Source organism: Sciurus vulgaris (genome assembly GCF_902686455.1).
Source record: "Sciurus vulgaris genome assembly, chromosome: 14".
NCBI classification, from domain to species: domain Eukaryota; kingdom Metazoa; phylum Chordata; class Mammalia; order Rodentia; family Sciuridae; genus Sciurus; species Sciurus vulgaris.
In genome coordinates, this window is record NC_136475.1 from 21,535,213 (window position 1) to 21,679,391 (window position 144,179).

General features: G+C 40.9%; 2 protein-coding genes, 1 long non-coding RNA gene and 1 pseudogene across 6 annotated transcripts; 2 read left to right on the top strand and 2 right to left on the bottom strand.

Annotated features, from left to right (window-relative positions):
- The first annotated feature begins 21,034 nt into the window (after positions 1-21,034).
- Positions 21,035-49,588, top strand: CEP68 (centrosomal protein 68). The gene is made up of 7 exons (XM_079110805.1): positions 21,035-21,164; positions 30,384-30,761; positions 32,334-33,845; positions 35,206-35,328; positions 39,029-39,125; positions 45,251-45,424; positions 46,257-49,588. Exons 2-6 carry the CDS (start codon positions 30,426-30,428, stop codon positions 45,418-45,420), a joined length of 2,238 nt encoding a protein of 745 aa, XP_078966931.1. The 5' UTR covers positions 21,035-21,164; positions 30,384-30,425; the 3' UTR covers positions 45,421-45,424; positions 46,257-49,588.
- On the bottom strand, positions 48,913-78,715 carry RAB1A (RAB1A, member RAS oncogene family). 2 transcript variants are annotated; one of them, XM_079110806.1, is made up of 6 exons: positions 78,474-78,715; positions 61,707-61,779; positions 58,360-58,455; positions 52,892-52,987; positions 50,981-51,112; positions 48,913-50,727 (listed from the first exon to the last, which is right to left on the bottom strand). In XM_079110806.1, the coding sequence occupies exons 1-6, from the start codon at positions 78,494-78,496 to the stop codon at positions 50,530-50,532; spliced, it is 618 nt and encodes a 205-aa protein (XP_078966932.1). In that variant the 5' UTR covers positions 78,497-78,715; the 3' UTR covers positions 48,913-50,529. The 2 variants fall into 2 exon arrangements, with proteins under 2 accessions (XP_078966932.1, XP_078966933.1); XM_079110807.1 differs by lacking the exon at positions 78,474-78,715 and adding an exon at positions 77,608-77,633.
- Positions 78,716-78,961: 246 nt separating this feature from the next.
- Positions 78,962-99,793, top strand: LOC306644165. Of its 2 annotated transcripts, XR_013759185.1 has the most exons (4): positions 82,603-84,184; positions 92,987-93,140; positions 93,222-93,330; positions 99,224-99,793. It is a non-coding gene; the product is annotated as an uncharacterized lncRNA (long non-coding RNA). The 2 variants fall into 2 exon arrangements; XR_013759184.1 differs by lacking the exons at positions 82,603-84,184; positions 92,987-93,140 and adding an exon at positions 78,962-79,079.
- Positions 99,794-126,920: 27,127 nt separating this feature from the next.
- LOC306643802 (large ribosomal subunit protein uL6-like) lies at positions 126,921-127,714 on the bottom strand (annotated as a pseudogene). Its single transcript has 2 exons — positions 127,181-127,714; positions 126,921-127,089 (listed from the first exon to the last, which is right to left on the bottom strand). The product of its transcript is annotated as a large ribosomal subunit protein uL6-like (transcript).
- Positions 127,715-144,179: the final 16,465 nt, after the last annotated feature.

Genomic DNA, 144,179 nt, shown 5'->3' on the forward strand with positions numbered 1-144,179 from the left:
ATCTCCTCTTACAAAATCTTAAGAAGGACATGGATATGGTGATGTTGGGAATAAATCTGATAGCCATCAAAGACAAATAGCCAACTATCTGAAAACTTTGATTTCAGTGTCTGTCAGGGGTGTAAGAATTTACACCTGGCATTTCCAACATATTTAAGACATAATGTAAAAATCCGATGGACTCTATTTTAATTTCTAACAGGTTGAATCTAATAGAGCCTTTAACAAACATCTGTAACATTGCCTCCTACCTGTGGAGCACCACTTACAAAAAAGTTACAAAATCATTGTTTCTTGTCTGTTTTGTTTAATGTGTGCACACCTGTGTATTTTATTGTGTCTACATATGTGCTTCTGTCCATATATATTGTACATGGTGTCAAAATTGGCATATAGATAAGTAAGTGCTCATAAATTAAAATTTAAGTAAGAAATGGATCCAAATATCTTTTAGTTTACATAACTGAGAAAAAGAAGTTCAGAGACTGGGGTTCATAACTTAAAAAAGAAGTTAAGGGGCTGGGGTTGTAGCACAGTGGTAGAGTGCTAGCCTAGCATGTGTTAGGCATCAGGTTCAATTTTCAGCACCGATATAAATAAATAAATATTCATCAACAATGAAAAAGAAAATTTAAAAAAAGTTCAGTTTAAATTAGGTTAAACAGATAAAAAATAAAGATATCTTTAAAATTACTAACGTGATTTTTCTAGCTGGTCAGACCATAAAGTCTTGGTTTCTATAAAATGTAATATCATTTCTTCTAGGATTTTTCTTCAACAGGAAAGAGATGACTAATACTGATAACTACATTTGATCTTGGTTTTTGCAGTTGAAAATGAGTAAATTAGATTTAACATAAAAGGGATTAATCATAAATGTGTTTGTTAAGAAGACATTAATTTTCAAAGTTAAAGTGCTAAAATATCAACTACTAAATATAAGATGAATCATTCTTCTTAAATTCCATAAGAAAATATATTTAAACATAAAATGTGTTTTTATAAATTGGCAAATGGAAAAAAGTTTCAGGTTGCTTTGTTTCTGTGTCTTCACTAATACATGATCACTAAAAGTTAAGATTCAGTCAAGCGTGATTCATATACAAAGAGTGTAAGAGGTTTCAGTTGGGTTTCAATTTAAGTACTATAAAAACAAAAGTAATTCATCTTAGTAAGAAAATTGGGGGTTGGGGTTGTAGCTCAATGGTGGCACACTTGCCTAGGATGAGTGAGGCACTGGGTTTGATTCTCAGTACCACATAAAAATATATAAATAAAACAAAGGCATTGTTTCCATCTACAACTAAGAAAAAAATTTAGAAAAAAAGAAAATTACTAATTTCCAAATCTAAAAGCCTTGTATAGTGCCTCTAACATGGAGCATGCTTAAGAAACAGATTTAAAAAAAAAAAAAAGGCTCTTTTTGCAGACATCTATTACATTTCAGGAGAGAGTGGTCAGACTCCTAGGACAGTTATTTACAATCCAATAGGTAGGAACCCAAGATTAATTAGGTTTCTAGAAAAAGGGCTGAGAGAGGGGCAGGGAACTGACCCTTTCCCCAGACACAAGTCAATATTAATGTACTGATGTAAACCAAAGTTTGATCCTCTATGTGTTAAAGTAATAAGAATTTCTTAAAACGTTAATCTGTTCTTACTTATCAAGATAATTTCTTAGGTCTGTTAAATTTTGTTATTTAGAAAAAATAGTCTTAAAGGAATTATTGTTTGTCTAACTCTGGTTAAACAACTATTATTTTAGACTATTACACTACATTCCAGTTTCTAAATTTTTCTTCAAAAGCTAAATTTGGTTAGCATAAGAATATCAATGTCAGGGGCTGGGGATATAGCTCAGTTGGTATAGTGCTTGCCTTGCAAGCACAAGGCCCTGAGTTCAATCCCCAGCACCACAAAAAAAAAAAAAAAGAATATCAATGTCAGACTGGAGTTGTGGCTCAGGGGTAGAGTGTTTGCCTAGCATACATGAGGCACTGGGTTCAATCCCCAGCACGACATAAAAATAAAAAAATAAAATAAATGTATTGTGTCCACCTACAACTAAAAAAATATTAAAAAAAAGAATAACAATGTAATTGTGATGCTTTTACTGACTTCTTTGTATACTGGATGTATTCATATTTTCCAAGTGCACAGTCTTTAAACTATAAGATTTAAAAGAACATTTTACCAAGCTAGTGTTCTCCAATAAAGTTCTCCATAACAGTGGTCTCTTACAGACCTATATAAAAATAACAGATTTACCTGCAAATTTATTTGTCATTTAATATTTTGCAATTAGATAAAAATAATCTGTCATCAGTTGTAAAATTTTGTGTTACTCTTTACACTGGGATGGGAACTTGAATATGTTTTCAAAAGGCAATAAGGAGAGCCTGGTTTATTTAAAGTTGACAATATGGGATGTAAAGACATGTTGCCACTTTTTCACAAAAGGGGGTTAAAAGCTCTCTTAACTTGTTTGATTCATGTTTCAGATGTAATGTTAAATTATTTTAACTGATACATATCAACTCAGAAAATGATATACATAAAACTTTATAAAATAATATTTGAGAAAGAGACAAAGACCAGTTTCAGAAATAAAATACCTTGCCTAAGATTTGTCAAGAGGCCTCACCTCACCTGAGTTAATACTCTCACTCTTACCTTATTCCATGTTAGGATAATCACTTGAGTTCATTTAAAATTAAGCTCAAAAGATAGATTTTTGTTTTAAGGATTACCATAATCTTAAAATAAACAGGAAATATAATATATATACATATTTATGTATACCTAAGTAAAGGTTTGAGATTACAAAAAAATTATGTTTCTTGGTTCATAGCTATTGTACAAACTAGATATGTTTTTACTCTTGTTAATCTCATTTTGTATTTTTCTTATAAACTTTGTGACTATTGTCTGTTAGTGCCTTTCAGAAGTACAACTTCTAATGTAGCAACCTAAATAAATTTGGAGATAATAAGACCATCACCTGTAGAACAAACAAGATGTACAGCTGACTTCTAGTACTTATACTGACACCATTTCATAATTCCATTGCTCAGCTTATTATTAAATGTGGAAGTCGAGTCATACAATTGGTGGGAGCTGAGCCTTCTTTCATTGTGGTACATTTTTCATTTCAACAACAACATTGGCTTTAATAGTCCTCATATGTTTGAGATGTGACTTTTGCTAATTTTCCCAGCCAAGTAGAAAACACACATCAAGTCATTTCTTGCCGTTTAGTCACTTTTCAGTGCCAGACCATCCTCTACAAATTAAAACTGGTAATACTCTAGCTTATACCAGTTTTTCTTTTCAACAGTTTTATGACCAATATCATATTAATCAGCAAACTGGTATTCCTTATCATCCCCAAGGTCAGGCCATCATAGAAGGGGTTCACTTGTCCCTTCAGTTACAGTTACAAAAACAAACTGGAGGAGATAGAACTCCACAAAATTGTTTAAATCATGCTCTCTTTGTTTTGAGTTCTTTTAAATGTGACACTGTTGCTGAAACATGACTCCCACTGCAGGAGGCCCAGCAAGCCTAGTCTGGTGGAGAGACTCACAAGCAGGACAATGGAATGAAGAAGATCTGGTAATATTGTGGGGTACAGGTCATGCTTGTGTCTTTCCAGAGTGTGCAGCTCATCCTACCTGGGTACCTGAGCATGCTGTTCATCATATCTGTGGAGAATCTCAAGCCACAGTTCAAACAACTGAAGAACCTGACACATCAGGCTGAGAAATAGTCAAATAGCAGGGAGGTACTAAATCTCCAGACACCATGTTTCTGGCTATGCTGGCTTTATCAAGCTGTCAAGGTAAGTAGGGTTTATGGGAAAACTTATTGGACTTATTTCCCAGATCCACCTGTAGTGTACACCCAGCTGTGTGGACTAGAGAATCCATTCCAGTATTTACTAATGATACACACATGATGGGAGTTTTTCAGATAAACATATTGTCCCTATTAATACAATTGGATTTAATTATAGTGGATATAATGAGTCTACCTATATGTTGATCCCACAATGATTATGCTTGCTGTTTACATATGACCCAAGAGAAAAAGTCAGCATATGGGGAAGCCAGTGTAGCCATTATTGCTGGCCCCTGGGATTTAAAAATGTATGTCCAGACAGTTACAAAAATGGGGCTCCCCAGAGACATAACCATGTTTCCCAAAGAACATCCCCCAGTACCTTATTACCCCAATCACACTACAACAGAATTGGGTGGAGTGTGCCAATATTTTGCCAATGTGACATAATGTCTCTGGCAGTAGTGGATATATTTCGGACTGGTATTGTAAATTTGTTAAAAGGCACCCACATCGGGAATTTAAGACTCCTAGAGGATTCATTAGTAATGTTCTGACCTTTGGTGATAGTGGCATACAAAAAGATCTGTGGCATTTGATAGCTGCCTTAGATTTCATCAATTATACCAGGAGCTTCCTAACATCTTATGGACAAGAGCTATAAAGTAGCTCTCTGTTATGGCCTGTGAGCCTATGTACAATCTCCTTGTGTTTTAATTTCTGGGACTATAAAAGTAAGTAGAACCAGAGGAAAATAGCATGTAACTTGTCAAAGTTGCAATCTGATTAATTGCATTACTACGTATAATAGAGAACGAGGAGTGCTTGTGTTACTCCAACCCTCCTTTATTTTAATCCCAGCTAACTTTTCAGAACCTTGGTATTCTGATGCTGGAGTTCAAGTCCTACAGCAGATTCATATCCAGTCGAATAGACACCAGCATGCTCTTTGTCTTATTGCGTTTGGAGTAGCCACTTTGATATCTGTCTTTGTCTCTCACATGACATCCACCATAGCCTTATCCAAAAGCATTCAAAATGCACAGTTTCTTTTTTCTTTTTCTTTTTTTTTTTTTTTGTGGGGGACAGGCAGTTACCAGGGATTGAACTCAAGGGTACTCAACCATTAAGCCACATCCACAGTCCTATTTCGTATTTTATTTAGAGACAGGATCTCACTGAGTTGCTTAGCTCCTTGCTGTTGCTGAGGCTGGCTTTGAATTCACAATCCTCCTGCTCAGCCTCCCAAGCCACTGGGATTACAGGCATGCACCACTACACCTGGCTCAAAATGTACATTTTCTTAATTATTTGGTTCAAAATACTTCCAAAGACCTACAAAATCAGGAAAATATGGATGACAAGATAAAAACTAAATTAAATGCCCTGGAATCTACAATATAGGAAATGAGATTGCTACTCTTGAATTCAAACAGTGGCTTACTTGCCACACTGGCTACAAATCTGTTTGTGTTACAGCAGCAAGATATAATGCTTCTCAATGAAATTGGGAGAAAGTTAAAAATCATTTAATGGGCATTTGGCAGATAAATAATGACAGTCTAGACCTTGAGGAGTTCCATCATCACATCCAGGATATTCAGGAGAATAGGAATGATCTTGTGGATCCCACATGGCTTGCTGAACAAATAGTTAATGATTTAAATGGTTTTAATCCTTGGGATATGTTAAAACATAAAATATGGTACACTTTTAGAATTATGTGTTTGCTACTAACACTCTTTTGTGTTATAATAACATGATGCCACATCTTCCAAGAAGAAATCCAACTCCAGATAATAGCTCATCGCTCACATTCTAAAAATAAAAAAGGGGGATATATTGGGAGCAGTGATTCGAATCACAGTCCCTGACTCTCCGGAGTGCTCCTGGGCTAGGAATTCCTTGTGCAAAGGCACAAGTTGCCCAGTTGTTATGGTGACGCTTTGTTTAAAAGAGGTTCTGTGCATAGCAAGGTACTATCAGTCTTGACCCTGAATTCAGATACCAGCCTCCCAGGGTAAGAATTATGAGCACAAGTTGATAATTATAACTGGACTGCCCAGAACTTCATCCTTCATCCTGCATGCTTTGAAGAATCTTTCCCTCCCACCAAAAAACCCTTTTGATGTTAAAATCTATATAATAAAATGCCAAGCTAACTCTGAGTCATTGCATCTCCATCAGGGCATAATGATCCAACCAGTCTCAGTTTTTTCTCTTTGTCTGTTTATCTTTTCTGATTCTGCATTTCCCCTCACTGGTTTTCTGAATTAACAGCTGTGCAGGTCTCTGCAAGAGACCAACCAATGTGGCATGAAGGTGTATGCTCTAGAAGTGCTACAGACAAGCTCCAGGAAGGAAATTGAAGATACAGTCAAATCAGGCCATTAAAGGAGCAATTAATAAATGGACTCTTTACAAAGATGGGATTCAGGTGCAGGGAAAACTCAAGGAATAGTGGAGTATCTTAGGTCTATTACTGCCTTTGACCTACAGGGGGCAATTTCTGGAATCCAGAGACAGTCATGTAGAGACATTCACCTCACGGGAGAGCCATCCACAAGAGTGGCTGGTTTTGCATTGTGGAAGACAGGGGCTTAATAAGTACCCCAGCCTCTGCTGAGCTCATGGTCAAACCCCAGTGGAAGGCAGAGGGCAAGGGAACCCACCAACGTCATCCAGGTCAGCCTCCAAAGACACCGAGCAGGGTGGAAAAGAATGGAAAGATGAAAAGAGACGAAGGGAAGGTGTGGAACACACACCTACAACTGCTAGGAGAGAGCGAGGGAACCAACGGGAGCATGAGTGAAGACAAGCTTGAACACAAGGACAGGAGGGAGGAGCAAAACCACATCACTTGGTTGGTTCACTGCCTGGACTGCTAGGTTGGACATCACCTGAAGCTAGATATTTCTCAGTCAATAGAGTCTCTTTATCAAATGTCACTTGAAACATAAAGAACCCTCATGGGTATATTGTGTCTTTGAGTATGGCTGAGATTCCAGCAAGCAGAAGTGGGGAAAGGACTTTCCAGAAATAAGAAGCAGGACTGGGGATATAGCTCAGTTGGTAGAGTGCTTGCCTCATAAGCACAAGGCCCTGGATTCAATCCCCAGCACCGCCAAAAAAAAAAAAAAAAAAAAAACACAGAAATAAGGAGCAGCCACACAAAGGCAAAGCGGGGGAAGGAGGGGAATGTCTGGAGATTGATGAGCAAGCAGCTGACATATAGACTAAGTACAAATGCATGGAGAGAAGATACCAGAAAGCTTGGTTGGATCTGTGGAGTAGAGGTTCTAGCGCTGCCGGGTCCCGGAGTTGGGAGCTCCTACCATGGGCAATAGGGAACCATGAAAACTTCAATGTGTTTATAATTGTTATCTCCTTTACGGTTCCTTCAGACTCCTGCGGGGTCTGGTATATCTAATAGTAATTAACTTAATAGATGAAAAAATCAGTCACAAGGCAGGAGGATAAGGTGAGATAGACCCACCAGCAGAACTAGACCAAGGGCTCTGTGGCTTCAGCAGGAATCTGATACTGGACCCTGCAAAGCCCCTCTTCTACCCAGGGTAAGACATTCCCACTTAATATGTCCTTCCAGGAGGAACAAATGGTTGCCCCCTGACAGCAAGTACAACTGTAGCCATAACACCCGAGGCCATCCCTGGTGCTGAGGAAGTGCCCCTCGTGAGCACTCATGGAAGGTGCCATCTAACCCTGTCGTACACTCCCTCTCCCAATAGCCACTCGACTACCTACTTCCAGGATTGAAAAGAAGTATTCTGACCATCAAAATATAAGAGAAAAGTAATTAGAAGCTTTTAGCTTTTGGATATGAGGTGGTTGTTCCCCAAAAGCTCACATGTAAGACAATGCAAGAAGGTTTGAAGGAGAAATGATTGGGTTAGAGTCTTAACCTAATCAGTTAGTTGATCACTGATGGAATTAACTGAGTGGTAACTGGAGGCAGGTGGGGTGTGGCTGGAGGAAGTGTTCCCTGGGGGCGTGGCTATGGGGTATATATTTGTATCTGGAGAGTGGAGTCTCTCCCTCTCTCTGCTTTCTGATCAAACTGTGAGCTGCTTTCCTCTCTTCTGCCATGATGTCTTGCCTCACCTTGAGCCCAAGGAATGGAGTCTGCTGTCTGTGGATTAAGACCTCTGAAACCATGAGCCCCTAAACAAATTTTTCCTCCCCTACAGTTGTTCTTGTTGGGTCCTTCAGTCACAGCAGGGAAAAAGCTGACTAAAACAGAAGCTACTATCATTGTTGCATTATTTCCAGAACAACCAATCCCTTAGAAACCAAACAACTCAAGTTATAGAATAAAACCATCAGTCTTTATTACCCTTCCCAGGTTGCAATAACAAAATTCCAGAAATGTATTTGGAAACACCAGAAATTTATTTCCTCACATTTCCATACGCTAAGAAGTTCAAGATCAAGTTGCCAGCAGGATTGGTGTTTGGGAAGGACCCTCCCCTTGAGGGTGGCAGATGTCTACCTTCTTGCTGTGCACTTACATGGCCTGTACTCAGTGTGTGGGGAGGGGTGGGAGGGAGAACTCTTTGGTGTCTTCTTAAAAGGACAATAATCCTGTCAGATCAGAGCCTCACCCTAATGACCTCATTTAATTTTACTTAATATCATTATTCTAAATACAGCCATACTGGGGGTTAGGGCTTCAATATATACATTTTGAGGTGGGGATATTTTCTCCTGTGTCCGCCATTCCTGCCACTCCGCGCTAGGATTCACTGTTGCGTTTTTGAGTACCCAGTTGTTCTGCTGTGCAGTTGCTGAAGATCCCCAAGGAGTTGGCCTGGCTCCTGAACACCAAGAAATGGAACAGTTGACCTTCAGGGATGTGGCCATTTATTTTACTGAAGAGGAGTGGGAATGCCTGCAGCCTGCTCAGCAAAACTTATGTAGAGATGTGATGTTAGAGAACTACAGAAACTTGGTCTTTTTGGAGCCCTACTGGTAAGAATACTTCAGAGTCATACCTATGGAGAAGAGACTCTGGGTTGGGACTTCCCAGCCAGTTTCATGAAAAGTTGCCACAGGAGTCCCCAGCTACATGTCTTCAGGAGTTGATGTTTCCCCAGTCTGGTGAAGAATTTTCTTGTCTTTTTTCTTGTCTATCACTTTTGTTTTTGCTTTCATATTATTAGTAAAAGAATCATTATCTTGTGTAAAGTGAGTTTTTTTATTACCTATTGGATCTAACCTGCAAAATTCAGCATGTGTACATATGTGTAATGCTTTAACATTCCAAATACATGTATGTATATGTAATCCAATCAGTAATTATATAAGTAAACTCTTTCACCTCAAATATTTTTCTTTGCTATGGGGATAAAATTGAGATTATTTTGTCCTTGAGAACATTGTACATTATTTTATTTTGATTTTTGTATTTGTTGTTTTTAGATATACATGACAGTACAGTGTATTTTGATATTATACAAACATGGAGTATAACTTATTCTAGTTAGAATCCCATTTTTGTTGTTGTACATGATGTGCAGTTTCACTGGTTGTGTATTCATATATGAACATAGGAAAGTTGTGTCCAATTTATTCTGCTGTCATGGATACAGGAATCCTCCTATGAAATTGCCCCTCCTTACTCTTTGTTTCTCTCCATATGATTTCTTTCTTTCACATGTTCCCAACATGATTTCATAAACCATGCTGTGGTTTACTAATACGTGTACTCACCAGAGGCAAAATTGGTGGAACTTCTTGAATCTAGACTTTTTCTGAATGTAGAACTTTTTTATTATAAAGTAACCATCATTGGGTATTTTCTTTTAGCAAATGAAAATGGACTCTTACAGTATCATTCAACTAAATTTATCAGTATTTTTTATTCTTATTTTAAAAACAAATAGAAAAGAATTACAAACCAGTGTCAGGAGTGGTGAATGAATTATGGGTCTTCAATAGCCCAGAAACAGAAGCTGACACTTCCCTTGGGGATCTCTTGACACTGTGGTGCCACAGAAACCACCCAGTTGTATAGTGATACCCTGTTCAAAGGGAAATTCCAAGGTTGCCATGACTTCCTGGAGTGGAGAATTTTGGGTGCAAGCTTATGACTGTGCTGGGCTGTTCAAATTTTGAAGTCAGTTCTGTTTTAGAGTAACTTTCTCACAATGAATCCCTTTGACGTGAAAACCTATATAATAATCTTTGAAGAGCCTGCTTGTGGTCAGTCTTCTTCCATCAGGGATTTGACTGAACCACTGGTTCCTGCTCTCTTTATTTTTGTGTTTTCTTTCCATTCTCCTAATTGCCCAGTTTGGGGAAAATGAGTAAACAGTCACACAGGTAGCGACAAGGCAATAACCAGAAATTATCATTATTTCTTATGATATATTGGCTCAAGGTACAGACTTTTATTATTTCATTTAAGTTTGATGGCTTTATCATTGTTTCTTGAGAAATTGGTTTTTTTTTTCTTTATTTATTTGTTTATTTTGGTGCTGGAGACTGAACCCAGGGCCTCATGCTTCCAAGGCAAGCACTCTACTAACTGAGCTGTATCCCCAGCCCAAGAAATTGTTTTCTTACAGCAAACATCTCAGTGTACAAATTCCTCCTTGACTTTTGAAGCACAATTTTTCCTGTAATCAAATCATTGATTGATAATTTTTTTTAAGAAGTTTAACCATGTCATCCCACTTCCTTTCAACCTCAATGAATTTAGTAGATATATATAGCTAATTATGGATGCTCTTTTACTTTTGATGTTTTTTTTATCTTATCACTCTCAAGTTTACATCTTTGTCTTTCAACAATTTGACTATTATAGATCTCTTTCTCCATGGTTTTACTTTCTCAGTTTTCTGTGAATTATAGGAAATTTCAGAAATAAAAATTCACAAATTTTAAATTGCAAAAAAAAAAATATATATATATATACATTTTGAGGAAAGATGTACTTTCATAACCCAATCTAATGCAGTGGTTCAGGATGCAGTTTTTAGAGCTGGGGAGGTAGCTCAGTGGTAGACTGCTTGGCTAGCATGCATGGAATATATATATATATATCACTTTGTTCCATCACTTTAGTGGCCTTAGGCCAGTCACTTAACCTCTGTGTGCCTCAGTTTCCCTGTCTGTGAATTGGGAATAATAAAAGCACATGAATGTCAATAATGTTTTAAGATAATAAGAAAACTGTTGGTGAGATTAACTGGGACAATTGCTCACTTCTGCTTGGTACATGTTAAGTGCCAGTTATATGTTATCTCTTGCTACTATAATGAATATTTGAGGTTTTAACTGAAGCACCGGGGTTCACAGATTGTGAATTTTTTTTTTTTTTTTTTTCAGTGCTGGGGATTGAACCCAGGGCCTTGGGCTTGTGAGGCAAGCACTCTACCAACTGAGCTATATCCGCTGCCCAGATTGTGAATATTAATGTGAGCTGGGAATCCTATCCTAGGATAGGACAGATCTGTTAGACAAATTACCTAGATTGAGGATCTGAGAGCACTGGCTATCGGAAACAAAGACAGGGGGATGGCTGGAGCATTTCTTTGGAGGAATAAACAAGGCGCGTGCTGGTCATTAAACCATAAGCATCAAACCCAACCTCTGCTGGGCCCTGTGGTTCTGGGGTGGGGACTCCACCAGCCACATTTTTTCTTTACCAACAGGGGGCGATAGAGGGACCTGACAGGGCTGTCTGTTTCAGAGCCCTGCTACCATCTCCCTAGCAACCCAGCTCCTTTTCGCAGGAACCATTGGCTGCGGAAGCAGCAGTTGATTATTGATTCCAGTTTAATTTTTCCATCTCTCACGAATCCAACCTAATCACACCTAAAGGGCGTCCAGAACCAGTAGCTTGCCCCCCCCCCCCCCCCCCCGCCCCAGGTCTGGTTGTCAGTTCTGCAGACCAGACTAACTGCTCCGCTTGTGCCCCAGCCCTAGGGGATATCACTGCTCCCTGCAGTTGCTAGGCCCATGGTACCTTAGTGGGGTTTCTTTCTGTGTTTGTTGTTCTTTTTGCCTTTTTAGTTCTTCAATGCCTAGTTAATGATTATGTTAAATTCTCAGTTAAAATAATTGATGCGTTGAGCTGGGGTTGTGGCTCAGTGGTCCAGTGCTTGCCTAGCATGTGTGAGGCACTGGGTTCGATTCTCAGCACCCCATATAAATAAATGAATAAAAATAAAGGTTCATCAACAGCTAAAATAATAAAATAATTATTGATGTGGTTTCTGTCTCCTTATGGCTTCTGACTGATGGGATGGGGTAGTACCCACCTTCACCCAACCTGAGAGGAGTGTTAAGATTTTGTAGGAAGCCAGTCATGGTGGTACATGCCTACAATCTCAGCTACTTGGGAGACTAAGGCAGAAGGATCACTTAAACCCAGGAGTTCAAGGTCAGCCTGGGGCAACATAGTGATCTCAAAAAAAGAAAGAAAGAAAGAAAGAGTCGTTAGAGGCCCTGCATTTAGACTGGGCACCTGCTCTGCCCTCAGCCCAATAGACCAAACCAATGTAGTTTTATCTTAGTAACAGCTTTAGCTGGTTGCAGTTAACTGTAAACAACTAGTTAAACTGTAACCAGTGGACCAGTTTATTCACAAGGCTACAGCCAATTTTCTATGCCTCTCTTCCATTTTTCTAGAAATTCTGTCTTATCGTGGGGCTGGTGGGAATTTTCGGATCCTGCTCCAGCCCTGGGAACTGCCTAATTTGTGAGTTGTGTTTGATTTTAGTTTTGTTCAAATAAATCCTACTAAGTTTAAATGGTCTAAGGAATGTTCCATTTAATGAAGAATTCAGTCAGAGAATTGGAGAACTTGATATGTGTCCCCTACAGTTACTGGGATAGAGCAGAATATCCTTGCCCCAACCAGGGAATTCAGAGGTGAGAGGTGGGCACAGGAGCTGCGCAGGGAGGAGAGGGAAGAGCTGCCAGCACCTTGGAATGGATAGGCCTGTGCTCCTGGATTCTCAGGTCACAAGGAGTGAGAGTGGCTCACAGACCCAATTCAAGCCACGTTTGAGAAGGGAGGGTGGCAGAGATGGAGCCAGTGGGGTTGTCTAAGCCAACCACGAGCAGGGCCAGCTAAAGGAGCAATGCATTCTCTGTCAAAAGGAGGCTGAAGTTGATTCTTAGGTCCTGTGGAGGGAGCGAAGAAATGACTGGCGTGTGAGTCAAGGGAACTCAGCGGGGCCCATCAGGGTTAGGATTCTCAAAAAAAAAAAAAAAAAAAAAAAAAAAAAAAAAAAAAAACCCCAAGAGAAAATCAACTTTTAATACCTCCAAACCTGGGGAACACAACACCATCTTAAAATGGTACCAGTCAGGTGAAAAAGTTCCTGGCCCCCTCCCATTTTTACTTCCTCAGGGTACCATCCTGAAAGATTAGAAAATTGGGATGGAAACCAGGTGGCTTGAGAGGCTGAGGCAGGAGGACTCCAAGTTTGAGACCAGCCTCAGCAACTTAGTGAGGCCCTAAGCCACTTAGAGAGTTCTGTCTCAAAATAAAAAACAGAAAGGACTGGGGAGGGAACTCAGTGGGAGAGAGCCCCTGGGTTCAATCCCCAGCACTAGGCGGGGAGAAAACTGGGGTGGAGGTGGGTGGACTTGAGCTGGAGACAGAAAATAGATTACACCTTTCCCCTCATTCCCATATCTCATAGCAGACCCTTGTAGGGAGAGGGGAGAAGGCTTGAAATCCAGTTAGGGCTTCTGAGTACTTCGAACTGACATAAGGGCTGAATTGAGACTGTGTTGATGACTTAAAGTGATGACCTCTTTTTACTTAAAAGTAATCAGAAAAATAATGGGCTTGCTGAGTTTAATGCAGGCGAAGGGGAAGAATTACTGCCCCTCCCCTAATGAGGGGATTTAAAACTAAATTTAGGGTTATAACTCACAAATCCTGCTTGTTCAACACACACTTAGATTAATAATATGATAGTCCTGTAATTTGTTAATAAGCACCTTATTTTTGTCTGTAGAAGGTTACTATCCCCCAACACTCTGCATAAATTTGTGTTTTTGGTCAGCTTTGTCCTTTAAAATGTGTCAAGAGCAGGGTTTAGTGATACAAGCCTGCAATCCCAGTTACTCAGGAGGCAGATCACAAGTTCAAGGTCAGCCTGGGCAGCTTAGTGAGAGCCAGTTTAGGATAAAAAGGCCCAGGGATGTAGCTTGGTGGTAAAGTATTGGCCTAACATGCAGAAGACCCTGGGTTCAATCCCTAGTACCATTAATAAGAAAAAGAAAAGAAAAGTCAATGTCCTAATTTTTTAAAAAATAGGGCATCTCCCACAGACCTTCACTTCAAGGCCCCAGGAAATCTCTTTCTTTGTTGAATGTTTCTTTCCACTACATGCATTTTCAGAAACAGAAAAGTATCTCCAACTCCTAGGGACCCCAGTTTTCAGCTGACTCTGGCACTGATAGTGATCTACATGAGATACCTGGGACCCTGCCTTCCAAATATACCATCCTGGAAGGAAACTTTCCTGATCAGATCAAGGTGTCAAACTCTGCAGCAATGCTAATAGAATCTGTCCTCCAATCCAACCATACAAGTCAGGGAACTTCTGGAAGGCAGAGTTTAACACAGAGATGCTCAGCCTATTTTGCAGAAGAATACAATATTTCTACCGTAAGTTAGCCAACAGTCTTAAGAAGCTCTTTAGGGCACAATGGACTCCACCTTGTGGTCATACTCGGGAACTGCACCACTATTGTTCATGATCCTATCCTTGAGAGCAGCATGATTACCATCCACTCTTTCCTGGTCCCTCTCATACATTCAGGTCTCTTAAAAAAATAAAAACATACTAAGATTAAGTCTATTTCATGGGAACTTCATTCATCTTAAACATAATTGACCTCAAATCAAATATATATTTCCTGAACATACTCTTCAATCAATATCATATTTTCATTAATTTTTACGAAGCCACCTGGCCAGGTAGATAAAATATTTTCACACTTAATCCTTATAGTAACTGGGAGACACAAATGTTACTATCCTCACTTCATGAATGAGGAAATTTAGCCCTACAGAGTCAGTGAGTTTCAAGAACTCACCCAAGGTCACCACACATTTTATTTTGGGGGAAGTAGAAACTTGAATGAGATCCAATAGGTCCAGAATACGGGCTTTTCCCACCAAACCACACTGACTCTTAGTTGAGAATATTTGTATCTACTTTGATTTTCAAGCTGGAAAATAGTAAAGGGATCTTTTTTTAAGTTGGATTCTTTTTATTTGTTCTTTTCAGTTGTACATGACAGTAGAATGTATTATGACATTATACATGCATAAAGTATAACTTCCCATTCTTTTTAAATTTTTTTAGTTGTAGATGGACACAACACCTTTATTTTATTTATCTATTTTTATGTGGTGCTCAGGGTAAAACCCAGAGCCTCACACGTGCTAAGTGAGCACTCTGACGCTGAGCCACAACCCCAGCCCAAACTTCTCATTCTTGTGGTTGTGGATGATGTGGAGTTACCCTGGTCATGTATTCATATATGAACACAGGTACATTATGTCCAATTCATTCTACTGTCTCCTATTCCCATTCTCGACCCCTTCTCTTCACTCCCCTTTGTCTAGTCCAATGAACTTCTATTCTCCCCCTCCCACTGTGTATTCGCATTTGCATATCAGAGAGAATATTTAGCCTTTGGTTTTTTTTGGTGTTGGCTTATTTTATTTAGGATGATAGTCTCCAGTTTCTTCCATTCACCGGCAAAGCTATAATTTTATTCTTTATTATGGCTGAGTAATATTCCATCGTGTACATATACCACATTTTATTTATCCATTCAACTGTTGAAGGTCACGTAGGTTGATTCCATAGCTTAGCTGTTGTGAATTGAGCTGCTATGAACATTGATGTGGCTATGTCACCATAGCATGCTGATTTTAAGTCCTCTGGGTATATACTGAGGAGTGGGATAACTGGGTCACAGAGTGGTACCATTCCAAGTTTTCTGTGGAATCTCCATACTGTTTTCCAGAGTGGTTGCACCAATTTGCATTCCCACCAGCAATGTATGAGTGTACCTTTTTGCCCACATCCTTTGCTTGTATTCTTGTTGATTGCCATTCTGCCTAAAGTGAGATATAATCTCAGTGTAGTTTTTAAAACATTTTTTGAGTTGTGGATGGACACAATACCTTCATTTTATTTATTTATTTTTCTGTGGTGCTGAGGATCCAACCCAGTGCTCACACGTGCCAGCAAGCGCTCTACCACTGAACCACAACCCCAGCCCTCAGTGTCATTTAATTTGCATTTCTCTAATTGCTGGTGATGTTGAACATTTTTTCATATATTTGTTGACTGATGGTATTTCTTCTGCTATGAAGTGTCTGTTTAGCTCCTTAGCCCATTTATTGATTGGGTTATTTGGATTTTTGGTGTTAAGTACACCTGTCCTTTATGACTATCTAAATACTCCATGTAGAATAAATTATTTAAATTAACTTAATTTCAACTCCAAAACAACAGGATTTTCCACCTCAGGCTATCCTTAGGAAGTCCACAGAAGACCATTATGGGTCATCATTTGTCACTGCCAAGGTTATCCGTGTCCCAATTTACCTGGTTCCCTCAGTTCTAGTAGCCCTTTAGCTTTAGTGCCACCCTTGAGAACATGGCTACTTGATGAGTCTAGAAACAGCTGTGGAGACAGCTGTTGCTCTTTGAGGTCTGGCCACTCCCTTGGGGTAGTGTCCGAAAGCCAGACATGGGACTCAGCTGTTGCAAGACGTTGGAACCACCATCTCCGCTTAAAGCAACATTTTAGCTTGGGCAGAATCCACAACCCCAGCCTGTTTAACTTCCCTTGAAGCCATTTCCCATCTCTCTCCATATACTCAGGGGGTTTAGATTTTTGAAAACAAAGCCAGGAAGGGAGGTGTTTTGCTGGCAACTTCTGCTTTCAGCCTGCCACAAAGCACCCCTGAGGAAAGCAAAACAAAGCCCGCTACCTGCTTGAGGAGGGGAAAGAAATGGGAAAACACAGGGGGGAAACACCACATTCACAGTTCAAAAAATTACCACACATAAAGAAGCCCCAGGATGATACATTTTCATAAAACGTTAGCTTAGACATGAAGTCTGTGGGTCACACATAGATGCTAACACAGTCTGGCACCAACAATGGGCAAAATTAATTCTGTTTATTTTAGATGTGCATTTCCAAAGTTTTGGTGAAAACGGGTGAATGAGTAGACATTATTACAACAACTGCCTTGGCTTTTCCAGCTTTACACTCTCTCCCACCCCTAGGGAAATCTCTTTCCTGTTTTTCTATCTAGTACATCTATAGGATCAATCTATTGCTGTGAGGGAGTCTGAGGAGGTCCGAAGGAGATCTCTATTTGAACTTTTCAGGTCCATTGCAGAAAAGAATTTAAGGATGACTCAAGTTTTAGTAAAGTGAGGAAGAGCTTTATTAGAAATGAAGAGCAAAGCTGCGTGCTCTCAGAACAGAATGTGGGCAATCTCAAGAGCATGGTGCTGCCCAGCTACAGTGGTGCATGCCTGTAATCCTGGCAACTTAGGAGACTGAGGCAGGAGGATTTACAAGTTCAAAACCAGGCTCAGCAACTTAGTGAGACCCTGTTTGAAAATACAAAATAAAAAGGACTGGTGAGGTAACTCAGTGGATGAGCACACTGTCCTCACTCAGGTCAGTTTCCTATGCACACATTTCCCTTTCAGTGAAACAGGAGGATAAGGGCCAAGCAAAGTTCATTCCTCTTCACTGTCCCCTTGTGGAAGCTTCCAAATGCCTGCTGAAGTCCTTGACATAGGGTTTCCTTTGCAGAAGTTGCCACTTGTTACTACCAGCTCACAGACAAATCGATTGGAATGAGCCCCCGTCCTATGTGCGACCATGCTATTGGCCAACTAGTCCTTCTGAAGTAACTTGAAAGTTCTGACCAGCAAGTCTTTTAAATAGTGACCAGTTGAACAATCTGCTCATCTCTCTGAGCTTTAAAGACACAAGGAGGTTGATATTGAAGGAGGGTAAAAGCAGAGGTAGAAAGAAATAGTTTAGGTACCATACTGAGTCTATAAGAAAGTAAATCAGGTCATCAGGAACTCTGTTGGTCTAATGCACTCCTATAGCAGGTGAGCGTTCCAGTGGTTGGGGAATAGATGAAGTAAGTATAGATGTTTTTCTCTTCTCCCTCCCTTCCTACCACTCCCTCTTCACTTGTCCTTTTTTGTTTGTTTGTTTCTTTGTTTTTTGATGGTGGTGGTAATGGGGGGTGAATGACCTCCCTATTTGAGTTTGAGGTGAATCCCCCACAAGAGTCTTGGCAGAAGGGAAGATTACAGTTCCCACTATGGAAGCTGAGAGGATCAGGCACTTTCCAGCCCCACATCCTGGAAGTGGGAGCTTGAGCACATGATGAGTGTGCTAGCAAATCAGAGACTCGGAGTCCATTGAGAAAAACTTTACTACAGCAGCATCAAATGTAAACAGTGGCAGTATTTGTAGGTAGTGGCCATGATGCCAATCATATTTTGCTAGCCAGAGAAAAGCTGCAAACCTATAGAAAAGTTGAAAAAGTATACAGTGATTAGTACTTAGTTATCTATTGCTGAAAAAAAACTCCAAACATTGTGGCTAAACAGAACAATGCTGGGGTATACATCTCAGTGGTAGAATACATGCCCTGGGTTCAATTTCCAGTACAAAAATAAAGTACATCATGACGGCTGACTTTAAAACTTAGTCTACACATTACATTAGGATGGGAAGGTTTTGGCCGAGTATCTTGCTGCCTGATCTCCCTGGGTTTGTTTCTAGGCCTGGTTCTCTAACTCCTGGTACAAGGAGTATAACCAGGCACAGCCTCCAGGCTTACTTTACCTGCACTTCCTTTACTTTCCACTTACCAGAGGAAAGCAAGAAGCTCTCTCTTCCTTCCTCATTCTCAGATATCCCTAACAAAGGCTCAAACCATATTAGGTAGGCTCATATACCCAGTCCTTGGGAAATCTTTGCAGACAAGAGGAAAGGGATTATCATTGGTTAGGCCTGGGCTCCCTGCTGCCCCTTCTCCATACCAGCCCAGAGAAGTGTCCTACTAAGGAACCACCTCAGTAACTGAATGCAGACAATTCCTCAAAGGAAAGATTACTTGTCAGGCAAAAACAAAAGATGCTCACAACACAAATTATAGAATTTCAGAGCTAAAAGGAAGCAGGGAACTCATCTATTTCCTCTTTCACAGATGAGGAAATCATATAGGGTATAAAATGATAAAGGCCATGAGAAAAGTAGAGGACTGCCAGAGGCAAAGGAGGAGAGAGAATGACTCTGAGAATCTCAAGGAAGGTTAGATGAAGGTGGGGAGACTTGACTTGGGGCCTGACATACACAAAGAGTAATGTGTTTGTCTTATACTTACAGCAGAATTACTAACTTCCTTTCTGGTCACAGTCTGTTTATCTCAAGTTGTTCCAGCATCCATAACTTCCTTGGCTTTTTGAGTTCTTACTCACTGGGCTTTGATTTCTCTTTGAAGTTCCCTTCATGACTTAGGGCCCCAGTCTCTACTGGCCAGACCTGGCTGCCTGTTTGAACTTGGTCCAGGTCTCTGTTCAGCCAGGGGTATTAAGTGGAGGAGTCCCAAATCTCAGCTTGTGGCATTAAATGACTCGCCTGGATGTCTTCCCTACATGTACTGGGATGAAAGGTCACAAACACAAATGCCTTCAGGTGTCAGGAAAGTAACAAACGTGTGAAGTATCTAGCTGCTACTTAACACGCAAGTGGTTTGTTTATTTATTTATTTATTGGTGCTATGAATGAACCCAGGGCCTCACACAAGCTAATAAAGTCTTACTTAAAAACAAAAGCAGCCAAGAAAGATTACTTGTCAGTGACTTGGGAGACTGAGACAAGAGGATTGCAAGTTCAAAGCCGGCTTTAGTAACTTAGTGAGGCTCTAAGCAACTTAGATTCTGTCTCAAGACAAAAAATTAAAAGGGCTGGGGATGTGGCTCAGTGGTTAAGCACCACTGGATTCAATTCATAGTACTAAAAAAAAAAAAAAAAGCAAACAAAACCATCTGAGGGCCAATTGCCGCTTTTGCTGTAAGAAGTTTGTGATTCTTGGACTAGATAAACTGATACTCTGAGCTGTAGTGACAGGGTCAAGAAAACCTAAGTCCTTTATCTCCTAATTGCATGGGATCAAGAAACTGCAAAGGAATTCCAATCCCGTCCAAGGTTCACATTTACAGACTGGTTTTATGAACTGTTGGGACATTCTGTAGAAATCAAAAAATGTTGCTGAGAGAAAATCATAAGGGAGGGTCTGACATAGGTTACAAAGTGACCCCCTTCCCCACAACTGCCGGGTGACAGTTCCTCTATGCTTCAGGGGCTCAGTGGCAGAGCATTTGCCTAGCATGCGTGAGCCCCTGGGTTCAATCCCTAGTACCTCCCCAAAATACAAACACAACCCTCTATGCTTCAGGATTCTGCTCAGCGGTAACGAGGCTCCTAGGTATCATGGCTCCCACGTCCCCTCGGACTCCATCATCGACTTCCCATTAGCCCAGGCTGCTCAGATGTTCATTTGTCCCTCCTCTCCCTCCTTTTCTGAGCCTGCCTGCGTCCCACCTCTTCCCTGAAGCTGTCCCCTGTCGCCGGGCCGAGCGCTCGCCCTGCGGCGCCTGCCGCTGACAGACCACAGCACCTGTCGCGGCCTGCGTCAGGCCACCAGGTTTGGACGCGAATGTAAACAGACGCTCACTAAGCACGGGCCCGCCTCCCCGGCGGCGGCGTGTCCAGAGCACGTCCGCGCGCCCCGAGCAAAACAAATGAATGAACGCCTGACTCGCCGCCCCGCCGACAAGCCAGGAGAAGGAGACTCTGGCCTCGTAACTCCGGAGGGTTCTCCCGTGCCAGCCACTAGCCCACGCGCCCTCCCACGACCCCACACGCCGCGAAGAAGTGAACCCGAGCTGCGACCGCCTAAGGCAGAGACGACCGGCCGCCAAAAGAGACCCGGTCTCCCATAGGCCAGGGCGATGTAAGGGGCGGGCTCTTTTCGTCGAAGCGGGCTGTGTATTGGTGGATTCTCCACACCGAAGGCTGGGATTGGCTGCTCGGGCCTCCCGGCGGGGAGTGAGAGAAAGCGGGCCGAAGGGCGTGGCCGGTGCGCGGTCCCGCCCCGCGTTACGGGCACTGGCGGGAGGGCCACGGTCGTTGCCGGGGACCCCCGCCTCGGGCTGCCGCATGGGACTGCGGGGCTGCTCAGGAGGTGCGAAGGTTCGCGGCGCGGTGAGTAGGCTGTGTCTGACGTACGTGTCGGGGTGCCGGTCGTTGGGAATAGCGCCCCGGACAGCCCCCCCGCGCGCGCGCGGTCCGGCTCCCTCCGCTCGGCGGTCTCTCCCGGGCGGCCTGCGAGGCCCGGGTCTGTGCGGACTGGAGGGCACAAAGGCTTCCCGGGGGTGGGGGCGCTCCCTGCCTTCGCCTCCATGTTGCATACCGAACCGGGCCGAGGTGAGGGGCGGGAGGCGCGCTGGGGAACGGCCGTGCGCGGCAAAGGCCTGCGGAGCGAGCGCGTGTCCACACATCTGGCGGCCGCGCGGCTGCGCCGGCGCTCGGCCTCCGCGCGGGGGAACCCTGCTGCGCGATCGCGGAGAACGCAGCCCAGCGTCGTTCCCACTGGAAAGATCGAGACGAACGATTGTCTCTCGCTCGCTCTCTGGGGATTGATGCCAGGGCGAGGAAGAACGATACCTTCCCATCGCCGAGAAAAACAAAATGTCTCACTTTTTATACCCTTTCCAGCTGTCATCACTAGAACTGCCCTTAGCGGCTCAGGGGTGCTCGTCCAAAACCTATTACAGACCCTTTGTAATTACTAGGTTGGATTCAGTGTATTGTTTGTAATAAAAGTGAGCGGAAACCTGCCAGAGGCAGGGCCGATTGAACCTCCCTGGGAATCCGTGGTGGCGAGGGCACGGAGGGAAGTCGTTTTGGCTTAACCCAAATAGCTCTCAGACGTTGAGGGATGACAAAGGGTTTGGGCCAGTTTGCTTTGGGTTTGGTTAAAGGAAATACAAGTCACTACTTCTCACCTTGTTCCCTCCACGCCCTTTCTTCGACATCTGGGTAAATTCTGGTCCACTCAGTATAGAAAAGAGCAAGGGACTCAATTTCACCTCTTTTTAAAGTTCTTCCCTTTTCTGAAACTGGTAATCACTGTCCTCTTTTGGGCCACTTTTTACACATATCTCTGTGTTGTGGTTTCCCCAGCCCCTCGGATGATGAAGGCACTCGGTAATGTAAGGAACCCGATAGAAAACAAAAACAGCAGTGGAGCCAAAAGTTGGTAAAACAGGAACTTTTATTCCTTTGAACTTGTTGGACCAATTAATTCTCTCAGGATAGGGAGGTAGCTGAGCTCAGGCTAAGTCAAATCAGACTAAAGCTCTGCCGATTTGCTGAGTTAACAACTCTGGGTAAATTAACTTCTCTTAAGCCTCAGTTTCCTCGTTTGTAAAATGGGAGTAGTAATAGTACCTATCCGTTGGATTATGAAGATTAAGTTAAATACTGATAATAAAATGCCTAAGATAGTTCCTGGCATAAAGGAAATATTTAGTAGCTGTTAGCAGGATAAAAACAAACAGATACTGAACAGACTCACCAGTACTAAATCTGTATAGTACTTTACCCTTCAGACTCTTCTTTTGGGGCTTTATCTGATCCTTGAATTAAAAAAAGAAAAAAATCTTAAACCTTTGCTGATTCTCTCCTCATGGTAAAAATATTCCATAGATTATCCGTTTATGCTTCTACAGTCTTACCACCTACTAGAGATTGATTGGGTGCCAAATAACAGTTTGACCAAGTAACACGGTAGACTTTTATTCTTATTCTTATTATTGTTATTGTTATTTTGCTATGGGAGATTGAACCCAAGGGGACTTACCACTGAGCTATACCCCCCAGTCCCTTTTTATTCTTTATTTTGAAACAAGGTCTTGCAAAGTTGCTGAGGCTGGTCTCAAATTTGCAGTCCTCCTCCTTCAGCCCCCAGAGGCTGGGATTATAGGTGTGCACCCCCAAGTCTGGCCACTGATGTGATCTGTTACTCAAATTGGTCATGTGACAACAGAGGCATGAAATAGATGGGGCCTGATGTGACCAACAAAAAGTCTTTAGGATGAGAGACAGAAAAAGTCTTTTTTTTATTTTGAGACAGGGTCTCACTAAGTTCCTTAGGCCCTTGCTAAATTGGTGAGACTAACATTGAACTTGCCATTTTTCTGCCTCAGCCTCCTTAGTTGCTGGGATTTCAGGAGTATACCACCACATCCAGCTAGAAAAAGTCTTTGGCAAGAGGCGAGTTTATGTAGGTGAACTTTGAGTGGCTTCCCTCCTTAGAACTAAATCTATTCTCATGAAGAAACTGCTCCCTGTTCATAGACAGGGAATTTGTTCATAGACATGTGAAAAGTGGAAGAAGTCTTCCTGTTAGCTTTAGATCTTTTGGCTGACCTGCAGGTGCCAGATGCAACCCATGAGGGGGTACTACCCCTCTTCCAGGTTTTCCTGTACCTCATCTGTACAGGAAACAGGCTGAAGTGTAATTTCCTTCCAGCTGTAAGGCCCCCTTGGCATGTTGGCTTCTCTTCAAATTCTTTGGCATCTCCAAAACAAATACCTTCTTTCCCCTTCTTTCTTGTAATTCACAGGAGAAATTCAAATATGTGATTATGTTTTTAGTATAGCCACATGTATGTTTTTATATAGCCACGATACTGTTTTTCTGGAAATACCCTTAGAGCTGAGACATTTCATAATTAGCCATTAAAAAATTGCCACCAGGTGTGTGACCTTTTTCAAGTGCCTTGTTGCAGAGGCCTTCCGGACAAGGACCATTTCCTTCTGTGTGCCTGGCATGGGTATACTTGTTCAGTGGTTATAAAACCATTGTGCAAGACCATCCTACTTACCAGCCTGGTGTTTCTGAACCATTAGTGTGGTTAACAGGTCTTCAGGAGATTCTGCTAAAATGCAGGTTCTGGTTCCAAGGCTGTAGGAAAGACCTGTCTGCATTTCCAAAAAGCTCTGAAAGGATATGGATGCTGCTGGTCCTGGATCACACTTTGGAATAGTGAAGTACTAACCTAAGTATCTGTTTGCCTTTTTTGTGTGTTTAAAGATTGATTTTTATTTTGGGAGTTCTCGAATCGGACAGCACTTCATTCCATAAAATAGAGTAAGTATTTCTTCTGTGTTTACCTTTTAGAAGGTAAACAGGTTTTATTGGGGTGATGGTGGTGGTGGCCATGGTGATTATTTGGAACTGGGGTTAAACCCAGGGCCTGGTACATGTGAAGCATGCACCCTGCCACCAAGCTACACCCCCAACCCATCGTGGTTTTTTTGTTTTTTGTTTTTTGCGGTGCAGAGGATTGAACCCAGGGCCTTTTGCTTATAAGGCAAGCACTCTACCAAGTGAGCTATATCCCCAGCTCCATCATGTTTTATTTTCTAATGGTATTGGAATAAAATCTTATACTTAGGATTTTCTCTTTATTGTTTTATTCTGTTCTTAGCAAGTCCATTATCTTGTTAAATGATTTGAGGAATTTGAGGTACTTGTATTATAACAGGATTTTTAATAAAAGTAATTGAGACAGGTAGGTTGAAAGGAAGGTAAGAGGAAATCAAGGGAGAGATTAGCACCAAAGGGGTGTGCCTCTGTCTTGTACATTTTAGTTAGATGGGACTGCCTCTTTAGCTCTGACCTTCCTGGCAGCCAAAGCAAAGAGGGAAATTTTTATATATTCTGCTAATACCTATAAAGTAAAAACTGACTGTTTCTATTATTGAGATCATAGAATTATTCTTTCATGGGTTCCCCAAAGAGGACATTGTAGTACACTTAGTGGCATTCTTCATAGTATCTCTTGAGAAAATTGATATGATTCTTATTAGTCTTATTTGTGTAGCCTGATAGCCTCCCAGAAAACTGTCAGTATAGTAAATACAGTGGCCTGTGAAACACAGCCATGTGGTCCCAGTACAGCTCCTGACAGCAGGAGTGACTTGTGTTACAAGAAAGCTATTTTCCTGCTTTGCTCTTTGGTGGGAAAAATTAATTTGAACACATTTATTTCAGTATTTAGTCCTCAGCTTCCTTGTTCTTTGAACTTTGATGCAAATACTCTACTGACTGGGGAGAAGGCCCAAGAACTTGGGATTTGGGGGGTGGTGACTAGGAGCTCAGCTATGCTTCCTGTAGATACAGCAGTTGCATGTCTCTGAAGCCATTTACAGACCTTGGCCTTGCTGTGAGGCTGGCTGGTGGTTCTAGTCAGTCGGCCAAGAGGTGAGTGGGTGAGAAAGTGAGGAGACAGGCAGCCTGGCTCTTGCCCTCCCTAGCATAATGATCTACAGGGACCCAGTGTCTCTTCCCATAGCTCCTTCTATTCTGTGGATCCAAAGCAGCCCCAGGGAGGAAGAGAAGGAGCATATCAGCGCCTTAAGGGTTCAGGAAGGGCCTCACTCTATCCCTCTGTAGCTTTGCGCCTTGTCTTCATTTTCACTGTGCTTTGATTTCACCTGCAGGGAAGGATGGGCTGGTCTGGAGGACTGAGGGACGACAGCCAGGGAAGCAGCAGGTGAAACAGCAGTTGCTCTTGACTGTTGACCTCCATTCTCCAGCCTGCAGTCACAGTTTTCCTGGTACCAATTCTGCTCTGAGGTGGGCCTCAAAATCACCTCTTGTGACTATTTCCCTTTCATGCTGCTATCCTGTCTGGATTGGCCTCTGCCTTGACACTCTTTTCTCCTATAAATCCAGTTCCCCCAGAAGTACTGAACACAGCTACCTGCCCTGTGGATCCTACCTCCCACCTGTCCCCTTGCCTTGGTTCATACTCATGGAGGAGGAAGAGCAGGGAGAGCCTCTTCATATGGCTCATTGGCCACATTCTGCCACTTCATGGCATTTTTATCAATACCTGTGGCTCCTGTGAAAACATGTTAGGAGCCCAGAGCTGGTAAGGCTTACTCTGTGAAGCAATACGTGGCCCCTGTGCCAGCAAAGGTGGCCATCAGTTGACTCGGATGCACAGATAGACCCCTGCCGGAAAGGAATGTCCTGGACAAAGTTGGGATAAATGGGATTGTTATAAAGGGAGTTCATGATTGAAAGAATCCTTAGAAGAGTCCTATTTTGTTGTGAAAATGGCTCCCTAGTGGATTATTTTTCTATTTGAATGATCTAGTCAAGAGTGGATCAGCTTCCATGCCTCATTTCCAGTCCTCTTTTCTCTGTCCTGGACAGGAATGAGTGGGAGCTAGCCTGGCAGCTGTGACAGGACTGCCTGAGGGTGATTAGCAGATAGCAGGAAGGGTCAGATGGCCAGGCTTACGGAGTGAACGTTACCACATACGTGGTGCTGAGTGTTTTTTTACTGTAGGGCAAGAGTAAGCCAAGCCTACCTCACTCCTAATTATATCTTGTGGGTCATAGCCTCTGGATCCTGGAAACTAATGGAGGATTTTAATAGCAAAGTCCAGGTGGTCCCTAGAATATGCAAAGCTTATGTGGCCTGTCTCTTGGTTTAGAGAGGGACAGGGCACTTGTAGTGTGTTCATACATTCTTGGGTGATGGTGTGATTCATTGCTTATTGTCTGTATTCTGATGCCTCTTTGTCACTGAGCACCATCTCCTGAAGCTTTTCCACTAGGAAGAAGGCCAGATAAGGTCTCTGCTCCATCTTGGAATTACTGTAGTCCAGAACACTTTGAATCTGTGGCCTGAGAACACATAGGCCCCACGCTAAAGCTGATCAGCCAACGTAGCAAGTGGTGTTCTTCAGTGTGAACACTCTGTTGGGCTGCTCCAAGAGGGACACACTCTGTCTATAAGGAGGGTCCAAGCAGAAGCCCCACCCCCATGCAACAGTTAATACATCCAGGACTTTCCCCTCATTATCTCTATCCCTGTCAGTTTCTCCCTTTCTTTGTTTTTAGTAGCATTTCATGTACAATTTGGAAGGTATACTTGCTTTTATTCTTTTCTTTCACATCGTGTCTGTGTTCTGTTTTTCTAAGTACCGTTTCCATGAAAATCATTGAATTTCAGACCTCCTTACCCAGTTGATGAAGGACCGCTGGCCACACTGGTAAATCTAGTTTAGGTTTGTGTATGCCCTTGTGAACTACTTAAGGGTGTCTCCTGAACAGCTTAGAACAGTTACTATAGCTCTCCACACTCCTTTCCCCAGGATAAGAGGGTCTCCTCTTTTGAACAGTGAGGTCCAGACAAGACAATGCATCCTCAGAGCAAAGTGTTTGCACTTGTCTTCCCCAGCTTCATCTTATCGAGCACAGTCTCAGCCCTCTTAGTGGTCATAGGGTGGCCATATTGAGAGAGTTTTTAGGAATGGAGCAAGAGTAGCGATCAGTTCTTGTGGGTTAGATTCAGCCTGCCCCCTAATTTCTCCAGCTTGTGGACGCAGCTTATTCCCAGAACTTACCAGCAAATGTCTTCATGTGTAGTTTCTTATAGAGCCACAAGGTGAGGATGTAGCTTCATGAAAATCACTGTCTCAGCAGGGCTTGGTCCCTCTGTCCTTCTACCAGTCTTCTCCTCCTACTCTGTGCTTTTCTTCGGTCACTGATTTCCTGGTTGGTTCATAAAGAGCTTGGGTTCTGGAGTCAGACAACCCTGGACTTGACTCCTGAGCCATGGTTTGCCCATCCATGAAGTGAGAGGAGGCCCTGCCTGCAATGAGGTGCTGCGCTGGTGGGAATCTGGATTGACAGCACCCAGAGGCTCCTGGCAACGTGTGCAGGTCCTCTGCGCCTCAGCATTTCTGCTTCTGGCTGGCTGCGCTGTGGATGCACCAGCATGTGTGTGGATGATGTGTTATTCATGACAGCATTATTTGTAGAAGCAAAGATTCGTCATAACCCAAATACCCATTAATAAGGGTCTGGTGAAATAAACTAGAGCACATCCTGTGCAGTGATGAATAAGAATAAGGAAGCCTGTGTATTGGTATGCAACAGTTTCCAAGATGTTTTGTTTTTGAAAAGCAACTAAAATAGATAATTATGTTTGTGTACACATGCTGCAGGAGTCATACAGAAAAACCAAGATGGCTTACCTGTGTTTGTGGGAGTATCTAGTGATAAATATTTTGATTTATATGAAAGGTTGACTGCTCTTTCTCCTGGGTCACTCCTTTGTTCCTTCTTTGTAAAGTGACCTGTTAACACTGATTCTGCCAGTGCCCCCACAACACTGTTGATAGTAGCTGACTCTTAGTGCATGTGCTGTGCCAGCCAGTGTTTGAAATGTTCTGCATGCACCAACTCATTGCAGTGGAGGAACAGGGGACATGGGCAGAGAGAGACTGTTATATCGGTAGTGCATTTTATATTTGAGCCATGTATTACCTTTTCAAAACCAAAATTGGTTTTCTGACTAACTCCTGCCTTATCTGGTACTTATGAGCATTAAATGAGTGTGCCTGTGAAGTGCTTGCTCTTCTGAAGGGTCACTTCCTGAAGTGGGCCGGAGACTCATGTGCCTAGGAAGGACTCCCGTATCTCTCGTATTCCATTATGGGGTGGTCTCAGGTGTATGTGGTTCTCACCCTTGTGTGTTTCCTGGCATGTGAGCCAAGCATGATGAACTTGCAGCTGCAGCCTCCTCCCCCTTGGCAGCCTCCCCTGCTGCCAGCAGTGCCTGCCCTTTCATGCTTTGCCTCCAGTCTCTGAGGAAACAAAGCTATTTCTGTCCACGTTTGAGCTTTGAGGTTGGTCTGAGTGCATTGCAGGTGGCTGCCGACATCCTGGGTCTTCCCAGTTATCTTACCTCCCTTCCAAGTCCTCCCAGATTTGGTCTTCTTTTTCAGCCCAGCACCATTCTACCCTAGCAGCAGCCCTGGCTGACCAAAAGTTGTCCTAGATCTCTTTTCATTTGTGGGTCCAGCTCCAATTTCTTTCCTTTTCCCTGAGTGCCCAACTTGTGTTCTTCTGCCCACCTGGATCTCCCTCTCACATGGACTAACCCCAGTCTCACCATTACCACCTGGTGATCAGAGCTTCCATCAGCCATCAACATCAGCCCAGGCTAGCTCTAGGCACAATGAGTGCACACCTGTAATCCCAGTGACTTGGGAAGCTGAAGCAGGAGAACAGCAAGTTCAAGGCCAGCCTCAGCAGATTTGCAAGACTTTCAGCATTTTAGCCAGACCTGGTCTGAAAATAAAAAGGACTGAGGATATAGCTCAGTGGTAAAGTGCTGAATCTAATTCCTAGTAACAATGACCAAAAAAAAAAAAACAGGCTAGCTTGAAAAGTTACTGATCTCTCCTCTAGGTCCCTGGCCATTCTTAGAATGAGAAGCCCAGCCTGGTTCACAGTCTGGGCATGTGGTTCTATGCTCTGAGAGGGCCCTGCCTCCTCTGCCGGGCAGAGCTAAGCCCCATAAAAAGTATCCTTTCCTTGGGTCCAGAGTGGGGCAGGGCATGCCCTGACTTGCTATTCTCTAGGGTAGAAGGGCTAGAGATAGGCCCAACTGCCTGCCAAAGGGCAGACAAGCTGTTATGACACAGAACCACTGTAGGGTTGTGCACCTAGAGGACCCAGCTGGGTCTCTGATTCAGTGGGGTTGAGTCAAAGTGACCGCATGAAAAGGTGACGTGGGCAGGGCACTAACCTTGACTCTGACTTGGACTTGAGAAGCTGAGCACTCAGGCAGTATCCTCCAGACACCCTATCAAACTTCATGTGACCCCCACAGTAAACGGGTGAAGTATGTTTTCTTTCATTGCTGTGAGTTCGGTGTTCAGCAAGGGGGTCTGGGGCCGCTGCCCCCTCTAGCCTGTCCTTTTGTAATATGTCAGGAACTGCATGTGGGCAAACCAAGCAGTGAAAAGAATAGCCTAAGGAAATTAAAACCTTTGTTCTTTGTTCTTCAGAGTTGCAGAACTGAAGAAATGTCTAGTGATTAGGATAGGATTGTATCTTTTGGCCACAAACCTCCACCTGTCTGAAGGTACCCACCAGCCTACCATCATCCATCTCCTACATAAGCTGCCCCTAAATCAGCCTCACAGGAGCATGGCATTTCAGGACAAGATGGTCCTCCATCTCCCGATCAGCTAGCTGATCATCATACATAAAGTTCCTTCTCTACCACTACCCGACATCTCCACTGATCGACTACTGTCGGGCTGCAGGCAGACCAAGCCTTTTGTACCTTAACACCTCTACTGACCCTCCTGGGTTCCTCCTGCTGGGGACAACAGTACCAGCCACTATAAAAGCAGAGAACAAAATGTGCTTCTATGTCCCCTTTGAAACTTCTGAAACCGAGGAAAACTTAGCACTCCCTGTGGACGTAATCACCATTTTCTTTTTTCCTTTGGCCAAAATGTTTGCCTTAAACATTTAAAAACCAAGGTTTCCTGGATATAGAAAAATCTGTTTTTCTCTCCTTTTGCCCTGTTCTGTAGGGAGTGGAAGGCTTCAGGGGACCCCTGACCTAGGACTGCTCCATGGCCCTGGGTGAAGAAAAGGCAGCGCTGGAAGTATCTGCAGATGCCAAGGCCCAGTCCTGTGGGAGATGGAGCCATGGGGAGCAAACTGTGGATGTACCGGGGCCCATGAACCAGGAGCAGCCCTTGTGCCTAGAGGCTGAGGGAGGGCCGGCCTCTCCTGTGTGTGGGGCAGAGGGACTACCTGCCCCTGCTGGCACCTGCAGAGCTTACCTGCCACAGGCCAATGCTGCCAGCAGAGCCTTGGTAGCTGATAGGTCTAGGCCTGCCCCCAATGGCTTGCTTCCTCTTGCCAGCCTGGGAACCGGAGACCTCTTGCACTCTGTGGAAAGCCAGGTAGGTAGTAAGGCAAACAGGACTGTGCACTGACACAGTGCTGTCCTTGGAGCATGCATGCCTTTCCTCACCATCTGACATCCTTTCCCAGCCATGGTGCAGGTTGGAGAGTTGGAGGAGCTGGGAATGAGGCTCACTGTCTCAGGCTCTCTTAGAGAGATGGGCCTCTGGGCCAGCAGGGCACTTTGTCCATGGTGTCTCCTGTTCCTCAAGAACTCAACTGGTGACCTTTGAGGACTGGTAATGGTATGGCCAAGAACCTGCTACCCAGAGGGCTATGCCAGGGGACCTTTGACAGGAGGAGTCCTGTTATGTTTCTGAGTTGGTGATTTGAGGATTCAGGACCCTGGGACATATGAGCTTCTGAGGGTACTGAGACTTGAATTCCATTGGGACCAGGAGACTTGTCAGAACCTTGTAGCCCCGGTGGTGGGCAGCACTCTGTGGCTAAGGAGAATCTCTTGGGCCTCTGACTGCAAGGGACCCTAAGAGGTCACCTGGGACAGGGAATCCTAGTAGGTTCTGAGAATGTGGCCAAGTCACATTCAAGGCCTCTTTATAATTGGAAGATGACCCCAATGATCTGTCCCTTCCAGTTCTGACATTCTATATCCTGCTTGCCAAAACCTTTCCTGGGAATGGCTTTGATGTTCTTTATGTCATTGTGACCTTGGCTTCTACTTGCTTCCTCCATGGGCCACCTACTGTGGTGGGACTCTTGAGTGTAACTGGGAGGAAACGAGGCTAGAAATCCTGTAACTGGGAGCAAGCTTCTGGGAGCTGCAGGTACCTGAGCTGATGTGGTGGGACAGGAGGTAGGCCAACCAGCCCAGATGTGGACAGTTTCACCAGAGTGAGTTTGCTCACTATCATAGTGCCTGATGGCATTGGGCTCTTCCCGCATGCTTTGCTCCATGAATTCAGTGACCCTTTCCTCCCTCCCCACTCTATACACCAGAGAAGTGAGGCTCAGTCTTAGCTCTGGAAGGTGACAGAGTTTAGGAGTTGAGACTGGTTCAGGTCTGGTTCCAAAGCCCACCCCTTAATAGCTATGCTTTGAGGCCGAATTTCTCACTGAACTGATTAAAAATACAAAGTGAATAAGCTGAAGTGAGGGACTATTTTGCCAGAGTTCACTTACCACTGGGGAGCAAGTTAAGCAGGGTGCAGCCTGGTGGGACCTGCTGGGTTTGGATCTCCTTAAGCAGCAGAATGATTGAGGGTAGCCTCCCCAGGACTCAATTTGCAAAGAATGGGCAGTGCTTTCCAGTATTAACATGACAGAGCTGGGTTTTGCTTGTTCACAAACTGGGTATCCATGGAGGAAGAACTGTTTGAAAGGACTAGGGACATGGATATCCACTGTGGGGAAGACTGCTTAGGGCAGGCTGAGTCTGCTAGGCCACTAGCAGCAGGCACTCTGCTTCTTGCTTTAGGCCACAGACTTTTTACATTTTGAGATCTTCCCTGAATACCATAATGACCCACAGGAAGACCTGGGTGGTCATGTGAAAAGAAATTGGTTTTGATTATTTTCACCTGAGTGCCTCTTTGTCCCTCTTACCATTGCAGATGGAAGAGACCAAGCCTTCTGCCTCCCAGGAGCTACCTCAGAATGTTGACATCCCCAGAACTACAGCTCTTTGCTCAGGACATGACACTGATACTGAAGATGACCCTTCCCCAGTTGATTCCCCCTGGGTGCTCAGCCAAAAGCCTCCAACCTCGCATTTCCCTTTCCCATCACGGTGGAAATCCGTGGTAAGCCCAGGGGCTACTGCTCCTCAGCTGTCTAGCTGCAGCGTCTCTGCCTCTTCCTCAGGCAGCAGTCTCCAGAGTCAGCAGGAAAGTGTGGAAACTCATGGTCTTGCCAAGACCCACTCCTCCCCGGAGCTGGCTGCCCCTCAGAATTCCCCTTCTCTAGTGGGGTCAGGGCCTCAGCTTCAGTGGTCATCACAGTCTGCAGCTTCTGGGTGTGATGCTACTGGCTTGAGCCGGAGACGCCTCTCCTTCCAGGCTGAGTACTGGGCCTGTGTGCTTCCGGATTCTTTGCCTCCTTCCCCTGATCGCCACTCCCCCCTCTGGAACCCAAATAAAGAATACGAAGACCTGTTGGACTACACTTACCCACTAAGGCCTGGGCCTCAGCTCCCAAAGCAACTTGATAGCCATGTGCCAGCTGACCCTGTCCTGCAGGACTCAGGTGTAGACCTGGATAGCTTCTCTGTCTCTCCAGCAAGTACTCTCAAATCACCCCCTAATGTCTCCCCCAGTTGCCCACCAGCACAGGCCCCTACCTTGCCATTTTCTGGGCCCAGAGAGCCAAGCCTTAAGCAGTGTCCCTCTGGAGTGCCCCAGAAGCAGGGCAGAGTGAGCCTAGCATCTTGCAGCCCGCTTGCATCTACCCCTAGAGTCCCAGGAAGTAGAGCTGCCTCTTGGGAAAGCAGAGAGACAGCCCTGAGCGGTGTAAAGGACAGGCTTCCTGGGGGTAAACACCTTGAGTTGGGCTCTCCCCAGCTGAGGACAAGAGACAGAAGGTGGCCGTCACCCAGGCCAGAGAGGGAGAAGAGGACTAGCCAGAGTGTCCACTGCCCTTCCTGCATGGAGTCTGGATGGAAACCAGAAGAAGAGATGGAGAGTGATGACGAGTATCTTGCCCTGCCCACTCAGCTGACGCAGGTTTCCAGTTTGGTTTCCTATCTAAGTGCCATTTCCACCTTGGTGACTCTGCCCACTGGAGTTGCTGAGGGGCAGAGCTCCCTGGAAGTATCAGATACTGATGGACCAGCTTCCTTCCCATCGGACTCCAGCCAGAGTCAACTTCCTTCTGGGACTGTCCTCCAAGGACCTGGAGGTCCCGAGGGCCAGAATCACTGCTGCCTGCATAACTTTGTTCAGGCCCGAGACTCTGCAGGGGAAGGCAGTCTGGTGAGCAGCCAGGTGCTTGGGGTCTCCTCTAGACTGCTGAAAACACACCCCTCCTTGCCAGCAATGCTGGACAGGTGGCCATACTCAGACCCAGATGCTGAAAGGAAGGATTCCAGAAAAGAGCAGGAGAAAGCCTCGCTGGTGCAGTGTGTGCAGGTAAGGACCTGGGGCGGGGCAGGGGTCAGGGGTTGTCTTATCTTCTTCCCTTGTCCACAAACTTCACAATAAAACTTGCTGACAGTGACTGGTACTTTTCATTTTCCCAGCACTGTGCTTACAGTTCAATAAGTACTGTTATCATTTTACCTTTTGGAGAAGGCAGAGAGTTTAGGGCCAAGGCCAGGAATCAGACCCAGATGGATTCTGCAGAGCCTGACTCTCAACCACTAGCCCTGGCTGCTTTTTCCTCTCAGGTATTCTGCACAAAGGGTTCTTGTGCAGATACCCTTAGGAAACACTGGGCTTTGCAAAGGTAGTGGGTCTCGACTGCAGGACTTCTCAGCGCTTCCTTTGCCACAGTGGTGTACTCCACAAAGTAAGGGGTGACCCATGTCCTAAACTTCTCTGCCTCTGAACCTCCTTTCATTAGCTGCTATTGGAATCTGAAGATGCAATTAACTGGAATAGTATGGTCAGGTCAGGCAGATCTGGATTGTGAATCATGGCACTGCTACCTCTGGAATTTTGGCTCTGTCTCTTTTTGAGTTTGCTTCTTTGTGAAATGTGGAACCCTGCCTCTTTGGGATATTGTATGGATTAATTTAAATAATTCACATTAGGACTTTGAGCAGTCCTGACACTGGGTGAAGGTTCAGGAATGTGCCTTTCCTCACTCTCAGGGCGTCCTGCTGCCCTGCTTCCCCACCAAACAGCAGAAGAGCTCGCCCACCACGCATCCACACTGCAGCCTGGCACCTGGCCTGTGAGCCCATGCTACCAACATGTCCTAGTGTTCAAGGGGGGCTCTGACCTGCGTGAAGTCACATGGTTTATCTTTGTCCTGTGTAGCAGGTAGGACCAATGTTACCAGGCATGTTATCTTCTGTGGTAAAAGATGGAATACCATGAGGTAAAAATTCTCAGCTATGGGTTCATCCAGGTCAGGATTTAGTCATTTATTCAGCCTTCTCTTTTCCTGTAGAAACAGTTTGAAAGTAATGATGCTGCTCCATGAATTGGTTTCCGTGACCCATATGCCTCTTCTAGGCTGTCCCAGTCCATTGCCTTTGCAGCTTCCACCCCGACTGCAGGGCTGGGTTTTCTTAGCCTCTCGTATTTGGTGTCACGTCTGATTAAAGAGAGACAGAATCAAGTGGGGCTTCCCATTCCCCTAGGGGGCAGAGGGAGGTCGGGTGTCATGGGATGGGAACAGGCAGGGGAGGAGGACAGAGGAGTCTGAAGGAAAGCTCTGGAAAGGTGTGTGCCACTCCCAGAATCATCCTGATATTTTTAGCCTTTTGATTACAAACAGGAGTTTGGTTGCTAATCCCAAGTGTTCATTTATTTGTCTCTACAGACGTTTTGCTGTCAGCTGGAAGAGCTGATCCACTGGCTGTATAATGTCACAGATGTCACTGACCTTGGGTCTCCATCCAGGTCCAGTCTTACGGGTCTCAAGTCTTCTCTGCAGCTTTACCGGGTAATGTGTGGTCCTGGCTAATGACCTTTTCTCTCCCAAGAGTGGTTGCAAAAATACTTAATCACAAAACAAAATCTCAAATAACTGATGCCTAGCATGTTGTAGCTCAATTGACTATTTTACCTGAAACTAATTAGAGGGGCTTTTCAAATTCTAAGTGCTAAAAACTTTGTAAAATGCATGAGTTGATTCCCAGGCCAAAGAGAATTAAGAAAATATACACTGTAAATACTTTAGGGTGTTTTGCATTATGATTTTCCAAATGTCTTAAGGTTTATAATTTTTTAAAAAATTTATATGTGGGTCTGAGTATCAAATTCGGTACCTCACACATGCTAGGTGAGCACTGTATCACTAAGCCACAACCCACCCAGCCCCAAGGGTTTATAATTATTGCTCTGCACTGTTACAGAGCTACCAGTCATGTATGACTGTTGAAATCATGATTTTCATTTGTATTAGCTGCGTGCCCAGTGGCCACAATGTGTAGTGGCTACCACTCTAAGCAATGCAGATATAGAAGTTCTAATGGGTTTTGCTAGTTTTTAAGCATCTGAACTGAAATTGTACTGACTTCAGAATGTCAACAGGGCATTCAGATGAAGCAAATTTAAATAAAAACCTGACATCGATTTGCTTCTGTGTGTCTTTGAGCTTGGATTTTTTTTTTTTTTTTTTTTTTTTTAATTTTTGGTACCACCTTTTCATTAAGGTTCTATTATTTTAAAAATACCTCATTGTGAGAGTTAGTTAACTTGATCCTAGATTAAGCATGTTGAATTGGATTAAGCATATTGAAATTATGTAATTTTTACCCTGAAGCTGGTGGAGCAAATCAGATTCCACTAAAATTCAGGGGGAAGATTGGTGAGGAAAAGGTTTTATTCTAAACCAGTTTTGTAGAGGTTGGAGGAGATCTTTCTGTCTCAACGTCCACCTTTGGAGAATGGAAAGCTTTTATGAGAGGGGAAGGGATACAGTGGGACAAAGGTCAGGGATCCCCTCTTCCAAGACAACCTGGCCTTTCTGAGTCCCTGTTGCCTCCTTATCACATCAAAGGGAACCTCTACCTCCTGGGACCAGCATCTGCATCTTTTTAGATAAACCTGTTACCTTTTGAACTGAGGGAGGGAGAGGGCTTTCTTCAGAATACCCTTGAGAAAGAGAGGTTGAAGACTGAGAAATAGTTCAGGAAAAGTGGGGAGGAGAGGAGGCAGTAGCTCCAAGAAAAAAAAAAATTCATGGAAACACTTTTTTTTTTTTTTTTTTTTTTTTAAAAAAAAGGTAAAAGACCTCCCCAGAAAGTTCTGTCACAACAGCTAATACAGTTAAGCCTTTGTAACTTCTGAGGAGCAGAGACAGCATTTGTCGTCTGAGCCTGATGCTGGTCTAGAAAGAGTTTTTTCTAAAATTGTACAACCTTAAAACCTGACCTTATCTTCAGCAGAAGAGGGTGTGATTTACTAGTTTCTGGGGTTGGCACCACCCTGACTCAGAGCCTGGTTGGGACCACACCCAGGCTGGAGGGAGGGCCTTTGTTTTCTATCTCAGAGCCTGGGCTTGGGCAGGCAGGCCAGCTCCCCACCGCAGGAATGCTGTTTGCTTCAGTGTAGAGAGAGGCTGCCTGAGTTCCAGAAAGAGCTTGAGGAAAGCTGAGTCTCAGGGTCTTCTGTAAACGGACTCCCCCACGTGTGCATGTATCTATAGAGGAGGAGAGGAATTGCCGTTTGACTTATCTCAGTGGCCTTTCCTAGCCTGTCATGACAGGCACTGACAGGCTAACCCCATTCCCTCCATTTTGTCCCTCATGCCATCCTCTGTACCTCAACTTCCAGGCTACCAGAAGCAACTGTCTTGCTCAGATGAGATCTGAGCCAGGACTTGCTCCTGCAGGTCAGGGAGGCCTAAGCCTATATCATACAACTGTGAAAAGTGAGATAGCATCAGTCCCTTCCCCACACAGAATGCTGCATGGTTCATGCACATGTGTGAGTTAACCTTGGGCCCTGCTTAGATTAAGGCCTAGTATAACAGGGCTGAGGTGGTGCCTGCCTATAATTTCAGCTAATCTGAGGCTGAGGCCTTGAAAAGCTGGGAGGTCAAACCAGAGTGGTGGCACATGTCTGTAGTCCACATGACTCAGGAGGCTGAGGCAGGAGGATTGTAAGTTTGAGGCCAGCCTGGGCGATTTAGTAAGATTCTGTCTCAAAATAAAAAATAAAAAAGGCTGGGGATGTAGATCAGTGATAAATCACCCCTAGTTCAATCCCCAGTTTAAAACAAAAAAAAAAAAAAAAAAATTCAACTAGTATAAGTAAGTGTGCATGTTCACATATTAGATTTACTTATTTTTAAGGTGGCAGCTGGGGTGACCTTTTTTTTGTATGAAGTGACAAACTCATTGAGTTCTTGAGGCAGAAAGAGGACACTGGAATATAGTCATTAGTGTTTCTTGAGTGGAGCCAAGAATATTGCTCCCACTACCTCACAGATTCTCCATGTTGAAAGAATACTTCCCATGTTCATCAATGAGTCTGGGATCCCTGACCCTGAATATGTTTCTGTGCTTGCAGGTCATGTTTCTCGAATGTGTCACAGAAACAATTCTTGTAGTCATAATGAAATGAAATGAAATGACCCAGCCCTTTTATTTTTTTATTTTGAGACAGGGTCTTGCTAAGTTGCCCAGGCTAACCTCAAACTTGTAATCCTCCTGCCTCAACCTCCTGAGTTACTGGAATTACGGACATAAGCCACCACACCCAGTTCTGTGTTCACATATTTTAACTGAGGCCTTCCCATACCCTTTTGCACTGTCTTAACGTGGCCAGCATCTAAACTACATAAAGTATCAGGGAATAAAATAAGTATAGGTATCAGGGTAAAGGAAGACTGAAGCCAGGAAAATAGTAAATCCAAGAATGAAATTGTGTCTCAAAAAGTTAAGCACCATGCAGGGCGTGGAGGCTCATGCTTATAATCCCAGCGATTTGGGAGGCTGAAGCAGGAGGATCTGTAAGTTTAGTACCAGCCTCAGCAACATAATGAGACCCTGTCTTGAAAAATAAAAAGGACCGGGGATGTGGTTCTGTGGTTTAAGTGCCCCGGGTTCATTCCATAGTACCAAAAAAACAACAACAAAAAAAGAGTTAAGCACTGAATTATGCCCCATGGATTAAAGGTGGTCAGTTTTGACCTAACACTCCTTAGTGGCTAAAGGAAGATTAAAACAATCACTACAAAGGTTGGTAGCTGTGAGGGAAAAACAGATGAGCTGCTTGGGGAACTTGCCAGTTCCCTGGTGTTGAGGCAGTTACCCCGGGGGTCTGCTGAGGTAGAGGCAGAAGTTGCCAGCAGTCACTAATGCCATGTTCATTGCTTGTTTTTACTTACCAGGTTCAGTACAAGAGTTTATTTTGGGAATCTCATACTCTTGGGAGTTGATGAGAACCCCATAAGATAGGGCACAACAAGAAATCTGTTCATGAGCCAGCCTCAGTCAAACTAAACGGGAAAAAAAATGGGGCTCAAAGAAGATGAAGTTAAACTAGTGCACTGGTTACTTGAGGAATTCCACAGTCCAGCTGGTATCTTCCATTTTAGGGGAATCAAGCCACTTTGCATGGTGTTCATTTTAATTAAGTTTTATAAAACTATAATAATGTTTTGTTTTTCCTTTTCTTTCCCTATATGTCTTAAGCAATTTAAGAAAGATATAGATGAACATCAGTCTCTGACAGACAGTGTCTTACAGAAGGGGGAGATTCTTCTTCAGTGCCTATTGGATAATACCCCAGGTGAGACGTTTAAGGGATTTTTCTTAACATGATTTTTTCATTTTTGATTGACATACAGTTGTACCTATTTATGGGATACAGTGTGGCATTTCAATGTGTGTGTACGATGTGATGACCAGATCAGGGTAATTGGTATATTCATCATCTCAAACACTTATCATTTCTTAGTGCTGGGAACATTTAAAATCCTCTGTACAAGCTATTTTGAAATAACAGTTAGTTATTGTCAACCATAGTGATCTTTCTGTGCTGTAGAACACTAGAAGCAGAGTTGGGGATATACAGCCCAGTGGCATAGGCAAGGCTGTAGGATTAATCATTGGCACTGCAGCTGTACTCCATACCCATTAATCATTCTGTGATTAAAGAGATACCTACCCTTTTGTAAGATTGTTTTGCTTCCACAGGAGAACATGCAGAATTAGGTTTTTGTTGTTTTGTTGTTGTTGTTGTTTCCGTTGTATGTGTGGAGCTGAAGATCCAATCCAGGGTTTCATGAACTCTGGGCAAGCTCTCTACCACTGAGCTACAACCCCAGGCCCCAGAATTTGCATCTGACTTATTTCACTTAATGTTCTATCAATGAATGTGAAATGACAGACTTTCATTCTTTTTGATGCTTTTAATAGTCCACTCTGTATATGTACTCTTTTTATCCATTCATCCATCAGTGGACACTTAGGTTGATTATGAATTGTGCTGAATGAACATGAACATATGAGTGCAGGCACCTCTGACACGCTTTCGTTTCCCAGTAGTAGGACTGCTGGATCACATGGAAGTAGCTTTTGGGGAACTTCCATACTGTTTGCCATAGTGGCTCTGCTGATGTACATCCCTACCAGCAGTATGAGTGTTCCCCCTTTTCCAAATACCTTTATTCTTTATTTTGTTTCTTTTTGGTAATAGTCATTTTAACTACAGTGAGATTATATCTCATGGTGCTTCTAAGTTGTATTTTCATCATGATTAGTAATACTGAGCATTTTTTCATATATTTCTTGCCATTTAAAATGTCTTGCCATTTAAAAAATGTCAACATTCAGGTGTTTTAACCATTTTTAAATGAGGTTATTTGGTTTTTTTGTTATTTGAATTCCTTGTATACTCTGGGAGTTAATCCCCTGTCAGATGACTAGTTTATAAATACCTTTTCCATTCTGTAGGTCTCTTCATTGTTGTTTCCTTTGCTGTACAGAAGCTTTTTGTCAACATAATCATTTGTCAGTTTTTGCTTTTATTGCCTGTGCTTTTAGGGTCATATCCAAAATGCCCAGACCAATGTCCTGAAGCCTTTTCTCATGTTTTACTCTAGTAGTTTCATAGTTTTAGGTCTTATGTTTAAGTCTTTGATCCATTTGGGGTTGATTTTTGTATAAGGTTAAAGATGGGGATCATGTTTCAGTCTTCTACATGTGGATATCCAGTTTCCCAGCACCATTTATTGAAGAGACTTTCACCAGCATTCTTGCTGCCTTTGTCAAAAATCAACTGACTGGGGGCTGGGGTTGTGGCTGGGGTTGTGGCTCAGTGGTAGTGCACCTGCCTGGCCAACCTGAGGCACTGGGTTCAATCCTCAGCACTACATAAAAGTAGTAAAGGCATTGTGTCCATCTACAACTAAATTATATTAAAAAAAAAAAATCAATTGACTGTAGATGTGTAGATTTCTAATTCCCTATTCTGTTCCATTGGGTCTATGAGTGTGTTTTTGTGCTTGAGGGGCTTTTGTTGTTGTTGTTTTTATTTTGGTGGTTTTTTTGGTTGTTGTCGTTGTTTTGTTTTTGTCTATTTTGTTTGCGGTCCTGGGGATTGAACCCAGGGTCTCACACATGCTAGGCAAGCACTCTACCTTTGAGCTGTGTCCTCAGCCATTTCATTTTATTTTGACAGGGCTCAAAGTTGCCCAGGCTGGCCTCAAACTTGAGATCCTCCTGCCTCAGCATCCAGAGTAGCTGGGATTACAGGCATGTGCATCTGTGCCCAGCTTCTTGGGCTTCTAATTTAACTAGTTTAATCCTTCTTAGCAGCAGGCCCAGGGACCCATGCTGTCCCTGATGAGAATCCGGTGTTGCAGGACGCACCCCCCACTTGCCTTAGAGTCACATGGGGACTTCTGCCAGCTCCTTAAGTCATCGTCATCATCCCTGCAAAACCAGGTTGGGGTAGCTGTCATTAGAAGTAAGCCTATCAGAAACGGAACTTAAGTTTTTAAAGGAAAAAAAAAGAAATTAGGCATTACGCTTGCAAGAATGGCACTCATTTGCTTATATAGTTTCCTGGTAGTGTTCTGGGTGGGAATCCTGGTTATATCCTAACAATCCTTATTTGTGGCTGGGTTATTCCGTGGGTAACACTCAGGGTTCCCCACTTTACTCAGCTCAGGTTAAACTCTGGTTTATCTGCCTTATATTCTGCTTTGGGGAAGGATTTGTTCCGGAAATTCTCCATCAAGAGGAGTTTGAGAAGAGCCTATTTTCATGGATTAGACTGAGTGAAGAATTAAACTGGTGAGAGGGAACAGGGTGGCAGTGGCATGCAAACCAAGCTCAAGCCATTGTGCAGGATGGGTTCCCAACTGGTGCTGTGAGAATCAGAGACTAAGAGTACTTCTAGCTGGCCATGATGGTGCACGCCTGCAATCCCAGCAATTCGGGAGGCTGAGGCAGGAGGATCACAGGTTCAGAGCCAGCCTAAGCAACTTAGCAAGACCCTATCTCAAAATAAAAAGGGCTAAGCAAAAAACCAAAGGCCGGATGTTTTCTCTGATAAGTGCATGACAGTATATAACGAGGGGGGATGGCAGGGGGGAAGAGAAGAATGAACTTTAGATGGTGTAGAGGAAAATGGGGTGGGAGGGGGTGGGGGATGGAAAGATAGAATGAAACAGTATTGCCCTGCGTATATTTATGATTACATGAATGGTGTGAATCTACATTGTGTACAACCACAGAAATGAAAAGCTGTACCCCATTTGTGTACAATGAATCAAAATGCAGTCTGTAAAAATAAAAAAAATTTTTAATAAGAAAAAATATATATTAAAAAGGGGGTGGGGTCTGGGGATGTAGCTCAGTGGTAAAGCACCCTGGGTTCAATCCCCAGTGCCAAAAAAAGAAGAGAACTTCTGAGTGTGCCAGGTGCCTGCGATTTATATCTATCTTTGTCCTTATAGGGGAAGAGGTATGATATGGAGGTTAAAGCCTTGAACTGATGAACTCCCCAAAGTAGCCCCTCGTTTCCTGTAAGACTATGTACAAACAAATGCTTAAAGATCCCATCTGTCTTTTGCCTCAGCTTTGGAGTGATATGAGATTTACACTGGAATCCAACAGTATAAGCAAAGCTGAGCAGGACCCCAGGAGCTTTGAAAAGGCACCTTTTTTTGAGGCACACGTAAAAGAGTAGTGGGCATGTACTAGGGAGGTGGAGTAGAACAAGGTTTCTCAGCCCCAGCACAGTTGCTGTATGTTGTAGAGGGTTTTCCTATGCAATTGCGGGAAGTTTAGCAGCATCCCTGACCCCACTAGATGCCAGTAAGCTTTCTCACTCCCACAGTGTATAACCCGAAGCACTTCCAGACATTGTCAGTGGTACCCAGGGAAGTCACTGAGTCGACAGAGGGGTCCTAATGGACAGTGACCCCTGAAGGGTTTACAGCAGGGAAATGATCTCTCATTATGTGCGCCCTTTGCAATTCTCTGCCCCGTGAAGGCCTTTGTTCAGGCTCTTCCCTTGTTCCCTTGTTCTTTAGGTTTTATATCAGGGCACAAACTCAGTATGCCAAGCTTCTTTGCTGCTATAATTACACCAGCATTTTACTGAACACTTAGCATGGGCTAAAACAGTTGGCTTTTTTTTTTTTTTTCCCATTTAATCACAGCTCTGTGAGATAGATGCTATTATTACCTTACAGAGTTGTGAATTGGCCTGAGGCAGCCCCTGCGAGCTGACTCTCTACTGCCATACTGCCATCAGAGTCTGGAGGTGTGGGGGCCTGAGCAGGAAGGGAGAGAGCTCAAATGCAGGAGCCTCTTTTCTCATGGAAGCCGTATGTGAAAGTGGGACTGACCTTCACTTTAAAGTTTGCCAGCAGTTTTCAGTAGCTGGCCTGTAATAAGAACACCCCACTTGACTTGCTGCTCTCAGAAGGGATCGTGGGGTAATTTAGGGGCCAGAAGAGGAGACTTTGCATTAGAATTTGTCATTCTGATACGCATCCAGGCTCTCAGATTGGTTCAGTGCCCCTCCCTGTCCTCTGCCTGGAATCATCAGAACACTTGGCTGTTTTGTGAAGATCACAAGCTCCTCCTGACGCTTCACACTTTTCTTCCTCCTAGAGCACCCTGACCAAGGGAGCCAGCCAGCACACATCCACTCCTGCCCAGCTTCAGAGCCCGCTCTTACTTGGCCTCAAGTATAACCCTAGGGTTGTGAGGCCTAAATTTACTTTTCCCTCGAAGAGATCCCCATCTCAGTTCCTTGTACAGGTTAACAGTTCTGTCTTGCACCTCAACTCCTTATGGGTCAAATGACCAGAACCTGTTTGCGTTAGCTAAACAAGGCCCCTTTTTATTTTGAGACAGGGTCTTGCTAAGTTGCTTAGGCTGGCTCTGAACCTGTGATCCTCCTGCCTCAGCCTCCTGAATTGCTGGAATTGCAGGTGTGCACCATCATGGCCAGCTAGAAGTACTCTTATTTATTCCATTAAAACGCAGAAGTTAGGAGCTGGGTGTGGTGGCACATGCCATTGACCTGGGGAGGCTGAGGCAGAGGAGGATCACAAGTTCAAGACCAGCATGAACAATTTAGCGAGACCCTGTCTCAAAATACACAATAAAAGGGGTGGGGGTGTAGCTCAATGGTTGAGTGTCCCTGGATTCCATCCCCAATACTGCAAAAATGAAAGCCATCCTGGGAAATGATTCTCTTCTTCATTTCCCTTTCCAGCTTCTCTCTTCCTTTACCCCTATGGTCTAAAATTAAAGTACAGTCAAAAAGTTGCCCTGAATTCCATTGACAACACACAGGAAGGCTGAGCAAAGTCTGAAGGTGGCGGGGGACACCCAGCTCATCCACCCTTACGGCCAAGCTCTACTGCACATCTCTGCCACGCCAGCTCTCTAGAGTTGTCAGGACAGCACTTTGCCCTGATGACATAGCGCTATGCGGCTTCCCCAGGGGCTGATCTCAACACAGCCAGCCTGTATTCCTCCTTCCGCCCATCCAGTCAGCATTGTCTGCAGACAGCAGCTTCCCCCTTTCCCTTCCTCTGTTGGCAGATGTTGCAGCTGTGGCAGGAAACCAGGGAGCATGTTAACACAGCTGATAAAGGCACCGGAAGCTAAGGCAGCCTTTGTGCTTAACTAAATTCTTTTTTGAAGGAAAAAAAAGTCTACTGTGTGCGAAGTACTGACCGTAGCCCATCCCTTCCTCACATGAACACAGCAACACTAAGTGAAGCCTGGCCTAACAGTTTTGCCTCAGCCTGCTCTCAGATCATTTTAAGTCTTTTTTCACTTAGGACCCACAGAAGGGTTCATAAGCATCCCCCAGTACATTACCAAACCCCCATATGTGAAATGGTAGTCCCAAGGCCAATGAAAGTTGATAGGAGCTGTTATCTTGGCATGTTTTTATTTAAGCTTTATGCCCGACAGGATGTGAATGTGCCCTATCTCGTCTTTATAAACTTAAATTATATCATTCAACAGAAAGCCATGTCTCTGTCCTCTACTGTCAATTATGAAATTCCAAAGTATAGCCAGTGAATTCTTAGCTTTAATTGGAAGTTACCAATGTAGCCAGGTGTGGTAGTACATGCCTGTAATCTGAACTACTCAGGAGGCTGAGGCAGGAGGATTCCAAGTTCCAGGTCAGCCTGGATAACTTAACAAGACCCTGTCCCAAAATATAAAAAGAGCTGAGGATGTACTCAAAGGTAGAATGTGCCCCTGGGTTAATTACCCAGTACTGCAACAACAAAAGAAAATTAACAGATCCTCCAGTGCCACATAAGTCCTTGGAGCACCACTGTTTTTAAAAAAATGGGTGGGCATTCTGAAACTATTGCCACCGCCCTGTTTCAAGCAAAATGCTGTATCTTTGTATAACCTCCTTGTTAGTTTTAAAGGATGTCCTTGGGAGGATCGCAAAGCAGTCTGACGAGCTGGAGAGCCATGCAGATCGCCTTTACGACTCTATCTTAGCTTCTTTGGACATGCTGGCTGGCTGCACCCTTCTCCCTGACAGTAAGCCAGTGGCAGCAAAGGACCGTCCATGTAAAGGGGTTTAATCCGGTAAGTAGAGGAACCCAGAAGAAAGTCTGCCCTCTAACCCCAGGGCTGATTAGGGATAAGAGCTGCAGAAAGTGCTGGAGGAAGGCTGCCTGTGGAGCTGAAAAAGGAGTCGCTAACATTGCCAGGAAGGAGGGCGTGCGTCTTCCTGTGGCAGTGAAAGCCCACTTCGGTGTCTTCATTGCCTGGTCTCACCCCTGCTGCCGGCTAAGAACATAAGTGCCCTGTGCTTCCATTCGTATTGCATTCTCCCCCATTCCTACCCATCAGCAGCAAAACTGTCCCGTACTTTGTTTCTGCAGTACACTTCGCCATTACAGGGCCTGCAGGCTCTTCTCACCCACCCAATTTTGTGCTCATCTCCAAGCATCTCTGCCCATGGAAACCTAGAGTTACTGCTACCTCGCCACACCCCAACCCCCTTGCCACGAAGGGCAAATTTCCCACATCACTCCTTCCAACAAGGGCTGGGGGACAGAATAAAACACATCTTCAAGACTTACATTGTACAACTTTTTTTTTCATCCCTTGAAAGGTCAAACAGGGAGAGTTAGGAAAGAAGGTAAGAGAAAAGAGGGGCTGACTGACACCCACCCTGGGTTTCCACTGCCCAAAACTTCACAATTTCACAGCTTTACTTTCTCTGAAACTTCCTCCCCTACAAAATGATTTTCTAGAAGTGAATTCACTGTAGCTGTGTTAACAGCAGTGAGTCCCTGCATTTTTACTTCAAAGCAATTTTAGTAATCATTTTAGTTCTGAAATGGATGTATGTGATTGCCATTATTTCTTCCTGCAACATCATGCCTGTAACAAATGCTGCTTTCTCTTTCAGGCATCTTCTCAGGCAGAGATGAAACTGTCAGACAAAAGTTGACCCTTGGGAATGAAACTGTCAAGAAGTACTTCCAAGAGCCATTTAACAGTTAAGTCAAGGGGAAAGCATAACTCTAATGTATTTTTAGCTTTAAATGCCTTTCTCTTCTCTGAAGTAAGGGCTACTAAATTTATTTACAAAGAACCCTTCCAAACTAAAGTTTTCTTTTTGGTGCTTCTCTAAAGAAAGCATGTGACTTTGCAACGTCTGTTAAAGTAAGATTTACAGGTCTTGCCTCCCCTGTATCCTGTTTGAAAAAAAAAAAAAAACGAAACAGCAAAGCTCCTAAACTCTTCTGCCTGCTGAGATCATTCATAGAAGGCTGCTTTGAGAAAGAAGATTCCAAACACTTGGTATTCACAGGCATACAAAGGGATCAAGTGAGGCTTAGGTTTGTAAATTCCTTTTTGAAAATTTTATATACATGAGATTTTAGTCCTCAGTCTGCAGAAGAAAAGGGGTAAATGAATAGAACCTCTATAAACTACTGCAGGCAATTATGACATATTTTGCCATCTTCAGGGCTTGGGTCTTCACCTTCCTGCCTAGTATCTTGAAGAAAATGTGAGGGAACTCTCTGGGAGGATCATGTCCCTCCACTCCTACTCCCTTGGAGACTAGTCCAAGGTCAGGGAAGTGAATGGATAGGATCACACAGTCTGGTTCACTACAAAAACTAAAGCTGTCAATAAAGGATAAAAGGGAATTCTTTGTTGCTTAGGAGTTGGCGTGTTAAAGTACCTTGTCAGAAAAGGGAAAAATATATATGGATATAAATATATTAAAGCATTAATTCTACAGCTTTTTGAGATTCTCAAAAAAAAGCACCTAAAATGTTGTTTTGACTTTGAATGAATGTCAAAGAAACACAACATTAATAGGATCTAAAGTCCCTATTATTAAATGTGATTTTTCTGCTTCTAAATTTCTCAGACTTTATAGTCACCAGAAAATTACTGTAAATTCTAATAATGAAAAGTTAACCATTCACAATTAACTATTCAATAGTAGCTTCCCATCCCAAAAAATAAGTTCTTAAAAAGACAGGTATGCCCAATGGCCTCTATTTTTAAATTGACACATTTTACCTTTTCATTGATGTGGCTATAAACTGGAACATGGTTTTCCACTGAGTATGTAGAGTAACCTTTAGTGAATTACACCCGTTCACTTACTAGTGTCTGACAATCATCAAAATTAGTCTGGGGCTGGGGCTGAGTGGTAGAGTATTTGCCTAGCATGTGTAAAGGACTGGGTTAGATTCTCAGCACCACATATAAATGAATAAAATAAAGGTCTATCAGCAACTAAAAAAAATTTTTTTAATTAGTCTGTATTATTAAAAAATTGAGATAACCTTATAGAAGCAAACTGGCCAATATACCAATCGAGCTCATATTGCGGCATTCTCAAAGTAATATCAGCTTCAACTGACAAATTTGCAGATTCTATTATTTTGGAATATCCTGTTTCTCAAAGAAGGTGCTGCCTTAGCTATAAGTGATACTTTTGTTCATCCTCTTTGAAATAAGGTGTGACTAAAAGGGTGCTAACTTTAGAAGTTGGCTCTAGCCACTGAGGAATAGCAACACAACTGTTAACGGTAACCTTCAGTTTGAGGCCCCGCCCCCTCTTACAACTCAAATTGTTTCAACCTAGGAAGATGCTGGCTGGGTTAGGTCCAATCAGCCAGCTTGGCTGGCACATTGTGAAATACTAAAAATTAACTTTCTTAGTAGTCCTCTAACAATGAATGGAATTTGTATCCATAGGGAGGTGGCAAAACAAAAGGCTGGATTGGCAGTTTTTGAGATTTTTTTGTCTTGTACATCCAGGGTGAAGTGCTAACAAATGGGAGACTGTTACAGTACAGGGCTATTTTAAAACTTAAAACGGGAATGTGAAGGGTTTATGTAAGATATGCCGGAATGGTAATGTATATGCTAAAGGAAATTTCTATCCAAGAGGAGACAGCAGGAAGTTAACTGTTCAAACCATAATGGCTGTTACTCTGTAAGGATTCCCCAGAGCTTGCACAGCTCAGAACACTCTTCAGGTAACAGCTAATTTATGGCACCAGTCATATTTACATCGTGGCAAGTGATGATTCTTTTAATTTGTGAACAGGCCCATAGTAGCCTTGAAATGTTTGTACTTGAAATAGGGTTAGAAATGGGAATTTATTTTTTCTCAATACTACAATTATTGGCTTATACATAAAAGCAAATAGTGCAGCATGCTGAAATATGTCAGTTTTTGACCACCCCAGGGGAAAGAACACTAGACTTCTCCAAACCAAGTCTGTGCAAATGCTCACATTAAAATAAATTCATGTAATATTTTCTGCTAACTCACCAATTAAACATCTTTTGCTGTATGAAACTAAAGTGCATGGCATCACATTATCTAATATCTGTTTTTTTATCATTTAGCTATTTTAGAAAATGCTTTCTGAACTTCATACTGTACTGATAAAAAAGAAAAAGAAACTTTTTCTTTTTTAAGCATTAAAAAAAAAAAAAAAGAGATCTTCACCCAAATAACTATTAGTGACTTCAGGAATTTGTCAGTTGCCTTATGTAAGGATGAATAGATCCAACAAGCACGTCTATAATACAAAGTAAACTATGATTTTATTGTGAAATTCTCATAGATGGAAAATTAAATTGAATATTTATTCTGTCCATTTCATTTTTACAATAATCTTACCACTTATTTTTGTACCATGTATTTCAATTGCCTGTTTAGTGAAAAATAAAAAACCTATAATTTTTGGCTTGTTTTTCACTTAAATTTTCTCATTAAAGACCCCCACAATAAAATGTGTTGCCAACAGCCACATCCAAGCCCCTATGTGAAGAATGTTTGGCTGCTGCTTCAACCTAAAGAAACAATCCTTGACTTCTGTCACCTTAAAATGGTAGTGTCAGCAAAAGACTTGTTTCCCATAATAAAATAAAAACAAACCCTAGGATCTTGAAGGTCCTATTTAACAAAATTTTCACACATGCAAAATTTCACTGAAATAAATATATTTCTCTCATTTATAATTCCCACCCAGCATTCATGTTTTCAGTTAATTTTTAGGAATATAATTTCTAAAATTAGGGCACTCAAGTTTCCTGCTTTCTACTTTAATGCTTAAACTCTCCAACATGAGTATACAATTGTGAAGGACAAAATAGGTGACATCTGACTCGGCATGGAAGAAACTTCAGCACATTATCTGATCATCTGCCAATGAGGAAGGGTGTGCCGCTCTTCACTGCTACCACAGATGAATTAACAAACTCTTGATCAGTGGAGCCATTTCAAATGGTTTTAGAGAAGGATCAGAAATGATGGGCTAGACAGCATACATTCTAAACTTGTTTTCCATACAATTTGAGCTTCTTGAACCACTGAAGCTGATTAAATCCCTACACAGCACAGAAGCTGCCCTAGGTCATTTATTAGGTTTATTATCTAGAAAGCAAATAACTGGATGCTGCGCTACAGGTAGGCCTCTACAAGTGCCTTGGTTGCACACACAAATGGCTGTTTTCAGCATAATGCAAGGCTCTATTTCCCTTTAACCATAAGAATTAAAACAATACTTATCACCATACAGTTTGATATTACTTCCAATAAGTACAATATTTATTAAACATATCTTCAGTTGTTTTGTTACATAGTGTGCAACAAATTACAATATTCTGCAGCCACAAATTATATGCAGAGTATGAAGAAACTATTAATCAGATAGTGTAATCTTTCCATTTATAACTCTACAAGGAAGAACTAGCAAATCAGATCTTACATAGAACATCTCACTAAACTTTATGCATGGAAAGTGACAGACACTGGTTGTGCTGTTTGATACAAAATGGCTGAACTTCATCTTCAGAAGACTAAACCCGACATCTAAACATGCCAATATAAACATCAAAACAAAATATATTCTAACCAACCACGGGAAACAGTCTGGTATCAGGAAAGCAACAAGGATTACACACATTATTTTATAAACCAGCACACAAAGGTTTAAAACAGTTCTGAAAATGAAGTTAGCTGTCTTGAGTCAAGGGAATAAAAAAAAAGTCAGTATTGACCATTTACAATCTCTGACCTTTGTGGAGACGGTAAGAATCTGTTGTAGTGCAGCTACATACAGTACAATTCAGGCAATTTTGTTTTTCACTTGGGTTCAGATTGCAAATTCATTGCTGTGAGAAAAGGACGGAGGCAAATTTTAGCAGCAACCTCCACCTGACTGCTTGACTGGAGTGCTCTGAATTTTAACATTGGACTTCTCTGCGCCACCAGCTGTCGCTCCAGGGCCCATTCGCTTTTTAATCTCAGCTGCCATCGTCATGAAAGACTGTTCTACATTCGTTGCATTCTTAGCACTGGTTTCCAAAAATGGAATTCCAAGGGAATCAGCAAATTCCTAAAAGAAATAAGGCATAATGAACATTGAAAAACCTTTTTCACTTAGTCCATTCCTGCCATCTAAAATGGGAGTGACAAGAGTCTAAAAGTTGAATGGATCCAAAAAGACACCCACTACATGAATAACTGTCAGCATTCTAGTACACATTTTTAAGTGTTAAGGTAGTTGTATGGCCATCATGTGACTCCATACCCATAAAAGAAGTTCAACAACTTCAAATTCAATTTGAAAAAACAAACTGTAAACATACCTTTGCTGTTGTGTAGTCTACGACTTTCTTTGTGGTTAGATCACATTTGTTCCCTACCAACAACTTGTTGACATTTTCACTGGCATAACGATCTATTTCCTGCAGCCACTGTTTGACATTATTGAAGGACTCCTAAAAAGACATTTTTAAGAATGATCATATAGTTCGAGAGGCTTGAATAAGAAAATAACTTGAGAGGAAAATGCAGCTTAATATTTAAACTGGCAAACCCAACTGGTTTTGGAATATGCAATTTGAATGTACTACTACAAAAGTTTTTGAAATTCAATAAAATTTTGGTTTATGAATAAGTGTTAATAAGTATTACTCGCAGATGCATCGCGAGATGCTATTTGGGCTAGGCATGGTGGTGCACATCTGTAATCCCAGAGGTTCAGGAGGTTGAGACAGGATCTTGAGTTCAAAGCCAGTCTCAACAATAGCAAGGCACTAAGCAACTGAGATTATCTCTAAATAAAATACCTAGAACTGGGGATGTGGCTCAGTGGTTGAGTTCCCCTGTGTTCAATCCCTGGTACCCAAAAATAAAGCTATTTGGGCTGGGGGTGTGTAGTTCAGTGATAGAGGGCTTGCCTGACGTGAGGTCCTGGGTTTGATGTGCACTGGGGAAAAAATATAAATATACTTTTCCACTCATTTAGAGGATGAAGTTTTTTATTTTAGAACATATCATGGTAATGTGAAGAGATTTTTGAAATTAGGACCTTCCCCTGCTTTTCTGGAGATAGGGTCTTGCTATGTTGCCCAGGCTGGCCCCAAATTCCAGATCTCCCACAACCCTCCCACTTTACCATTTCTGGTATCTGGGACTATAGGTGGCTGCCCTGCCATTTTTTCCCTAGTGGTAATGACCCACACCCAATGCTTCTAGTGGCACTGACTATTTGTAAGTTATCTTAGTTCACAGCTCAGATGAGATTTTGAGATTTAACATTTGCTGTAAGAAAAATGAATTCAGGGCTGGGGATGTAGCCCAGTGTTAGAATGCTTGCCTAGCATGTACAGGGCCTGCCACAAATACGGGTTTTTATTCTTTCTGATGGGGGGGGGGGGGAGATGATCCTGAAATCTGCTACGTTTCTGATCAACAGAAAACTTACGGCCCTTGGATCACATTCTCCCCACCATTCTATATTCTTTCTACATCTTCCTAACCTTCTCAGACATTCACTCCTAAAATCCTCCTATAGCACATTCCGTTCAAATTCTGTTTCTGAACCCTAACCAACACAGGCAGAGTTCCCTAATCTCCCCTTTGGCAGTTCTTCTAGGAAGATTCTAATCATCAGGTACATTCTTGTTAATACGTAAAATGAACACAACATAAGAACAGGCCATAATTCCCTACAATTCTTGCCCTAGATCAGTTATTTAGTTGATGACTACTTTCTCTTGAAAGCAAATGTAAAATTGTCTATTTACTAAAAGGAAATAAATGTCTAAATGGTTCACTGGGGGAGAGAGGGCAGTACTAGGAATCAAATCCAAAGCCTTAAGCATGCTAGGCAAGTGCTCTACTACTAAGCTACATCCCCAGCCCATAATTCACATTTTTATTTGAGGAGAGTTGTCGAGGTTTTTGTTTTTTTGGAACTAGGGATTAAACCTAGAAGTACTTAACATCTCCAGCCCTTTTATTTTTTGAGACAGGGACTCACAAAGTAGCTTAGGCCCTCGCTAAATTGTTGAGGCTGGCTTTGAACTCACAATCCCCCTGCCTCAGCCTCCAGAGATGCTGGGATTACAAGTGTGCAGCACAGTGCCCATGATGAAGTCTTCTGCCATGAAAATAATACTGATGTCTTACATTAAAGTAAAAGAATCTGACATTAGTCAAATAGTAATAACTTTTACTTTGTCACCGTAACACCGTCTTCTCTTGGAACTTACCTGATCTGTCACATCATACACAACTATGATGCCATGGGCTCCTCTGTAATAACTGGAGGTGATTGTTCGAAATCTTTCTTGGCCTGCTGTGTCCCACTATTACAAAACAATCAAGAAACCAAACAATTCCATTAAGATAGTTGCAGAAAGGGAAGGTACAGGAGAAGGGAAAATAATCTAGATTTTATAGTTGTACAGATTGTTAGGATTTGATATGGAAACAACAAACAACAACAGTTAATATGGTCACATTAAACTGCACTATCTAATACATGGAAGTCCAAAACAGAAGGTAATGCCTGCAATTTAGCTGGAGGTAATGCTAACCAAAATCATAAAGCTCTTTGTGATCAGAAACCATGTATGATCAGAAACCATAGCTATTCATATTCTCCACAGCCCTTAACACTATGCTAGGCATACATGTTGACTTGGTTAAGAAAGTGACTGGCCCAAAGCACCATGAACAGAAATATATCCACAAGGCACTGGTTAGCACATTTTATGATCATGGAAAGAAAGAAAAGGATCTATTTCAGGTAACTACCCATCCAGATAGCATTTCAACCACTGCAGCTAGGAACTATCTTAATCCTAGAAAAAATAATGAAAGACACAACATTAATACTGTGAGTTTTAAAAAAAAAATTTTTTTTAAATACCAAAAAGCAAACTCAGTTCTTACAAAGCCTTGGTTTTTATGCAAGCACAGGGAAATAAGCACAAAATTGTGTAAACTACACCCTAATTCTGGTTCAGCCCCAATTACTGTCTGTTGCTCTATCAAGATTAGCATCCCAGACCAAGGGGTTACTGTTTCTCCCTCTGGACTTAGCCTGCATTCTCCTTTGAATGTTTATATGCTTTCCAAAATAAAAATGTGTGCATGTCTAGAAGAGTGGAAAAAGAAAATGGCCCTGGTTTTAACAAGGATGATGGGCATTTTTGTTTAAGTTGCTCCTAAACAATGGCCTCTTCTTTAAAAAGTGTATAATTAACTGGGTGCAGTGGCCCATGCCTGTAATCCCAGCAACCTGGAAGACTGAGACAGGAGGATCACAAGTTCAAAGCCAGCCTTAGCAACTTAGTGAGACCCTGTCTGAAAATAAAAAAATAAGGGCCAGAGATGTAGCTCAGTGGTGAAGTGCCCCTGGGTTCAGTCCCCAGTACCAAAAACAAAGAAGTGTATAATTAGAATAGTTACTAAAAGTTACTGATAGAGCTGGGGAGGTAGCTCAGTATTCTAGCATGCCACAAAGCCCCAGGGTTTGATCCTGAGCACCCTGAAACACCAAAAAAACCTTGTAATTTTGGTAAAATCTGAAGACCAACTGGATATTAACATTAAGTGTCAATATTGTTAGATGTGATTTAAAAAATAGTAATAGAGTAATCTAAGACCATTGCATTCTGGAGGGAAAAAAAAGTAATTTTTTGGGGGGCGCAAAGGGTATGATACTAGGGATGGAACCCAGGGGCACCTATTTCCCAAGCCATTTTTATGATTCATTTTTTAAAATTTGAAAACAGGGTCTTCACTAAGTTACTTAGGGTCTTGCTAAGTTGCTAAGACCAGTCTTGAACCTGAAATCTTTCTGCCTCCTCCCAAATCACTGGGATCACAAGCATACACCACCACCACCAACTGGCTGGTGATTAACTTTAATATACTTAATTCCCAGGAGAAAAAAAAAAATACATATAATGAAGCAAATAACCTAAAAGGTTAACAGTTATTATCTAAAAGCAAAAACATGAGGCTTCATTTCTTTTTCTGTCCAAATGACTAAGTCTGAAGAGCCCGAAGACTAATTTGAGCTATTGTTATCAGTAAGGAGCCTCAAAGTCTGTAAGAATATCATGGAGAAGCATGACCTCTGAAGTCAAACCAACCTGACTGCAAAAACTCAAATCTAATTTCATGGTTCCTATTTATTTAACACCAAAGAATCATCTACCAGTTTCTTCAGCTGTAAATCATAGATACCACTTAGCTCATATAACTGCTAAAGTTTAAATTAACCAATTTTTAAAATGCATAGTATGGTGCCTGACTATAGAAGCTATTCGATAAAATATTAATTTCTTTCCCTTCCATGCCCAAGGAAGTCCTTTCACAAGATAGCATAAGAAAACTTTCTAAGAATTTAACATGGAATCATAGCTAACTAAGAAATGGCATCCAAAGAGTGTAATTTCTGATGGCTCTTTGCTACTCTGAAGATTTTCCTTACTCAATACACCAACAACACTGAGTACCCTCTCTTTTTTAACTGGATCATCATTTTTATATAATTCTCAATAACCCTCATTATCACAGGGTAACTGATTTTTCTCTTCCATTGAAACATGGTCTTAAGGCTACGTGTTTTTCTGTAACTTCAACTATCCAGTGCCTGGTATAATGTAGGCATTTCCTTGCATGCTCCATGAATAAATGAACAATTACAGAAAGTGGCCTTTAACTAGACTCCATACCTGCCCTACCCTCCTGAATGTTTTGTAAAATCTTTTTTGGGGAGAGTGGGGGTGGGGAATTAAGCCCAGAGGCACTTTATCACTAAGTCATATTCCCAGCCCTTATTTTTTATTTTGAGTTAAGAGTCTCAATAAGTTGTTTAGAGCCTCATTCAATTACTGAGACTGGCCTTGAACTTATGATCCTCCTGCCTCAGGAGTCTCTGGGATCACAGATGTGCACCACCACACCCAGCTAAGATCACTAATTTTGATTAAGACCCAGATGTCAAAATTGAACAAGTCACAACGAAAAGATAATTAAAATATAAATCAAAAGAATCAAGACTGTGAAAGACCTAGAATACTTGGAAAGATAAATGAAGCCAAGCAAGATGAAATGTAACAGAGTTAAAATTCTGCATGTAGATTTTAAAAGCACTAGTCACAGAAATGTAAGATAAGACCTCTATTTTTTAAATTTTTTTTAGTTGTAGATGGACATAATACATTTGTTTTATTTATTCATTTTTATGTAGTGCTGAGAATAGAAGCCAGGGCCTCATACATGCCAGGCAAGCACTACCACTGAGCCACAACCCCAGCCCAAGACCTCTATTTTCTTTCTTTTTTTTTTTTTTTTTTTATTAAAAACAAGCAAACCAAAATCTTAAGATATGCCCTAGGTGATATAGCTATTGGAACAACAAAAGTAAACTTTCTTTTTACTCCTCCAGCAGATTAATGATGAGGAGGGACATGAGCTCCTGAAGTCCAGAAAGAAAACTACTATAATCGGAGTTAAAGGGTTTAAAAACATACATCCATAAAGGAATGGATGACCCACTTTACGGACAGAAGGGTTGTATGAAATGCTCAATCAAAATGGCAGCGTGCCCCAGTAGAAGAGGAATCAGTCTGATTCAAGTAGCTTCAAAAGGCAGAGGAATAAATTTAAGGAAACTGGCTTTAGCTCAACAGAATTAGAAACTAGAGGTTATAAATAGGAACAGATGCTTTTAAAAAGGGTGAGTTTCCCAAAAATGTTAAAAAAAAAAGGCTAGGTATAGGAAGGAAATTCCTAATGAAAATGAAAGGCAGAATGAGTGACCTATAAGATCCTTTCCAGTCAATATCAAGTAACAAAATGTGAATGTTTCACAGACACTCAAATCTTATGATGCTCGATCATCACACATCACTTTAGTATCAATACTTAACCTACAGGCTTAGGTAGATCTTTTTGCAGTATTCTCTATAATGACACATATAAAGCTGATACTCCAGCTATAATGTGAAAAATCAATATGGAAGGTATCCTGTACACTGGTTGAAAACATTTCTAGCTCTTTCTGATAACTATACATCCTTTAGAGTATCAAATGTGTCCACTTTTACTAAAATCAACAAAATTTTTGCCATGTAACTTCTTTTCCTCAGGGAGCCATTAAATAAACCTATCAAATATCCATTTACCTGAACATGCATCAAAAACATCTATATACTGCCCAAAAGTTCAAAATGGGTATTCACATCTCTCATATGCACACACAGCTACTGCATTTGATTCTCACAACTATCTTATGAATTGGTAATTAGGTATCATCAGACCCATTTATTAGAGGTACTGCGGACTGAACTCAGGGCAGCTTTACCAATGAGCTACATTCTCAGCCTCCACACCCACTACACTACCCCCCAACCATTTTAATTAAGTCAGGGTCCCGGTAAGTTACTCAGGTCTTGAACCTTGAACTTGTGATCCTCCTCCCTTGGGAGTCATCTCTGGGATTATAAGCATGTGCCTCTGCGCCCAACTCATCAGACTCATTTTAGAGAGGAAACTGAGTTATCAGGGGAAATAAGTTAAACCCATGACTAACATAACTACCAGAACCAAGACAATAAATATAAACTCTTACTCAAAATTCAGGACTGCTTCTAGTTCAGTGTGGCATCAGCTCCAAGAAAAGAGCAGTTACTGGTTTTCTCGTTTATCTCATACTAAGAGCCTACTCTAAAAGATACTGGTATTTTTTTTTTTTTAAGTTCACAGATATGTCCACAATGGCAGTACTCAGATCCATATTAAAGAGATGCAAGTAAACTTACAATTGCCTGCATTTAATGAGGTGTAGAGGATAGAAGGATGGATAAGAGACAAGGATGACACAGGGACAGAACATACTAAGAGAGAGATAGGTCCCTTGGTTCTGCCAGTAACTTTAGCCAATCATTAAATCTCTCAGCATCCACTCTGAGACTAAAATGACCATGTTAGAAGTTTCCTTCCAACCAAATTTTGTTTCTATAAAATTGGTACATACTATCTAAGAAAAAATACAGAAGAACTGAATACTTCTTTTCAACTAAGCTACATATGAAGAACCTCTCCTAGGTTTCTTTTAATGTTCCACAGAACTATTACAAAGTCATACAGAAAATGCTCAGTAATATGTTCACTATAAACAAAGTAAACTTTAACTTAGCTCTCCACCAATGGAAAAAAAGTGAGACTAAGAACAAGTTTGACTTAAAATGGGAAATTCTCTGCTTTATGAAAATCCTAATCCTTGGAAATTATTTTTAGTCTACACAGTTATTCTACCATCCTATCATAGGTGCATGATTCTTAAGATATTTCACATTCAATTTTGTTAGCATATTAAGTATGCCCATAAAACATTCTGAATTACCAAAATAATGAGGACTAGGGATGTAGCTCAGTGGTAGAATGCCTGCTTAGCATTCAAGAGGCCCTGAGTTCAGTACCCAGCACAAAGTCTGAACAAACAGGGAGGGAGAAAGGATAGGAAGGGGAAGGTGGAAGGGGAAAATGTCAATGAGAAAACTAATCGTAGGAAATTTTAAGTATAAACAATTATTCTACCACTTTTATCATAAAAGCATGATTCTTAAAATAGTTTCAGTTTTGTATATGTATATAAAATAGTACATTCTAAAATTACCAAAAATTTTTCCAAAAGAATTTCCAACTGAAAACCACTTACTATTTGAAGCTTGATTGTTTTCCCATCTAACTCTATAGTTCTTATTTTGAAATCCACACCAATTGTGCTGATGTAGCTTTCTGTGTATGTGTCATCCTGTAGTGGGAAAAAAGTTAATAATGAACATTGTTCGGTAGAATGAATTTTAAAATGTTTACTTCTCCTATAGTCCAAGTGTATTGTTTCCGTTTTTTGTGAAGCTAGGGATAAACCCAGAACCTCACATATGCTAAGCAAGCGCTCTACTACTAACCTTTATTCCTAACTCTGTGAAGTTAATAAACAAAGTTTATAAGTATAAAATGTTGACAACAGCCCTCTACCTTGCTCCAGTACTCACTTCATGTTCTGAATACAAAGTGTTGACTAGTTAACAGTAGTTTCATTTGTCATTAAGGTTTTTTTTTTAATAGCTATTCATTATTTTCCCAAATATCTTTTTACCAATTCTTACATATTTCATACAAGAAAGTATTTTATAAGTTTTTGATTATAAATTATTTTTCTCTTTATTCCATCCATGCATCCATCCACCTACATTTCTGAGACAGGATCTTGCTACATCACCCAGGCTGGTCTTTTAACTCTTAGGCTCAAGTGATTCCTCCACCTCAGCCTCCCAAGTGCTGGGACCACAGATGCATGCCCAGTATAAATGCTTTCTCTAATTGCCAACAAGCAAAACTCTTGCTCCCCACCCACCCGATTTATTCACCACAAAGTAACGATTACACTCCACTCCCTTCTTCTAGATGTTTTTTACATATCAACTGTTATTTGCTAGTTATAATCCCCCCCCACCCCCAATACTGGGGATTGAACCTAGGGATGGTCTACCCCTGAGCTACATCCTCAACTGTTTTATTTTTTGAGACAGGGTCCTGCTAAGTTGCCTAGGTTGGCCAATAAATTACAGATCCTCCTGCCTTAGCCTCTTAAACAGCTGGATTACCAGTATGCACCACAGTGTCTAGTTATGGTGATTTTTTTTTTTTTTTTTTTGCTGTATTGGAGTTTGAACCCAAGGCATCACAGGTCCTAGACAAGCACTCTACTGCTGAGCTGTCACCAGCCCTCTAGTTATGATTTTTTAAATTGAGATGTAATACCCAAAGATTCACCAAGTTTGCCCAACTATCACCACTATTTAATTTCATAATATTTTATGACCCAAAAAGGAACCCTGTACTCATTAACAGTTCCTCTCCATTTCTACTTTGCCTCTATGGACTTGGACATCATGAACATTTCATATAAATGGAATCATAATATATGGTGTTTTGTATCTAGTTTCTTTTATTTAGCAAGTTTTCAAGCTTAGTCCATGTTGTAACATGTATCAGTACTTCATTTTTATGGCTGAATAGCACTGCACTGCAGGGCTATATCACATTTTGTTTAACCATTCACCAGTTGACAGGTATTTGGGTTGCTTCCACTTTTTGCCCATTGTGAATAATGCTGCTATGAACACATGTATACGTTTTCATGTGAACACATTGTCAATTTTTTAACCTAACTTTAAACTTTAAAAATTGCACCTGTTTCTCTAAAGTCATGACATTTTACTTAGAATGAAAACATTTTTAAGTGTGTGTGTGGGAGGGATCTTGTAAAGCCAGGTAAGGTGGGTGCATGCCTATAATTCCAGCAACTTGGGAGGCTGAGAAAGGAGGGTCACAAGTTTGAGGTCAGCCTGGACAACTTAGCAAGACCTTGTCTTAAAATAAAAATTAAAAGGGCTGGGAATGTAATTCAGTAGTAGAGTACATAAGAAAATGTCTAAAACCGAGCACAGTGGTGCACACCTTTAATCCCAGAGACTCAGGAAGCTCAGGCAGGAATATCTCAAGTTTGAGGTCAGTCTGAGCAACTCAGTGAGACCCTGTCTCAAAATAAAAAATAAAAAGGACTGAGGATATAGCTCGGTGGTAAAGCACCCCTGGTTTCAATGCCCAGTACCCCAAATGAAGAAAAAGACAATCTCAGCCCATTTGAAAAATGTCTGCCAGTTACCCAATTCTGCATAACTAGTTTGTCTGTCATTTGGCTTTTTAAAGTTTATTGGAAAAAAAAGGTCTTCCATTAAAAAAAACTAATAACAACAACAACAAAAAAAGCTAGTTCAGCCTGCAACTCAAAACACTTAAGTACTTTTGAGACAACCAATACACCCTGGTATGCAGTAAAGTGCTTTTATGTGAACTTCCTGTTTCTTCACACAAGTCTTTAAGAATAAAATTTTTTAAAAAAATAATATATACTGTTAAGAACAGTCTTAGGTGAAAATGGCTATGACTATGACTATGAAAATATCATGACTATGAGTACAGTTTGGTTTTTAGTACTGCCTTAATATGTACCAAGGTGCAAGCAGCAGTTTTATCCACCATTGCTTTTGCAACATCAGAGCAAGTATCAACACAGTGAAAAAGGCAAATGGTATTTCTTACTAGTATTCCTAATATTTACTCGTGGTTTGGGGGTGTAGTTCAGTGATAAGAGACTGCCTAGCATGCATGAGGCCCTGAGTTTGATCCCCCGCACCTTAAAAAAACAAATCTAACATGCTTTTATTATTAGGCTAATACTACAAAGACCTTGAGAGGGTCTTGATAACCCATAGCAGTCTTTAAGTCCATATTCTAAAAACCAAAGCTCTATACAGTGAGAATGGAAATATATGCTAAATTTAAAGGTTATTTTTATCATTAAAAATTACGGGGCTGAGGATATAGCTCAGTTGGTAGAGTGCTTGCCTCACAAGCACAAGGCCCTGGGTTCAATCCTCAGCACTGCAAAAAAAAAAAAAAAAAAAAGTCATTTTTCTTTGAGTTTCTGCATACAAAACACCATGCCATTATCCAACAAAATTTGTACCAGGCCCCACCTTTTCTCTTTATTCTATTAAAATTTAACCTGAAGATTTCTTTTCATGTCACTTTGAAGACAAGCCAATTATTTCCCCTTACTTTAAAATGAACCACTGTTTGACTTCTACCAAAAGTATTAGACACCCTGATTTTATAACCACACTTTGTTGAATTTCTTTCTTTCTTTTTTTTTTTTTTTCGGTGGAGCCGAGGATTGAACCCAGGGTCTTGTGCTTGTGAGACAAGCACTCTACCAACTGACCTATATCCCCAGCCCCTGCTGAATTTCTTTAAAGAGCAACATTTATTAAAGAATCCAGTACACCACTGGGGATATACACAACTGGAGATTTTAAATATATATAAATTCTGGGAAGAATTAATTTACTCAGAATAAAAATCTTTTTTTTTTAAGTCTACCTAGAAAACATAACATTAACTGTACTATTATAAAGCATTTAAAATTCAACTTACTGCAAACCTAAGAAGGAGGCAAGACTTTCCAACCCCAGAGTCACCAATCAGAAGTAACTTGAATAAATAATCACTGCAAAAAGAAAAAAAAAATCACATTAATAAGAAGTATATTGCATTGTAATTTCCATAATGATAAGAACATGGCTTTAAAAAAAAAAACAAAAAAAAAAAACATGGATAAGATTGACAGCTCACTGTAAAAGACTATAGCTCCTGAGAAGCCCATGCATGGCTTAAAAGAAGCAAAAGCTAGAACATAAACATAGAACATAGAACCCAAAGCAACCCTTACTAGACATACGTGATACACATCCCAGGAGAGTCCAAGCGCCTTCCCACTCCTTTTACAGTATTAGAAGATAAAGTTAACTGTCTATTGTTCTAGCCAATGAACCTATCAGTCTCTCCTTCAAATTATAAAACCAAAATTTTCATGACATTCCTCCGATGAAGGGAATTTTATGACTCTTTCCTAGCATCTCATCTGGAATTTTCCTCTCAATACACAGATCATTTCTGAAAGACCATATTACAAATTTTTATGCTACAAATGTTGATAAAATCAAAGGCTATTTATGAAAGCACAGAACTTTACCAACAATCTGAGCTTGTGTTCAAATATCCTTCAGAAACACTGAAAACTAGGCGCTGCTTATGTCCATCTATTATTATTGCCAGGTCTAGCTCAAAAACCAGCCCCCAGAATTCCTCCCTGGACCAGAATACAACAGATTAGGACTCCAAAGGAATCTCTAATAAATCATTATCAACCCAATTCCCATATGTTCTCAAAAGGACAGGGCTGGGGTCTTAGCATGTTTGAGGCCCTGAAGTCAATTCTCAGCACCACATATAAATAAATAAAGGCCCACTGACAACTAAAACATAAATATTTTTAAAAAATCAAAAGGATAACAGATCAAGAATTTACATATTGCTTTTATTTAGAAGGTATATATGACTTTCAATTTTTTTGTTTGTGATTTAATTTCAAAAGCTAGTATCTACTTAAAATTGAAACCCAAATGTCACAAATTTAAATTTAGGTTATGTTAGCATTATTTACATAAGCAAGATGTAAAAACTTTTACAACTGATTATCTTTGTGAATATTCAGAGAATGTTACCTAGGTTTATTCAGAGTAATGTATTATTTGAAATATCAACTTGGTAAAACTTACTGTTTTACCTTGTATACTTATTGTTCCCTAATTATAGCTGAGGAAAAGAATTTTAAAAATCCAAGTTTCTAGCCAGTAGCAAAATAGACATACAAAAGCATATTAAAGGTTTTTAAACAAGTAAATCAGAAGAGGAACTAGGGTTGTAAATCAATGGTAGAGTACTTGCCTAGTACTTGAGAGGAACCTGCATTCAATCGCTAATGCCACAAAAAAAAAAAAAAAAAACCAGACTGAAGTATAATATGACTAAATAATTAACATCCTTTCCAATTTTAGGTTATTTGAATAAACACTCAATAAACACCCTGAGCCAGATGGACTGAACCCCACTGTAATAAAAAGAATGCATTAGTCCACAGATGATGCCTAAGGTATATATATTACCTTAAAGATCAAATTCTCTACTTTCAGAGCAACTGAAAGGCTGGAAAAAAATGAATAATTCCGAATTGTTACAAGTAACATAGCTTCTAAAACTTAGTTTTTAGCCTGATGCAAGTGCAAGGCCTGTAACCCCAGTGACCTGGGAGGCTAAAGCAAGAGGATCATATATTCAAGGCCAGCCTGGGCAACTTAGTGAGATGGTATCACAAAATAAAATTTTTAAAAAGGGCAAGGAATGTGGCTCAGTGGTAGAGTGCTTACCTAGCATACAAAAGGCCCCAGGTTTGATCCCCAGTGACATAAAAAGGGAAAGTGAAAGGAGGAAAGAAATAGTCAAAATCTTTAAGTTGCTTTTTTCAGTTAACATTCTTTTTTTGTTTTAAAAACATAGTAATTTTATTAGATACTGAGTTTATAGATATTTCTGTAACTATAATTTACAAAACAACAATAAAACTGTTCATATAAAATATGCAAATCTAGTAAGCTAGGCCCAGAGGCACATGCCTATAACTCCAGTGACTTGGGAAAGGCATGAAGATCGCAAACTTCAAAGCCAACCTCAGCAACTTGGTGAGACCTGGTCTCAAACTAAGAACTAAAAAGGACTGGGGATATACCTCAATGGTAAAGTGCCATTCAATCGCCAGTACCCTCCCCTACAAAGAAAAAAAAAACCCACAGGAACTAACCTGAAAATTTGTTCAATGGATACACCAAAATACTTTGAGCCACAATCAGGCATGGTGGCACATGCCTACAATCCCAGCAGTTTGGGAAGCTGAGGCAGGAGGATCACAAGTTCAAAGCCAACCTCAGCAATTTAGTGAGGCCCTAAGCAATTTTTCAAGACCCTGTCTCAAATAAAATGTAAGAGGGGCTGGAGATGTGGTTCAGTAGTTAAGAATCCCTGGTACCAAAATAACAACAACAATAATAATGATAATTTGAACCACAAAGTAAATAACCATTTATTACTGGATTGTAACTCAAAGAACAAATATCCTTGAATCTATACTAGCATAAATGATTAAATAAATGGGAGAGGAGATAAATCTTCCCTACAGGAGAATTCCCATAATACATGTAGAAGAAATAAGAGAAACAGAAGATCAGCAGATCTCCACATTAACTTCTGTGTAGAAGATCTACTGCCAAGTGCTGAAATTAGTGGGTGAAACTTAAAAGGAGAAGCAAGGTGCAGTGGTGCAAGTGAGTAATCCCAGCTACTCATGAGGCTGGTGCAGGAGGATTGCAAGTTCAAGACCAGCCTGGACAACTTAGTGAGCTCCTATTTCAAAGTTTTTAAAAAGGGTTGGGGATGTTACTCACTGGCACAGCACTTGCCTAGCATACCAAAGGCCCCTTGGGTCAATCCCCAGTACCACAAAAATAAATAAATCTTAAAGGAGAAACAGGATGTTTGCATAGCAAAGTATGTCCCCCAAAATGTTTATTACTCTTGATGGTTTCAACATACCCCACAAGTTATCTGAATATCCTCCCATTAGGAGGAATGTGTACTGTACAATACTTGATTGGTTTCTAATAGTGTATGAAAAGGGGAAAATGGTAGCTTCACTGTGGAGAAACCTGACAATGTCTTAAGTATATAATCAAGGTGAACATCACCAGTAATGTTCCAGTAACAAGTCTAAAAATAATATTCCAGTAATATCATCAGCATGACCAATATATCATATTGATATTACATACCTTCTGATGATGTGATGTGATGAACAGACTTCTGTGGTTCATGTTATTTTCCCCAAAAATCTATAAACCCCATCTAATCATAAAAAACAAACACAAACTGATGGAGAGTCTACAAAATACAGTGCCTATCAGCACTCTCAAAAGTGTCAAGATCAGCAATTTGGGAGGCTGAGGCAGAAGGATCTCAAGTTGAAGATGAGCCTCAGCAATTTAGCAAGGCCCTAAGCAAATTAGCAAGACCGTGTCTCAAAATAAAGATTTAAAAAGGGGCTGGAGATGTGGCTCAGTGGTATAACACCCCTGGGCTCAATACTCAGCATCAAAAAAAAAAAAAGTGTCAAGATCATTTTTATATTGTGTGCATGTACAGATATGAAACAACAAATTCCATCATTATGTACAACTATTATACACCAATACAAAAAAAAAAAAAAATGTGGGGAAAAAGAGTCAAGATCATGAAAAAAGGAGAGACTAAGAAATTTAGATTGAAGGTGGCTAACCTGACAAAACACCTAAACACAACATGGTATTCTGAAGTAGGTCCTAGCACAGTGTAAGTAGAAAACTGAACAAATCAGTATAAAGTCTACATTTGAGGGAACAATGAACCAATGTTAATTTCTTAATTTGACAAATGTGCCATGTACACAAGTTTTTAATACTGTGGGAAGCTGGATGAAGAGCGCACAGGAATTCTACATTGTTTCTGCAACTCTTTAATAAATCTAAATTTAGTTCAAAAATAAAGGGTTTAAAGAACCATTAACAATGATGAGGAAATGCACAAAATAGGTCAAACAACAATCCCTTCAAAAAGCAGCCCCTCTGGGCACAGTGGCATACCCATGTAATCCCAGCAACTCAGAAGGCTGAGGCAGGGGACTACAATTTCCAGACCACCCTGGGCAACTAAGGCACAACCTGTCTCAAAATAAAAAATATTCACTGGAAGCATACACCTGGATTCGACCCCAGTACTGGGGGGAAAAAATAAAAGCAGCTCCTGATAATTTTTTTACATGAAACATTTTGTTTTTCATTTTGTAAATCAAATCATAAATCATGAATTTGTAAAATCACTTTTAAAAGTTGCTTTTGAGGTACATTTTTATTATCAATGAAAATTCTTTTCAACTGCTTGAATTTATATTACCTTAAGCAATGACAGTAAATTTAAATATCAAATTCCCAAAAAAGACAGGGGTTAGTGATGTGGCTCAGTGGTAAGGCACCTGCTTATTAGCATGCTTAAAGGCCTTGGTATCCCAGCACTACAAAAAATAGAGATTATTCAATGAGGAAGTTCAAACAATGAAGGTAGGAATGGCACCAATTAAGGCTGAATGAAGAGGAGGAAGCCGTGGGAAATTAGTAGGCTTTTCACAATTGAATGGCTGAGCATCAAAGACAATAACAAGTGAAAAATTACTTTTGCCATCAATTCCTCCTGAAGTCAGCTCATGATCTACTTCTGTGATACTGGAGATTTCCATAGTAAAACAAAAACAATGTCAATCAGTAAGAATGAATTTTATTCTACCCAGTTTCCCCGAAGTTGAATGATAATAGCAGAATGTGTGCTATTTTTTTGGCTAACATGTTAGAATGATCTTTTGCTTAATAAGATGAGAAAAATACGAACTATACATTCTATTTCAGATCAGCGAAAGGCTCATCCCAGAATGCTTGATTCAACTTTCAGATTAGACCTCTACTTCCAGTATTTATATAATATTCTTTAAAAAGCTACTAAAGCCATTCAAGCATGGTGGCTCACACCTGTAATCCAGTTATTCAGGATGCTGAGACAGAAGGAACCCAAGTTCAAAGCCATCCTGGGTAACTTAAGATTTTAAAAAACTTAGACACGCATAAAAAAAGATTTGGAAAAATGCACGCTTGTAAATTGTAGCATTACAGCTAACTGACATCTCCCCCCACCACCACCTCAGGGTGAGGTACTGGGAATGGAACTCAGGGGCACTCAACCACTGAGGGACATCCACAGCCCTATTTTTATTTAGAGACAGGATCTCAACTAATTGCTTAGCACCTCGCCCGTTGCTGAGGCTGACTTTGAATTCTGAATTAAAGGTTCCTCCTGCCTCAGACTCCAGAGGCACTGGGATTACCACACCCAGCTTGACATTTCTTTTTCACATCTTTTTTACACAACCTATGTAGCCTTACCTCTATTCCTGTTATGTCGCCATCTTAGAAGGTGCAGGAGCCAGGAGCCCTCAAACAGTTCTTTTTTTCTTTTATGGTAATAGAATCAAAATCAGGGTCTTGCACATGCTAAGCACAGAGCCTCTCACTGAGCTACACACCTCAGCCTCTCCCTCACTTTTTTTTTTGGAGACTGGATTGAGACAGGATCTCCCTGTGTTGCCTAAACTGGCCTTGAATTCCTGGGCTCAAAGATCCTCCCAAGTAGCTAGGACTGTTCAAGTGTGTACCACCTTGCCAAACAAGAACAGTTTGACATAACACTTTCTCACAATACAGCCTCTAAAAAACAACCAGGCTGGTGGAAAGGGGATGTAGGCCAGTGGCAGAACATTACCTAGCATGACAAGGCCATGGGTTCAATTCCCAAACATAAAAGAAAAATTCAAAAAATAAAATAAATAGAAAATTAGGTTGTCCTGAACCTCTTGATAATAGAATTCTTTACCTTCATATCAAGGGGCTGAAAAAGCACCAAAATCCATAGGTATTATGTGCTCATGCTTCCAAGGATGCTGTGAGACCTAAAGTTTTTATGAGATTGCCTACAATAAAAAACATGTCAGCCAGGCCTACAGTGGGGTTCCATGTGTTAAAAAGTGTCCATGATAAACTCAAGCATATTTTTCTTATTGAGGAACAGAAAATCAATGCAGAAGTGTCAAAGGACAAGCAGAGCCAGAACTAAACATAAAAATGAAGCTCATCGATCAGTGGTACATTTGCCTAGCATACACAGGGCCCTGGGTTCAATCCCTAGTGTGTGTGTATAATATCTAATATATAAATCCCTGTTCCTATGATCAACCACTAAAATTACTTGTTTTTCTTTGATATTCAGAGACAACAGCTTAATTTTCCAAGTTTTTCTTAAGTTGTGTTTAGAATAATATTTCAAAAGTTTCAAGCTGAATTCTGAAAATGAAGGAAGCTTTGGTAAGGCAGAAGGAAGTGGCCAGTGATGCAAGAGAACAAAAGATTAGACAGTTTTATTATATATATATATACAATAAACATTTGCTGAAAAACACCAATGAGGGAACGAATGGATATAACCATGCTCCACGACTTTACTTCTCAAAGCCTGCATGGTTTTTAGGCTAGAAACACCTTTATTGGATTCAGGTTCTATCCAATACTAGCTATGACTTTGGTGCAAGTTACTCAAAGTTTGATTAGCACACACTACCACCTAAATTAGGCTTATCAGGATTAGGAATACGGTCTCTAAGCAATGTAGTGGCATACACCTGTAATATTAGCTACTTGGGAGATTGAGGCAGAAGGACATTAAGTTCAAGGCCAGACTGGACAACTTAGCAAGATACTGTCTCAAAATAAAAAATAAAAAGGATTGGGGATGAGCTCAATGGTAGAGCGCTCCTGGGTTCAATCCTCAGTAACATGAAAAAAAAAGGAAAAAAGGTCTCTAAAACATCTATCCCAGTGTCTGTCACCTGATATGAGCAATAAGTGGGGCAAGAATTATTTCCTTCCTCCCTCTGAAACACAAGGTAACTTACTAAAAAACTTTCAAAGTTATAGACAAAAATTTTGAGGCTATTTTACTCAAAGCTTCTGTTCAGATGATGAGTGACAAAGGATCACAGGAGTTTACCAATTTAAAGTGAAAGTTTAAAAATCACTGGCTAATAGTTCTAAATACTATGATCATATCAGGCCTAACTATCTAAGCCTAGTAACATAAAATACTAACATGGTTTACAGCAAGTGTGCCCTCTACAAGAAGGCAGTTTTCTGCTTCACTTGCTTTTTAATCACAAAAACTTCCATGACTTCTAAGAACCCCATTTTAAATATCCAAGAGCAGTTAAGAGCACAGAAAAACTGAAAATGGATACAAATAACTTCAACCCTAGAGAAACCATAATTATCAACCAACACAAGACCTGAAAGACAAAGTAAAAAGTCCATTCAAACATAACATGCATTCTTACAAACACTTAGAAAAAAATTTTGGGGGGGAGGGGAGTAAACTAGGGACTGAACCCGGGGGTACTTTACCACTGAGCTACATCCCCAGTCCTTTTTTCAAATTTTTATTTTGAGACAGGGTCTTACTAAGTTGCCAAGGGCCTTGTTAAATTGTTGAAGCTGGCTTTGAACTTTCCATACCCCTGCCTGAGCCTCCCAAGTCGATGAGATTACAGGTATGCAACACATCGTGGGGCAAACTTTTAACATTTTTAAAGAGACCTCTCTATTGTACTGTTATTATACAAGGAAACACATTTAGAAAAGTTAATCATAAATTCTTAAATTAAGAGTCAAGCCAGGCGCAGTGGCACGCGCCTGTAATTCCAATGGCTTGGAAGGCTGAAGCAGCAGGGTTGTGAGTTTGAAGCCAGCCTCAGCAACCTCAGCAATTTAGCAAGGCCCTAAGCAACTCAGTGAGACCCTGTCTCTAAATAAGGTACAAAAAAGGGCTGGGGATGTGGCTCAATAGCTGAGTGCCCCTGGGTTCAATCCCTGGTACCAAGTGGGAAAAAAAAAAGTCCACAGAAATGGCAAGGGCCTAATTACCTGACTTGGATTTTAGATTCCTAGGGCTGGGAATATAGTTCAGTGGTTGAGCATTTTGAGGCCCTGGGTTCAATCCCCACCACTGCCAAAAAAAAAAAAAAAAAAAATTAAATTCCTAGAAGCAACCAACCACACGTAGTAAAGTAGAAACAGCATATCTGGACTAAAATATCACAGGCCCTTGAGTTAAAATTCCAATTCTGTTGCCTACTCCAAATGCTGTTGGGCAAGTCTTTTAACTCTTCTTTGTTTCTTCATCTTTAAAACTAGGACATTATGAAGGCTAGGGTGTAGCCTTCATGTAGAGTGCATACTTAGAATATGTGAGACCCAGAGTTTATTCCCTCACACCAAACAAACATACAAAAACCCTATGATACTTTCTTCAAAGAATTATTATGAGGATCAAAGGAAATAATGTACGTATTTAAACTTACTGGCTAGTGGAAAAAACTCAAATTGTCCCCTTTTTTCCCTCAAATTGTCTTTGACTCCACCACAAGACTAGCATCAAGGTTTCTAAAGAATCCTCCTCAGTGTTCTGTTCCTCGCCACTTAACACAAGTAAAACTTCCTGTAAAAGACAGAAATCACAGGCCCTTTCTCCAAATTTTTTGCACTATTATGCCACCCTATTCTTTAAATTATCACGGTATTTAACTTGTTGCCTGAGGATGTAACTCAGTGGTACAGCACTTGCCTAGCATTCACAAGGCCCTGGGTTTGATCCCTAGTGCCAGGAAAACAAATAAATAAATATGGACAGAAGCCATTTTTTTGAGGGAAAAAGGGAGAACCGGATCATCAAAATAAAATCATGTCCAACAAACACATTTTAAAATTCAAATGAGGCTGGGAATATAGCTGAGTACTTGCCTAGGGTTACATCCCCAACACCATAAAAAATATGTATTTTTCAGTGTTCCTAGGGGTCATAGGGTATATAACTATAAGAATATGTGCCCTGGAGCTCCAGTGGCATAATTGGTTAGCCCTCAGTACTTTATAAGAATATGCCCAAAAAGCAATAAAATGGAAAATATCTATAGGTAAAGTAGAAAAAAAATAAATATTTCTACTTAGGTACTATTATTATACAAGGAAACACATTTGGAGTAGTTAAATGGATCCTTATACTTGGAAAATTCAATTATATAATTCACTTAGTTTTAAAGTTAATTTTAGGGGCTAACTCCATTAAATGCTCTCTATATAGACCCTAGTCAAGAGGCTGGCACAAAGAGTAGTGGATACTCCTTAAAAAGGGCTGAGGATGCAGCTCAGTGGTTAAAGCACCCCTGGGTTCAATCTCTGGTACCAAAAAAGTTAAAAAGGTGATGGTTCACCTATGAGCAAAAGCAACATGACTTGTCAGAATTAAGAATCTGCAAACAGAACAAAATAAATTTAACTGGAACTTATCATAATCTTGGATTTAATAAGGCAGGATGTTCTGGCCAACTGAGCCAACCAGTCACAAAAGTACCAAGGAAAACTTCATTTCCTAGTTATCCTTCCAAACGCTATTTCTTATGTTTAAGTCAGTAAACCAAGAAACACTTTGTTCTCTGGCTCCTCAGGGGCTCAGAACCCCACCACCACAACTTACATATGTCATTCCACCATTATCCTTTTATAATGTGAAACACTCCCAAGGTGGTGCCAAAGAAAAACCAAGGCCTAGGTTTTCTTCCCTAAATTCTATTTCCAACATCAAAGCAGCAATCTCAGCCCCACTTTCTACAGGAAAACAGGCATAGCCTGACCAACCTCTCCCCCCAATGGGGGAAAAAAATCTGGGCATTTTGCCCAAATCTCTTAGCTAAAACTCCAAAGTGAAGTTTAGGCAAAAAATGGTAAAATACTGATAAGCTGCATGTTTAAAATATCTATGCATTAGCACCCTATTTTCAATTTTTTGGTTTGTCTTAGGGCATTCTAAGTTGATAATTAAGCAAATCTTTAAAAAAATCTGTTTTAAAAAGCATTTTATTTTACCCTAAACATCTTCAAATTATTATGACACAAGCAAAAGTAGATAGCATTTGCAAAAGGAGATTATTCTTTACTATCAGAAATAAAACTTAGCTGGAGCTGGGCATGGAGGCACACACCTATAATCCCAGTGGCTCAGGAGGCCAGCCTCAACAATTTAGTGAGGCCCTAAGCAACTCAGCAAGACCCTGTCTCCAACTAAAATATAAAAAAGGACTGGGAATGTGGCTCGGTGGAGTTAAGCACCCCTGGACTCAATTCCCAGTATCCAAAAATTAAATAAACAAATAAAACTTAGCTGAGGACAGCAGCACAAACCCCAGCTACTCGGGTGGCTAAGACAAGAGGATACCAAGTTTGAGGCAACTTATGGAGACCCTATCCAAAAAAAAACAAAAAAACATGTAAAACACACTGGGGATCCAGTTTAGTGGTAAATCCACTAAGGTTCAATCCTTAGTACGACCAAACTAGAAAACTGCCAAGATACGTTAAGGCAACCTTTTTTCGGTTAACTGGATGTGCAGCTGTGATTCAGTGACAGAATTGTAGGCACTGGTTCAATTTCAATTCCACACCACAAAAAAAATAAAGAAAATAAAAATAATTTATAAAAATAAATTAATCTGATGGCACAATACTAACAACATTCCTATTTTAAATTAATTATGAAGAAAAAGAAAATTTTTTGGAACCAAGGACTGAACCCAGGGGCACTTAACCACTGACCAACATGTCCAGTCCTTTTTATTTTTATTTTGGAACAGGGTCTCCCTAATTTGCTGAAGCTGGCTTTGAATTTGTAATCCTCCTACTCAGCCTCCTAAGTAGTTGGGATTACAGGTATGCACCACCACACCCAGCAAAAAAGGAAATTTTTAAATACAAAATTTCGGCTTTTATCGTTAAATGATCCCATAAGATCATCCCATTCTCACACATTCACACATAAACATAAACACATACACACACACACAAACTCTGTAAGTATACTTTGTGGAGATTCTATAGTTACTACAAACTTAAATTACCCTAAGAATTACAGATTTGATTCTTTGCCGACAATCATATTCCGGACCATAAAAATATGGTTATAGGGCTGTGGTTGTGTCTCAATGGTACAGCACTTGCCTAGCACATGTGAGGCACTGGGTGTGATCCTCAGCACTACATAAAAATAAGTAAATAAAAACAAACTTATTTTTTAAAAAATGACTTTATAAAAAAAAAAAAAAAAAGAATATAGTTATTTTTCTTTAAACTTTTTGGAAGAGGGGGTACAGCTTAGTGGTAGAGATCTTTACCTAGCATATTCGAGTCCTGAGGTGGACCCCAGCACCACAAAAGTAATTAAATAAATAAATGAAAATCTCTGACAAAAAAAAAAAAAACCTGTATAAAAGCCAGGAATATTATTAATGAAACCATACTGTCAGATAACAAAACTGACCTCCTTTTTACTTTCAAATACTTAAGTTTAAAGGAAATAATTTGAGGGCTGAGAACGTAGCTCAAAAGTAGAGTGCTCACCAACCAAGCCCAAGAACTTGGATTCAATCCCCAGTACTGCAAAAAATAAAAATAAAACAAGATTTATTTCAAACAGCTTTGGTAAAAAAATAAAGGTCAAACGTTCCTTGAATTCACCATTGCAGAAAAGCAAAGTTGGGAGCCTAAGTGGTAGGGATTTGGTCTAGATAACCGTGCCGAAATGTGGTTCGAAATTCTTCCAGGACTCGGTATATTGGGCGTGTGCTTGGTTATCCCGTGAGTGGCCACTGCCTACATCCACAGGTTCACTAACGGGGGCAAGGAAAAAAGGGTTGCCCATTTTCCCTACCAGTGAAGTTTGATGGAAAGAGATAGACAGGTATCCAGAGTTAATTGTTATTATAAATCAAAGGGTTTGGAGAACACTGATTAAGGAAGCATTTTCCCGATTGATGGAAAAAACTCAGTATGGTCATCTACCCCTACTAGAACATTATTTGATATACTATGTAGCATGCAGTGTGTTATGTAATACATAATCAAAATAAAATGAAAACCAAAATAAGATAAATGAAAAAGAAAAAGAAAAAAAGCAAAGTTCGAAAGACAAAATTTTGAGGGGAGTCATACTTTTAAAGAGGAGAAGAAAAGTTAAAAACAAAGTGATCCCTTTAAAATCTGTCTGCATTTCAAATCTACAATTTAAAAAAAGAAAGTCGGGCAGAGCAACACACACCTGTAATCCCAGCAGCTCAAGAGGCTGACAAGAGGATCCCAAGTTCAAAGCCAGCCTCAGGAACTTCAGTGAGGCTCTATCTAAGCAACTTAGCAAGACCTTGTCTCAAAAAAAATAAAAAATAAAAAAGGGCTAAAGATGGGGCTCAGTGGTTAAGTGCCCTTGGGTTCAATCCCAGTGTCAAAAATAAAAATAAATTACGATAGATCAAAGTAGAATACTAATTTTCTACTATATAGTTCACTGGTACATTCAAGATAGGTCCGCATGTTTTATGTTCAATACATTTTCTGTCATGTTATTTTTATTTTTTAATTTTATTTTTCAATACATTTCTTAAGACATATCTAATATATTCTTTTAGACAAAATTATTTTGACACTAAAAAAAATTCACTAGAAGCCAATGCATTATGAAAAATGTTTCTGGTATGAAAATAATGTTAAGTACTTCTTAACTAGTGTGCTGAAATAATCACTGCTTCATCACCTAGCTCAGAATATCAAATATTTTTCAGATCTCGAGAAAAAGGAAAGCTTTGACCCTTTCTAACTACTTTTCCACTGTAAAGATTACACTTCCAGTTGCTTTTTTTTTTTTTTTTTTTGCAGTTAAAATGCAAACAAGCCGGTCATTATCTTTAATTTCTACCTTAAAGATAACCCTGGGTTGTCATTTATCCCCAAATCAGTCTAATAAAACAGAAAGCAGTCAAGGGACAGATTAAAGTCAATCATTATTTTGGGGCAGAGTAATGGGGACTGAACTCAGGGATGTTTCACCAGTAAACAACATTCCCAGTCCTTTTTACTGAGACAGGGTCTCACCAAGTTGGTCAGACTGACCTTGAACTTAGCAATCTTCCTGCCTCAGGCTCCTGAGTAGCTGGGATCACAGACATGTACCACCATACCCACCATAAAATTCTATCAGTGGTAAATAGTTTTTTTCTCCTCACCCCTAAACCAAAAGTTTACAAATTAAAGATCATAAAAGTAAAAGCATTCCATAATAAAACTAGCAATAAGTAATCTCATGTCAACCAATACAAATCTACAATTCTATTCCTCCTTAAAGAACAAATTTTTTTCTTTTGTCAAGATCATATTTTCATCACAAAAATTCTTAGCAGCACCCATAAGGTAGACTTTTAAGTTTCTAAAAAGAATGAGACAAATTATTGGCTGATAAACCAAAGTGAGTGAAGGAACATTTGGGATACAATTTTAAGCATTAGCTACTATACCATTCATTAGTTACTAAATCAAAATTCCAAAATCAGGAAAGGCCCTTCCCCCAACCAAAAGTTTAATTTAAGAAAAAGTGTAAGATTTTAAAGTTCAGACAAGATGTTAAAGAAAATGGACTTCTATCTGGATGACAAAATGCTAAGAACAGCCAGACACAGTGGCACATGCCTGTATCCAGCTACTCAGGAGGCTGAAGGATGAGGATCACAATTTCAAGTCCAGTCTCAGCAATTCAGCAAAAACCCTGTATCAAAATAAATAAAAAGATGTAATCCCAGAGGCTTAGGAGACTGAGGCAAGAGGATCTTGAGTTCAAAGCCAGTCTCAGCAAAAGCAAGGCACTAAGCAACTCAGTGAGACACTGTCTCTAAATAAAATACAAAATAGGGCTGTGGATGTGGCTCACTGGTCCAGTGCTGGAGTTTAAACCCCAGTACTCCCCAAAATTTAAAAAATAATAATAGTAAAAAAGATATGGGAATGTGGCCCAGTGGTTAAGCACCCCTGGGTTCAATTCCAATACAAAAAATAAATAAAACTCTTAAAAATAACTTTTCTCTATTTTCCAAATTTTCTCTAATTACTTTTACACAGGTAACAAACTTCATCAAAGAAACAGTTGAAGACAGACTCTTAAAAGGCTGGCTGTCCTTGTGATGTTACCTATAAAATATCCATCACTTCTTATCACCTTAAGCCATTTTCCTTAACATTTTTGCAAAGGTTTTCCCAAACTCCTGGATTACTTTATTAGGCAGTCTAGAATACCAGATAGAGTAGAAAGAGTAAGCCAGATATTGGAACACTTGATGCTAGAAAAAATATAAAAACCATTCCTGGAGCCAGGCAAAGTAGCCCAAGTCTGTAATCTCAACACTCAGGAGGTTAAGGAAAGAGGCTTCAGGCCAGCATCAGCAATTCAGTAAGATACTGTCTCAAAACAAAAAATAAAAAGGGCTAGGGATTTAGCACAGTGGTAAGGTGCCCCTGAGTTCAAGCCCCAGTACCCTAAAACAATTAAAAATTGTCTGGGTTTGATTCTGTTGAGGTCATTAGAGTTCTCAAAAGAAAGGATGATTTGGCACAATCTTATATTTAAGAATTACTGTCCTTGCCATTTATTAATTGTTCCTCTTCCTTCTCCCTCTTGAAAAATTCTCCTTAATCTTCTACAAATGTAATTGCTAATAATTCTCTTATAGGTTTCTCTTCTATAGTTTTCCAAAACTCAACAGCCAACCAGAAGCCACTATCCTCCTTTGAAATTTTATTGCTCTGATCCATGCCAAACATCTGGAACTTTCTGTGTCTACTGGTATTCAACAAGGATAAAAACTATTTTCTTTATTGCATTACAAGCTCCTTGAAGTTAAGGGTTATATTCCTAAATCCTAGCACCACTAGGATGATTTACCCCACCTAAAGAGTATTAGCAGTTTTCCAAATTTGTTTACATACTTTCAAATCTCACCACTACCTTAATATTAATATTAGGAATAATGACTCCTATACTATTTTACAAAAAAGAGAAACATTTGGAAACTGAGTAGCTTATCAAATTTCTGTTCAACTAATTAATCTTCAAGATTTATTTATAGTACTAAATATATTTAACAAATATGGAAATAACAGAGGTTTACAAACCTCCATAAAACGGCCAATCCATGCTCTTTACTACCAGGAAAACTACTAATTAGGAACCCCAAATTCTTCTCTGCTCAATTATGCCAAACCCACGGTCCTTGGAACCCTTGATAAAGGAAGAAAAAACTGCCAACACTGCAAATGTTACTGTAAGAAAACTATCCTCAACTTCTTAAAAGTTTACAGAATTCTAATAAAATACTATGGCTTCTGTTTAGTGCAAAAGAAAGAGGACATTTCAGCATCAAACCACAGTATTACAAAACTTGAAATCAGAATGTATTTTGCAAGAAACATGTGATACACACATGACCGTCAGCTAAACTGATGGGTGGACCTTTTAGGGGAAAATCTTTAGCAGTAATTGACCAAAGCAACAATTTGCCTTTAAGACAAACACTGATTTTTGCTTTAAAAAAATTTCCCCTCACCCCTAAAGGCTTCTGACACTAAAGAGAAATACCAACTAAATCTCCTCTAGTTATTCATTAATTTATACCTATGTAAACTGGAGGACTTTTTTAAGAGCCACTGAGCAGCGCCTAACAAGGTCTTTCCAAAGGAAAGTGAATACCAGTTCCCATGAAATGTGCCAGGTGTGTCACATCTGCTGTGGTGACTTCTTGAGTAATCAAGAAAAAGGAATGCATTAACTTTTCATGACACGTCATGGAGCCTCATTCCCTATCTGCAAGCATTCAAGTAGGTAATCCAAAACCTACAGATCTATCATAGGTCCCACTCGTTTCTTTCAACTTGACAGCAACCTCTTCCTTTTAATTTGGTAGTATCAGAAAGACATTCCTTGGTTTCGGCTGTTTTGCTGACCTACAGAAAACAAAATGACTTAAGTGTCCTCTAAAAAAAAAAAAAAAAAAAAAAAAAAAAAAAAAAAAAATCACAAATACTCAGGTGTTTAAGAGGGCAATGGACCGGCCAGTTCTTCGAGAACTCTTCCAAGAAACAACTCAAAAAGAGGACTGAACATTTTTAAATCGCTCTCACCATCTACTCATTCCCCTCAATCCCACGCAGTCCCGAGAAACATCCATATTACCTGAAACCTGGCGGGGAGGGTGGAAGAGGAGAGAGCCAACTAGCTCAGGATTTACAAGTAAAGGTGGTTTCCACCCCGACGATCCTGACAGCGCCTCAGAGTGCGTGCGGGGGGTCTGCCAGTGTCCCCTCGGAGACCGCCCAGCCCTGCCCCCGCCCCTTAAAAACAAGTCCGCCTTCAAAAGTCACTGCCCCCCGGGAGAAGCTACCCCTTCAGACCAACCTCCGCCCGACTCCCCAACGCCCGGACCCCGCAGTACACCGTTCCTCCGCAGCGGCCCCGCACCCGGCCCCCCAACCTGACCCCGGCCAGGACCCGGAGGCTTACCCCCCGGCCCGGCCCGACCCCTCCCCCCGGCCGCCCCTCCGCCGTCAGACAATGGGGCCCGACTCCCGGACGCCAGCCTCTCCCGCCCCAACACCCTCGCCTCACCCCGGCCGATGCCCCGACTCCGGCCCCAGTCCTCCTGACCCTTTAAGCTTCCCCAAGCTGGCCCACAGACCCAGCCGAACGGTGCTCTCCTGCACTCACTATTCGGGATTCATGCTGGACATGTCACTGCAGCTGCCGCCGCCGCCACCGCCGCCCTTGCTGCTGCAGCCGCCGCCCTGACTCTCCGCGCCACGGGTAATTGAAGGAAAGGAATGAGATAGGCTGTTCCGGGAGAGCAAACGTCTTCCCCCACTCCGTCCCCTTAGAACACAATCAGCAGCCGCCGCCACTCAGCTATCGCTTCCACCCAAAATGGCCGCCGGCGAACCAGGAAATAGGGAAGCCTTAGACCAAAGGGCCTTTACATAGCCCAGAAGGCGGCCGTACCGCGCGGCACGCCGGGAAACAGAGTCGCGAGCGCGCCTATGCTTGCTGAGGACCGACCGTACGGCTCCGCGACCAGCACTCAGCTTCCCGCCAAGCCCTGCGGTTCTGGCGCATGCGCACTTTGAGGGCTTGTAGCCCACCCCATTCCCTACTCCCTCACCCTCTAACCTCCTCCCCTCCCTGCACCCCTCCCGCTGACTCGCTGGCTAGGACTTCGCTCGCACTCCCCCTAGCGGATTGGCTAAGGCCGAGCGGCCCTGGTGATGTCATCAGTGAGACGTGGCAGCCGGGCGAGTTAGTGCCCCACCGGGGAGGGGGGTAAGGAGGGGCGAAGGGCGGTTCCCGCCGCGACAGAGGATGGGGGTGGGGGAGAGACCTGGGGACTGGAGGGGGAAGGAGGGAGGGGTCAGAGCCAAAGGGACGACCCGAGTGTGGGCGCTGGGAGGGAAGGGGGCTCCGGGACAAGCCTGACCGGTGCTTCCTCTTGTGCGGCTTCTGCTGGCTTGACCAGCTTGAGGCCTGCGGCTCCTAGCTGATCTGAGATTGTCGGATCAAAGGACGGAAGGAAAGTCAAGGGGCCTCTGCCAAAGACTGGGCTCTCTGGACAGCACGAAGCCCTTCTTTCACCCCACCCCTACTAGGTTGGATCATCTCCAGTATAGGCCTCACGCACTTTTTTTTTCCTTACCATTCTTATTTCAGCTCCTGGATATTGCAATAGCCAACAAATGGACTCTGCCACTGTCTCTTCCCCACCCCACCCCATTTACACATGTAGCCAGATTTATCTTCCTGACCACCTCTATCACAACCCACAACCTTCAGTGGTTCCACATTCTGGATGGGACACAGTCCTGAGTCAGCCTAAATTTCCACTCTTCCTGCTCAGGCACTAGCCTTCAAGTTGAATTGAACAGGTTTTTTTATTATTATTTTCTAGCCGCTCTGCAAGATTAGAAAATAATAAGTGATAAGAATATGCAATTCATCACTATATAGACCTATAAACCCCAGAAGTAACATTAACACCTTATTTTTAAACCATGTGGTCATAACTAATCAGCTCAAGAATTTAAATCTCCACTAAACTTTAACACATTATCTTGGGTTACTAAATTGCAAAGGGCATAGTATAATACTTTGTCCAAAGTTTATCTTCCAAGTTGTTCTAAGAACCAAGAAAATTATCTCCTGAGACTGATCACAAAATCACTTAAAATTCCTATGACACCAAACGGGGTATGGTAGCTCAAGACTGTAATCCCAGCAATAAGGTAGGCTGAAGCAGAAGTACCCTAAATTGTCAGACAAGTTGGGCAACTTAATGAGACCCATTCTCAAAGTAAAAAATAAAGCCAGATGCAGGGGCACAGGTGTATAATTCCAGCGACTGGGGAGACTGAGTCAGAAAAACTTAGAAAGCTGAGGCAGGAGGATTGCAAGTTTGAGGGCCAGTCTCAGCAATTTAGCAAGACCCTGTCCCAAGATAAAAAGAATTGGGGGGGGGGGGGGCGGGGGCGGATTATAGCTCAGTTGGTGAATGCTGACCATGCAAACATAATCCCCTGGGTTTGATCCCCAGCACCGTGCAAAAAGATAAAAAGAACTGGGGTTGTACCTCAATGGTACAGTACCCTGGTTTTAATCCCTTGTTCCAAAAAAATTGTTTTCTATGACACCAAAATATGGGGAAAATATGGGTTCTCTTTTTTTTTTTTTTGAAGGTGCTTTTTTAACTTTTTTTTTTTTTTTTTTTTTAGCTATAGATGGGCATTATTTATTTTTCTGTGGTGCTGAAGATCAAACCCAGTTCCTCACATATGTGAGGCAAGCACTCTACCACTGAGTACAACCCCAGCCCCAAGTTCTCATTTCTACTAATATACCAGCTATACCCCTACCCCCCAAGTCCTCCATATGCCTTAGTTGACAACTCATCAAACAGTACACAGCAGTTCTTTTACATCATATTGACTTTTTTCCCCTCCTACTGGGGACTGAAGCCAGGGCTCTGTATCACTGAGGTACATCCCCAATCCTTTTTATTTTTTATTTTGAGGCAGGCTGGTGCCAAATTGCTGAGTCTGGCCTCAAACCTGTGGTACTCCTATCTTAGCCTCCTGAGTAGCTGCAGTTACAGATGTGTACCACTACACCCCAGCGAAATGTATTTTTTATTGTAGTTGTAGATGAACAGAATGCCTTTATTTTATTTGTTTACTTTTATGTGATGCTGAGAATTGAACCCAGTGCCTCATGCGTGCTAGGCAAGCGCTCTGCCACTGAGCTACAGCCCCAGCCCCACCAGCAAAATATCTTAAACTCCTACTTTTAACAAGTTTTGCTGATTTAAACTTTAATATATTTCATGTTTAGATGTTTAGGAATAGCTATGGTTATAGTTCAGATTCATAACTAAGAATAATTCATTAACATGAGCTCTGTTGGCTGCCCTATTGTTGAACCAGAAGACTTCTTGAGGAGCTAGGATAGAAACTTGGTGGTAGAACACTTGCCTAGCAAAAACAAGGCCCTGAATATTCAATCACCACCAAAAAAAAAAAAACCTTTCCTAGGGCTGTTTGGACATTGGACATTTGGACATTTGTTGGCTTTCTTTTCTTTATTTAATTAATTAATTTATTTTTTGTGGTGCTGAGGATTGAACCCAGTGCCTCAAGTGCTAGGCAAGCACTCTCCCACAGAGCTACAACCCCAGCCCCTTCTTTTCTTTTTTTCCTTCTTCCTTTTCCTTTTCCTTCCTTTCTTTCATCACATATTTATGACCTGACACGTGATAACTGTATTTGGAACTTGGGTTTGAATATCTTTGAGCAATACAAAGATAGATGATTACAGCTGTCTTTGAGATTTCCATTCAGTCAGAGAGAGATCTATAAGGGGATAACACAAAAATAGGTAAAAATGATATGAACTGTATAGGGACAGAAATCAGATCAGTGATTTCCAGGAACTAGGAACAGAAGAGAATTATTCAAAGAGCAACACAGGAACTTTTTGGTTTAATGGAAACATTGTATATCTTCATTGTGGTGATAATAACTCAGCTATGTGTGCTTGTCAAAATTTACAGTACTACGCGTTGCAGTGGCACCCAGCCTGTACTCCCAGCAACTCAGGGAGCTGAGTCAGGAAGGTCACAAGTTCCAGGCCAACTTGGGAAACTTAGTGAAACCCTGTCTGAAAATAAAAAATTGAAAACACAGCGGATATAGTTCAGTGGTAGAGTAATTCCCAGTACTGCAAAACCAAAAACTTAAGTACTATGCACCTAACACAGTATATAAAATATATATAGTATATTTTAATTGTATATAAATTATACCTGTTATGAACCAGACATTTTAAAAGTGACAAGAAGTAGAAATATCAAGGAAGGAAACAATTCCAACTCAAACAACTGGGGATATTTCTATGAAAGAGGTGGTATTGCAATTAGGCTCTGACAACTATTAAAAATTTGATCATTGACAGAAATGGGAGGGAGGGAGGGAGCCATTTATCCCAGAATAAGAAACTGTGAGCAAAGACATGTAAGAATGAAAAAGAGGGCTGGGGCTGGGGTTCAGAGGTAGAGCGCTTGCCTGGCATTCGTGAGGCACTGCGTTTGATTCTCAGTACCACATATGAATAAATGAATAAAATAAAGGTCTGTCAACATCTAGAAAAAATTTTTTAAAAAAGAATGAAAATGCACATGGGGCTGGGGCTGTAGCTCAGTGGCAGAGCGCTTGCCTAGCATGTGTGAGGCACTGGGTTCAATCCTCAGCACTACATTAAAAATAAATAAATAAATAAAGACATTCCATCTACAACTACAAGAAAAAATATACTTTTTTTAAAGAAAGAAAATGCACACGAGTTTAAGGGATAGTTCCATGGGATCACAGGGTTCAAGAGAGATAAGATTGAGAATTTAAGTGAAGGTGAGGTGGAGCGGAGCCCCCAAATGCCTGTTAAAATGTTTAGACTCTGGTTAGGGGGGTAGTGAACAGTAATTCCATGATTTGGGAGGCAAGAGATTTGCACATATGAAGGCTTAAGCAATTTAGCAAGACCCTATCTTAAAAGAAAAATTAAAACCAGGCACTGTGGCGCATGCCTGTAATCCCAATAACTTAGGAGGCTGAGACAGGAGGATGGCAAGTTCAAAGCCAGCCTCAGCAAAAGTGAGACACTAAGTAACTCAGTGAGATTATGTCTCTAAATAAAAAAGTACAAAGTCGGTCTGAGGATGTAGCTCAGTGGTCAAGTGCCCCTGAGTTCAACCCCTGGTACCAAAAAAAGAAATAAGAAAAGGGGCTGGGGATGTAGCTCAGTGGTAAAGCCTCAATCCCCAGTACAAAAAAAAAAAAAAAAAAAAAGACTGGCTATAACAGTGGTCCACTTTATGCTTTGAGTATAACCTTCGTTGCTCTTCCACAGCAACTTATTTTTTAAATGGACATGTTTCTTTCACTTCCTCTCTCCTGCTTCTCTCTAATCTCTCCCCCTCCCCTTTCTCGGGAAGCAGTATTACCTTTCTTCCCCAACCAAGGCAGAGTTATCTGTCCCTGAATACACACAACTATAGGAAAAGAGGTATTCCAAACTTTGGGGATGTTACCAAAAGATCTCAGACATGACTATCTCCCAAATTAACAAGTGAATTACAACTCCAGAGAGAACCCATGGAATGTAGCCTTTGAGTCACCTCTTTAAAAGACCCCTGTTCCTGCTAATGGGCATAATCACAGCTTTTGGGTCAGGAGTCCTCTATGCTTCGCCTTTGCTAGCAAAGCAATAAAGCTTCTTTTTCCTTTTTCTCAAAACCATGTCCTCATTATTGGATTGGCATCAGGGACAAGGACCGAGCTTTCGACAACATGGCTAGGAATGTAGCTCAGTGGTAGAGTGCTTGTCTATCAGGTGAGAGGCCCTAGGTTTGAGTGAAATGTCAAGAAAAGTAATGGGGAGAAAAGTGAACTGAGCAGCTCAGGGTTTTAGGAACAGTGTGTAGCTATTTGCAACCTGGAGATAGGAAGATTAGTTAGTTAAAAGGTAATTATATTCCTTTAGGCAAAGACTGATGTGTCCTGGGCTAGATCAGTTGCATCAAGAATGCAAAGGAAGGGAGAAAGGAGGAGAGAAAATCTGACACCATGGAGGGAAGAGAGGCACTAACCCTAACCCAGAAATATCCAGTTTTCCTGCCAACAGGAAGCAAAGCCCAACAAAGTCAGAGAGCAGGGTGAGAAGGACATGTGCAGAGGAGCAGAGAATGAAGAAGACAGGCAAGTCATGTGGGTGGAAGTGAGACTTAGAGCTACCCTGGTGTGGCAGTACTAGGACTACCAGAAACTGTTCCTGAATTGGCATGTGGCAGCGCCTGCATGCGCGCACACACGCACACATGTAAGTCTGTCAAAGGTAAACAGTTATGTAACAGTGGCCCACTGATGCTTTGAATATGTCCCTTGCTGCTCTAACACTGGCATGTGTTTTTCCTCCTTCCTGACCTTCTCTCTACTGACCTTCTCCTTCCTGACCTTCTCACCACTGACCTTCTCCTACCTGCTCTTCTTCTCCCTGATCTTCTCTTTGGTTTTCTCCTTCATCATCTCTCCTCCCTAATCTTGGGAAACAGTATTCTTCTGAGTCCCCTCTTTAAAGGTCCCCTATTCCCCTTCATAGGCAGAATTACAGCCTCAGGGACATGAGTCTCAAAAGAAACACAACTTTTTTCCTTTCTCTCAATGCTGTGTCCTCCCTATTGGATTTGCATTGAGGACAAGGACCAAACTTTTAGTAATACTAGTTAAAGTGGTTAGACAAACTTTATTCAGGAATAACCATGCAACAGGAAGAGATCCCAGGGGGAATTGAGCTTAAGTTGAGGTGGGGGACAACAAAAGACAAGACTTTTTAAAGGTAGAGGTATACTCCTGGAAAGGCTGTTAGTTCTTCCTTCCTTCCTTCCTTCCTTTTTTCTCTCTTTATTTTTCACACATGTATATAGAGTAATAACGTCTGTCTCACTGGACCACCCTTCCCATTCCCACTGCCTCACCCCTCCCCTCACTCCCCTCTGCATATTCCAAGTTTCTTTATTCTCCCCTACCCACCCTCCACTATGGATCAGCATCCACTTATCAGAGAAAACATTCGGCCTTTGGTTTTTTTGGGATTCGCTTATTTCACTTAGCATGATAGTCTCCAGTTCTTCCCATGTACCTGCAAATGTCATAATTTCATTCTTCTTTAAGGCTGAGTAATATTCCATTGTGTATATGTTCCACAGTTTCTTTATGCATTCACCTGTTGAAGTGCATCTAGGTTGGTTCCATAGTTTTGCTCTCCTGAATTGAGCTGCTATAAACATTGATGTGGTTGCATCACTTTAATATGCTGACTTTAAGTCCTTTGGGTATAAACTGAAGAATGGGATAGCTGGGTCAAATAATGTTTCCATTCCCAGTTTTCTGAATAATCTCCATACTGCTTTCCAAAGTAGTTGCACCAATCTGCAGTCCCACCAACAATGTATGAGTGTACCTTTTCCCCCACATCCTTGCCAACAATTATTATTGCTTGTATTCTTGATAATTGCCATTCTGACTGGAGTGAGATGAAATCTTAGAGTAGATTTGACATGCATTTCTCTAATTGCTAGAGATGATGAACATTTTTTTCATGTTTGTTGATCCATCATATTTCTTCTTCTGTGAAGTGTCTGTTCAGTTCCTTAGTCCATTTATTGAATTTGGGTTAAATTTGTTTTTTGGTGCTAAGTTTTTTGAATTCTTTATGTATCCTGGAAATTAGTGCTCTATCTGAGGGGTGTGTGGTAAAGATTTTTTCCCGTTCTGAAGACTCTCTTCAAATTATTGGTTGTTTCCTTTGCTGAGAAGAAGCTTGTTAGTTTGAATCCATCCCATTTATCAATTCTTAATTTTACTTCTTGTGCTTTAGAAGTCTTAAGGAAGTTTGGTCCTAAACTGACATGATGAAGATTTGGGCCTATTTTTCTTCTATTAGGCACAGGGTCTCTGTTCTAGTGCCTAAGTCTTTGATCCATTTTGAGTTGATTTGTGTGCAGGGTGAGAGATAGAGGCTTAATTTCATTTTGTTACATATGGATTTCCATTTTTCTCAGAACCATTCATTGAATAGGCAATCTTTTTTCCAATGTATATTTTTGGCACCTTTGTCTAGTAAGAGACCAAGCAGCTATGTGGGTTTGTCTCTGTGTCTTCTATTCTATACCATTGGCCTACATGTCTATTTTGGTGCCAATACCATGCCGTTTTTGTTAATATTGCTCTGCAGTATAGTTTAAAGTCTGGTAGTGTGGTGCCTCCTGCTTCACTATTCTTGCTAAGGATTGCCTTGGCTATTCTGGGTCTCTTATTTTCCCAAATGAATTTCATGATTGCTTTCTCTAGTTCTGTGAAGAATGTTATTGGGATTTTAACAGGAATTGCATTGAATCTGTGTAACATTTTTGGTAGTATGGCCATTTTGACAATATTAATTCTGCCTATAAAAGAGCATGGGAGATCTTTCCATCTTCTAAGGTCTTCTTCAATTTCTTTCTTTAGTGTTCTGTAGTTTTCATTGTAGAGGTCTTTCACCTCTTGTGTTAGATTGATTCCCAAGTATTTTATTTTTGTTGAGGCTATTGTGAATGGGGTAGTTTTCTAATTTTTCTTGCAGTGTTTTGTCGTTTATGTATAGAAGCGCATTTGATTTATGGGTATTGATTTTATATCCTGCTACTGTGCTGAATTCATTTATGAGTTCTAGAAGTGTTCTGGTGGAATTTTTTGGATCTTCTAAATATAGAATCATGTCATGGGCAAATAGTGATAGTTTGAGTTCTTCTTTTCCTCTTCATATCCCTTTTATTTCTTTCATCTCTGTGATTGCTCTGGCTAGAGTTTGAAGGAAAACGTTGAGTAGAAGTGGTGAAAGAGGGCATCCCTGTCTTGTTCCAGTTCTTAAAGGGACCTGGAAATGTTTTGAAGACTGCTCAAGAGAGTGACTAGAAGGCCCTAGTATGTCATCGGGGTTTGTTCATTGATGCTTACCTGGAGAAGAAGCAAACTTTTTGCATCTTTATGACAAGTTAGAGCAAGTACCCACTGGACTGTGAGTGAGAGGGAGAGAGTTGTCTCCTTGAATGTTTGTTTACATTTCAAAAAGAGGCTCTCAGTCCTAGGAGAAACCATTCAGGTAGTAGGTTTACATATCAAAGGACAGAAAAAAAGATTTCTAACCACAAACATTCTAAAGTAAGTGCTCCAAGAGAAGGTTCAGTTTTGGGCTAGAAGAAATTGTAAATTTCCCCAGTAGTAAGGCAGGCCTGTAAGGTGGTGGTGGGTTATCCTGAGGATGCCACCTTGAGTTATTAGAAATTATGCCAGGACTGGACATTGTGGCACATGCCTGTAGTCCCAGCAACTCTTTGAGGCTGAGGCAGAAGGACCACAAGTTTGAGGCTAGCCTGGGCAACTTGGCAAGACCCTGTCTTGAAATAAAAAAATGAAAAGAACTAGGGATATAGCTCAGTGGTAAAGTGTCCCTGGGTTCAAACCCCAGTACCAAAAACAAAACAAAACAAACAAATAACAATGACCACCAAAAAAAAAAAAAACCAGAACCCTGGATTGACAGGCTCAGTTCTTGATAGTCTCTGAGACTCATTACCAAGCAAGAGCTGAACCCATACCTCCTTCTCTTATGGTCAGGCTAGTATTTTCTTTCTTTTTTATTTTTATTTTACTTATTTTGGCACTAGGGGATGAATCCAGTGAGACACTTTACTACTGAGCTACAGTTCCAATTCTTTTTTTTTTTTTTTTTTTTTTTTTTTTTTTTGGTGCTGGGGATTGAACCCAGGGCCTTGTGCTTGCAAGGCAAGCACTCTACCAGCTGAGCTATATCCCCAACCCTACAGTCCCAATTCTTTCTAAATTTTTTTTAGTTGTTGATGGATCTTTATTTTATTCACTTATTTATATGCGGTGCCAAGAATCCAACCCAATACCTCACAGATGCAAGGCAAGCACTCTACCACTGAGCCACAACCCCAGCACCCCCAATTCTTTCTATTTTTTGTTTTGAGACCAGGTTAACTAGCTGAGGATCATGCTAAATTGCTGAGACTGGCCTTGAACTTGAGATCCTTCTGCCTCAGTCTCTAGAGGAGCTGGGATAACAGATCTGCTTCATCCCACACAGCTCATTCAAGTATTTTTCTTAATACCTTCAGTTGTTTTTTTAAAATGGTCTAAGTGCTTGATCCCTTTAGATCAGAGCACTAATTGCCCTTTGTGGGAATGAGGATTGAACCCAGGGCCTTGCACCTACTAGGCAAGTGCTCTACCACTGAGCTACATCCCAGCCCCTTTTGTTTCTCATTTTGAGAGAGGGTCTTAACCCAGGCTGTCCTCAAACTTCTGATCCTTCTGCCTCAGCCTACCAGATGGCTAGGATTACAGGTGTGAGCCACTGTGTCCCTCTTGTCCTACCCCTTTATGAGATGATTAAATGAAGCCAATGTTTGTGGCAGTACCTTCCATGAAGGAGGCCTCAAAAATATAAACTTCCTGTTTTTGTTACCCTTCTGAGAATCTAGCCATGAAGCAACCTTCTTTCTCTGTTTCTCCAAGTCTTTTTGTATTTTCAGAACTCCTGCCCAGAGGCAAAAGGATCTCAGGGATGGCCAAGTCTTGCCCCTTGTAAAGATTCAGTTTAAAGTCCCAGTTCCCTTCCTAAAAATGTGTCCTGAATGCCACAATGAAAAACGATCCCTCTCTCTGAACCTCCACCTCCACACCACCGAGTCCCCTGCCAGTGGCTTGCTTCCTGAGGATTTTCTACTTCTTTGTGTCTCCAGGGTTCAGTCCTCAACTGATTTTCCTCAAATATCTGATGTTTGCTTTGTTTATAAAATCAACAAATACATTTTAAAAAATACTTTGTCGATTATATTAATCACATAAGCACTGGTCATCTGTCTACATAAAAGACTATATTCAGGATGAAGACTCTTAAAGTGCCTTTAAAAATATTCATATTTTGGGGGCGGGGGTATCAGGGAATGATCCCACAGGTGCTTAACCACTGACCCACATCCCCAGCCATTTTTTATTTCGCGACAGGGTCTCACTAAGTTGCTTAGGGCCTCACTGGGTTGCTGAAGCTGGCTTTGAACCCTCAATCCTCCTTGCCTTAGCCTCCCAAGTCGCTGGGATTACAGATGTGCACCACTGCGCCTGGCAAAATGTTTTAAATGCTGAGCCAGTGAAGTTTCTAGATGAACCTTACTTACATAAAAGCAAGTCACAGCCTTCTGGTTCCTTGTATTCCAATGTGTTTACCAATAACAAGCTTTTATCAACCAAACCATTGATTGGTAAATCTCAATAATGGTTTTAGTTATGGAGGATCACTGTGGGCGTGGCACCGTAGCCTTGCCCACTGGGTTACTCAGGTGTCAGTTGCTCTTCAATTAGCTTAATCCTAAGCCAATGCTTTCAGGAATTCATTTATTCTCTTTCAAACAATGGCAACCGTGTGGACAACCTCCCTTTCACCTATGGCCACTGGTGAGATAGCTCAGTCGATAAAGTGCTCGCCTCACAAGCACAAGGCCCTGGGTTCCATCCCCAGCACCACAAAAAAAAAAATAAATAAATAAACAAAATCTCAGAACTAGTAGATAAGCAGCTACATAATAATAGGAGGCCGCCATCAAAGCTCCAGACAAAATCCTATGTAGCCAGGCATGCTGGTGCACACCAGTGATCCCAGAAATTTAGGGGCTGAGACAAGAGGATCACAAAATCAATGCCAAACCTTGGCAATTTAGCAAGATCGTGTGTCAAAATAAAAGAAACAAGAAGGATTGAGTATGTAGTTCAGTGGTAAAGCTCCCTGTATTCAACTGCCAGTATCAAAGAGGAAAAGAAAAAAGAAAATCCTACATAGATGCTAGGCATGATGATGCACACCTGTAATCCCAGCAACTCAGGTAGCTGAGGCAGGAGGATTGCAAGTTCAAATCCAGACTGGGTAATTTAGTGAGCCTGTTTCAAATTAAAAAGATAAAAAGGACTGGGGATGCAGCTCAGCGGTAGAGGCAATAGAGTGCTTGCCTAGCATGTGTGAGGCCCTGAGTTCGGTTTCCAGGGTTGCAAAAACAAAAGAATCAAAATAAGCAGAAAATCCTGCACAGCTGGATGATATTTCCTGGAATTGGATAAGTAGAGAGGTGTGAGAAAGTGGAGTTATCGCTGGGCGCAGTGGTACACGTTTGTAATCCCAGCAGCTCTGGAGGCTGAGGCAGGAGGTTCTTGAGATCAAAGCCAGCCTCAGCAAAAATGAAATGCTAAGCAGCTCAGTGAGACTCAGCGAGACCCTGTCTCTAAATAAAATACAAAATAGGGCTGTGGATGTGGCTCAGTGGCTGAGTGCCTTTGAGTTCAATCCCCTATATCTGCCCCCCCAAAAAAGAAAGTGGAGTTGTCTTTTTCTACTCACTTTGCCACAAAAGACTCACCCAGGAAGTCTTATCAAGAGGAGTTGTGTTTGCATACTCCATGAACTCCATCTTGGTCTTTCATCTATTCATTGATCCACTTATTCATTCAGTAATTATGTTAAGTAAATATGTTAACTCATTTAGCACCTATTCATTAAGCACCTGTTCTGCTCTGACATGGAGATATATCTGTGTTCAAAGCTGACCAGGTATGTGCCCTCATGGAGAATGTAAATTCTCATGAGAGAGATCTGTCAATCAACTACTATTATTTCCTGAAATCTAAAAATCTAAAGCATCATTGATTTCTATTATAGGTTTAATAACTTTTCTTTTTTCTTTTCTTTCTTTTTTTTTTTTTTTTGTACCAGAGATTGAGGCCAGAGGTGCTTAACCACTGAGCCATACCCCCAGCTTCTCTTAATTTTTTTTTTCTGTTTGTTTGGTTTTTTGTTGTTTTTTTGTTTTTGTTTTTGTTTTTTTTGAGTCAGAGTCTCACTCAGTTGCTTAGGGCTTCCATAAGTTGCTGAGGCTGGCTTTGAACTTGGGAACCTCCTGCCTCAGCCTCCCAAGACTGGGACCACAGGCGTGCATCACCATGCCTAGCTAATAACAGCTTTTCAGGAAAGAAGAAGTGCTAAAATACTAAATATACACATTGATTAGATGTTAGTATTTAAAATGCCTCTGGCCTGGTACATACCTGTAACCCCAGAGTATAGGGAGGCTGAGCCAGGAGGATGAGAGTTCAAAGCCAGCCTCAGCAACTCAGTGAGACTCTGACTCTAAATAAAATACAAATAAGGGCTGGGATGTGGCTCAGTGGTTAAGCACCCTTGGGTTCAATCCCTGGTACCAAGAAAAAAAAAAATGCCTCCCCTAAAATATCTCCAAAGCAACATGTTACTAAGAAAAAATTCAGTTTATTGCTTACATGGTAAGAGAGAACCCTATCTAAACAGACTTTGTAATAGCTCAGAGTGGGATAAGGGCAAGGTTGGACTATTCATTGAACTTGAAAATTCTGGTTTAATGTGGGTCTTTCAATGAGGGAAATAGTTTAGGATTGGTGGACTCAACAATTTAAGAATTTGGGATATATATTTCTTTATTTTAAAGAGTTGATAGATCTTCCTGAAAATCAACAATAAATTCATTACAACTTTTATCTTTCTGGGTAAGAGTTTCCTGGATTAGTAGTTTTTTTGATGAAGGCAGAAGAATAAGAATCATGTTATTAAGAGTAAACTATGAAGATGGTCTCAAAAGCATGTAAAAAATGTGTTTAAGAGAAATAATTACCCAATTAAGTATACGTAATTATAATTATATAAAATATGTTGTGGAGAAATACAGGGTGCCATGGGAGCATATTACTGGAACATTTTAACTACTCTGCAAAGGTCAGTAAAAGCATTTTTTAGGAACTTGTGTTAGTTCTGAGGCAAAATGATGTTTGACTACATGAAGGAATGGAAAAGTGGGAAGATGAGAGAGTATATGCAAAGGTCCTGTGGCAGAAAGAACCATAGTGTACTTAAGGATTTGAAATATCAGCAAAGCTAGAGCACAGAGTTAGAGGTACACTGTGTAGGTTGTTGGAGGAGAGCATTTCCACCCATTTGTAAGTTTACAGTAACCATTTTTGAGACAAAGCCAGAACAAAATAATTTATGCTCTGAGATCTACAAGTCATATTCCCAGAGTCATGATCAACATTTTCAAATCCTAGAAACCACGATGAACGAGCCTCCATTCCAAACTACCATAATCAAATCAGATTCAAACTGTTGCCCAACGATAGCAAAACCAGTTCCAGACTCTCCTCCTACATGAGTTCAAACTTGTGGTCAAACAGGTTGTCTGGATTCTGGTCTGGAGGTCTGGCCATGCCCAAAAGGAAGCCAAGAGTAACCAGATGAATTTAAATTAAGGAATAAGATTTCTTCTTAAGTGTTTGATCTGAAAGTGAGCAAAACAACTTTTTTTTTTTTTTTTTTTTTTAATTTGGGCTTTCGGGGCTACAGGTATGACTCCATGGTAAAGTGCTTGCCTACCAAGTAGTTTCCTATCCCTAGCACTTGAGAAACCACACAAAAAAGCAATTTGGATTTAAGACATATTTTTTTGTGATTTCAGTTTTATATACAATCATTCATTAATTCAAATAAATGTTTAAATAATGTCTACTAGATACAAGCTGCCATGCTGAGTTTTAATTTTCCTTTTTAAAATTCATTATTTTTGTGGAACTGAGAATTGAACCCAGGGCCACACCCATGCTAGCAAGGGTACTTTTTTCAGGGTGGGTACCAGGGATTGAACCCAAAGGTGCTTAATCACTGAGTAACATCCCAAAACCTTTTCTGCTTTTTATTTTGAGACAGGGTCTCATTAAGTTGCTAAGGGTCTTACTAAATTGCTAAGGCTGTCCTTGAACTTGAAATCCTTCTTCCTCAGCCTCTTGAGCTGCTGGGATTATAGGCATGCACCTCTGCATCTGTCTAAATAATTTTCTTTCTTTCCTTTCTTTTCTTTCTTTATTTTTATTTATTTATTTATTTATTGATTGATTGATTGATTGATTGATTGATTGATGCTGGGGATTGAACCCTGGGGTGCTAAACCACTGAGCCACATCCCTAGCCTTTTTTCTATATTTTATTTTGAGACAGAGTCTTGCTAAATTGCTCAGGACCTCGCTAAATTGCTGAGACTGGCTTTGAACTTGCAATCCTCCTGCCTCGGTCTTCTGAGCCACTGGGATTACAGGCTAATAATGTTCTCTATACTAGCTTTTCCACCTTATTGCCTTCCTCATTACGAACAAAGTGAGTAAAATCTTTAACACATCACTTTATATGTATAAGTTATGGTTTTAAACATTTTTGAAAGTTATACTTTGTCCCTAGAAGTGCAGTCTCATGAACACCAAGGGAATCCTTTATATTCAAGAAGAATGATGAATTACTACGAAATACCACTTCCTGCCCACTAAAATGGCAAGAGTCAAAAATTCAGGTAACGCTAAATGTTGTCAAGAATGTGGGAAAACTGGACCTTATGCTTTTGCTGCAAATTGGTGCAGCTACTTTGGAAAACAATCTAACAGTTCCTCAAATGACTATACAGAGAGTTAACATGTGACCCAGCTAGTGCACTTCTAGGTGGTTACCAAAGAGAAAAGAAAATGTATGTCCACACAAAAGCTTGTCCACAAATGTTTACAGCTACATTATCACAATAGCCAAAAGGTGGAGACAACTCAAATATTCATCTACTGATGAATAGATGAACAAAATATGGTGTATCCATTTAGTGCACTATTATTTAGCTATAAGAGAAATGAAATACTAGCACAGGGCTGGGGATGTAGCTCAGTGGTAGAGCACTTTCCTAGCATATGCGAGGCACAGGGTCAATGTGGGGGGAAAAAAGGAAGAAGAAGAAGAAGAAGTTGTATGTGGTGGCACACATCTGTGATCCCAGCAACTCAGAAGGCTGAGGCAGGAGGATCACAAGTTTGAGGTCAGCCTCAGCAATTTAGGAGACACTGCCTCAAAATTTAAAATTTTAAAAAAGGACTGGGCATGTGGCCCAGTGGTTGAGCACTCCTGGGTTCAATCCCTGGTACCAAAAAGAAAAAAATAAAAGTAAAACAAAATACTGATATAAGCTATAATTTGGAATTAAATTTTCTAAGTGAAGGAAGCCAGTCATAAAAGTCCACACACTATGTGATTCCAGTCATATGAAAGCCCAGAATCGGCTAATCTACCAAGATGGAAAGTAGATTAGTGGACGGCAAGGGACCTCCTAGTTAAACATTACTGGATTTCTTCGTGAAGTGAAGAAAATGATCTAAAATGGGCTGGGGTGATGGTTGTACCTGTTTGTGAAAACACTAAAAAACACTGACTCAGATACTCTAAGGGGATGAACTATATCTCAATAATGCAGTTCCTAAAAAAGAAGAATGGGGCAGGGCACAGTGGCCCACACCTGTAATCCTAGCAGCTCAGGAGGCTGAGGCAGGAGGATTGCAAGTTCAAAGCCAACTTCAGCAACCCAGCGAGGCCCTGTTGCCAAATAAAGTATAAAAAAAGGGCTGGGGATGTGGCTCAGTGGTTAAGCGCCCCTGGGTTTAATCCCCAGTACCAAACGAAGAAGGACAAGAAGGAGGAGGAGGGGGAGGAGGGGGAGGAGGGGGAGGAGGGGGAGGAGGGGGAGGAGGGGGAGGAGGGGGAGGAGGGGGAGGAGGGGGAGGAGGGGGAGGAGGAATGATGCCAGGTATGGTGACACACACCTATACTCTACGCAACCAAGGAGACTGAGGCAGGAGGCTCACAAGTTCAAGGCCAGCCTCAGCAATTTAGTGAGGCCCCCCAAGCAATTTATTGAGACTCAATCTCAAAACAAAATAAAAAATAAAAATAAATAAAAGGTTTGGGGATATAGCACAGTAGTAATGTGCCCCTGGGTTCAATCCCCAACAACCCCCACCAAAAAAAAAAAAAAGAATAGTGTGGTTACTAATGTCAAATGCTCAGAGAAATCATCAAACAGGAGAAGAATACAGAAGTGGGAGATGAAGGAGAGAGGAGTTAAATGAACTTTTTCATGAAGTTCAGCTGTGAAGAAAGGGCAAAGCACATACGTGGTAGATGGAGCATTGAGGAATTGTTTTTAGGACTGAAGACAACAAGAAAGATGTTCATAGAGAGAGAGAGACCTTGGAAAGGCAGGAGTGTGATTGTTGCTGAATAGAGGTAGTAACAACAGGCCCAGTCCAGGACACAGGTGTCATCTGCGACAGCATGGGGAATATTTCCTCTGGTCAAATGGGAGGGATGGAGAAAGGCAGGTTCACCTGGGCTTGCAGGTTGGGACATAGATGAGGAAATTCTCTGATGGCTTATGCTCTTGCTGTGAAGTCGGCCTGGCCATCTGAGGGAGTGAGGAGGAGTGCGGTGGGGTCAGGGAATGAGGTGGTTGCTCCTGAGGACGGGAGCGTGGGTTTGCTGTGGAAGTACAGAGTGTCACGTGAGCATTTGGGATTGCTTTGTTTTCGGCGTTAGGGATCAAAGTCAGGGCAAAATGCTAGGCAAGTTTTCAGTCACTGAGCTACCCACCCCCAGCCCTAAGCATTTGTTAAAATAAATAAGTGCAAAAACAGAGATAGGAAGTGTACCTGCCAGTTTCATAAACGTTAAGGCACCTGGAAATAGAGGGGAGAAGGCGGAGACCAGAGAGGCCTTAATGTGTAAGTTATTTAAACACAAACAAAAACTATATGGGGCCTGGACTAGTGGCACACACCTGAAATCCCAGCAACTTGGGAGACCAAGGCAGGAGGGTTGCAAGTTTAAGGCCAGCCTCAGCAAATTAGTGAGGCCCTAAGTAATTTAGCAAGACTCTGTCTCCAAATAAAAAATTAAAGAGGTGCAGATGTAGCTCAGTAATAAAGTGCCCTGGGTTCAATTTCCAGTGCCCAAAACAACAACAAAAACCTATCAGTGGGGGTGGGGAAGATAAAATGAACATTTATTGGTTCTAGGCTCCTAATTTTTTATTTTTATTTTTAAAAATTTCTTGTTAGGTTGCAGTTGACATAATACCTTTATTTTTATGTGGTGCTGAGGATTGAACCCAGGGCCTCACACGTGCCAGGCGAGTGCTCTATCACTGAGCCACAACCCCAGCTCCCTAATTAAAAAAAAAAAATATATATATATATATATTTATTTATTTATTTATATTTTAGCTGTAGTTGAACGCAATACCTTTATTTTATTTATTTGTTTTTATGTGGTGCTGAGAATCAAACCCAGTGCCTTACATGTTCTACGCAAGCCCTCTACTGCTGAGCCACAACCTCAACCCCTGGGAAATTTTTTAATAAAAAAACATAACTGGCCAGGCATGGTGGCTCGTGCCTGTAATCCTAGCAATTCAGTAGGCCGAGATAAGAGGATTGTAAGTTTAAGGACAGCAGGGGCAAATTAGGGAGAGGACCTGTCTTTCTGCACCCCTCAACACCGACAATTGAACCCAGGACTTATCATATGCTAGACAAGTGTCCTACTACTGAGTGACATCCCTAGTACCCTTTTTTAAAAAAAAAGTTTTGGGGGGCAGGGTCTTACTAAGTTACCCAGACTAACTTACTAACTTACTAAGTTACCCAAACTTGCAATCCTGCAGCCTCAGCCTCCAGAGTTTCTAGGATTACAGGTGTGCACCACCTCCTGTCTCCAAAAAACAAGGTAGATGAGGCTAGGGTATCCCTTAGTGGTAGTGTGCTGGCCTGGTATGTGGAAGGCCCTGTTTCTGATCCCAAGTGCCACATGCACACACAAAATAAATTGTCCAGTTCTTCCTTACACACACACACACACACACACACACACACACACACGCACACACACACTTCCCCTAAAAGTAGAACTTAAAAGGCAAAAGGGACTATAGGCCAATCAGGTCCTCAGATCTCTGCTGCCTTCCTGAGGAAACCTGGAGCCCTCTGCAGCTCTCCTCTGTGCTTGCCAAGGTCCAGCAGAGCCTGGAGACCAGAAGGAAAAGCCAAGGGTCAGGGAGGTGCTGGTCAGGCTGCTTCCTTCACCATCTGCGGCCCAAAGAGAAGAAGGAAAGTCATCTCCCATCCTGTATCTCAGGGGACCTAAGGCACCTCTGATGCAAGAACGATAGTGACACACTAATGCCTCGGGGAATGGCAGGGAGGAATGCAGAGGCCTGGAGAGGGAAGGTCCTCCTCAGCATTCCTCTCCACCTAGGGGCACGGCCAAAATATCACAAGCGCCTTAGGCAGGGCACGCTTTTCTGTTGCATAAGAACGGGCAGGAGATGAATCCTATCTGGAAAGGATTAAGGACACTAGCAGAGAGGCAGGAGGAGGGCACATTGAAGACCAGCCTCAGCAAACTTAGGGAGGCCCTAAACAACTAGGCAGATGCTGTCTCAAAATAAAAAGTAAAAAGGGCTGAGAATGTAGCTCAGTGGTAAAGCACCTCTGAGTTTAATCTCTAGTCCCCCCCTCAAAAAAAAAAAAAAAAAAAAAAAAGGAGAAAGGAAAAAAAATACATCCATCTCCTTTTCTCCTTTGATTTAATTTTTATTGCTGCATTAAAATATATATGTATAGGCTCACTCTAAGTAAATACATTTAAAATGGTTTTGGTAGAATAAATTAGGACAGGCTTCTTAAATATAGAGTAAGATAGTCTGTCCCAAGTCTCAGGAGTCAAAATACTTTTTTCTATCTGGTAATTTTTATTAATGGATCCAACAGTTAAAGAGAAAAAAGAAGAAGAAGAAAAACCTCAATAGTTAATCTAGAACGAGGATTGTCAAAACAATGAGCATGTAAATTCACTCTTCTTGTGACACCTGGCACCTGCCTAATATTGAGCCAGATGCACCTGTTTTCCAAGAGCACTCCAGAGACAGTACATCTAGTCAGGCTGGCAAGAAAAGGAATGAGTTTCACACAGAAAGTGTATTTATGGCTTAATGAGGCACAAAGGATTATTATTTATAACACAATCAACATATGCAATTTATGAAGTGATTAAATCTTGTCCCCAAAGAACTCACATGGATCCAAGCCATGATGACCCAATTATTTAGAATACTTTTTTTTCCTCGTTTGTCATAATCTGTTCTCCAGTGACCAGAAAAGGATTTGAACTACTCTGAGATAAAATTCAAGGCCATAAAGGCCTTTGTTTCCTCTGAAATTACATGGAAACAGAAACAAAGACTTAGCTTTAAAAATTAAAATATAAATATAAATAAGCTCACCCTAAACCCCCAGATAGAACCATGCACATTTTGGGGTTTTGATTACCAAAGTTTTTATCCCTAGTATTGAAAATATCCTTCCATTTCTTTAGGCCCTTCCATGTATGTGGTTGTCTTTCTTTTGAAAGTATTTTCAGTTACTGTTCAAGATCCTTCCAAACCCTTTGGTGTGAGCTATATTCACTTTCTATGGCAATAGTAAAAATATTTGGCTTGGGTACTAACCAGTCCAATGAGGCATGAACCAATCAGTGCTGAGCTCTCAGTAAAGCCAGGGCAGAATCCACAAGGAAAACTAACTGTACCTAGAGGAGATGGCTGGTTAGGAAAACTATGCCTGAGTTCACACGCTCAATATTCCCGACTTCAAGGTAGCAGAACTGGTTCCAGGCTACCTGATTTCCAATCTGAAGCCACACCCCCCCCTTCTTTTTTGCCACTTTAAAAGAATGATGGAATTCCAAAATGAGTAGAGAAGTTTCCTTCAAGTCACTATGAAAAGAAAGGAGCCAGGTGTGGTGGTGCATGTCTGTAATCCCAGAACTCAGGAGGCTAAGGCAGGAGGATCACAAGTTGGAGGCCAGTCTCGGCAACTTGTGATGCCCTAAGCATTTTAGGGAAATTCTGCCTCAGAATAAAATATAAAAAGGCCTGGGGATTTAGCTCAGTGGTACTGGGTTCAATCCCTAGTACCAAAAAAAGAAAAAGAAAATAAAAAAAAAAAAAAAAAAAAAAAAAAAAAAAGGAAAGAAAGGAAGAAAACAAGGGAGAATGGGAAATAAGAGCCTCACTCTCAGCAGTCAATATTTATGCACACTTTATGAGTGCTGGAAGTACAACCTCACTGTGATCCATTATTTTCAAATACCAATTCTTTTTTTTGGCAGAGGGGAATGGTTGGGATTAAACCCAGAGGTGCTCTGCCACTTTTCTACATCCCTAGGCCTTTTTATTTTTTATTTTGAGACAGGGTCTCACTAAGTTGATTAGGTCTTCACTAAATTGCTGAGGCTGGCTTCAAACTTGCAATCCTTCTGTCTCAAATACCAGTTCTTTTTGGGTTGATTATGTTTGTTTGGTATATTTGTTTTAGTTCTGCATTTCTCAACAGTAGCATTATTGACATCTTGAGCTGGATCATCCTTCTTCCTGCTCTTCTTTTGTGTGCAAAGTGAGGAATATAAACCCAGGACCTCCTGCGTGCTCAGCAAGCCCTACTACTGAGCTACACCACCAGCCTCTGAATGAATTGTTTCTTTTTTTTTGAGAATTTAAAAAATTTTATTAGAAATAACTTTATATTAAAATTTTACTCGTATTGAATTTTTACTTCACTTTTCATTCACAAAAACAATGAATCTTCCCTGCCCCCTCAGGAGAGATCTGTTATTGAAATGCCAACAAATAATATTAAAGAAATAAAAGATATTCTTCCTCCTTCCATTTTATTCCACTTATTTTACATATTACTTTTCACTTATATACATTTTATATGACTGTACTTAGTGAATGTACTATTTTATATTTTATTATACCCCCTTAGTAGTACATGGAGTCTTTTTCCATGTTTCCATATACCATCATAATATTTGTGGTGTTGATAATATAGTAAACATCATGTTTAAAAATTATTTTGGTTATTATATAGTTGGTTGCATAAATAAATAAATAAATAAATAAATAAATAAGTCAATTTCTTATTTCTTTTGTTTCTTAGGATAAATTCCTAGGAAGAAAATTACTGAGCTAGAGAGTTCAAACATACTAATATTAATGACCCTTGATATATTTTACCACATTGCTTTTCAAATGAATTATTTCAGTTTATGCTGCAACTTGTAAATGAGTGCCCTTGTTCCATCACATTTTTTTAAAGTGTGGAAACAATTACATTGGTTCAAAAGAGAATCATTTTCTTTCTCCCATGGATATTTCCTCTAATGGCTGCATGGGAGATGACAATTCAAGGTTAGTAGGTGCTCACTGTGGGTGGAATTGAGAATAGAGTCAGGTGTAGGGGAAGCCATTCTAGGTAGAAAAGTTAACCGAGCAACTTCATGGTAGAGGTCATGGAAGAACTCCATATGAAGACAGTCATAGATGTTTTGAGCTATGATGACCTTATAGAAATCATCCTGTCTAATTCCTTCAGGTGACAGAAACTAAGTCCATAGAAGTGGAAATGAGTTACTTAGTTCATTTAGCTGAGTAGTAGCAGAATTGAGAACTTGATACAGTGATTTTTCTTTTAGACCAGGCTTTAACTAAAATGCTTTACCTCCAAAGCAGAAGGATAAAAGAGAGACAGTGAATAAATTTTTCTTGTGGTGACTGTCTTATGGCTTATTGGATGATCAGCAGCATCCTGGCCTCTATGCAGTAGATGCCAGTAGCACTGTCCTAGATTTGTGATAACCAAAAACTGTCTTCTGACGTGGCCAAAGCTTTCAGATGGTTCTCCAGGTGAAAACCATGGATTTGCTGGGCACGGTGGTACCTGCCTGTAATCCCAGTGACTCTGCAGGCTAAGACAGAAGGATCAGAAATTTAGCAAGGCCTTAAGCAACTTAGGGAGACCTTGTTAAAATAAAAATAAAAAGGGCTGGGGATGTAGTTTATGGTAAAATACCAATGGATTAAATCCCCAGTATCAAAAAAAAAAAAAAAAAAGCAAAATAAAATGAAAAAAAAAAAAAAAAAAACCACTGGTTTACTGGATTTGTTCTGACAGAATTTTGGATACAGATGGAATTATTAAATCAGTTAGGGGCCAGTAGCAGACATCTTTGAATTGTGTGATGCAAGGCCTAACAATAAGATTGCATTTTTTTTTTTTTCAGTACTACGGATTGAACTCCAAGGACCTGCATATGCTAGGCAAGTGCTCTATCACTGAGCTACTCCCCCAACCTTTTTTATTTTATTTTGAGATGAGGTCCCACTAAGTTGGCCAGGCTGACCTTGAACTTGTATTTTCCTGCCTCAGCCTCCCAAGTAACAAGGATTACAGGTATGTGCTACCTTGCATGGCCAGGTTCACATTTTTTAAACATTGATAATATATAGAATCCCATTTCTTGATATTTTTCTAACACATCCAATAATTTCTTTCTTTTTTTGTGGGATAGGGGATTGAACTCGAGTTGTTTTTTTTTTTTTAATTTTTATTTTTTAGACTGTATTTCAATTCATTATACACAAATGGGGTGCAACTTTTCATTTCTATGGTTGTACACAATGTAGATTCACACTATTCATGTAATCATACACATACACAGGGTAATACTGTCTCAGTCCACTATCTTTTCTTCCCCCATCCCCTCCCACCCCATTTTTCTCTGTAGCATCCAAAGTTAATCCATTCTTCTCTTGCCCCCCACCCCCATTATGTGTCATCATTCACTTATCAGAGAAAATACCCAGTCTTTGATTTTTTGGGATTGGTTTATGTCACTCAGCATGATATTCTCCAACTCCAACATTTACCAGCAAATGCCATAATTTTATTCTTCTTTATGGCTGAGTAATATTCTATTCTGTATATATACCACAGTTTCTTTATCTATTCATCAATTGAAGGGCACATAGGTTGGTTCTATAGTTTAGCTATTGTGAGTTGAGCTGCTATAAACATTGATATGGGTGCATCACTGCAGTATGCTGATTTTAAGTCCTTTGGATATAAACTGAGGAGTGGGATAGCTGGGCCAAATGGTGGGTCCATTCCAAGTTTTCTGAGGAATCTCTATACTGCTTTCCAGAGTGGCTGCACCAATTTGCAGCTCCACCAGCAATGTACGAGTGTACCTTTTCTCCACATCCACGCCAACACTTATCATTGCTTGTGTTCTTGATAGTAGCCATTCTAATTGGAGTTAGATGAAATCTTAGGGTGGTTTTAATTTGCATTTCTCTAATTACTGGAGATGATGACTACCAATTTTTCATATATTTGTTGATCACCTGCATATCTTCTTCTGTGAAGTGTCTGCCCAGTTCCTTAGTCCATTTATTGATTGGGTTCTTTGTATTTTTGGTGTAAAGTTTTTTAAGTTCTTTATAAATTTTGGAGATGAGTGCTGTGTCTGAAGTGTGTGTGGAAAAGATTTTCTCCCACTCTATAGGCTCTCTTTTTATTTTATTGATTGTTTCCTTTGCTGAGAAAAAGCTTTTTAGTTTGAATCTATCCCATTTATTGATTCTTGCTTTTATTTCTTGCTCTCTGAACTCAGAGCTTTACACATGCTGGGCAAGAACTCTACCTCTGAGCTATATCTCCCTAGCCCCTCCCTTTATATTTATTTTGAGACAGGGTCTCCTTAAGTTGCCCAGGCTGGCCTTGAACTTGTGATATGTACCACTGTGCCTGGCTTTACATGTCTTGTATTTATTTTAGAGTTATAATATGTCAAACTACTTTTTTTTTTCCTTAATTATAACAACTCCACATTATCTTGGGAGGTTTATTTAAAATTCTTTTGCATTTCCTCACACAAAAGTTATTTTCAACTGGATGCAGTGGTGCACACCTATAATCTCAGAGACTCAGGAGGCTGAGGAAGGAGGATTACAAGTTCAAAGACAGCCTCAACAAACTTAGTGAGGTGCTAAGCAACTCAATGAGACCCTGTCTCTAAATAAAATACAAAAAATGACTGGGGATATGGACCACTTGTTAAGCACCCCTAGGTTCAATCCCTGGTACAAAAAAAAAAAAAAAAAAAAAAGTTATTTTCAAAATGCTTAGACAACTGAAAACTGCTCCAAGGTCAGAAATGTACCTTTTGAGCTTTTCCTGCTCTCGTGTTCACAGCAGTATTATTCATAATAGGCAAAAGTGGGGTCAACCTAAGTGTCCAGCCAACGGAAGGATGGACAGAGAAGATGTGGTATATTCCTACAATAGAATATTATTCGCCCCTGAGGAGGAATGAAATTCTGGCACATACTGTCACACGAATGAACCTTGAAGACTTTATGCCAGCTGAAGGAAGCAGTTACATAGAACAAATATTGTATGATTCCAGATGATTCTACTTATATGAATTGCCTGGAATCATGAAGTTCATAGAGACTAAAGCAGAATGGAGATTACCAAGGGCTGGAGGGAGAGGGGAATGAGGACTTATCAATTAGCAGGTATAGAATTTCTCTTTAAGATGATGAAGTGCCAGGCAGTAGTAATGTAGCTCAGGGCTAAAGTGTCCCTGGGTTCAATCCCTAGTACTCCCCAGCCAGGGGGAAAAAAAAAAGTGTATATATATATATATATATATATATATATATATATACACATACATATATATATATATGAATCTCTGAATATGGCTCGTGGTGATGGTTTGTATAAGAATGTGAATGTACTTCATGCCACTGAATTGTACACTTAACATGCTTAAAATGGTACATTTGTTACATACATTTCACTTATTAAAAAAAAAATCAGCTGGACATGGTAGTACATGTTTGTGTCCCAGCTACTGGGGAGACTGGTATAAGATTGCTTAGATCAAGAGTTTGAGACCAGCCTGGGCAACATAGTAAGACCCCCATCTCAAGGAAAAAAAAATCAAAACAAAAGATTCAGAAATACATGAATACTCTGTGTACACAGGAAACATTCAACCTTGCTGGGTATGGTGGCCCATGCCTATAATCGCAACTACTTGAGAGGCTGAGGTAGGAGAATCCCGAGTTTGAAGCCAGTCTAGGCAGCTTAGTGGGAGCCTCAGCAACTTAGTGAGACCCTCAAAATAAAAAATAAAAAGAAGTGGCAATGCAGCACCGTAGTGAGGCATCCCTGAATTTAATCCTCAGTACAGGGGAAAAAAAAAAAAAAAGCAAATTTGCATCTCACTTATGAAAAGCTCTCTTCTCTGTGGTAGCACTTGACAGACCCACTGTTCCTTGGAATTTGGTTGAGTGTGTTTTCAGATATCCTTCTGGACTGTATTATGGCTAATCCAGTCTTTTCCCTGAAATCCTTCTTCTGAAGTCACTTAGTCCCAGAGGGGCTCACTGAGCTGATTCTGCCTTTTAGAAGAAGGAATTACTCTTCTGTATTTTTTTTTTTCCCTCATAGTTCCCACCTTAAATTCAGTTCATGAGCCTCAAAAATCATTCAGATCATTAAGAGCTGGGAATTAATATTGGTTTTTTTTCTCATCTACTGGGCAAACAAGGTAGAAGAGGCACCCCATTTCTTTTCTTTGCAAAAAACCCTACGAATACCAATTTTACACTACCTCTGTGAAATTGACTTGTTCTGTTGGTAATAGAAAAAAAATGAGTGTCTGTCATAGAGTATGCTGTATACAAACTTACGCTGCTTGATTCAGTTAAAAGTTGGGGAAAAGTTGTCCTGTGAGATGAAGTGCAACCAATATCCCAACACATATAAAACAGGGCATTTGTTGTCTGGTTGCTGTAAACAGTGTAGACAACCTTGCACCATGTACCTCCCACACCCAGGTCAGCATCAGTGGGCCTGGATGTGTTTATATATAAGGCAATTTTATTTTGTAACTAAGAATCCTGAGAGGAAGTCTGGGGATGAGGGAGGGTCTGAGGTTAAGGAATTGGAGAGTGGAGAGAGAGAGAAAGGATTCCAGCATCCACCTCATTCTTTGAACAGGTTTTGAGCTCATTAATGAGAGTAAGAAGCAGAAGTTGATGGGTTATTCCAGGTGGTCTTGGAGAGACCTGTCAGTAAAGAGAAGGAAGAGGAGGCTCCATTCTTCTTCCACTTCTGTTGGTCCCCACCTGTTCTGGGATTCTTTTTTTTTTTTTTTATTCCAGCATGTTCAGCTTTATTTTGTTGTTGTTGTTGTTTTTTATTTAAACAAGGAGAATCTGTTCTTGGATTCTGAGACCTGGAAGCATTGCGAGCTCCCAGAGACTGTAGCTTGGTGATAAGGAATCAAGGGATACCACCATGAGGCCACAGTCTGCAGCTGTGGATCAAGGGGATCTGGAGAAGATATGCGGGGTGGCATCATGACAGGCATGATCAGAGCATTCCTTTGGTTGCTCCCCATAGTAATGCAGGGTCACACTAGAGGCAGGGAATGGGAGTCTCTTTTTATGAGTACAGCAATTCAAAAATGCTAGTAGATACTGACTGACACATAGGCTATTTTACTTCGCTCCTACAATAATTCTGAGAAAATAGGATTATTGTTATTCTCTTTTTATGGAGAAAGAAACTCACAAAGGTTAAATAACTTTCCAAAGGCTACATGGGTCCTAAGAGGCAGAACTGTGATTAGAACCAAATTATATTTGACTCTAAAATCTGTTATTTTTTTTTCTTTTCTGCATACTGGGGATGGAACCCAGGGATGCTTTACTCCTGAGACACATCCCCAGCCCTTTTTATTTTTTATTTTGTTATTTTAAGACAGGGTCTCACTAAGTTGCTTAGGGCCTCTGTAAATTGCTGAGGCTGGCCTCAAACGTGTGATTCTCCTGCTGCAGCCTCTGGAGTCACTGGGGTTACACTTAAGCATGTGACTATCTTTTGTGTGCTACAATAGTAACTTTTAAAATGTTCATAGTAAGAGTGGGGGTCAAAAAAAACTCTAAAACATTTTCAGATAAAGCAGTTTAAAAACAGACATTCAGGCTGGGAAGATAGCTCAGCTGGTAGAGTGCTTGCCTCACAAGCACAAGGCCCTGAGTTTGATCCCCAGTACCGCAAAAAATAAAAAAATAAAAATAAAAACAGACATTCTCTAAAGTATAATTGTGAAAAATTTAAAAAAAAAAACTTCCACACATCTCCCACTTTCTTTGCCACCTAGACATATATGTAATTCATTGAAGACAGTTGCTAAGCTCAGTGGTTGAGCACTTGCCTGGCATGTTTGAGGCTCTGGGCTCAATTCTCAGCACAGAAAAAGAAAAAGAAAGAAAGAAAGAAAGCAATGATTTCAAGGTTAGTTATTTTGTATGATCCTTCTGTTACATGCTGATACTTCTGGCTCTCACAATGTCTTCCAGAACACATTCCTTTAACTTGGTTAACACATTCCAGAAGTTCAGCAGAACATGTCAAAGTGATCCTGGTGGCCATCTAGTGCTATGTCTTTTGTGTTTAATTTAGCTGCCTATTTGGTTGCAAAGAAAACCCTAGAATGGAAACTCCCTGAGGTCAGGGACCTTCATTGTTCTCTGCCATATGTCTGGAGCCCAGATCCGTATGAACAGAGTAGAGTAGGTGTTGAATGAGTAAATGAGTGAATGTATCCAGTAAGATTGACTTAATGCTACCTTCATACATGAAAAATTTAAGTTTAGTTGAAAGGTTTTTCCATACTTAGTGAATTGTAACCTATCTTCATCATGGGACAGGGATCTGAGGAGGTCCCTCCAAGGGGGTGTGGAATTTTGATTTAGCCTGGGCGAGTTTTCAGCTTATGTGTCACTGAACAGAATTTCACGATGCCCTGAAGGCAAGGCACAGCAAAGATTTTTAAAGAACAAAGGTATACACACCCCAAAGGTGGATGCCCCTTACCTCTCACACAAGAGAAGATGAATAATGCACCCAGGGTCGGCTCTCATAAATTATTTTCCTGGGAAGGAATGTCCAAAAAAGAAAGAAAAAGAAATGTGCAGGTTCCCAGTAAAGCTGTGAAAATCAAATCCCAGTCAATCGTTTGATATTTGGGGTTTAGAATGTTTCTTTCTTGGTTAAGCAGTCTAGCCATAAATCAGTTGTGGGCACATTGTGTAGGCCTTTAAACCTGATGACATTTTAAGTTGATTGTGTTTTTTGTTCTAGTGGATCTGATTCAAGCACATGCTGGAGGTTTGGTTCATCTGACTAGAGACAAGCATGGCTAGTCATGCTCATAGTCAGGTCTCCAACTCTTTCTCTCTCCCTGAGAGCCCCTCAACTTGATGTGTAAACATACTGTAACCCACCTGCAACAAGTTAACTGAGTCTGAGTCAATCATAAGAGACCAAGAGTTGAGACCATGCTCAAATAAGATAGGTGGGAGCTCCAACCAATCAGAAAGTCACTGCACCTCACTTTCTTCTCCTCCATGTCATTTCCTTTTATCTGACTATTATCTATAACTCGCTCATGTGGCGGGGTGGAGCATTTTAAACGATATTGGGTCTGGACTGCTGCCTGATTAAAGAATGGCAAATAAAGCCAACTAAGATCTGCAAAACCACATTTTTAAAAAATTTCAATTTTAATACCAGACTACGTGAAGAAAAGGGGAGAGGTGTTTTGGACACACAGAAAATGGAACTACAGAGCCCATCTGACCTCTTGAGAGTTAAAGGCACTTCCTTTGGAGCATGGCCTGTGCTTACGCAAATTCCTGGTCTCAGTGGTCCAGCTAATGACCACAGCCCCAATGTACCTTCCCCCAATCTTGTGTTTTGTACCCTAGCCTATGGATGAGTTCTCCTTTATCAGAGGCATGGGTCATCAATATCCTCTCCTTTCACCTCCTCACAAAAATCCTGCATGGAGGACAGGAGTGGAGCACAGTTAGTTTAGTTAGGAGGGGTCATTGGGTAAGGCAGTTACTGTGGTTGATGTGTCCTGTACTTTGCTGTTTAGTGTGGTCCCTGGAACCAGCAGCACTGACATCACCCAACAGCTTGTTAGAAACACAGAAACACATCCCAATGCCGGGATGCAAACCTGTAACCCAAGCTACTTGGGAGGCTGAGGAAGGAGGATTGAAAATTTGAGGCCAGCCTGGGCAACTTAGAGAAACCCTCAGCAACTCAGCAAGACCCTGTCTCAAAGTAAAAATTAAAAAGGGCTGGGGATGTAGCTCAATGGTAAAGCACCCCTGAGTTCAACCCCGAGTACCAAAATAAGAATCTTAACCCCAACACAATCCCAGGAGATTTGTGAGAACATTGAAGTTTATGAAGCACTGTTATTCTAGGCCATTCTTGTTACACTCCTGTTAGACACCATGTAGCTTTTCTGTATCTTTTTTTTTTTTTTTTTTAACCTTGGTAGCACTGTGTTGGGATTCTTATTTTGCCTCTTAATTTATTTTTATTATTTTAAAACGAGAAAAGCTGCTATTTATTTGCTTATTTAATACCTATTTATTTATGTGGCACTGGGGATCAAACCCAGGGCTTATGGCATGCAAGGCAAGTGTTCTACCACTGAGCTACACCCCAGCCCCGAGCTGCTATTTATTGACCACTATAATCTTATTATCCCCTTTATAGATGAGGAAACTGAGGCTAAGAGATATTACATATTTGTTCAAGGTTGTAAACCTAAAGCCAGTGCTACTGCATAATTCCTAAGCATTCCTTGCCACGTTTAAAAGGTAAGTCATTAAAATATAAGCATGTGTCAATTTCCTCAGAAGGAAAAATATCAATAGATTTTGTTGCTTCAGTTTCAGGTTCTTGGAAAGAAGCTCCCAGCTAAATGGCCTAATCAGATCAAATAGACTCTCAGGCAGGGTCCACAAGTGCACCCAAAGATTCAAATAAGAGTATTGTAAGATGAGGAACCAGATAGGGATACCCACTTGTACCAGTTCTATTTAATTTTGTACTGGAAGTTTTAGCCAGAGCAATTAGGTAAGAAAAAGAAATGTAAAGCATTCATATGGCAAGAAAGGGATAAAATTCTCTTTTTTGCAGATAACATAACTTGATATGTAGAAAATCCTAAATCACACACACACATACACACACATACAATTAGAGCTAATAAATGAATTAGCAAAATTTTATGATATAAGATCAACACACAAGTGTTATGGTTTGAAATGCTCCCCAGAGCTCATGTGTTGAAGGTGTGGTGCCCAATGCAACAATGTTCAGAGGTGGGGCTTTTGGAAAGTGATAAGATCATGAGGGCTCCGACCTCATCAGTGGATTAATAATTCGATGGCATTACTGGGATGTGGTGGAAACTAGGAGGTCAGGCCTACTTGAAGAAAGCAGGGGTGTGCTCCAACAGGACACATCACATCCTGGGCCCCCCTCTCTCTGCTCTGCTTCCTGCCTGACGAGGTGAACAGCTTTCCTCCACCATGTACTTCTGCCATGGTGTTCCACCTCACATCAGGCCCAAAGCAAGGGAGTCAGTCCACCATGGACTGACTGAAACTTCTGGAACCCTGAGTCGAAGTAGATCTTTGCTCCTCTACCTGTTTTTCTCGGATATTTTGTCCTAGAAACAGAAAACTACACAAAAGTGTTAGTTGTATTTCTATAAACTAGCAAAGAACAATTCCAAAATTAAGAAAAAAATTATATTTACAATAGAATCAGAAAAAATAAAATACTTAGGAATAAGTTTAACCAAGAAAGTGCAAGACTTATATGCTGCAAAGTACAAAATATTTTTGAAATTAAAGGAAATCTAAATAACGAACAGATATTCTGTGTTTATGGATTGGAAAACAGTATTGTCAAGATAGTAACACTACCCAAAGTGATCTAGAATTCAGTGCAATCTCTATCAAAATCTCATTAGACTTTTTTGCACAAATGGAAAAGCTGATTAAAAAATTCATACAGAATTGCAAGGAATTTCAAATAGCCCAAACCATCAAAAAATAAAACAAAAATTTGTAGGACTCACACTTCCGATTTCAAAAATTTCTACAAAACTATGATAATCAAGACAGAAATAAAGATAGACAAAGATTAATGGAATATAATTGAAGTCTAGAAATAAACCTATACAACTGATTTTCAACAACGGTTCCAAATGATTTTCAACAGGGCCAACACTAATCAATAAAGAATAATCTCTTAATACCTGGTGGTAGTACAACTCTGTGTCCACATGCAAAAGAAGCTGGACCTGTACCTCACCTCATATACAAAGATCAACTCAAAACAGCTCAAAGGCCTAAATATAAGAGCTAAAAATAGAAAACTTTTGGAAGAGAACATTGGGGAAATTTTCATGACCTTGGATCAGACAATGATTTCTTAGATATAACACCAAAGCACAATTAAAAAAATAGGTAAATTGAACTTCATCACAATTAACATCTTTGTGTATTAAATGACACAATAGAGAAAATGAGAGGTGGGCCTGGGGCTGTAGCTCAGTGGTAGAGTGCTTACCTAGTATGCCCAAGGTCCAGCGTTCAAGTCTCAGACCCACACACACAAAAAAAGGCGAAAACGTAAAACTTACAAAATGGGGGAAAGATTTGTAAATCAGCTGATAAACATCCAAATCTAGGATATATATTTTTAAAAAACTCCTATAAATCAACAACAAAAAGTCCAATCAAATAAGAGCAGATACCTAAGGATTCACAGAGGGAAGCTTCTAATGTCAATGAGGTTTCTAATAATGTGGACCAGGACAAAGAAATGGGGGGAAAACAATGTGTAAGAAACAGAGATAATATAGGGAGAAGGCAATCAGCAACCATGAAATAAAAACAGGATACTACTGGGGGAAGAGCCAAAAAAATTTAAAAAAAACATATTCCAAGAATAGTCCTAGAAATCAAAAAGTGAAACTACTCAGTAGCAGATTCATAAAATAAAGCAGAAATTGTCAAAACTGTCATCTGAACCCAAGTTAGCTTGACCCCAAAGCCCATAGAAACAAAGATACCTTATCTAAATTATTAACATTAATGCATATTTTCTTTTGATGATAGGGCATCTTATATTGCCACACTTACTAAAAATTAGCTTCAGACTCTAATTATTTGGAATCTACTCAATCAGTAGAGCCAGTGGCAACCTCGTGCTTTTTCTGGAAATATAAACGATAGCAATAATTCTTAGTTTTAGTCTCTTTACTTTATGTAATCATCATAAACGACTGTAAACTGCAACGCAGTCTCAAGTCCTCACTTCCAAGATGACAAAAATAATAATGATAATAATAATGGTGGTTCCAAAAAAGGCTGCGGCGGCAGAAAGTGGTAGCCACGCCTGTAATCCCAGCAGTTTGAGAGGCAGAGGCAAGAAGATCGCGAATTCAAAGTCAGCCTCAGCTTCTCAGCGAGGCCCTAAGCAAATTAGCGAGACCCTGTCTCAAAAAAAAAAAAAAAAAGGCGGGTGGGGGCGGAGACTGGGGATGTGGTTCGGTAGTTAAGAGCCCCTGGGTTCAATTCCTCATACCAAAAAAAAAAAAAAAAAAAAAAAAGACTGCGGTCACGTGCAGTCAACCTATTTGTTGCACGAACTGCACCCAGTGCACACAGTGCCTGTGCCCAAGGACAAGGCCATGAAGAAGTTCCTCGTTTGAAACATAGTAGAGGCCACAGCCATCAGAGACATTTCCAAAGCAAATGTTTTCGACTCTTACGCACTTTCCAAGCTCTATGTGAAGCTGCATTACTGCGTAAGTAGTGCCATTCACAGCAAGGTGGCCAGGAAGGACCCCAACCCCACCTGATATGATTTAGACCAGCTAGTGCTACCCCACGACCTCCACCAAAGGATCCTTAAAGACTGAAGAAAAATCATCCTCTGGGGGAAAAAAAAAAGGAATTATACTTTTTTAAAAATATGAAAGGCATACAAAATACTATAGGGAAATATATGTGAGATTTTATTGTTCATTTGTTTTGGCTTGGAGAATTCATTTTGAGTAAAATTTATTTATTTATATTTTGCAGTGCTGGGAATCACACGCTAAGCAAGCACTTCTGGCATCACTGAGCTACGGCCATAGCCCTTTAAGAGTTCAGATTTTTTTCATGGTCCTATCTTTTCCTAGCTTTTTCAAAGATTCTATAATAAAAACAGCCAAATGCTGTCGCAACACGGAATAAACTGCCATTCGTGAAAACATCTTATGTGTAATTGTCAGCATCAGCCTCCCAGAAACGGCGGTAGCCATAAATACTCCTTCACCCCTTTTTTTCCCATCACTAAACTCGTACCATTTTATACACCAGTCAACTTCCATTTCTTTTCACTTATCTTTATTTTTTTCCCCCCCTCCTGGCACCGGGGACTGAATGCAGGGGCACTCTGCCAATGAGTTATATCTCAGCCTTTTTTGGTTTTTATTTTGAGACAGGGTCTGGCGAAGTTGCCTCTAGCTAAATTTATTTTTTATTAAAAAGTAAAAAGGGCTGGAGATGTAGATGAGTGATAGAGCACTATTGAGTTCAATCCCCAGTCCCACCCCCATGCATATATAAGTATGTAAACATGTATCCATATGGAGGTTTGGAAAGAAATGGGAGGAATCCTAAATGTCATCTAGCCTTTTTTTTTTTTTTTCTGGTCTAAAATACGTGAGAAACTGGAATTCAAGTATGCTAGCTCCAAGTCCTCCACCACTTCTGTTTCATAGAAGTAGATATCGCAATAGCTCTGATACCGGCATATAATTACTTTAAAACTTTAAAAGCTCTGTGTGGTGGTGCAGTGGTGCATGCCATAATCCCAGTAGCTCAGGAGGTTGAGAGATGAAGATCACGAGTTCAATACCAACCTCAGCAATTTAGCAAGGTCTTCAGCAACTTAGCGAGACCCTGTCTCAAAATAAAACACATTAAAAAGAGCTGGAATGTAGCTCAGTGTTAAGCACCCTGGGCTCAATCCTTGGTACAAAAAAAAAAAAAAAAAAAAAAAAAAAAAAACTTTAAAATCAGGAGCAGTAACTGAGTCATCTGCTACAACCACAGCATAAAAAATGAAACACATGATTTTGCCTATTAACTGCAGTGCTGATGGAAAAGGAAGATCAAATCTTCCAACCTCACATCTCCTACATATAATAATCAACTAGTATTTCTTGAATAGTTGCAAAATGCATGACAACAAATAAAGCAGCTCAGAGCACAGTGTGAAGCACAAGTAGAACCGCAGTGAATACTGTTCAACACCACTGGGCGCAATTAATTTCACCGAATAGCGTTAATTTAGAAATGTTATATATGAAGTTGAATTCTCAAAATTAAACAACGGTCATTTTTGTAGCTGATATTATTTTATTATCGTGAGTAAACTGTCAGAAGTCATAGGATTTGGGGATGAAATGGAGTAGAATTCAGACTATTGAAGACAAAAAAAAAAAGTTTTGTTTTGGTGCTGGTAATGGAACAGAGGGCCTTGCTCCTGCTAGGCAAGCCCTGTACCACTAAGCCACATCCCCAGCGTTTTTTTGTTCATTTGCTTGTTTTGTACTAGCGATAGGACCCAGGGGTGCTTTATCATTGAACTACATCCCTAACCCTTTTATTTTTTTTATTTGGAGACCAGGTCTCACTAAGTTGCTGGGCCTGGCTTTGAATTTGCATCCCTCAGCCTCCTGAATAGCTGGGATCACAGGAGTGCACCACTGTGCCCAGCGGGAGATTATTCTTATACTGACTTTAACCTACACCAGTTCTCCTGTATTGAGTCATGTCTTTTCACTTTAAGGGAAGTGCTAAGTGAAATCAATGAAACAGCTGAATTGATACAAGTTCCAAGAATTGCAACATGCAGAACAATGAAATCATTCATAGAAGAAGTCATTCACACACAGCCTAGTACCACTGTAGAAAGAAAATAAGGAACGGGGCTGGGGGTGTAGCACTTGTTTAGCACGCATGAGGCCCTGGGTTCCATTCCCAGCACGGCAAGAAAAGAGCAAAACAGGAGTGGAAGGAAAGAGTATCACTCAGGATTCTCTGTTTAAAAGAGTTTTTAATTTTGTTTAATTTATGACCTAATGAAGTTCACATTATAGGGTTTTTTCTCTTTTGTTTTGGTACTGGGGATTGAACCCAAGGGTGCTTTACCACTTGGCGGGGACCGTTTCCGCCATGCTGCTTGACAAGGTCCAAGCATGGGGAAGGGTTTGGCAAGGACACCATTCCAGGAAATTGCCGCTGTCATCTCTCCTAGGAATTGGGTGTTTTCTTGTAATTATCATATTTACAACTATACAACAACAAATCATATTCCTTAGATCATTGTGATAAGAATTTAACCTCAAGGAGTCTGCGGAGCTTGGGGGAGGATGAGGAATGTTTAAAAAAAATGTACCAATATCACACATAAGTCTGAAGGCACAGAGTTTGAGAAGATCTTCGAGAAAACTAGTTACCGGAATTACTTGCTCCTATGCTGACCACACCTGCCCCAGTTAATGCTTTACCAGCAAAATAGCCTGACAAACAAAACAGGAGACTTGTCCCCACAGTGCAAGGACCGCCCAACTTAGCTTACAGGATTGGGGGACATTTGTGGTATCCACCTAGAGGGAAGCAAGTAAATAAGTTTAAGGACCCACCTCCCACAGATCCACCTCTTCCCTATACAGGAATGTACAATGAAAATGGTGAACGAATAATTAATATTAATGGTAAATGGACAAATGTCCAATATTTGTCCTTCCTTCAAAGGCTTGGATGTCAAGGGCCACCCTGGAAATGTAGGACTAAAGAACAAAGAAAAAGCATACGCAAACAGCTATAAAAATATTATCTTAAGATCAAATGCCCTCGTTGCACGTTAATTGGTTATGAGTAGTGTATGCTGGCTTAGGTCTCATATATGTATTACAGTAGGTAGAGGATAAATCAATGACACAAAAAATAATAGAATAAAATTAGGTACTCACACTGACTGGCAGTAAATAACCTAACTTAGTCTTAACTGAGCTTGTTTAGGTAATAGAGTAGACCCTTAAGGTTAAATCAAAAACATAATAATATGAGCTAAAGATTAAGTGCTTGCTTTGCTTAGCAGTCCAGTAAATTTAGTTTAAAATAAAATAGAGTCATTATGCTGACAATAGGTCTGACACCAAAGGGTAAACAAAGGCCAGTAGGATGAAAAGAGGAAAATATCTTTCACTGTAATATGCTTATGTGAGTAACTTTACATAAATATAGAAAGTTGACCTTAATGTACCCGCTACGTGTTAGACACCTGCTGGAAAGTGTGGTTAATGACAAATCTTGCAGTAATTTCTCTATAATTTGTATCTTGTTTAATCTGCTTTACTTAATACTATAAAAGAAGAGCTAAAATAAATCTGAGCAGCACTTGCTTCAAGTCGCTCCAGGGGTTTGAGTTGTTCCTCCGTGCTGACTCTACCCATCCTTCGGGGAACCCATGAGTTGCTAGGGCTGGCTCCCAGCAACCGCTGATCTACATCCCCAATCCTTTAATTTTTTTTTTTTTTTTTTTTTTTTTTTAAGACAGTGTCTGGTGCTAAGTTGCTGATTCTGGGCTATTCTCTTGCCACAGCCTCCTGAATCGCTAGGATTGCAGATGTGCACCACTGCACCTCACACATCATAGCTTCTTTTACTGAAGAAATGTAACCAAAGTATGACCATTCAATTCATTCATTGCACAGATATTTATTGCATGGCACCTCAAACTGGGCAAGGTATTATTGTAGGCACATGGCATATAATAGCCAGCAAAACATCCCTATCCTCACCCAGCTGACATTTAGATGATAAACATCATGTGTAAGGAAGTTAGGTAATGTGTTAGAAGGTGGTGACTGCTGTAGGGAAATAAGGGCAAGGTTAAATGGACCCAGCATATGTAGAGGTACAGGTTGGGATCTTAAAGGGTAGGCTTTGCTGAGAAGTGACTTTATTTAGTTAGTTACTAAGGATTGAAGCCAGGGGGACTTTACCAGTAGATCTCCAGTCCTTTTTATTTTTTATTTTGAGATAGGGCTTCACTACATTGCCAAGGCTGACTTTGAACTTGGATTTTCCTGCCTCACCTCCCTGGGATTACAGGTGACTGCTACCACGCCTACCTTGAGAATCGACTTTAATAGAAGATCTGGAAAAGGTGTTAATGTTTGGGAGAAAAGCATTCCAGGAAGAGGTAACAGCTGGTACAGTCCCAAGAAAGCAGGAACATCTTCACTTTTCCCAGAAACATCAAGGTAGCCAGAGTGAAAGAAGCAGAGAGGGCCAGGAGGGAAGTGGAGGGAGATCTCAGAGGGCCTGGAGCTGTTACAAGGTCTCTGCTTCCATTTTCCTTGTTTACTCTGAAACTTTGCTTTTGAACAGAGAAGGAATTCAATTTAACTTTCATTTTAAAACAGTCTCTCTGGCTTCTCTGTTGAGAATAGATTAAAGGTAACAAAGCCCAAACAGAGGTCAGTGGGGAGACCATTGCAATAATCCAAGCAAGAGCTGGTAGTGGGTCAGGCCAGGTGGACAGTGGAAGTGGAGAAAAGTGATCACATTATGGTTGAGTTCTGCACAGGATTTCCAGAAAAATCAGATGTGAGCCGGGGGGAAAAAAAAGTCAGAGTGAGCTGAAGATTTTGGGCCTGAACAACTACAAAAGGTAGAGTTGTCATGAACAGAAGTGAGGCTTGGTTGGAGGAGGTGAGTCAGGAGTTTTGGATATAGTACTTTGACATCCAAGTGGGAAGTCAGTGAACAGTTGGATGTGTGAGTCTGGAGTTCAGGAAAGAAGTCTGGGATAGGAGACACGATTTGGGTGTTGTAAGTATATGGGTAATATTTATATACTTATCATTCTCTTAGCACGAACCTTTTTTAATATATAGATAGGGTCATATGCTGGGTGCAGTGGTACATGACTACAATCCCAGTGACTCAGGAGGCTGAGGCAGGAGAATTTCAAGGTCCAAGACAGCCTGGACAACTCAGCAAGATCCTGTCTCAAAATAAAAAATATAAAGGACTGGGAATGTAGCTCAGTGGTAAAGCGCCCTTAACATCAACACCTAGTAGCAAAAAAAAAAAAAAAAAAAAAAAAAAAGTTTCATTATATTGCTCAGGCTGGCCTTGAACTTGTGATCCTTCTTCCTCAGCCTTCTGGATTGCTGAAACTAAAGTCACACACCACCATGCCCAGCCTAATGTAAACTTTTCCAAACACACAGAAATGTATACAGATTTAGTACGTATACCGTCTACCTCCATTCAAATATTAGCCATATTACCTCTCTGTTTCTCTATTTATACATGTTTTTACTTTGTTGGTTAAACAGAACCATTTGGAAACATCTTGTTACTTCATTCTTGAATAATCTCCCTCCCCCATCCGCGACACTGGGAATGAAATCCAGGGTTTCTCTACCACTGAGTTACATCCCTAATGCTTTTTTAAAAACTTATTTCTTATTTTGAGACAGGGGTCCTTTAAGTTGCTCAGGCTGGCCTTGAACTTGTGATCCTCCTGCCTCAGTCTCCAATCACTGGGATTACAGGTGTGCACCACTGCACCTGGCTCACAGATTGTTTTAAATGAACCTAATAAACATGGGTTTCATAAAGGAAACTCCCACCCTGTACTGGTTTTTAGACCTAATTCTGAAAAGATTAACTTGTACATTAGAGATTGCTAAGGAGTCAGGAAAATCTCATTCATTTTCGGGCTTCCTGAACATTGGGCCACTTCCCTTCATGAATCAGGAAATAACAAAGCAAAATAAATTGTGTGTGGAACCAAGATCAAACAGGCATTTTATAATAAAAAATAAAATAGTTGATATTGGCCACAGCTAGAAACTCAGAGATAAAAGACACTGGATTGAAGATTCGAAGGTACTGGGATAAATTGTGAATTTCATCTGACTCTCAGAAAAACAGTCTGGCCCCTCTTGGGGAAGCAGAGTTAGGTTCCAGGAAAGCACTAATTGGCTTGGGATGTCTCTAAACCCTTTCCCTAAGTCAGAGCTTCTCTCTCTACCTCTAGTTCTTTGCCCAAGAACCTTTCCTGTCTCATTTTTCAACCAAGCACCAAGTTCAGTAAATACTATACCAGACTTCAATCTGTGTGTTTCAGACCAATATCAAATCCAGAAGAAAATCAGCTCCATTCTGAGCCATGAGGAGGTATTTTAAACATCAGAGGGAAAAGAAAATAAGAAAAAAATGAAACTCAGAAGGAAAGAGAAGGAGTACACAGAAGGGAAGAAAATGGAAGAATTAATTACGATGAATATTTTCCCACTTAGTATAGCTACACTAAGTATAGCAGTACTAAAGTAAAAAAGGTCCTATTTAAAAATGGGCAGCATTCCACATTCCAGGAGGATCACCAAGGAATATATCTTTAAAATTTTTTTTCTTTTTCTTTTGTACTAGAGATTGAACCTAGGGATGCTTTACCAGAGCTACATCCCCAGCCCTTTTTTTTTTTCTTTGAGACAGGATCTCACTCAATAAATTACTGAGGCTGGCTTTGAACTTGAGATCCTCCTGCCTCAGCCTCCCGAGTCACTGGGATTACACACGTGCACTGCTGCGCCAGCAAAAAGTGTATTTTGTTGAAGAGAAAGGCACTGAAATGGGCTCTGTTATGCAGCGGTTGGTCCCTAGGCCAAGCTCAGAAGCAGGAAGTTCGGAAAAGAAGTCTGGAACCAGTCTGTATAATGACCTCAGAGGTTATCTATAATCAGGCCAGGGAAACCTGTGCACGTTTGTTCCTTTGACGCAGATTTCCTTTTTCCGGTTAACATGAATTTAAATTGTTGTCATTAGGAATTATTGTTAGTCTTGGGAGATTGAGGATGTTGAGTTTTGTCCAAAAGCTACCCACAGTCACCAGGAACAGAGCTGCAGAAGGGAACTGAGAGAATTAAGCAGTCCTATCTGATAGTGGCAGAGGGTTCCCCAAACACATAGGGTGTTTGTTTATGGGTGACACTTTGCTTGAGGGCTTTATCCACATTAACTACTTTATTTCTCACAATAAAATCTTATGAAATAACCATTGCTTCACTTTGTGGATGAGGCAACAGAAACAGAGAAGTTAAAGGACCTGTTTGAGGTCACTCAAATGGTTAAGTGGGAAAGCCAGGTTGAAGTCAGGCAGGCTGAACCTGGATTTTTACCATTTCTACAGCCTTTTTTTTTTTTTTTTTTTTTTTTGAGACAGGGCCTCACTAAGTTGCTCAGGGCCTTGCTAAGGTGTGGAGGGTTGCAATCCTCCTCCTGCCTCAGTCTTTGGAGTCGCTGGATCAGAGGCTTGTGCCACGGAGCCCATCAACACCTGTTTCTTGTAAAAGCCCACACACAAGCCCTTTATGAGCCTCCCTGCAGGGACACGCAGCCCAACCCGGAGTACACGGTGATTGGTTCCACTGCCCTTGCTCCCTCCCCCCCAGCTCACTACTGTTTCCTGCCTCAGCATCACAATTCCTGATATGGAAGAACTTTGAACTTCACTTGATCTATAAGCCTAGGTGTACTCTATGATCTAGCAATTCTGCTCCTAAGTTCTCTCCAAGAGAAGCAAATACGTGCTAAAGATGCAGCTCAACTTTGAGAATGCTCAACCATCTTATCAGGTTCACCTTAAACCTTAATTTTTTTTGGGGGGGGGGATTTTTTTTAAATTATTTATTTATTTTAATTAAAAATCATAAATTTACATAGGGCAATATTGTTTGATTCATTCTGTTATTTTAAAATGTTTTAATAAAGGAAATAAAGCATTGCAGTTGAAGCTGAAGCCCCCTTTACCTCCAATCCCAGTCCCATTACCTTCCTCAGACCCCTCAGCCGATTATAAATTGTTATGTGTTTATACTCTTATATAAACATACTTGTATTAATGAATTTGTTACATTTTTCTTACTCTGTGAGACTGAGCACCCGCCCCTATTTCCTCTTCTAAGAATTTCCTTGTGGTACTGGTTCCTTTTCTGTTGTATTGTTCTTTGTTTATTAATTTCAGAAGCTTTGCTTATTAGGGTATTTAAAAAACATTTTCTGTCATATTAATTGCAAATATCTTTCCTCACTCTTTTTTTCACGTTGTTTGTAGTGTTTTTGCTTGGCCCCCCCAAAATTTTTTTTTAGTGTACTCAAACATGTCTTTTTTTGGGTTTGGAATGGGTATTGGGAATCAAACTCAGGACCCCCCACATTAGGCAAGTGCTCTTTAGCACTGAACTACATCCTTAACCCCTACTTTTTTCTTTTACTTGTCTGTGTTTTTGTCTTGTTTAAGGAGATTTCCCATCCCCCCAAATATGCAAATGTCCTCTCATTTCTTCTTTCAATGTTTCATTTCGTGTTTAGATTTATTCACAAAGTTCCATATCAGACACTTCCTGGAATACCTAAGAATACACTAGAGTGAATAGGGAGAGTTTCCCATTTTGAAAAGATGAATTTGGAAAATAAGTTGGAGCTGGTTTTTGTCTTCAAACTTTTCCTATGTTGTGATGAAAAGGAAATATGAATGCTACAAAAATAATTAGTCCAGCAGCTAGCCCATTTGATATCTTGTTAGTAGGAAGTGGAAAAATTAATATTAACTATTTTATAAAATAAAATCTGATGAGGATTTTTAAATCTGTGACTTCTTTTTTCCAGTGTTACTCAAAGAATGTGATAGTCTGAGAAAATATTCTAGTTTCTTTCCAGGTATTGACAAGGCCTAGGGATGAGTGTTGAGAATAGCTGAAAATAATTGCTTAAATTAAAATATAAGAGGCTGGGTGTGATGGCACAAGCCTGTGACCCCCCCAAGAGACTAGGAAGGCTGAGGCAGGAAGATCAAAAGTTCAAGGGCAGCCTGGGCGAAAACCATTTTTGGTGTTTGGTCACAAAGCTCTCTTTGCTTTGTTCTCATCAGACCCTCCTTCCAGAGCAGTCCACTTTTTGCAAATAGCCACAAATTGGAGGACATGAGGTTGCCAAACAAAAGCTGTCATTGCTCCCACGACCCACTCTCCTACCATGTATCCTATTGTATTTCAGACTTTTCCAACAAGGATCAAAATACTCATTGTCCTTAATTGAATCAGTCATCTTGAGCTAAGCTTGAATTTATGGAGTGCAGAGTTTGCCCTTAACTTATAAAATGGTGGAAAGCCACTTAGAAGTCTTCAAGGCTGGGTGCAGTGGCACATGCCTGTAATCCCAGTGACTCGGGAGGCTGAGGCAGGAGGATCATAAATTCAAGGCCAGCCTCAGCAATTTAGGCCCTAAGCAATTTAGTGAGATGCTGTCTCAGAAATAAAAATAAAAAGGGCAGGTAATGTAGCTCGGTGGTAAAGTGCCCCTGGATTCAATCCCCAGTACCACCCTTCCTCCCCCACAAAAAAAAAAAAAGTCTTTTAAGGAAGTCTATCCTAACTCATTTCAGGTAGTTTAATCTGACAGTTCAAAATGTAATAGAAACAAGATATCAGACGGTGTTGGGTTGCTGATTCCACTCGCCCCCTTCTGGCTGAGTGAGCTCTGCTCACCATGATCTGTTTTATTTCTTGGCAGCTGCGGAGAATGCAGCTGACTGGAGCAGAAATTGCTGCTATCAGCCATGGCAGGGAGGAGGGGGCGCTCATTTCGAAAAAGGATAAAATGTGAACGTTCATTAGATTATTTTTTCAACATTTGCTGGTAGATAAACCAACAGCCCGTTCCAACTCCCTGAAAAATTCTTACAGGTTAAACTGAGGAGATTGGGGAAGGACTTTTCTTTTCAGCCATTCCAAAATGTTTCTTGAAGGTGTTTTCTCTCAAACAGACCAGAGAAAAGATATTTTTAGTGAGAACCAAAAGCTGGACTGGGGACATGTGCAGCTTGGAACTCCTCACGTTCTCTTTTCCTGTTCCTTCCGGGAGGAAGGCAGTCACAGCCTCTACTTTTGTTCTCTGGCTTGGTTTATAAGGTTAGTCAAATACCCTGTACAGCAGAGTTCCTGGGTTAATGATTGATCTAACGAGTAAAAGCCATATGCTACTGTCACACTGCATTTTATACTATGTTTCCAAAGTCGTTAGCTGTTGCTCACTGGTGATGCAGCTTAATGCTGTGTCACCAGACTGTTCTAGAACATGTGTATATATTATGTTCACACAGTTCAGCAAGAAACAGAGAATTTCCCTTCAAGATAGTACTATGATTATTCTGATAACCCTGAAAGGAAAAAAGAAAAAGTGACCCAACGAATCAAGATAGCATTTGGGTAATATTTAAATCAGGTTGATGCTCTGATTTGAAGGTTTTTTTGTTTTTGTTTTTTTTGGTGCGGGGGTTGAACCCAGGGCCTTATGTACGCAAGGTAAGCGCTCTACCAACTGAGCTATCTCCCCAGCCCCAGGAAGGCATTTTTAAAGTGAATTTTGTTTGAGGTATAATAGACATGCTGTGAAGTGAACTGTAGTGGTAGATCATTGGTGTTCAGCTTAAGGAACACTCTGGTGTGCTGCTCAGAGATCATAAAACAGAACATTATTACAATCCCAGGAAACCTCTGGATCTGTACCAGTCACAAAATCTCAAAAGTTAATCTTCTTCCCCTTTTCTTTTCTTTCTTCTTCTTCTTCTTTTTTTTTTTTTTTTTGCAGTGTTTGGGATCAAACCCAGGGCCCCTAGGCAAGCACTCTACCACTGAGCTTTATTCCCAGCCCCAGTTTAGCTTGTTTTGGAACTTTATATACACGGAATCATATATTTTGATATCTGAGCTCTCAAAGTGTGAAGTTGATCCATGTTGTGTGCAGCTGTAGTTGGTTCGTTTTCACTGATACGAACATTCCATCATGTGCACCTGCCATGATTTATCCCTTCTGCCACTGATGGGCATTTGGAGTTTCTAGCTTTTGGTTATCACGGATACTGTGGCTATCATAATTCTTTTGGTGCTGGGAATGGAACTCAGGGCCTCTCACCAGCTAGGCAAGTGCTCTACCACTGAGCTACACCCTCAGCGCATGACGTTTCTTTTTCCCTTCCTTCCTTCCTCTCTCCCGCTCTTCTTTCCTTCCTTCCTGTGGGGATTGAACCCAATGGCACGCCACCACCGAACCACATTCCCAGTTCTTTTAATTTATTTTTTATTTTGAGACAGGTTCTCATAAAATTGCCCAATCTGGCCTTGAACTTGAAATCCTCCTTGTTAGGGAGGTCTGAGCAGCTGTATGGAGGCGGGGCATCAGGTAGCCCGCCCACGCCAAATAACAACCAATCATTCTCCAGCAGATAAACCCTAGTGGTATCTCGAAACTGCCAGTCAATGAAAGGTGTCCTTAGCCAACCCCAAGGGGACACTAAATCCTCAAGCCTTCCCAGCCCTCTACCCTGGCCTCCACCCTGGAGGACTGGTGAATCTTGCCTGAGAGCCAACCTCAATAAAGCCTTGTTCAACCGTTTTTGGTCTGACTCCTTTTGGCCATACATATTCGACCTTAGTCTCCTACCTCAGCCTCCTGAATTAGCTGGGGTTACTGGTGTGCGCCATTAGTGTCCAGATAGGATGAATTCTAGAAAGCAATGAAATCATCAGAGATTTCTAGGATCATGTCAGAATGACTCAGGAAAAAACTGGGTTTTCATTAGCCAAAGATGGGATAATTTAAGCATCAATCAGAATAATAGCTACAATGAATTAAAACACATTTATTATGTATAAATACCAAGCCCAAAATTATTCCTGAAAAAATCTCATTGGGAGCATCATGCTAAGTGAAATAAACTAGACTCAGAAAGTCAAGGGTCAAATGTTTTCTCTCACATGTGGAAGGAAGAGAAAGAAAGAAAGAGAAAAGGAAAAGGAATAAAAAAGGGATCCCATGAAAATAGAAGGGAGACCAATAGAATAGTACAGAAGTGGAAGGGGGTCAAGAGGTAGGAAGAAGGGGAGGGCAGAGGGAAGTACTGGAGAATGAAATCTACCAAATTATGCTCTCTGGGTATGAATGTACCAATGAATCCTGCTTTTATATAAAGTTATAATGCATTAATTGAAATAATAATTAATATTAGAAGGGCGATCAGCAGAGTAAAACAAATGGATCGGGGAAGAGAGGAGGAAAGGGAAAGAGAACGTACTAAACGTACTAAGGAATGAAACTGACCAAATGGTGTTTATATATGAAATACCTTAATGAGTTCCATTACTGAGTATAATTTTAGTGCTCCAATTTAAAAAAAAAAAAAAATTGGTCATCTTTGGAGAATAGGCTAGAGAATCAATTCATTATTTTGAAAACTCATAGATAAAAGGAAATAATTAAACAGTTCTTAAAAATGGACTACAGGGAGCTGGGGAGATAGCTCAGTTGGTATAGTGCTTGCGTTGCAAGCATAAGGCCTGGAGTTCAATCCCCAGCACCCCCCCCCAAAAAAAAAAAATGGACTGTAGGTACAAGAACATATTGAAACTAAAGACTTTGTAGTTTTTAAGTTAAAACAGGAAGGTTGGACATCTGATGGAGACAGTTCTGTTCTATGTTGTTCATAGTTTATTGAATTCTATAAAATATATGGAATAGGGAAGAATGCTTTTATTTTTAACAAAATTTCCCCATAGATTGATAATCCTGCAGATTTATAACCTCGGGTAGCTATCAATAAATGTCAACAGATGATGACAAAGAAAGAGAAAGAGTCATCACCATACACAGGAAAAAGAAGCATTTTAATTTGTCTAAACACACTGCGACCCCTTAGCCACTTGTGTTAGTTTTCCAGGGAAGCCGTCGTATATGCACGCACTCATGTAGTCACAGTTATATCGTGGGCCATTATTTGTTTATATTTATTTTACTAGCTGCAGGAGAGAAAAATATTGCAGCATAAGCTTCTTTAAAGGACCAAGCAAATACCATGACCTCTACTTCTGTCTTGTAGGTTTATTTTAAATTATCAGTTCATCCTATAAGAAGGAATTTTCAAATGGCACGTGATTTTCCCATTCTAATAAACTTCTTCAGAATACTATGATAAGAGAACTGATCTACCTACTTGGGGTCCTGCTCTGTAATCTCCAGTTCTGTCCTACAGTGGGGGATGAGTACCCCATCAGCTCAACCCCTCATTAGGACAATTCCCCGTAACTGCCATGGCTGTGATACGAACCCACTCCAGAGTTAAAGAGATTTGAGATGCAGGTCACATCAGCGCCACTCTTCCAGGAAGGACAGGAAAATGGACTCTGGAATGAAAGAACTAATAGAACAGGTGTCTTCGGTCTGCTCCTGATGGTAAGTTCTGAAAGGGCTTCTCATCAAGAATACATGTCCCACGTCTTCTTTTTCGCTCCATGAAGGGCAGCAGTATTCACAGATCAGGGTAAACTCAAGAAAGCAGAAATCGCAAGGGGGCACATTTGTTTGAACATCTCTACCGCCACTGTGCTAATAGTCAGGAGTGACAGAGGCGTGGGAAACAACCCCTGTCCTCGAGACTTCCACAATGAGCAATGGTTTTTGACCGAGTGCTACCTCATATCATGCATGCACTGTGAAGGAACACAAATATATAGAAATACATATTTTATTTTATTTTATATTAATTTATTTTGGTATCAGGAATTGAACCTGGGGCACTTAACCACTGAGCCACATTCCCAGACCTTTTTTGTATTTTACTTAAAGACAGGGTCTTGGTGAGTTGCTTAGGGCCTTGCTAAGTTGCTGAGGCTAGATTTGAACTCACCATCCTCCTGCCTCAGCCTCCCTAGCTGCTGGGATTACCGGTGTGCATCACTGCGCCCTGCCAGATATGTATTTTAAATGTATATACATGCATGTATTACCTATGTCTATATCCATACATAAATATATATATCTGCTTGACTATATATATATACGTGTGTGTGTGTGTTATCCTCAGAAAGGTATTGTTATTCCCACTTTGAAGACAAAGAAACAGAAGTTCAGAGAAGTTAAATAACTTAAAGAAGATCACACAGCAAGTTAAGTAGTAGAACTAGGTTCCTAGAACCTTAGGCCCTTCTTTAGGGCTTGCATGTATAACTATTAAGCTATCCTCTTCCCTCCAAGTTTGATCAAGAGACAGACATTCACATTTTTGTTTTTGTTTTTTTTTTTTTTTGTACTGGGAGATTGATCCCAGGGAACTTTACCACCAAGCTACATCTCCAGTCCTTTGCACTTTTTATTTTGAGACAGGGTCTTGCTAAGTTGCTCAGGCTGGCTTCAAACTTGGCAATCCTCCCGCTTCATCCTCTCAAGTTATCCTCCTGCCTCAGCCTCCTAAATTGCTGGGATTACAGGTGTGCACCACCATTCTTGGAACATTTACATAGTCTCATTAAGATGCACAATGGGTAGGTTAGAGATTTTTACTTTAGACCTTCCTCTTACATTTTAGTCAACTCTTTGGGTCTCTTTCTTTTTTCTCTCAAGTCATTATAACACTTAGCTATACTATACTGTCTATTTTATACAATTATAATAATGGATGTTCAAGCACTTTGAAAAGACAAAAATATACAAATAGAAAATGCTATTGTTATTATAATTATTTTTCCCCAAAACAACATTTTTCTAGTTGATAGAGATGATGAACATTTTTTCCTCCTGTATTTGTTGACTGATCGTATTTCTTCTTCTGTGAAGTGTTCAGTTCCTTTGCCCAATTATTGACTGGATTATTTGTTTTTGTTTTTGGTGTTAATTTTTTTGAATTCTTTATATATCCTGAGATTAATGCTCTCTCTGAGGTGCAGCTGGCAAAGATTTTCTCATGAGGGGCATTTTGTCTGAGTTGAGATGGGAGAGATAAGAGCCTCGGGTATGGGTCATGCTGGCTCTCAGGAGCCTGTAGTGGCTTTTATACTTCATCCCAAGTGCAACAGGAAATCATTAATGGCATGCAAGCTGAGATCTGGCAGGGTCAAAGTTGAAGGTCAAAAGTGATTTCACTGGGGTTGGGGTTGTGGCTCAGTGGTGGAGCTCTTGCCCAGCATGTATGAGGCACTGGGTTCGATCCTCAGCACTACATATCAATAAATAAAATAAAGGTCCATCAGCAACTAAAAAAATCTATATCTATAAATAAAAAATACAGAAGATTTTTTTTTTTGAAAGGACACTAAAGTTTATTCAACCTGTTGGAAAGGATTAAGTCCAAAGTCAATAGAGATCTTTTATTGCACCACTTTAATATCAAATTGACTCTCCAGAACTGTGTTTCTGTGGCTGGATAACTCTTAGATCTTATTCATCAGCCGGCTGAACTGTTCCTTTTTCAGAAACATAAATACCATCCAAAAATTTTCTGATATCTTTGTTTTTCACTGTTGTGGCTTGCTGAATTAAAGCAGCTGAGGGCTGGGGAGACAGCTCAGTTGGTAGGGTGCTTGCCTTGCAAGCATAAGGCCCTGGGTTTGATCCCCAGCACTGCAAATAAATAAATAAATAAATAAATAAATAAATAAAATAAAGCAGCTGAATTTGAAACAAGTTCAATATCACTTCCTTCCAGGATTAATTCATCTTTCTGAGCTTGAGACACTGAGCCAGCAACACCTGTCCTCATATGAACCCTGCGGATATATTTTTCACCCAAGAAATTTTGGATTTCAACAAGAGACCCATTCTCCTGAGTAACAGCGTTGATGGGGACATGAGCGTACACAGACCTCATCTTGTAATGGAAGCGCAGTGTTACACCCTTGATCATGTTCTATACGTGACTACAGATTGTGCGAATAGTGGCCAATTCCTTCCTATTTCCCCACCATTTGTCAGCCCATAGCCTCTTCTTTTTCTTTCCAAGGAGGCCGAGTTCTACATTGATATGATTGAAATCCCTCGGGAGGGTTCCTCTTGGACCCTTCATAATAACTGTATGTCCCTTCAGAGTAATGTCGACCTTTTCTGGTATGTCGACAGTCTGATTGCTGAGAATGGTCTTCATTCTTGCAGTAGATGCGGCAAAGCAAGAATGCTTTTTTTTTAAAAAAAGTGATTTCACTGATGATCTGTGACATTTGGGCTGCGTAAGGGAGCAGTGAGGAAAAGGGTCCTACAGGGTGGCGAGGGAACAGCAGGCCATTGGGCTGAGGGGCCTGGGAAGGTGGAGGCGTGGGGCTGCTTAAGACATAGGAAGAGAGGAGGTTTGAATCCGTGAGGAAGGGCAGTGAAGCTTCTGGTCTACACTGAGGTCATGAAAGAAAGTGGGTGACTGTCAAGGAAGATGGTCCCTATGTAGAAGCAGCGAGGACAGGCCAGGATCCGCACTCTGGGGCTGGAAAACATTTTGCCTTTTGACTCCAATTCCACATGGGAGGACTTGGTCTGGTCCATTTAAAATGCTGTCACTCATGGTTTCTGAGGAGGGTGTGATGGATAATTTGGAAGTACAGCTGGAGATGTGAAGGGAGAAAACGGAAAGGCCGGAGCTGACTGAGCTGGGAAGAAGGTTCCAATTCTCAGAAGCTCAAGCTTGTGGGTTCTGAACAGGGCTGACCCCTGCTGGTAAATTCTAGTAGAAGCCCAGGAAGCAGAGCGGTTTGCTGGCCAAGTGGAAGCCAGAGAAGCTGGGCAAGAACTGCAGTCACAGGCAGTGGAGACGGAAAGCTATTTTTACTTAGATATAACATTTTCTTTTTAGAAATGTCTCTGCCCATTTTAGACTCAGAACATCCTCCCACCTAAAGCACCCTTTGTAAATAATGCTCGGCTCATGTTATCAAAGAAAATGCAGAGTGTGAGGAGCTGAGGGAAATGAAGTTCTTCATAAATTGTGGGTTTTTACTTTGTGTGGGGGGTGCTGGGATTGAACCTGGGGTGCTCTGCCACCAAGTCACACACACGGCAAGTTTGATTTTATTTTGCAACAGGGTCTCACAGTTGCCCAGCCTGGCCTTGAACTTGGAATCCGCCTGCTTGCCTCCCTAGTAGCTGGGATTACAGGCGTGCATCACCACACCCAGCTTGGTTATTTTACTTTGTTAATGAAGCACTGATACCGTACATGTAATAAAACAAACAAAATTTAACTGTAAAGCTAGATGAAATTTTAGAAATGTATAAACCCATCACATTACAAATGAAATCGTCATCCAGATTAAAATAGAGAATATTCCGGTAGTCCAGAAACCTCTCTCTTGCCTGTTCATTACTTACCCTCTATCCTGACTTCTGACTTGTAGCATAGATTAGTATCACCTGCTCTTGAACATTAACTAAATGGAATCAAATAGTGTGTCCCCTTCTTTTTTTTTTTTTTTTTCAGTACTGGGGATTGAACCCAGGGCCTTAGTGCATGTGAGACAAGTACTCTATCAACTGAGCTATGTCCCCAGTAGTGGCATCAGATCTGCTATTTTGCTGCCGCCACACAATTCGACAATCTAGATTGCTATCCCGTGAACATCCTCATCGGTCATTGGTTCAATTGCTATTAGCCCACGAAATTCCACTACTTAAGAATAGCTCCCCTGTCATTTTCCCTCCCCTCCCCCTCCCCCTCCCCTCCCCCCCTGTCTCTTTCTGTCTCTCTCCCTCTCTCTCTCTCTCTCTCTCTCTCTCTCTCTCTCTCTCCACTCTGCCAGTCCACTTAATAAAATTTCTTGTGTGAGTTCCCACATCCAGAGTCGTTTCTGGGTGCTTTCACCTAGCCCTGTATTTTGCTTTTTTAACAATATATACTTCAAAATTTACCCATATTGCATATTGTACTAGTTCATTCTTTCTTTAAAAATATCCACTGAGATATGCCAACGTTATTTATCTATCCTGTTGCCAGTGGGCATTTGAGTCAGCCATGGCCATACCTCCGCCTGTCTTCTGTGGACTATTTGTGTGTGCGCACGTGTGTGTAGTGACATAGTGAGTATAAGGCTAGGCTGGAACAGACAGGTCACCTTAAGTAGATGCTATCAAAGGTTTTCCAAAGAGGCACTCCCGCCGGCAGGGTATGATTGTTCCATTTGTTCCATGTGTTTGCTAACAGTTGGTATTGTTAGGTTTCTTGTTGTGTTCTTCATTTTGCTGTGTTTATCCTCTCATGTTCGTCAAGCATGGAGGGAACTTCAAGACAACTCCTTGGCACACACCTGTAATCCCAGCTACTCAAGGGAACGAAGTGGGAGGATCACAAGTTCAAGGCCAGGCTTGGCAATTTAGCAAGATTCTGTCTCAAGATAAAAATAATAATAATAATAAGGGTTGGGAATGTAGCTCAGTGGTAAAGTGTCCCTGTGTGTTCAATTCCAAATGTGGGGAGCAGGGACAGAGAGAGAGAGAGAGAGAGAGAGAGAGAGAGAGAGAGAGAGAGAGAGAGGGAGAGAGAGAGAGAGGGAGAATGCCTTGGAGGCTTTGACATGAGCCCCCTGGACTTTGTGTGATATAGAAATGAGTGCCAAACCCAGTTGAGGAAATTCTCCAGGCCAAAGCAGTCAGTGGAGGCAGAGCCAAGAGGGCCGTGCTAGATGTAGACCACACTCCCGCTGAGGGCAGGACAAAGCAGGTAGCTCTTATGAGCCAAATGTGGATTCAAGGCCCCTCTTGGATAATTCTCTGGAGAAGCTACAGGATCCCAACAGAGGGGTGGCCTGAAAGATGACATGGAGAAATAAAAAATGGTGGTCACTGCCCATCTGGGGACCTGTCACAGGAGAGGCCCACATAGGAATCTCTGTGGATTCAAGGATGGGAATACCCTGCGATGTCCCTTCCCCAGAGGGCCCCTGCACAGGTCTTGCCTGCCAGCGAGATCTCCTCCATCCTGTCGCAGAAGAGGATCTGCAGCCTAGGTGGTGAGACCTGGGAAAGAGGGCAGAGAAAGTGGGAAAGAGACCCCGATATGGACCATACCTACTCCTTCCCAGCCTGAAGCAGCCTTGAGCCAGAAAAAGGGAAAGGAGATTTGTTATGGTTCAGATATGAGGTGTCCTCCCAAAGGTTCTGTTAATGCGGGACTTTTCAGAAGTGGAATGATCAGGTTGTGAGAGCCATGACCTAATCACGCATCCTAGGTTGAATGGACTGATTGGGTGGTGACTGGAGGCAGGTAGGGCATGACTGGAGGAGGTGGGTCACTGTGGTGTCCCCTGGAAGGGTTCGTCTGGTCTGCAGTCCCTTCCTCCTCTCTTTCTCTGCCTCCTAACCTGCCGTGATTTGAGCAGCTTTCCTCTGCTGGGTCTGTTCCCACTGATGTACTGCTTCACCTTGGGCCCAGAACAGTGGAGTCAGCCTTCTATGGATTGAGCCCTCTGAAACCTGAGCTCCAAATAATCTTTCCCTCCTCTAAATTGTTCTTGTCAGGTATTTTAGTCACGGCGACACAAAAGCTGACTAAAACAAGGTTCACATTATGTAAGTGTGCAGAGTTGTCATTAAGATATTCATCTGACTATAAAAGATATTTAAGTTTGTAAAAGTTGTTGTTGTTGTTTGGTACCAGGGATTGAACCCAGGGGCACTTAACCACTGAGCCACATCCCCAGCCCTTTTATTTTTTACTTTGAAACAGAGCCTCACTAAGTTGCTTAGGGCCTCACTAAATTGCTGAAGCTGGCCTTGAACTTGCAATCCTACTGCCTCAGCCTCCTGAGTTCCTAGGATTACAGGCATGTGCCACTGTGCCTGGCCTCTAGTAATCCCAGTGGCTTGGGAGGCTGAGGAAGGAAGATCAGGAGTTCAAATCAGCTTCAGCAACTTAGCAAGGCTTTAAGCAACTTTGGGAGATCCTGTCTTTAAATAAAATATAAAAGGGACAGGGGATATGGCTCAGTGGTTGAGTGCCCCTGGATTCAATCCAAGAAAGAAAGAAAGAAAGAAAGGAAGGAAGGAAGGAAGGAAGGAAGGAAGGAAGGGGGAGGGAGGGAAGGAGGGAAGGAAGGAAGGAAGGAAAGAAAGAATGAAAAAAAAAAAAAAGAAAGAAAAAGAAAAGAAAAGGGTGGGGAGGACAGTTTTACCTTATTCCTATCGCCCTTTCCCCAACCTCAGGGAGCACAAAATGGAAAGTCTCCTTCCGGGAAAAGGAGGGAAGTAAGCTTTGGACTTCGCCTCAGACATTAGCATTGGGCCCTCTCCAGGAAAACACAGTGATGCTCAGGCCTACACAGACTGAGCCTCCAGGCATGTGCCAGTAACAGGCTGGATACTGCACCCCAGATTCCAGGCCTGCCTGACAGACTTTTCTCCAAGCCAGCTCCACAACCAGGCCAGGCTCTGCTGCCTCCTCCAGGTTCCAGACCAGCCCAGAGCCAGGCCTGCTCACACAGTTGCAGACTTCAGGCCCACCCCAGTGAAAGGTCAGCACCCCTAGCTTCATACTGGCAGCCATGGACATAGGCTCCAGGCCTGACCAGCACAGCCCCACACTCCAGGCTGGTCCCTAGGGCTCTGTGTTCTAGCAGACAGAAGATCTAGGCCTATTCCTGCAGAACTAAGGTCCAGGTCACCATGACAGATTCCAGGGCTGGGCCAGTCCCCATAGAGTCAAGCTCCAAGGCTGCCCTTTGAACCCAGGTTATAGACCAGGCTCCACTGCCCCAGGACCCAGTTCAGCCTTCTTAGACCCAACTTTCAGGATGGTGGCCATGGTCAGACCCTATAGCTTCAGGTACCAGGCCGACATTCAGGATCCCAGATTCCACACCTGCCCCAGCATCAGGCCAGCATAGACTCTAGGCAAGTCCCTACAGCCCCAGAGTGCAGGACCATTTATATTTTGTATGCTGGAAGAATTAATATTTTTACTAACAATATTATAATATTATAAATAAATTAATAAAGATAAATGATAATTATTATCAATATTTACAATTAATATCATTAAGCTGTCCATGCTACCTACCCAAAGCAATCTACAGATTCAATGCAATCCCTATCAAAATTCCAACAGCACTTTTCACAGAAATAGAAAAACAATTCTAAAATTTGTATTAAATCACAAAAGATTTCAAATCTTCACCAAAATGAACAAAGCTAGAGGGTAAATTCCTGAAACTGGTAGCTATAGATACCCTATATTAAAAAAGAAGAAAGATCTCAAGTAAACCAAAAACAAGAATAAAGAAGCAAATTAAAAAATGAGAGTGCAGATGAATAAAAGAGAGATAGAAAATAAGATAGAAAAAAAATCAATGAAATCAAATGTTGGGGGCTGGGGTTGTGGCTCAGTGGTAGAGTCCTTGTCTAGCATGCTTGAGGCACTGGGTTCAATTCCCACCACCACATAAAAACACGACATAAACAAAATAAAGGTATTAGGTACATCCATGACTAAAAATATTTTTTAAAAAACCCAAATGGTTCTTTCAAAAATCAACAAAAATTGTCCAACCTTTAACTAGATTGAGAAGTAAATAAAATGTAGTTTATCCACATGATAAAATATCAATCAACAATAAAAAAGAAAGAAGTGCTGATACATATCACTAATGGGTGAACCTTGAAAACATGACAGTGAATGACAGGAGCCAGTCACACAGGGCCACATGATGTACGATTCTTTGTCTATAAAATGTGCAGAACGGGCGGATCACCAGGTAGACGAGTGGTTGTCTAGGTCTGTAGGAAATGGGATGTGAGGCTAAGGGGTACAGGTTTCTTTGGGGACAGTAAGATATTCTAAGATTAATGGAATTGATGAAATGATAATTAAAATAATAATGATGATTCATTTTGAAATGATAATTCAAAATAGCAAAGTATGTGACATTACCTAAAAGACTCTGAGAAGCTCTGAGAAACTATTATTTAATCTTACAAGGTATTTGGATAGCAAGAATATTAAAAATGCTGATAACAGCATTTTTCTATTTGATAATTTTCTCTTCTTCCTTTTTATTTCTCTTACCTAATCACATTTTTGTGTCTTTGTGTACTATTTTGATTTCAAAGTTGTTTTCGCTTCAAACACAACTACACAAAGGACTTAGAAACAAATTATTTCATGACAAATAAATTTAAATTTAAATTATTACAAATTGATATGACATAATGATTCTAGTTGCCAAAAAGAGCATAATAGGTCTCCATCATTTGAATGTATTTTCAGAAAAAAACTATCATGTATAAAAAAGTCTAATTTTTCTCACTTCTTTTATGTTTAAATTGTTTTTGGGGGCTGGGGAGATAGCTCAGTCGGTAGAGTGCTTGCCTTATAAGCACAAGGCCCTGGGTTCGATCCCCAGCACCCAGAAAAGAAAGAAAAAAAAAGTAGGTTTCGTTGTTGTTTTATTTTGGGTATCAGGGATTGAACAGAGGGGCACTTAACCACTGAACCACATCTCCAGCCGAAAGCCACTGGAATTATAGGCATGAGCCATGCCATCCAGTTTTGAACTGGTTTCTTTTCTTTCTTTCTTTTCTTTTCCTTTGTTGTTGTTGTTGTTGTTGTTGGTATTGAACCCAGAGGGGCTTAACCACTGAGCCACATCCCCAAACCCTTTTTATTTTTTTATTTAGAGACAGGGTCTATTTTTTTATTTAGAGACAGGTTTAGATTAGGGCCTCACTAATTTGCTGAGGCTGGCTTTGAACTTGCAACTCTCCTGCCTCGGCTTCCCAGTCTCTGGGATTACAGGTGTGCACCACTGAGCTCAGCTGACTTGGTTTCTTAATGGAAATAAGAATCCCAAATGAAGTCAAATAAATTGTTTTTAAAAATCTATTTCAGGGCTGGGGAGATGGCTCAGTTAGTAGAGCCATGTTGTATGATAATTATGTATTTGATTGGATCCCTTTGATTGGATCTAAACTCTCTAATGAAATTATGTGTTTATTTGGGGGGGATGCTGGGGATTGAGCTCAGGGCCTTGTGCTTGCAAGGCAAGCACTCTGTCAACTGAGCTATATCCACAGTCCCATAAAATTATGTGTTTTTATTTCTAAACTCTCCCTTTATCAAAGGCAACTGTCACAATTTCAGATTCGCTAACAATTATTGGCTGTACTTTATGAGAGTCTTTTTATTTTAAGCTTGCTTACATCAGCTCCCTGGGTCTAACATCACTGAAGAATCTATGTATACTTTCTTTTATAACCTACTCTAGAAACTAGAACTGATGCTGGAAATACCAAGGGTACAAAAAAAATGCACTTTTCTCTTTAAACCTTTTGTAGTTAATTGTCTTCTCTGCTCATCCAATTGGGTGAGATTTCTTTCACGGTTTCGCTATTCAGAAACGTCGTAAAATCTGTAAAAAAAGGAAAAGAAAGCAATGGCAAAACAAGCCCAGAAGGATGGAAAAGTATGTTCGGATTAATGGGTTCTGGAAAGATGATTTTAAAAATGACAGGAAGCATGCTCTCGGTGCTGGGATGTCTTCACACACTGACCTGAGAGACAGGAAGCATGACAAAGGAAGAAAACATACCAGAGGGGCCGGGACATTAGCTCAGTTGGTAGAGTACTTGCCTCACAAGCAGAGAGGCCCTGGGTTCAATCTCCAGCACCTGGTAAAAAGGGGAAAAAATAAATAAAGCGAGAGAGAATGCTAGACAGCAGAAACAGATCAGAGACAACCAGTGAAATGGGAAACCCAGAGGGCTATACACCGAGAACAGAGGAGCAGTGGATCTGAAGGAGACAGATTGAGCGGAGAGGGCAGCTTTGCCAAGGGGGCTGGGGCCAGCCAGTGACAGGATAGCGGAAAAGAGGCAGAAACACCAGACAGGGGGCTGCAGTTGTAGCTTAGTGGCAGAGCACTTGCCCAGCACATGTAAGGCACTGGGTTCCATCCTCAGCACCACAGAAAAATAAATAAAGTTATTTAAAAATTAAAGAAACATCAGGCAGGAGGAGGAACAGGCTTCAGCTCTGGAGGTGCTGAGGGTGTGATCGAGGAGGGCGGAAGCCTTAGCACAGACACTGTGACCTTCTTAGCAGTGAGGTAGGATGGGTGGAGAGAAGCAGGGGCTGGGGAGCTCAAAATTCTAACATTGATTGTAGGAGGTGGGAATCACATTTTTTAAAAAAGTGCAGAAATGGAAACTCACTAGGCATAATGGGGGATAGTGAGTAGATGAATTTAGTTTATAACAGAAGGCACACATAGGGGAGGGATCCCAAAAGGGTAGACATCTAAGGCTGAGGTCCTCAGATGTCAAGGCAAGGAATTGGGCTCCAGCAAGGAGAACAGGAGGGGGTTCAGTGGGAAGTAATGATGGCGAGTGTCGGACTCAGGGAGGTCAGTTTACCATGATAAGAGTGGAGGGAGAGGGAGACCAGAAGCTAACAAATTAGTTAGAAAGCTCAGGTGCTTGGTAAGACAGAAAGAGCAAAGCCCTTAAATAAATAAATAAATAAATAAGATATTCAAAAACACCAAGAATACAAAGAACTCAATTAATAAATGGGCTAAGGAACTGGGCAGACACTTCACAGAAGATATACAGGTGATCAATAAATGTATGAAAAAGTGCTCATCATCTCTAGTAATTAGAGAAATGCAAATTAAAATCACCCTAAGATTTCATCTAACTCTAATTAGAATGGCTACTATCAAGAACACAAGCAATGAAAAGTGTTGGTGTGGATGTGGGGAAAAAGGCATACTCATACATTGCTGGTGGAGTTGCAAATTGGTGCAGCCATTCTGGAAAGCAGTATGGAGATTTCCTCAGAAAACCTGGAATGGACCCACCATTTGACCCAGCTATCCCACTCCTTGGTTCATACCCAAAGGACTTAAAATCAGCATACTACTGTGATGCAGTCACATCAATGTTCATAGCAGCTCAATTCGCAATTGCTAAATTGTGGAATCAACCTAGGTGCCCTTCAACTGATGAATAGATAAAGAAACTGTGGTATATATACACAGTGGAATATTACTCAGCTATAAAGAAGAATAAAATTATGGCATTTGCTGGTAAATGAATGGAGTTGGAGAATATCATGCTAAGTGAAATATGCTAAGCCCAAAAAACCAAAGGTTGAATATTTTCTCTGATGAGTGGATGATGATACATAATGGGGGGGGGGGGCGGGGGCAAGAGAAGAATGGAGGAACTTTGGATGGTGTAGAGGGAAATGGGGTGGGAGGGGTGGGGGAAGAAAGGATAGTAGACCGAGACAGTATTACCCTATGTATGTGTATGATTACATGAATGGTGTGAATCTACATTGTGTACAACCATAGAAATGAAAAATTGTACCCCATTTGTGAACAATGAATCAAAATGCAGTCTGTAAAAATTAAAATTAAAAAAAAGAAAATAAATGTCTACATGAAAACTGGTAAAAAAAAAATAAAGAGTTTTGCAGTCACAATCATGGAACTGCAGATGGTAATTTGAGAACTCTTGAAGAAAAGATGAAACAATGAAGGACTAATAGTAATACACATGTAGACAATATTAAAAGGTGTGTGTGTAGGGGGCTCAGGGTAGATGGGGATCAACTATACCAACTAATGCAGCAACTTAAACCAACTATAGACTGTAGTTCTCAATTTTTGAATATCAGTGGGACACCTGTGAATACTGCTCTTCTTCTTCAGTGCCAGAGAGTGCTGCAGATCAAACCCAGGACCTTGTGCATGCTAGGCAAGTTCTCCATCACTACACTACACCTCCAGCCGCAATACTTCAATTTTTGATGGTACATGTGACTGGATTGAAAAATCTCAAAGTAACATTAAACATGCCAGCAATAATTGCAAGGTAATAGGTGTCCCAAGAAGACGTGTGTGACAATGTCTACGAAGCATTTTTGTGTAGTGGACAGCTGTTGGCTTTGTTTCCCAACATCCATTCATCATTTTTCTGGGGAAGCGGCATGCTTTAACACTCCCAGAAAGCCAGTCCTCCTCTATTCTCTGTCCTTGTGGTGGGAACTTTATGGGTGCTCCTAAATCCATAAGTAATTCCCACCCTGTTGGTCGCAGTAATTAGTCCAGTGATGGGCATGGGGTCCAAATCTGGCCAATGATAGTAAGAACCAGGATTCTTCTTTGCTATTGAAAGAAAGAAACTCTTTTCCTTCTGTATATGAAGCAGAAAGGATGGAGAAAAGAGCTGCTGAAGTCCTTTAGGCATACTGGCAAGTAGTGGGGGAGGGGGAGTTGAATCCTAGAGTCATTCAGAGTTGCCCAGTAGAGCCTGTGCCCACTGCAGAGTGGATAGATCGTATGTCCCATACTTAGCTATGTCTCAAATTTATTTCTCTAGGCTTTTCAGTTATGGGAGGCAGTCAATTTCTTTCTTTCTTTCTTTTTCTTTTTCAATATTTTTTAGTTGTCTTTATACCTTTTATTTATTTATTTATTTTTATGTGGTGCTGAGGATGGAACCCAGTGCCTCACACATGCTAGGCAAGTGCTCTACCACTGAGCCACAACCCAGCCCACCAGTCAATTTCTATATAAGAACAAATTTTGTTACCCATGTCAGAAAGACTTAACTAATACCTAATTACTGTACTCTGGAGGCTTCCTGTGCCTTTTTGGTTGTCTAGCCTGTGTCCATTTTCCATTCTGTGGTAACAACGCTCTGATTTCTGTGGGAGATTATTTCTAATCTTCATCCATGTGCAGCAAAGGAGTGGGCATTCTCTCCAGCAAGGAGTTGAACATGTGGAGATCCAAGGTGGCAGACTAGAGGGAGGCTGCATTCCTCGTCGCTCTGTAACTCAGGATCCAAGCAGAGAAACACTGTTTCTCTGCAAGGCAGTCCTCGCTGCCCACAATCCCCTGCTATTTACCCCATTTGTCTGCTGCAATCACCTGTCGTCTGCCTTTTGATGACTCACTGACTGCCACCTATCATCTGCCATTGCCCATTTGCCTGCTTCTTGCTTGCCGGCCACCCACCTTTCATCTGTCCATCACCCACAACCCAATGTCCACCTGCCAATCTTCCAACTAGCTTGCAGACTGCCAGCAGATCGCCTGCTGCCCTCTGTTGCCTGGAAGGTCATTGTCACAGTACCCACAGGTTTGGTTAGATGTGACTGCTGCCATTTTGGGACAATAGTGAGGGCCTACAGGTTTGCTGCCGTCATCTCCAAGTGTGGCCACCTCAGTCTGGGGACTCAAGTCAGAGCCTAGAGATATATTGGGGTGCCTGCAGGTCTGGTTGCATCTGAGGTCTTTTTCAGTGTGGTAGTGACTACCATGTGGCTACCTCTTTGCAGGGTGGCTCCACTGTGTGAGCACATACCTGGTGGTCTCTCTGCAAGTTGAAAGTGCATTGAGATCTTGGGACTACAGCAAGACAGGGCCTCAGGAAGCTGTAGCCCAGGTCCACCAAATTGTAGCTGGGTTTGCATTGGCCAGTCTGGGTCTGTCAAGCCTGTGGGAAGCCAGAGACTAGGGGCAGGGGGAGCACACTTTGAAGAAACTGGAGAAAACTGGGCTCTCTCCAGCTCAGGGAGTCCTGAAGTGCTCAGGGATGGAAGGGACCAGCTACAACGGGTGGGAAGACAGTAAAAGGATGTGAGGGCATCTTGCTATTGGCTCACCCCCACAACTAGTCTAGAACCCCCTGGACTGGAGCTAACATCAAACTTTGGATAACCCCACCTACTGGTGGAGAAATGAAGCTGAGAAAATTTCTGAAAGCCAACAGAATCAATCATTCGATTTTCCATTGAGACTTCCCTCCCTTTCTTTTTTTTTCTTTCTTTTTTCACCCCCTCTCTCACACCTTTATCATCTTTGAATCCAAATATTTTTCATGCATCAATTTATTAAGGAATGGGATGTCTGAATAGTGTATGACAGTTTTGTTGTGTACACTTATATTTTTACTTTTTAAAAAAATACGTACATATTTTTTTCTCTCACATACCTGTCTCCCTGTATTCTCTTTCTCACTTCTCTCATACTAACAGCCAACCTATATTAAATCCTCCCTCACTCTTACCATAAATTTTTACCTCTAACTTCTCTCCCTCTCCCTCATTATCCATCATTTGAAACAGTAAACCCTTTTAGCAAACTTACTGTTGATATTGCAGACAATAATTGATTACTTCATTTCTGTATATTGAGATGAAACCATTTGGGTTAAGGTGGTACATCATTTGCATTGGATGCTGTTAATATTGGTCTCCCTCTTAAAGGTGAGGTACTGGAAGCCTTCAGGGACACTAAAAGACTACAGGGTAGAGTCTGTACTGCCTTGGCTCCATATTGCTAGATGAGAAGAAACACAAACAACATGAAAAAACAAGGGAACAAAGTGCCTCAAACAAACCAAGGTGTTCCATCAATAGAATCCATAGACAAACATTATAACAAATGTCAGAGATGGAGTTTAGAAAATACTTAGTTAGATTGATCTTTGAAATGAAGGATGGTATTAGAAAGAAAATACAGGAAGTGAAAGATCACTTCGATAAAGAGGCAGAGTTTATAAAAAGAAATCAAGCAGAAATCCTCAAAATGAAGAAATCAATAAACCAAATTAAAAATTCAATGGAAAGTATCATCAACAGACTAGACCACTTGGAAGACAGAACCTCAGATAATGAAGACAAAACATATACTCTTGAAAATAAAGTTGACTGCACAGAGAAGATGGTAAGAAATCATGAACAGAAATTCCAAGAAATATGGGACAACACAAAAAGACCAAATTTAAGATTTATCTGAATAGACGAAGGCATGCAGATACAAACCAAAGGAATGCACAATCTTTTTGGTGACATAGTAGCAGAAAAGTTCCCAAATCTAAAGAATGAAATGGACAGTCAAGTACAAGAGGTTTATAGGACCCCGAATGTACAAAATTACAGCAGGCCCACACCAAGGCACATTATAATGAGAATGACTGACATACAGAATAAGGATAGAATTTTAAAGGCTGCAAGAGAAAAAAAATCAAATTACCTATAGTGGGAAACCAATTTGGATCTCAGCTGATTTCTTAACCTAGACCCTCAATGTCAGGAGGTCCTGGAATAACATATATCAAGTACTGAAAGAAAATGGATGCCGACTGAGAATTTTATATCCAGCAAAATTAAGCTTCAGATTTGAAGATGAAATAAGAACCTTCCATGATAAAGAAAAGTTAAAAGAATCCACAACTAGAAAGCCTGTACTACAGAACAGTCTCAGCAAAATATTCCATGAGGAGGAAATGAAAAACAGAAATTAAAATCAGCAAAGAGAGGAACTACACTAAAGAAAAGGTCAATCCAAGGAGAAACTAAGTCAAGTTAAAAACCCCAAATAAACCAAATGACCAGGAATACAAATCATATCTCAATAATAACCCTGGATGTTAATGGCCTAAACTCATCAATCAGAAGACACAGACTGGCAGATTTGATTTAAAAAAAAAAAGACCCAACAATATGCTGTCTTCAAGACACTCACCTTCTAGTTGAAAAGACATCCACAGACCGAAGGTGAAAGGGTAGGAAAAAGCATATCACTCACATGGACCGGGTAAAAAAGCAAGGGTTTCCATTCTCATATCAGACAAAGTGGACTTCAAACCAAAGTTAGTCAGAAGGGATAAAGAAGGACATTTCATGGTGCTTAAGGGAATCATATACCAACAAGACATAACAATCATAAATACATATGCCCAAAGAATGGAGCATCTAAGTCCATCAAACAAACCCTTCTCAATTTCAAGGATCAAATAGACCACAACACAATAATACTGGGTGACTTTAACACACCTCTCTCACAACTGGATAGAACTTCCAAACAAAAACTAAACAAAGAAACTATAGAATAAAATTATACAATCAATGATTTAGACTTAATGGATATATAGAGAGTATTTCACCTATCATCAAGGAAATACACTTTCTTCTCAGCAGCACATGGTTCCTTCTCTAAAATAGACCATATATTATGCCACAAAGCAACTCTCAGCAAATACAAAAAAAAAAAAAAAAAAAAATAGAAATACTACCCTGCATTCTATCAGATCATAATGGAATGAAACTAGAAAGCAGCGATAAAATTAAAAATAGAAGCTACTCAACACCTGGAGACTAAATAGCATGCTATTGAATGATGCATGGATAAAAGAAGAAATCAAGGATGGAATAAAAAATACTTAGAGGTAAAAGGAATAAAAAATACTTAGAGGTAAGTGAGAACACCAATACAACATACCAATATCTCTGGGACACTAAGAAGGCAGTGCTAAGAGGAAAGTTCATTACATTGAACTCATACATTAAAAGAATAAAACGTCAATAAACAAATGACCTAACATTATATCTCAAAGCTCTGGGAAAAGAAGCACAAATCAACACCAAAAGCAGAAAATAGGAACTAATTAAAATCAGCAATGAAACTGAAACAAAAGAAACAATTGAAAAATTTGACAAAACAAAAAGTTGGTTCTTTGAAAAAAATAAATAAAATTGATAAATACTTAGCCACGCTAACAAGAAAAAGAGAGAAAACTCAAATTACTAAAATGTGTGATGAAAAAGGAAATATCACAATGGATACTACTGAAATACAGAAGATAATTAGAAACTATTCTGAAAACTTATACTCAAATAAAATAAAAAAACTTGAAGACAGCAACAAATTTCTAGAGACATATGATCTACACAAACTGAATCAGGAGGACATACACAATTCAAACGGATCAATTATAAGCAATGAAATAGAAGATGCCTTCAAAAGCCTACCGACCAAGAAAAGCCCAGGACCGGATGGATTCTCAGCTGAGTTCTACAAGACCTTCAAAGAAGAATTAACACCAATATTCCTCAAATTATTCCATAAAACAGAAAAGGAGGGAACACTTCCAAATTCACTCTATGAGACAAGTATCACCCTTATACCACACCAGACAAAGACATATCAAGGAAAGAAAACTTCAGACTTCAGACCAATATCCCTGATGCATATAGATGCAAAAATTCTCAATAAAATTCTGGCAAATCACATACAAAAACATATTAAAAAGTGTGGGGGTCTGTCAGCCATATCCCACGTGGTTGAGAAAAGAGTTAATTGCTGGAGGACTATGTTAGGTATAAATCAATCAATTACCCATAAGCTTATTTAATCAATAAAAGCACAAGAACTAATACTCCTTTTAATTGAGATGGGGCATGATGTGTCTGACCATACCTGATCTGTCCTCTAACAACATGGAGTAGCCCACCTCTCCTTTATTTTATAGTCACACAGGTAAAGGGGCCCAGATCAAGAGGGGCTTCTTCTGTGATGGACAGGATAGGGTGGAGTTAGGGGAGCCATTTTCTTAGGGGCGCTTTCGTAGAACCAGACAGGGAACCATTACCACAGCGTACTACTGTGACGCAGCCACATCAATGTTTATAGCACCTCAATTCACAATTGCTAAGCTATGGAACCAACCTAGATACCCTTCAACAGATGAATGGATAAAGAGACTGTGGTAAATATACACAATGGAATATTACTCAGCCTTAAAGAAGAATGAAACTATGGCATTTGTAGGTAAATGGATGGAAATGGAGAATATCATGCTAAGTGAATACCAGTCCCAAAAAACCAAAGGCTGAATATTTTTTCTGATAAGCAGATGCTGATACATAGTGGGGAGAGGGGCAGGGAAGAATGAAGGAACTTTGCAATATGTACAGGGACATGACGGGAGAGGTGGGGCAGGTGGGGTGGGTGGGGATGGGAAGGATGATAGATTAAGTCAGACATTATTACCCTATATATATGTATAAGAAATTTTTAAAAATTTATCAGTGTCAAAAAAAAGATAATAAAAAAATAAATAAAAATTTAAAAAATAAATAAACAAAATTTTCTTATAAAAAAAAAAAGAGTCAAACATGTGACCAGACCAGCCTAGTATCTGAATTTCACTTCCTTGGTGACAGTGATTGGTTCATGGAAAGTTCTTTGACCAAACTTGCTTAATACTTATAATGGGTCATGGTAAAAGGTTTCATTTTAAATTATTTTTGAGAAGGGTCTTGCCTCATTTCCCAGGCTAACCTTGAATTTGTGGGCTCAATTGAACCTCCTGCCTCAGCCTTTAGAGTAGTTGGGACTATAGGCCCATACTTCAGACCTGGCTCCTCAAATAACTTTTATTAGGTCCAAAGCTTAGAATAAGTTTCACTTCCCTGCCCTAGAGAGGTGCTTGCAGAGGAAACAAAAGTTAGCAGATAGCTCCTGTCCCCCTCACCACTTGTTAACCAACTTAACTAAAATATCTCTTTGTCTTTCCAAATGTCCACCGTAAGGCCTTACACAAGGCCGCAAGGCCTAGTAACAAGCAATTACTAGGAATAGCTAAACCGCAAGGCTTTGCATAGGCAATTCATAGGAACAGCCCACCCAAAGTGGCTTTACTAGGAAAAGCCCACCCCGAAGCTCATGCAAGCCTATGCAATAGCCTTATAAAATAACCCCAGAGTTAGATTTCCCCTGCCTTCTCTCACCTTTTCTGAGTGATGGCCTTTGTCAGACCCTAACTGACAAATGAACTTTCTGCATGTGAATCTC

What these genes read in the sequence shown, in the direction of transcription:
- CEP68 (XM_079110805.1), top strand. Translation starts at nt 30,426, where the DNA reads ATGGCCCTGGGTGAAGAAAAGGCAGCGCTGGAAGTATCTGCAGATGCC. An exon ending in TGCACTCTGTGGAAAGCCAG is followed by an intron (nt 30,762 to 32,333) that starts GTAGGTAGTAAG and finishes TTACCATTGCAG; the next exon opens with ATGGAAGAGACCAAGCCTTC. An exon ending in CCTATTGGATAATACCCCAG is followed by an intron (nt 39,126 to 45,250) that starts GTGAGACGTTTA and finishes CCTCCTTGTTAG; the next exon opens with TTTTAAAGGATGTCCTTGGG.
- RAB1A (XM_079110806.1), bottom strand. Translation starts at nt 78,496, where the DNA reads ATGTCCAGCATGAATCCCGAATA. An exon ending in AAACAATCAAGCTTCAAATA is followed by an intron (nt 52,988 to 58,359) that starts GTAAGTGGTTTT and finishes GTTTTGTAATAG; the next exon opens with TGGGACACAGCAGGCCAAGA. An exon ending in TAGACTACACAACAGCAAAG is followed by an intron (nt 50,728 to 50,980) that starts GTATGTTTACAG and finishes TATTTCTTTTAG; the next exon opens with GAATTTGCTGATTCCCTTGG.